The sequence below is a fragment of the Neolamprologus multifasciatus genome, chromosome 16 (genome assembly GCF_963576455.1).
Source record: "Neolamprologus multifasciatus chromosome 16, fNeoMul1.2, whole genome shotgun sequence".
Taxonomy (NCBI): Eukaryota; Metazoa; Chordata; class Actinopteri; order Cichliformes; family Cichlidae; genus Neolamprologus; species Neolamprologus multifasciatus.
The window spans coordinates 18,556,243-18,700,421 of record NC_140454.1 but is presented as its reverse complement, the minus strand read 5'-3'; the positions used below and the strand labels follow the sequence as shown (position 1 = coordinate 18,700,421).

The 144,179-nt window shown below is 39.9% G+C and overlaps 5 protein-coding genes and 1 long non-coding RNA gene across 11 annotated transcripts; 3 read left to right on the top strand and 3 right to left on the bottom strand.

Annotated features, from left to right (window-relative positions):
* Positions 1-35,919: 35,919 nt before the first annotated feature.
* On the top strand, positions 35,920-48,434 carry hnrnpa3 (heterogeneous nuclear ribonucleoprotein A3). 3 transcript variants are annotated; one of them, XM_085135342.1, is made up of 11 exons: positions 35,920-36,050; positions 37,330-37,452; positions 37,566-37,712; positions 37,811-38,021; positions 38,115-38,204; positions 38,312-38,383; positions 38,960-39,007; positions 39,247-39,384; positions 39,502-39,618; positions 39,698-39,765; positions 41,223-48,434. In XM_085135342.1, the coding sequence occupies exons 1-10, from the start codon at positions 36,045-36,047 to the stop codon at positions 39,748-39,750; spliced, it is 1,005 nt and encodes a 334-aa protein (XP_084991468.1). In that variant the 5' UTR covers positions 35,920-36,044; the 3' UTR covers positions 39,751-39,765; positions 41,223-48,434. The 3 variants fall into 3 exon arrangements, with proteins under 3 accessions (XP_084991468.1, XP_084991469.1, XP_084991467.1); XM_085135343.1 differs by lacking the exon at positions 41,223-48,434 and adding an exon at positions 39,868-40,563 and having other exon boundaries at positions 39,247-39,372; XM_085135341.1 differs by lacking the exon at positions 41,223-48,434 and adding an exon at positions 39,868-40,563.
* On the bottom strand, positions 39,867-50,193 carry nfe2l2a (nfe2 like bZIP transcription factor 2a). Of its 2 annotated transcripts, none has more exons than XM_085135339.1 (5): positions 49,988-50,193; positions 46,530-46,787; positions 46,172-46,261; positions 45,884-46,075; positions 39,867-44,901 (listed from the first exon to the last, which is right to left on the bottom strand). In XM_085135339.1, the coding sequence occupies exons 1-5, from the start codon at positions 50,021-50,023 to the stop codon at positions 43,681-43,683; spliced, it is 1,797 nt and encodes a 598-aa protein (XP_084991465.1). In that variant the 5' UTR covers positions 50,024-50,193; the 3' UTR covers positions 39,867-43,680. The 2 variants fall into 2 exon arrangements, with proteins under 2 accessions (XP_084991465.1, XP_084991466.1); XM_085135340.1 differs by having other exon boundaries at positions 46,542-46,787.
* A 4,690-nt stretch (positions 50,194-54,883) lies between these two features.
* agps (alkylglycerone phosphate synthase) lies at positions 54,884-83,699 on the top strand. Its single transcript, XM_085135338.1, has 20 exons — positions 54,884-55,142; positions 60,239-60,328; positions 61,449-61,539; positions 61,627-61,747; positions 61,860-61,934; positions 62,981-63,052; positions 63,615-63,694; positions 64,894-64,974; positions 66,105-66,230; positions 66,356-66,464; positions 70,333-70,460; positions 70,815-70,866; positions 72,366-72,442; positions 72,528-72,640; positions 74,376-74,445; positions 75,403-75,464; positions 76,238-76,327; positions 77,758-77,857; positions 78,012-78,069; positions 81,763-83,699. The coding sequence occupies exons 1-20, from the start codon at positions 54,955-54,957 to the stop codon at positions 81,882-81,884; spliced, it is 1,905 nt and encodes a 634-aa protein (XP_084991464.1). The 5' UTR covers positions 54,884-54,954; the 3' UTR covers positions 81,885-83,699.
* pde11a (phosphodiesterase 11a) lies at positions 81,916-134,051 on the bottom strand. Of its 2 annotated transcripts, XM_085135336.1 has the most exons (20): positions 131,417-134,050; positions 130,746-130,904; positions 118,424-118,513; positions 117,662-117,802; positions 117,441-117,505; positions 115,671-115,803; positions 114,514-114,589; positions 110,521-110,588; positions 110,337-110,429; positions 109,451-109,501; positions 106,436-106,582; positions 106,195-106,302; positions 102,326-102,435; positions 100,723-100,813; positions 95,500-95,600; positions 95,225-95,302; positions 95,065-95,128; positions 94,696-94,770; positions 93,738-93,821; positions 81,916-89,331 (listed from the first exon to the last, which is right to left on the bottom strand). In XM_085135336.1, exons 1-20 carry the CDS (start codon positions 132,203-132,205, stop codon positions 89,098-89,100), a joined length of 2,757 nt encoding a protein of 918 aa, XP_084991462.1. In that variant the 5' UTR covers positions 132,206-134,050; the 3' UTR covers positions 81,916-89,097. The 2 variants fall into 2 exon arrangements, with proteins under 2 accessions (XP_084991462.1, XP_084991461.1); XM_085135335.1 differs by lacking the exon at positions 81,916-89,331 and having other exon boundaries at positions 91,664-93,821; positions 131,417-134,051.
* On the top strand, positions 97,378-102,566 carry LOC146500663 (uncharacterized). Its single transcript, XR_014869791.1, has 2 exons — positions 97,378-97,978; positions 98,241-102,566. It is a non-coding gene; the product is annotated as an uncharacterized LOC146500663 (long non-coding RNA).
* Positions 134,052-134,994: 943 nt separating the features above from the next.
* LOC146500661 (cytochrome c-b) lies at positions 134,995-136,209 on the bottom strand. 2 transcript variants are annotated; one of them, XM_085135344.1, is made up of 3 exons: positions 136,050-136,209; positions 135,324-135,497; positions 134,995-135,223 (listed from the first exon to the last, which is right to left on the bottom strand). In XM_085135344.1, exons 2-3 carry the CDS (start codon positions 135,493-135,495, stop codon positions 135,078-135,080), a joined length of 318 nt encoding a protein of 105 aa, XP_084991470.1. In that variant the 5' UTR covers positions 135,496-135,497; positions 136,050-136,209; the 3' UTR covers positions 134,995-135,077. The 2 variants fall into 2 exon arrangements, with proteins under 2 accessions (XP_084991470.1, XP_084991471.1); XM_085135345.1 differs by having other exon boundaries at positions 136,036-136,192.
* Between the last annotated feature and the right edge of the window lie 7,970 nt (positions 136,210-144,179).

Genomic DNA, 144,179 nt, shown 5'->3' with positions numbered 1-144,179 from the left:
AGATGAATGTAATTGGCCCTCGCAGCTCTATCTGTGCATGTTAATGAGATAGGATGGTATTTAAATCAGTCGCACCCCAGACACTGTGGATGCAGTCTGGAAAACCACAAACAAAGACGCAGTGAGAGAGCACGGATGCAGTGAGATAGATACAGAAAATGTCACTTATTATTCAATGCGGGGACCTACTACTAGCATTTCCTTGTATTATGATTGCTTTTTGTTTATTTAAGCAGAACAGTATATGCAGCTCAGGCTTCAGCTCACCCTTTTGATTGAATACTGAAAACTGATTGTGAGACAAATTTGCTTTTCCAGAGCATGCATAGTTTGAAGCTCAAAGCCAGAAGATGCAAGTTGAGAGAACCTGTGGACAAAATGCATACATAAAGCTGTGGTAAAGCTGTGCACCTGCACAGCACCTGTCCCACTGGAGCGCCGGGGCTGAGCCCCTGCCTGTCGCCAGTGATATGGAACAAAGCTGTGGTCCCTAAAACAAACTGTGACCACCTCAGGAGAAAGAGGCTGTGGTAACTGCAAACAACAGCTTGAGTCTGCTCTCAGGGGACGAGACACAGGAAATGTAGGCGGTAGCAATAATATAACCTTAATCTTAAAGGCAAAGAAGGCCAGCAGTGAAGTGTGTGGGTGCTTCTGTGGGTAAAGCCTTTAAGACTTGCGCAAAACTGAATGAATTAAAATAAAAGTCAGCAGATGGGGCTCTGTGTCGCTTTACTTTCATTATCCTGACAATTCTTGCCTTTTACAGCACTGTGGTCATCCTCACTGGCACCTCATAAAACCACACTCGGGTCCTCGGCTGCAGACATGTGATGCCGGCTGGACGAAGGTGTGATGTATCAAAGCCCCAGACAAAAATCTTGGCATGCTGTCTTTGTGTGTGTGTGTGTGTGTGTGTGTGTGTGTGTGTGTGTGTGTGTGTGTGTGTGTGTGTGTGTGTGTGTGTGTGTGTGTATTTTGCGTATTTTTGTGTAGACCGGGAGAGACCTGACGCCAAAGGGTGGGGGAAGTGCAGGCAGGAGGACAGATGGTCTCCCTCATGGTGGCTGAAATAAAAGAGGGAATTAGAAGACTCCAAGGTGTACACTCTGACGGCAATTACAGCAAATAGATTGGAAGTGGACCTCCAGGCACCCAGGGAGACAGCTCTGTGGGGGAGAGCTCCACCTCACTGCATCTGGTCTGTACAGGCGAAACAGTCGAGAGAAACAAACAAAACAAAACAACACACACCTTTTCTTTCCTATCACTGACCAGACCATACTGGCTATTAGCATGCAACTGTATATCAGAAGAAGTGTCAGAATATCAAATAAATAAATAAACTTCATGTGTGCTGAGTCTGAAATGGATTTCTAAATTACCATTTTTCTTGGTTTGGATATGTGGTTGAAGGATTTGCAAAACCAATTTCAGACATCCCTGGGAGCTGTTTTGGTTAGTTATTCTGCTGCCTGCAGGAGTTTGAAAACAGTCAATTATTTTTGTCTTGCTTGCTTCCGCCCATTGATTTTCAAACGATTTTCACTGCACCTCGAAGTAAGGATATGCAGCAATTGAATTAAATAAGCCCTCCCAATCAATATAAAAAGCGTAAAACATTCACAGTTCACTTTCATAGCCTGTGGAAAGTGAGAATTCATTGCAGATGAAAATGCAAACAAAATGAAAGATACTTTTATAGATCTATGAAAGCTGTTATGAAGTTTATTGATAGCCATCAAATATTTTGAATATAAAATATTTAATGCATTACTTCTGGCGATATTTGTGCGCAGAATCTCAAGCAGGATTTGGGCCGCCGTCTTACTTTTCTGAAGCCATTTGGAGCGGTAGGGATCAACAGATTCCATTAGCCTTGCCCTGTGGCTGAAATAGTGAAATACCATTTAGAGAATAAGTGTCTCTAACCCCAAAACCTTGTGTTCCCATCAGTGCATAAATGATAAAGACGCAGTCTAATGAAACAAAAGGCTCCCTGCCAAAGTCGGCCATAAAAATAACATTTGGGTAAGAGAGACCTTAAGCTTATCCATTAACCTCCGAAAAGTGCCTGTACTGTTACTCCCACATGGTACGCTCTGCAGTGACAACACCACTGAAATATACACAAGACAACAGTAATAAAAACTTGAGCGATTCAGCTGCATTGCTTTATACTTCAATAAGATCCAGTTTCATACACTGGACTGGCAATCTCAACATTTCAAACTATTTAAAGGAACATTTTTATGAGGACACTTGATTTTTGCTGTAAAAATGTGTTGTTTAATTACAAATGTCTTAAAGAATGTAGCTTGCAAGCTACGCATACTATAGACCTTACTTTCTGGTTAGTGCACAGTAAAGTTCTGCACTATTATCGGCTACATGTATTCCCATGAAGATTTACTCAGCGGGTTTAAAACAAAATGAGGAATCAGGTTTGTGTTGTATACAATGTAAATAAGGCCAACTTTTGGCCTATGAGTTATGGCCTCCAGAACTGGCTGCTTTCCCTTCTTGCATATATTCATGAACAGTAAATCACTGGCTTCTGAAAACAAAATAGGGGCAAAGAAACAAGTGCATAAAAGATAATTAGTCAGGGAGCATATGTAACCAATCAAAATATTTGTTTGAGTTTAGTTATTTTTAGATAAAAATGCAGAGAGAGAGAGAAACTTAGAATAACACCAAGAAAAAAAATCATAACTTACAAACTCCTTCTTTGAAAAAGTCAATATTTGTATTGATGCCTGACTGCATAGAAGCACGTAATTATCAGTGAACAAATACAGTTAGTTTTGTGCTAAATTATTAGGAACCATAATATGGAAGAGGGGTTAGAAGAACAACAAGATCATATTTGCCGTGTCATCAGTGGAGGATATTACAATCCATCATGTTTATGGTGCTCTTGTTTTTAGTGATTTGGTTTCTTAAAGTATCTTGTGTCTCACACACTCTAAAATTGATGCCAAGTGGTTAGAGACTTTTATTTTGCCATCTTATTTGATTTAAAGTTCAGCAATTTGCTAGCCTTGAGCATTATAAGTTAAATTTGTGTCAGGAAGACTGGATTAGTACAACACGACGCTGCATGGGAGTCATAAATTTGGCACTGGAAGACTCAGGCTTAAGTTGCTGAACGGTGACAATGACCCTTTTTTTCTTGAACACATCCCAGTTTTGCTCATGAAACTTTATTACTGGTTTATTCATGAAAGGTCCTCCTCCTTTCACCCTCAGTGCAATTCGAGGGAGAGCACAAACAATATTCAGATCTGCATGTACACATGTTGTTTTGTGACATGTTTTCTGATGCAGCACCAGTATAAATCTAATAAATCTATGCTTTCACAAGCACAAATCAGTCTGTTTCACTTTAGGTTATTCAATTACTCTTTGTCTATAAGATAGGAGTTTATAGTGTGCCTATTTTAAGCAACTGTGGGAGTATTTGCAGCAGCTTTTTAACATGCAGAGAAAGAAAACATCTGACCTTCACTCTACATGACTCTTGTGTTTGTGTTGGAATTGAAGAGAGCCTGAGAATTAAATAAAAAAAGTCTGTTGAACTCAACTTTTGATGTGGTCATAAATCATCGGCAATATTTCTTGGAACAAGCAAAATCCAAGATGAAATGTTAAAGGCCAAATAATTAAACCTAAAAACTGTAAAATCACAAAACCTCTGCCTTATTTCTGTTCTGAAGCTCTGCAGGGTAAGGTCTGTATTTTTTCCTTGGCAGCAGGGAGTCAAAGGTACTGAAAAGAAAACGTAGTCGTATTTAGGTAAGAAAAAGAAACTCAGCAATAGCTCTGTTGTTCCAGTGACATAACTACCGGTGCCACAGTGACATACTGAATATAACACTGAATTGAGGTTTGCAGCAAAAGAAGGGGAAAAGACAGTACGGTAAACAGCTGCGATGATCCAGCACAGATGGATGAATACCACTGGGTAGGTTGCTAAGTGCTCATCTCCCTGCACAGACAGTGTGTTTTGTCTGTACAGTTAGGCTTTTCTTCTCCCAGAGGTTGCCTGTTTGCCAGTCTGCAGATCTTTTTGGATTCCTCTGAGAAGCAGCTGCAAGAACCTTGAACATCTTCTAGTAATTCAGATGAAATGACCCAAACAATCTAATCCGAGGTACAACTAAAAGTATTCATAGCTAAGGCCAACTTTCAACATGCGAACATACTGTTTGCTTCAAAACCTCCAACTGTGGGATGATGATAGTATTTCATTTAGCCTAAAGAATGGTGTAAACATCTGCACAAATACAAGAATTCTTTTGTTTCCCAACAAATCGAAACATCGCATGCTAGCAACTAAACGCTGCTGCAGATTTTGTCTTGAACGTGCTCATCGTAAAAATGTTTAATCAAATGAACATAAGTCTTATCAGATATTCGAAGTCTTTAAAGAACTATTCAATATCCTCCATGAATGATTTTAATAGAGTGAGTCATATTTCAGGTGGCCTGCTTTTCAGATTGTATCATTGCTCAACATTTGTCACCTGTCAAATTATTTTCCCCCTGCATGTCATGTTCATTTGTCAAAACAGCGCTGTTCAAAGTTGCCTACTGCTTCGCGTCCAACTAAATCAGATTTTTTTTGGGGGGGTGGATTTTTATTTGGATGTCATATTTATGGTAATGATACAATAATGGAATTGCACACAATTTTAAATGCAATTTATCTAAGTCTTAACGTATTTAAGCAAATATTGGGACTAATGGTGGGAACATAAAGTGAGAATAAACAGATGAATTTTTCAGAGGGAACGCATTTAATAAGCCATCATGCAGTAATCCTGCAGAACCAGCTGCTGCACACAGCAGCCTTTGCTGAGTATGAGTCCCCTGCCAAAATAAAGAAACAGTTGTAGTCTTGTTCAGGTTGAAGGCAAAATAAAAATAATTGCATTCAAAAGCCAAGTTACCTTAATTTTAGAAGAACATTTAACCTTTTCACGTTAATGAGAGCTGGACTTGCCCAGAGTCCAGACCACCAGAGGCAGTTCCCATGCTAGAGACTTACCCCTGCCTCTTATCAGGGTTTTAACGCATTAATATTTCTACGGGGTCTGATCAATGCCAGTGAAAGCCATTTTTTATCATTCTTCCAGCTACGTAGACAACATCTGAGTTACGGTTGGTGCATCCGATGCACATTTATTCTTCCTTCCTGACAGTTTTATGGAACTCATTATCCGCTTTGTGGCCATGGCTGTGAATGGAGGACCTGTGTGGGTTTTATGTGTAGCCAGTAGCTCCTCCACTGACCACATTTAATGTCCTCTCTGAAACAAAGAAAAGGAGGGAGGGTAGGCAGGGTCAAGGGGGTGCATCCAAGCTCCTCTGATAACAGCAGCAAGTTCTACTACACACAGAGTGCCAATGTAGATGTGAGGGTGAGGACTGAGAGCCAGACCAAAGTTTTATTTACCTCAGGTGCTATGGCTCATTATAATGGTGTTAATGAGGAGCAGATGCAGCTGAGTGAAGAAGAAGGAGGGGAGGGGCTAAAGGAGCAAGGTGCTGCTTGTCCAGGGTAAACCTACATGGAGGTCTGTCCAGAGATCCCCAAATCCTCCACTCAGTGCAACAAAAACAGCCTCTCTTCATGTGTTAATATCTACTCAGCAAGTGCTATTAGCAAACACTGAGAACTGCCTACCGCAGTGATTTAGCACATCCATCTAAACCTTGGCTATGCTGAAAGGTTGTTACTGTAGTCGTAAATGATTCAGACCTTTGAAAACCCCTCTTGTTTCATCTATGTAATGCTATTAGGGCTTTTGAGTTCAAATCCAGCTTTATTTTATGCCCTGGATTTTACTTGTAATTAACCATAATTAAAAATAGCCATAATTAGATTGATATCAGAAACCTTTGCATCCTATAGGCCCGTGTTATTATGAAAATACAACAGCTCGAATGATGCATATCGCAGCGCAGAAGAAAGGATTATAACGTGCACAGTTTTTGGTCACTAAGTACTTACTGAATAACGACTATGAGTCAGTCGATAGCCAGTCTGGGAAGCTATCAGCTATGCTAACTTAGCGTCTGGGATCAATGACCATTTTTGAGGCCCAGTATTTAGATCTCTGTCTACCTGTCACTATTTAAGAATACAGATAAATGCAAAAATGCAAATAAAATGTTGTCTAAACGTTGTTGTGGAAACAAATGTCAGCCCTCCATGGATCGCCACACTGGCTATTTCCTTGCAGGCAGTTAAAGCCTCCTCAAATGCTATTGGCCAAATGGAAATGGAAATTGACTGCAAATGGAAACAAGAAGAGACTGAGCGGAAAAGATTTCCAGCCTAATGCATTGTTTGCTCCTGGTACAGTAAGTTAAAAAGCTAAAAACTACTGTGCTCAGCTGTTTCAAGAATGTTTTGTAAAAAATGAAAATGCATCCATTCATCAATTCTTAATCATGGAGGAAAGAGCAACAAACTATCTTTTGTTTCACAGTTTTAAACAGGAAATAGTCATTAATATTCTCAAGCCACAAAGGTGTCACACTACTTTTGTTTGAATTTTTTCAAACTTAAAATATGTATCAGTATAAGTGGTATAAAAACATAGCTTTCAGTAAGTTGGACACCAGAATTACAAATAAGGAAAACAAACCATGCTACTGTGCTAAGTAATATGATCCATTATAAAAATAAACATAGGTGGTGTAGTTAATTGTTCGTCTTAAGTACATTCATTCCGGTGTTGCAAAAAGGCTCAGTGGAGCTCCAAATATGTAGTTATTAGCTTAAAACAGTCCAAAATAAATACACAATTTACTCTTGACTGAGTAACCTATTAGTAAAAGTACAGCCTCAGCTGTTTCAGGTAGAAACTGGGCATTTAAAAAAAAAGGGTATGTTTGGGAATTTGTGATCCTACAGAAACAACTAGACTTGATGCTTTTAATTGATTATATTTATCATGACAAGCAACTAAACAATATAGGGCAAAGAAGAGTCAATATTACCACACTATTGAAACAGCAAAGTAAATATCTAACAAAATTCTGAAACTATCAATAAGCTTTTCCTATCTAAAAATACATTTCCATAAATCAGTGATATGACCGTTTATCCCAACATTAACGCCTCCCTGGACTGTTTCAGTAAAGAGAAATGCAGCCCTCTGTTGGTGCCAAGCCTCTATACTCTGCTGACAATGGAATGGCTTCAGCTTTGAGTTTGCCATTGTGTCTTCTTCACTGAATGAGAGCTGGCAGTAATGATCTCCATGAGCCCCCTGTGCGTGCCAGTGGTGGACCATAACAGTCTTTATTCACCATGAAACCTCCACTGGGAGCATCTCATGGTCCCCAGGACAACAATGCTGGCAGCCAAGCCCACAGTCCGCTTTACGTTTTTATGGGCTTGGCCTTCCCTCTGCTATTGAGGCAAACGCAGGCTATCAAACAAAACAATTTATGGCCCAGCCTGGTTTTGACCTTGGGCCTCCTGAAATGCCATTGCTCAAAAAATGTAGAAACCTCATGAATGGAAGCATGTTTATATTTATGAAGACATGAACGGATTTCTTTATTTTGGATAACATTGGAATATTTTGCCCAGAAAATATGGCTGTTTTGCTCCAAGCTGCTGCACAGGATGGATCCTGTTCAACATGCATGGATTTTTTTTAAGTATTTATTTTGTTGTCTGACCTCAGATATTTCTCTGGCATGAGTTGTTTCTTCTTTTTTTGAGTTTCTGATGCAGCTCTGATCTGGCTGATAGCGTCTGGTTTGTTTGGGTAGTTTGACTGAATTCTTTCTTTACTGGAGGGGCGTGCCTTGTTTTCATCAGCCAGTTCATGTCAGATTTCTTTTTTCCCCTGCTTTTGCTGAAAAGTTTTGTTTTTTGTAGCTCTAGTTGTTAATGGTTCATACTTCCTAGAAAGCAGAATTTGAAATTTGGCTTCTCTTTGCCAGCGTCCCAGCGGTCATCATGTAAAAAACAAATCCCACAAGAAACACCCATGTTTAAAAAGATATTTTAAAAGAAGAAAAAGCAGATTCAATCTGATATATATTGGAAATGCACAGACACACAGCGTATACTGTGACAGAAAACAAAACTCTGCATATGCATAAAATCAAAGGTCAAAAAACTTTAGATAGACTTTCTGGCTTGATCTGTTTTGCTTGGACTTGAAACTTTGTGTTGGCCTCTGTTACATCACAGATTGTTACATGCAGATTTTATTAAAAAGACTAGCTCACTTTTCACTGCAAGAGAACATATTTCTTCCGAATATCTACACGTGTCAGCTGGATTCTTCAATGTGATGTAGAGAGTGACCAAGAAGCATGAATGATACAAGATGAAAGAACAGCTTTCCGTCTCTGTGTGTTATATGGATTCTTCTCACGCAATTCCCTCAGAGACAAGGGGGTTCAGTAATCTGTATCCTTTAGTGAGAGAACCCCATGGAGATGCATTAAAGAGATAAATTGGTATCATCCCCAGTGTGACACACTCCTCATCTGTCTCTGCTTGCCTCCATTGATCACAATTTATTTTATTTGTGTTGTTTCATTATTAGGCGGAAGAAAAGCATTGCATTAATAAAGCCCTGATTATAAAGTTAAACAGAAATGCTATACTGTTAGACAGGAAGTTGTGGTTTAAGCACAAAGCTCCGGCACGCCTGCCCTTGTATCTTCTTACACAATAAACTGAGATCACAGGCGGCACTGATCATTCACTGCGGATTTAATTTATTTCTTAACGATTATCCGGCTCTGGAGTGGACACACTTCTCTGAATAGATCACTGAAACCCTACATTTCCCAGTAGCCCTGTCATATTTGTGAGACAAAGCACTGAGCTGGACTGATTCAAATTATTTAATTGATATACCTTAATACAAAAAACAAAAAAAGACTTGGTCAGGTTTGCTGTTTGAATATGCAAAATGAACACCTGAAAGATTTCACAGAGTCATAAAACTGCAGTGAAACAACAGAGAGGTCATTTGGTTCAGATCACTGTGAACAAATCTGTACATGTCTAGCCTGTTTTCTGCATTGGGAAAGGAATTTTTGAAATCAGTATCTCAACAATCATTCAACTACTATTTAAATGAGGAGTTTTAGAATCCCTCACATAAAAAGCCTATGATACTCTGCAAAAGTAGGGGTCTTATATAAGTTATTTGAATTTGCTGGAAATCTAAAATCAAATATTTTACAGGTTTCAATCATACCTTGTGAGCATAAATGGGCTAATGAAGTTTTCTCATAAATGTCAAATCGGTTACAGAGTCGTGTAAAACTGTGGTAAGTAAAAGACTTGCAAGAAAACAAAATAAAAAGAAATGACATATTTCTCACCAGGTTTAGTAGATGTGACGTTGGAGAATTTGAGCAAAGTCAAGTCATGCCAAGATTCCCACATTTAACCTGCTGGCTGTATCCCAGGGTAACTGTTGTGATAAATAGCCTGATAATAATTTCTAACAATAACAACGAACGGTACCATTTTGCATGGGTGCAATTAAAATAATTGCAATATTTAGAAAGATTGGACGTCTTCTGTGAATGCTGGTTGTGTTTTTTTGAGGAGGCCGCCAGTAACAACAATGTGGTAAAGAGCTGGCCCTTGTGCTGTGTGCCCTCACTGTATGTCAAGAGGTGATGTGGTAATGTGCTGACAGCATGAAATTTCAACACCATTTTAGAGTGGCTTGACCTAATATTCTTCCTTATGAGCCAATCCATTTGACAATAAACATGCTCAAACTCACTGCAACCTGGGCTTGGACTGATTTCTTTATTTCTGCTCAGTTTTAGTGGTCGCTTGGGCTCAGAGACCAGTTTCCAGTCTTCACAGAGGAACAACAAATAGTCAAGTCAAACAGCCTGGCACATCAGGGGTCTATGGGGGGGAAACAGGTGTAGTGTGGAAAAATGTAAATCATTTTGGTGTCTCAAGGGTGTTTTTCAAATGGAGTTATAAAACAGGGGTCTCAACTGAGGAAGACCAGACAGTCACGAGTAAGGGGTAGGAATGCATCCACTGGGCTCAGTTATGGAAAATGTTCAGTCCCAGTTCAGTTTGGACTTTGACTGTGAACCTGAAAAAATAAGAACCAAATACCTAACAAGTTATATAAGATCATATACAATCTTTAGTCTTGACTGGATGTAAGAGGAAGTTGTCAGAGGTAAGAATACAGAAGTATGACAAGTCAAATTAAAGTCACAGTGAAAAAATAACACATACCTGGTTGAATAAGACTGCATGATAATCTACAAATACATACGGACATAAAGACTTTTACATTTAGGTTTACAGATGATGTAGGGTTGTGTAATGGGTTATATTTAGGCCACATAGAGTGTAAACATGCTAGCAAAATGTATAGATTAGCCCAAGGGCAATGCAAAAACACATTTTCTGTCTTAAGCTTTACCCATCCATCCATCCATTTTCCTCCACTTATCCAACTGACTTTTGCAGAGGATCTGGAGCGTCTGAGAGCAGGAGGTGAGGTACATCTAGGACATGTCAAACGTTGTTTATTTCAGAATATGTATAAAGATAAAGCTAATCTATTGTAAATTGTGGGCTTCATATGTGTCTGAAACATTAGACTACCATGTTACGCTGACTGATATTCTCATTCTTGAACATGTAATACTGCAAATGTTAATTTCTGAAAAAAAGTATTGCATGTTTAGTTGAAAATAATCACTAAGATATCCACTAATTGTGTTTTTTATGCAATTAACAGGTCTCATCACTTCTTTGGCAACATAAACTAAGCAAAGTCCATTTGCTTTCGAGGCTCACATGCTTTTTTTTAAAAATAATGTGAACTTTCTCACATGGCAGCGGGAAATCACATTCATTCCACACAGCACAGGTCACCCATGAATTTGCAGTATTTATATTGCTATAAACTGCACATCACAACACTCACTGGAAGCTGTTTTCACATTCTCCAATCTCAGCTAACAAGCCAACAGGTATAATTTGAACCAAATAAAACGTGTGATATAATGGTAACATGCCCTGTGAGATTTGGTTGTGAATGTGTGGCAGCCTGAGTGTGACAGAACTGGAATGGGGCGCCGTGGATGCCGAGATGTCATGTGCTACACACCCTCTTACAGCAGGAGCTCCTGTTAAGGTTATTTTTACCCCAGCACCTGGAGGTGTTACAGACCTGCTCCGACCTGCACATTCTTTTCCCTCAGCACAATCAGGTGTGAGAGCAAGTGATCTTCATTCACTGCAATTAAGATTCTGCCTTCATCTTCTCCTGGTACACAATTACTGCTCTACTGCTGTTTGCTCTAATTGCTCTTTCTGCAGGGATTGGTGGGAAGCCAGTGATTGTGATGGGAAGGGGATTATCTGTTTCCTTTACTCTGGCCCCTTAAAAAAAATCATCTGTAAACTCCCCGGTGTAATTACCGAGCCTCATGATTAATTGTCTATTGAAATTAGCGCTGGTCTAGCTTTCATTTTTACTGCTACGAATATTAATTTATGTTAACTCTCCCCTTTTCTTTTTTTCACCCTTTATAAGGCACATCCTTTGAATATTCATCAAGGTCTTGAAAAATGGGCACAAGCCAATATTTTGACTTGGAGAACTGACACTTGGCTATCACAAAAAAAGCATATCTGGAATTAAAAGATGTTCTTTTGGACCATTAATAATATTTACAGGAGGTCGACAGGTGAGGAAAGCGAGGTCTTATTTAAATCACGTCTCATCTGTTAGTCGAGAGATGTCAGAGAATATGCAAAGCAGCAGCCCGGCTTTTGTTTTCCTTTGGAGAGGGAAGAATTGTTACATTTAATTCAGTTTGTATTTTTTAACCCTTGTGAGAAATGACAAGTTGAATAACTGCCATATAATCACATTCTGCATATTTTCATGCCATAATGTATAGATCTCAATGTCACCTTGAATAAAACATGCACCAGAGGAATACATTTGGGTAATATGGAAATTTACACTAAGGTCTGAATCAGATTAACTTTTGAATATCTCCATACTCTATCAAGCAGCGAGGACTCTTATTGGCCAGGATGGAGCATAGTTATGCACACATGTAGGTGCAAAACTGCTACAAGTCAGCATCGACTGAAAACACTTCAATTCTAGTTAAAACATGCTTTAATTGCATTTAATTATGTGCGTCATCCCCTTCGTTTGGGGCTTATGTTCTTCGGATAAAGAACTTTTTGCGTATTAACTGAATTTTTAATCATTTTGACATGTGTGTCACCTGTGAGATGGTTAACCAAAAAGTGCATTCTAATGTTATTCAGCTTGTTGGTGTATGAATGCATGCTTTTTAAACATTTGGACATGAAGAAGATCCACTGGGAGATCTCTGCATTTAAGTCTTCTTGTAGGAGTCAAGTACAACAAATCAAAGTCCTGCATATTTAGCCAAACTCTGGCTTCATCCTTATTAAAGCTCCACTGTTTTCCAAATATATGTGAAAACATATATAAGAGCCACATTTACTCTGTTCACTCTGTCCTTTTAATGAAAGGACAGAGTGACACATAGTTTTGGTCTTTTTGATGCAATTTGTTGACAATGACAAACATATATAACAACATCAAACCAATTTTTTTCTGCCTGATGATGTGGTGATGTACGGCGTTTTGTCTTCGTCTCAGTTCATTCACTCTCTCTCTCTAGCCACAGTCGCTCTATCATCTTTGTCCACCTGTACACTAAAAATCCAGTCGACCTTCATCCTGCCTCGTTCAATCCACATTCAGATAACGGGATCACACCGGGCAGATCAAACTAATGTCTTCCCCCCTCAGCATCTCTGAACGGCCGCTGAATAAAATTGCTGCTGCTGTGAAACGGCTGTGACATAACTTGATCCACGCAACGACGGCACACACCGCAGCTTGCTCTCTGCAATATATCAGTGCCAGGAAACAGTGGACGTGGAGACACGCTGATTGAATCAGTGGCCCTGGGGAGAGTTCATCTATACCAAACCAGAAGCAAACACACAAGAACCCCTTTAACTGTATCTGCTGTAACAATGTTTAAGGACTTAGAGGTCACTCATTCAACTTCCTCCTGACTAAGCACAGAAAAGAGTAAATGCAATGTAGAGCGTTTTTACTGTCTTCAAGTGGAATTCAAACCACACTAAAGCAGCCGAGAATTCACAGTAAAGCCACAGAACTAACTGTGTTACACTGTATTCTCCTTTTACTAAGTACCCTAACCCACAATGCACCATTAAATGTGTGCATAATTTAAATGAAGCACTTAAAAGTTATTTTGATAAGCACAGACTCACCCTGAAGATTCAAATATTACTGTTCGTCGTAGTGGTTTTAAAGCGATTTGATTTACAAAAATTGCGCTTAGGATTTATTTTCTGTGGGTATAAACAATTCAGTATTTACGACTGTCACCCTATGCTCCAGTCTTTATGTCTTTATGAGTCACCAAGTATTATGCGTTTCACTGTACTGAGACATATTATCATTCTCCAAGGATAAATGACCAATAACTTTGACAAATGACAGTAAAACCGCCTTAAGAGAGAGCTAATAGGAATCAGAGCTCCATGTTTGACAGGTTATGTTATGGAGTTCAGCATTTTTAACAACAATGTTACAATAATATCTAATAAAAGAGTGCGATTGTAAGACTGACAAAGATATTTGGTTTTAGATTTAGCTGCTCAGGGAGTAATAAAATTGTTTGAAATCTTGGCTGCCGCTAACTGTGAAGGGTACGCGCAGTGGATGTACAATGATCTTGTGGGGGATTTTTTCCCAATAGAAGGAAAAATGAGTACCAATGAATGATTCATGTCATGTATTTTTACTTTTATGGTGAGAGTTAATACGGCTGCAGAGATATGAATGCAAGCTGATGTTTCAGTTCAACATTTCAAATCACGTTTGCCCCTTTTTGACCCATACAATATGATAAATAGCAGTAAAAACAAACAAACAAAGGAAATGTTGTGTACTACTATACTGCAATCGGGTAACAAACTATCGTAACAGCAGGCTACGAAGTTATTCATAAAATAAGTAAGTGTTTGTATAGATTACAGCAGGTATACAAAAAACATTTATGTTTACTTATTGGTCGTATTTTATACATTTGATTCTACAAAGCTATTTACAGTGTGTTTTTCATTTAAATGTTCTCACACAATCATACAGTTTGGTGCTTGCCAAAGTCCCCTCAGTGGGTAGAGGGGTGGGCCTTTGATGCTGCAGTTAATATTTTCAGATGAGGTTGTATGAGTTTATCCTATTTATATGTGATCATGAATGTCTTTTAAGGTTTTTTTAAGGTCATTGTTTTACCCTTTTATTTTAATGATGTTCTGAACATTAGTTCTAATTAGCTGATGAACTCCTATATTATATTCTAATAATATATTTTGTAGGATCACAGTGGCCTTTGACTTTTGACCACCAGGTCTCAATAAGTTCATCCTTGAGTCGAGCTAAATGTGAAAAAACTCCCTCGAGGCATTCACGAGAATGAGATAAACAACCTAGCTGTCACCAGCAAGACTGAATTGTAATTTATGGAGAAGTTCTCTGAGAAATGAGATGTTGATGTAATAAATAATATGACACAGAAATGTTCTTTGTTTTATATTATGTAGTCTCCAAATCCACTTAAATTACTTTTGAAAATCTGATTTATTTTATTGGCCATGTGGACACTACCTGCACTGTGCCATAGTGCATCTCTCTGAGAATATGAGGTTATTAAACTGTTCCCTCATATGCTAATTTGTTAATTAAAGTGTCTTTGTCTCAGAAGAAATAAGCGATTTAAAAGAAGTACTCTCATTTGTGATATTACAGTTAATAGTGACTGTACATCAGTGATGTTTCTGTACCTGTGTCTTCTGGCTGCGAACAAGGGCGAGTGACTAATTTTCCTTACGGGTGTTCGAGTTCACCACTCCTAAAGAGAAAGCAGGCCCATCCCATCTTCTGCACCACTGTGACCCTGATCCTCTCTAGAGTTCCTATGCTCCACAGTAACCTGTGTTGCTATAGTTACCTTTTCCCGGCTACTCTGTAAGGTCACCAGCTCTGGTGAGCTCTCCCCTCAGAGAACAGGCATAACTAATGTCCTGCAGGTTCAGGCTTGATGTAAATAGTCTCAGTTGACAGCCTACTGTACAAATACTCAATTACATCTGCTTAAAGGAAATGATTTGTTGTAAGAGAGAGCACTCAACTTCTGTGACATCAGTGTTGCCAGGGCAACAGCAGCTGATTGCACAGGCTGGAATTAGGTATTGATCAGAAGGGGGGCCCGGCGCCAGTGAGGGACTGGAAGCGATCCGCCGCTACGATTTACAGAGGATGGGGGTGGGGGTGAACCTGCACACTTCGCCCCAGCTCAGAGAGCTGAAAACCCCTCAGGAACCAATTTACACACCGCTACAGTGCAATATCTGCAGCAGTCAATAATGGAAATCTGATGCCCCCTCTGCCATCAATGTGACCGCTCCTCTCCCTCTCATTAGAGCACCTTGAAAGTTCTAGGCCAATCCATAGGCACGGTAGATCTTTCCAGTGGAGCAGGAATATTTTGACTTTGGTATTCTGTCTAATTACACCTCTAAATAAGGCTGCAGCCGTAAACACGCTCTCTCCTTTGTTGTCCTCTTCATCTTAATCCTTATTTAATTTAATCACTATTATATCAAATTCATCCTCCTTTTTATCATATCTCTATTTACTCTTTCCACTCATCTAATAATCAGCAGCTAGTGTTTATTGTGTGGCTCCTGCTGATATACACGTGATTCAGAAATGCATCTTCACCTAATCAATTCAAAGTATCTTACTATGGGTTTCACATGGTTTTTATTTTGTGCAGTCAAGAGCATTTTGAAAGAATAATCTTGTGAATGATTAGCTTTGTAAAACCATTCCTAAAATGTGCTTTTGATTTGTTTGTATCACAGCTATTTCATATTTTCTGAAACAGTGGAAGAAATCATCAGAGGGAGAAAGAAAAAAAAGACACTGCATATCTAAATCTGTTTTAGTGCTGAAAATGTGATGACACTGTGGTTAGAGATTAATTAAAAACAATCTGTTTTACCATATTTGTGGAGTCTGTTCTTCTCGTGTTCATGTGGATTATCTGTTCAGTTTGTCTTTACAATAAATATGGAGTTAACTATCAGCATAAAAGGAACTGGCCTTAAAACAAAGCACTGCATGGACCTAGTTTTCTTTCAACAAATGATGCATCAAACTTGAACTTGTATCTACCAGACAAACTGTAAACTTCCTTAACATGAGCGGCAGATGTTTGTAAGTAGAGAAATCGAGACAGGCTACATCGCACACACCACACTGTGGTTTGACAAAATGCGTTTTGCATGAAGCACCTAGGAGCAGCTGTGGAAACCTGACTGCTAAGGCCTGATTTTCCTGCAGATAATTTCTGTCAAAAAGTAGCTCAGTCCATCCACACCACTGGGTAGACATGGAATAACTGAATGGTAGTGCACCACTATGTCTATAGAAACAATTGCTTTCTTGGAAAGTAAAACTCCCTCTCCTGGCAGTGCTCTGCAGTGCATGCCACGGTGTGAAGTAACACCCTGTGACATCTGAGGATGCTTAACCCTACAGGGCACATTGTGGCCAAATTTCCTCTATCCTCCACTGGAGACTACTGTGGTGTAAGAGAGAGAGCTGTCTCTTTTACATTACACAGACCTAGGACATGTCAACAACTTGTCTAATCACAGGAACTGATTATAGAATATATTTGCTATAATGTGATATATGCATATTAAAGTAAACTCTCAAAAGCAACAAAGATGGGCTCTTTAATAGAATCCAGCTATCATCAAGAGTAAATTCCAAGACCTCGATGTAATGGAAAAAATTCCTGTCTGATCTTCCCAAAGCTTTTGTCAGGAATCTGAGAAGCTGCTGGCTGCAGTTGTTGGAGTGTGAGCCTGGTCTGCAGTCACAGGAGTGTTATGGGTAGTCAACCATCCAGGGGAAGAGGGCGCGCTTACATTCCCTCCCTGATGGCAACAAAATTATGGTGCCATCACCAGAAAAGTCAGACACAAGAAATTGAACCATTGCAAGACAAAAACTACAATGCTGGGATGATATCTGAAATTTTATATGAGATGAATGGTGCTTGATTGGAATTCTCACATTGGCATGCAGAGAACTGAGACTCTAATCTAGAAAACAGCCTGAAAAAACAAACATTTATAATGCAATAAGAACACTTTAGTTTGTGCATATTTGTTTGACAACATGTGTGTCGGAATGCCAAAGCAGCTATTAATTTTCTTCCCTTTGCATAGTATTATTATACATTGGCTGGCCCTGCCAATTTAATATGTTGTACATCTTTTTTGTCTCATTCCTTATAGTGGATTCAATGTCATCTCTTTGTTGTCTCAAAATGCAATCAATGAAGGTCTTCCTACCCCATCTACTGAAAGTCAAACCCAACCTATCCTGAGCCGCTCTGTGCTGTTCTGTCAAATCTTAGAATCAAGCCCATATTTCTTGAAGTCATGTTGTGCTAGTCCTCACTCTAGTTTGTGTGTGCTCTCGCACCTAATATACAAAAGATCTATTGAAATATGCATGAGACCCATGATGCCTGCACTAAAAATACACTCAAATAGGGAATACATTGACAGCTCTGTTATTGAGCTCTCCTTGAGTTTCCTCTGTCACGGCAGCCACAGATCGCTCTCAGGGCTCATGTATTATCAAAACCATGCAACACCTTTCTCTCAGTTTCCCTCTGACACACTCACTATTTATTTCCCCCTCTCCCTGCTCACTGTCTTTCTATCTATGCCTGGCAAGTAGATGCAAATGTCCCATCAAACGCTAATTAAACAAATCTTCTTCTTTTTTTCAAATTCCCCAAATAATAGAAGTTAGGAAATTGTTGCACAGATTGCAATTCGATATATCTCAGATATAAGTGTAAGTGTAAACATTTATATATTGGATCAAGTTAATATACAGCTGTTAAATATTGCTTCATTCTAACTGCCATGTGTCTCACTGACAAAGCTAATGTAATATTAAAATATATGACCAGCTTAGACTTTAAAATATCGAGTTTGTCATATGTTTTTATCCTGACAAGTGTTCAAAAATATGTTAAATAATGATGGAAAATGACTGTAAAAGTACTTTAAAAGCCTAACATACCACAAATCAGTGTACCTCTAACAACAAGCTAAACAATTACCACAATCTGATTTTTTTTTTTTTTTTTTTTTTTTATAAAATTTCATAAAGCCTTGCACTTACAGCATAGGAAAAATGCAAAAATGTAAATAATTAAAATTAAATTAAAAATGTTCAAACTAAGTAGCAGCCCACTGGTGCTAATCAAATGCACTGGAGTAATTGATCATTAGAAAGTATGACTACCTCTATAATAGAAATTCTGTTTGCAGGTCAGCTTTTTGACAATTATCTCAAGCACAGAAGCAAATCTACAAAAGGAAAAGAAAAGAATCAATGTGCTGCAATGGACCAATCATAGTTCAGAATTCAACCTGACTGAAACGTTGTGGTGAGATCTTAAGAGAGCTGTGCATAAATGAAAGAGAGGTAAAACAGAGGTTAGTATTAGTATTAGTCAAAATAGTTAAAGTTCTTGCTGCAAAAATTCAGTGTCCTGCACTCAGCTTTTCACTATAATAACTAGCAAAGCTCCAAGTCTCTCTTCCAATGATCATTAACAGATAAGATTTCCTAAATGGTAAACTGTCGAAAAACACGCATTGTCTAGTTTGAACATCATCACAAAGATCCTGTGAAAATGAATAAATAAATAAATAAATTACCTGAAGAAGTTGCTTTTTCATTCTGTCCTCTTTTTTAAACCACATTTGATTTTATAAAGCTGCCTGCATTAGTACAGTATTTCTCCATATACCATAAGTTAAATAGCCTAAAAATACATTATCTGTCATGACCCTGAAGCTTTGTAAACCTCTCATTTAAACAAACACGTTTAAACCTTTACAGTGTAACACTGTTTATTAGTCACTTAAATGAACTGAACCATAAACAATACTTGGTAATTGCCATCTCTTAAAAAAAAAAACCCAAGGCATCAAGTGAATGAATGTGAGAGCAGTTTAACCAACACCTTCAGTGTTCTTCCAACAATTATTCCTGTAATACAGTCAAGGCCTCTTTTTACTGCTTTAGATGATCTAGAGGGCAGACTTTTATGCCACATTAGCTGCTGCTCTACCATAAAGAATAGTGGGGGTTATAGAAATTGGCCACCAACATACAAAAGAGGACACTTTTTATTTGACATAAAATTACATTAAAAAAAAGCAGGACTCAACAACCTTGCATTATTGGTTCTGTTAGGATATTTCTTTTAAGATAATCACTGTAAACTCCACTGTTATCATGTCAGCTTTGACAAAGGCGATGGTGTTTTATGTTTTAGAGTAAGGGGCCAAAATGGTAGGCATCCGTAGCAGCTACACCTCTGTAATTGGGCAGAATTTAGAAAGCCGCTATGAAATACACCCCTGCAACTTTAATAAGTTCCAGAGTCCTAGGCTCCAGGTTGCTGCTCCCAAGGTGCTGGTCTGAGTTAGCTAACATTTATCACATAAACATCCAACAGCACTCCTGCTAAAGCAGACAAATGCCTTCCTGCTCTGCAATCCCTTCCATAGCCATCAGAATCAGGGCAACAAATCCAGCTTTAATAGTTATCTATGGAGTCTCTCGCATGCAATGAACACCCACATTTATTTCTCTGCTTTCTCCCGATGAGGGTAAGTGGATCAATTAGTGAAGACTACAAGTTCAGCATCTTTACACATAGTATCAATTGTTAAGTTGGGCAACAGCAGGTCCCCAGATTATCTCAGATCTGTGCCTCGCCTCGCTCCCATCCCTCCTTCTCTCCCTTCTCCAGATCCAAAGCTATCCTCATTACAAATGATCCTCTGATACACACAACCTTGGGACACACCTTCGCGCTAATGGCCCGCAGATTGATTTTTAATTAGTAACACTTTTGGATTTTGGCCAACTCAAATGGACTTTTATGAAAAACTAATCACCTTTTAGCTTTAAGCGTTGAAAGCTGTAAGTGAATGGTTTAAAGCTTTACCGGTGTTCACATATTCACTATAAATGAAGGCTACTAATTATTCACAACCTTGCATTTGTATGAATTATAGCGGGAGCAGCCTTTCTCAAAGATAAATCTCTACACAGAGTACAGAGATGACCTCAGAGTTCTTAAAGTTGTGTGTTGAGAGGGCAGACGTGGAGTAGATGAAAAGTAGGTCAGGTCAGATATCTTCTTAGGGTTCCTGAAAACTTTCAAGCCAACAAAATGTCAGTCCACATTAAACAAGCAGGTCAGATGAGCCCGAAACTCTGTGCCCTGTGAGTTCATCTGGCATGAGCTCATTATTAAAGCTCACCAAGCTTTTATAAACTGGGCCAATATTTATGATGGCAAAAAGAGACACAGACTACATCTGTAACATTTTAGTCCCAGATGTGCACACTGCAGTTGCAGGGTCAAGCCCATGAAGTCTGCTACAGAGGAATACTCATCCTTCAAAATCCTGTAGGAGCTGCATTATCTCTTATTTAATTGCTTGGCATTATTATTATATTTTCCACTCGTCATACAGGATCCATTCCTGTGTTTCTAGGTGGATTTTTTATTTTTTGTTTGGAGGATTGTTATTTGTTGTAGTTTAACTTGACCCAGAAAAGTGTCTTTCGCAGTTCGTTATCATCTGCTAGGTATTCCAGGAGTATTGGTATGCAATATTTTTTTCTGCTGAATGTTTTGAGACTCGGATGCTTTATTAGCATGGCTAAGGTTTCAGGAACTTTTCTGTTTTCTAAACTTTTTGGAAGTTATAAAAGATTATGGTTAAAAATTAGCAGAGGTGCGCAAACAAGGATGAAATTTTGAAGAGTGCCCTTTGCATAAAAGGTGAAAACTGCAGTACTGCAGTATGCAATTTGTTTTTTGTTTTTTTTTAAAACATATTGCATGCTACATATAGGAAATTTAGGATTAAGGACTTGTGCAACAGCTGTTTAAAAACACTGCATGTTCCTCAATATTTAAAGACACACAGCTTGTACTTGCTATTGTTTGCTTTTTTTGCCTGGGTGTGTTTACCTTGCTGGAGGGGTATTCATAGTTTCCTGGGTGCTCAGGGCTATCAAACATTTGCAGCAGCTCACACACACACTTCCACATCTGACCTAACAATCCACTCAACAGTAATTTATTGGTGTGATCCATCATTATCATGTTTTATTATGGCCACCATTGGAGATATAATTCACAAATAGGCACACTCTGTAGAGATGACAGTGAGGGAGAGGGATGTCCTTTACCTTCGTCCTCTGCCACGAGCCTTCAGGAGTCTCTTAGGGCCTATATGCAAGAGACCCAACCTTAGAATAAGCAGGAAGGCTCGTGATCTGGGGACAGGAGCCTGCCCTGCTTGCCTATTGCATTGTGGGCCAGCAGGACTTTCCATTAAGTGCGAGAGAGAGAGTGAGAGAGAAAGACAGAGAGAACACACCACGGCAGCAGCAGAGCAGTGTCCGTGCCATGTCACATGACCACCTTTGTATTCAGTAGCCATAACTCACTGCTTGTGTACAGGGATTGATCCCAGGCTGGACACTCCCAGGAGAAGCCCTGGCACTCAGCGGACTTTGATCCCTCAGATTAATGCAATAGGGATTCCAGGCCTTTGTCTCCAGCCAAACACTTAACATCCCCCGAATTTGTATCCAGCAAAGGTTGAGTCCCATGTTTATTTGGGTAATGAATTGCTGTAATTAATGCACGTATTGATTCCCCCTCAGTGTCTCTTGCAAAGGCCAGTCCGATTTCTAATTTAAAGGGAGTGGGAGTGTTAGCAGGAGGGTGAGAATAGGGGAGGAGAGCCCAGTATAGGCAAAACAATTGCACTATGTGCTTGCTGAATGAGAGTGTAATTGTTCAATGAATCACATTTGAATACATTCAATTAAATCCTTCAAGTCGTGTGTTTGGTGTGTGCGTTCATGGTGTTTTATTATTTTGGTTTTCCTCTCATGTTGTAATAAAAATGTAAATCCTTGGAGGGCATCCGAGCGCCGATGAGGACATCTGCCAAGTAGCTTCTCTGAGCTCTGGCGTCACATTAATAAGCACGATGCAATTTTCCCACACAAACAGGTAATACTACATTAGCATATAATCCTCTGGAATTATGACTATACTCATCTCCATCACAGCGCCCTCACAGAGGAATTCTGCATGCACTTTCAGAAAAACTATGCGTGTGAGGGAATTATCTCCGCGCTTCAAGGACAGGAAGTTTTCCAGTTTGCAAAAGCTATCCAGTGATTGCGCAAAAACATGTTATTGTTTTCAGTCTGGGTAGTGCGGCACAATACATTGTGTGTCTTCTCTTTGATCTGAGACCTTTGCATGGCTCCTTTAAATGCTCTTCATGTCCTTCCCCTTGCTGTGATGCTGTGTGGCTGTGCCCTGTGAAAACACCTGGTCACCACCACTGTGAAATGTCTGACCACAGAACAATGAACAGCCAGCTGGTCCATCTATTATTGTTTGTGTAGGTTCACCTCAAGAATTGCATCCCCCCCCCCCCCCCCCCCCCCCCCATGAGTAATTACAAGAAAATGAGCCTTTGACTTTTGATGCACATTGGGGGGAAAAAACTTTAAGGGTAATACATACTGTATTACCCTTAAAGTTATTGTTTGCTTCTTTTTTTTTTAAAGTTCCCCCCAATGTCAATGTGTTTGTATTGATCACAGCTGTAATTACAACTGCAATAATTTTCAAAAGTCTTGAGCCACCTCCCATTTTTTAAGTTTTGTTTCCAAGGAGGCAGAATTTCTTGTAATTTTTAAAGTAGTAGTCTTAAGCAGTAGTTTCAGGTCTTTCACAGCTTTGGACATTGGCTGCTTTTTCACTCATTTTCTGTACAGTCATCTTACCTTACCATTTTCAAAGGAATGTTTTTTTTGTTTGTAAAGCCACTTACCACTGACCTATGAATCATTAAAGCATAAAAAGTCACCTAACACAAGGTACTAATCTGTGTTGTGTCTACATATAACAGACAACTTAGCAAAGAACCGATTTTAAATGGTATCTTTAGGCACTTTGTTACTAGCAGCCTGTTGCAAACATACATCATTTATTTCCATTTTTTACTTGAACAAAAAATGCCGACACAGATAACACAGGCTCTGACAGGCAAAAATAGTATTTCTGCAGCAACAAGATTATTCACAAATATTTATTACAAGTGGAGGACAAAAAAAAAGGGGACAGGCCTAAAAAGTTACAGAGGAACAGTCTTTTGAAAGTCATGCCCTTGAGAATTAGGAAAACGTCCAATGAAAATCTGGACCTGAGATGCATCTGCCCCTTCAGTTTGAGAAGCCACTCTTAAGGAAGGGAAACTGAGAAAATTCCTAGGTATGGCAAATTGCACAAGAACTGTACTGAAAGACAGTGGAAACAGGTCTAATGGAGTGACGAATCCAATGTCTACAGCTAACTATCATCTGGAAAGCATCTGACTGGAAACAGCTTCCTTTTTCAGTATGACAGAGTGCAAATGTATCAAAAGCATACCTGGATGAAAAAGCACACAGAGGATCTCTCTCAGTCATGGATTGCCCCCCCAAAAGCAGTGTGCGATCATCTTAACAGAGAATTGAACAAAATATAGCCAACATCCAAAGAAGGCTTTTGAATGTCCCTCAGGAAGCCTGGTGAGCTATTCCTGAAAACTACATCAAGAAATTACTAGAAGCTTTTCTAAGAGGCTTCACACTGTATTGAAGAATAAAGGTGGCCAAAGTAAATATTGACTTTTAAGTCTTTTAGAATTATTAGAGCTCTGTTGTTGACTTTTATTCTCTATTCCCATGTATGTTTGCACGTTTCAATAAATGACTGCACCTGTGTCCAATTTACATAGCAAATAATAAAGAAATGAGGGGTGATTCAAGACTTTGCCACAGTACTGCAAACATATTTACCATACCAGTTTTACCATTTAAAAGATGTTGAATGAAGTGTAATACAAAAGTGTGTAATATTTTGTGTAATATCAGTGTAATATTCTAATCTAATGTAGTCCAATAGACTTCTTCCAGCTTACCATTACGTGTGATATTTAAATTGGTTTGATATTTCAGGAGAGCAGTGATTGTGTGAGGACCAACAATGTAACAGATCTGCTTATTCAACTCATTAATAATACACTTTAACTAAATTATAGCCAGCAGTTCAGTCTATTACTCGGTTTTCGCGATTCTAACAACAGTGATGATGAATAATGATTCATTCTAGCATCCTAGATTTTCTGAGAACCTATGGCATGCCTTATTAAAGACAAAATAGGTAGAAGACTAATTAAGCTGACCAAAAAGGAATGACGGCATGCCCAACTGCCAGAGCCAAGTAAGGGCTTGAAAAATGGCTTCGCTGCAATTTCAATTAATCAGTTGTATTTTGCTTAATTTTGTTTGACGTTGGCAGAGGAAACGTCCTCTGGGAGTATCTGTCCTTTGACCACTAATGCTTTAGTAATTCTTCCATCAGTAGAGCCCATGATTGAAACAATCAAGTGTGTGTGTGTGTGTGTGTGTGTGTGTGTGTGTGTGTGTGTGTGTGTGTGTGTGTGTGTGTGTGTGTGTGTTCAAAATAAATTTCACTCCTATCAATTTATCATGAGTTAATCAAAGAATATGTTAGTTTTGGAGAATTTGTAAGTTACTAAACTTCATATATTCATATTTATACAAGCGGGGTGTGTTTGTGTGTGTGTGTGTGTGTGTGTGTGTGTGTGTGTGTGTGTGTGTGTGTGTGTGTGTGTGTGTGTGTGTGTGTGTGTGTGTGTGTGTGTGCATGCACTTTCACTGAGGGCAGTATTTTTAGAGCATGTCCCTCCATGTATGCCTGTTCTTTAGCTTACATACAGTGTTGAGTAAGGAGGCTGATTGCAAAGCCCACACAACTGAGTGTGGAACCTGATTAACCTTACAGTGACTCCAGAAGCATGTGACCGCCACTGTTTCCCCTCCTTTCCAACCCACAGCCCAGGAAAGAGATGTTGAACTTAACCTCTGCAGCAGTGATGAATTAACAATAGAACAATTCAATGCCCCAGTAATTACAAAACACTTCGGACACGCAACATTTTTCAGCTCTGCCACACAGGTTTGTCGGTATTGGTGGCTTTCACCTGGAATGCTGGGGCTCTTTGCTCTTCCTAACTTTGTTTTCTCTCACGCAGATTAGATCTGCCACCCCATTACAGATTCATTTTCCTAATTTTTCATGTCTGCGCCGCGCCCCATCTGCACAGGGCTGATAATTGTGGGGACCAGCCCTGGTGATTAACATCAGCAGAATTAATTACGCCCGCCATTAAGGCTCCAGGTTGCACACAATGATCAAGAGAAATTAACTTTCTCCCAGGCCCCTAAATCATCTCACCTTCAAGTGGAGTGATGGCAAAGAGACAGACCCAGAGTCCTGGACCCCGCTCAGCACCTTCTTAACCAAACATGAGGTGTGCATCCTGCCTCCCACCAAGGAGATTATAGCTGCGGCTGATGGGTATCAATTACGCCACCTTATGTGGTGGGATAAGCGAGAGGTGTCCAGGGTCTGGTGACTAATGGACCTGGGTTAGAGCCACCCTGCAGCTGGAGACCAGGAAGCTGACTGTTTCTCTAGCCAGGGAGCAGCCGCCAGATGCTGAGAGCCTCAGTTCACCAGCCTGACACATACGTATATATCTGCACATCACATTTGCACTCTGGAGACCAGTGGCGAGGTAATCGTAAGTGAGACGGAAACTGATGTGCAAGACTTTGTCACCTTAGTTGGTCACAGAGTTTAACTGTCAAAAATATAATGTATTTGTATTAGAGTCATAATTAGAAAACACACAGGGTACAAGAAGATATTTCTATGCCTTTTCAGATATCATATACAGTATGGCTATAGGTAAATGAGCACTGGGTGCCTCAGGGAGAGAGAGTGATGTGTTTGTAAGCTATGCTAATGGAGCAGACCCTATGCCCCTGCAGCAGGGAGAACAGTGGTAATGTCAGGAGGAGATAAGCAAATTGCGTCTGTATCATATTGACTTGTCAAGGTTAAGCAGTGTGAGCAGGGGGAGGAGTGAGAGGCGAAAACTCTCCCTCCTTCGCACTTGCTCTTTCCTTGACTACTGAAAAAGATGCATGAGAGGTGGGAGAAGAGGGCGAAGAAGTGAACAAGAAAAGACAGAGAGGTGGTTTTGCTTTGAAGGAACCCTGCCTCATCCTCCAAACAAAGTCCTGTTGAGATAGCAATCACACAGAGTATACAACAGACACACGCTTGGATAGGGAGGGTTTGTCTCTCTGCTCTCGTTTAGACTGATTTGATTTAGCTCCACAGGATCTAATTAAGCTCAGACCGAAACCTCTTTGGAGTTTTAGCAGTCATATTGTGAATGTCAGGCTTTGAGAAATGGCCACGAGCAATCAAACCTGTGTATGTGTGTTTTTATGAACACACATATGCAGTGATATAATAATAGCTGTCGATGGATATATAGCAATAAAAGCTGACAATTGTTATGCATGAGGGATCGTATAAATTTTAATGACAACAAATGCAATGCAGTGTAGTAAAAATAACAACCGAAACAGTAACAATAATGACTCCAGCAAGTTAACTTGCACAAAAAAATTGAAAAGTGGTGTAAAAAAAAAAAATCACAGCCCGAGGTTCATCCCATGGTGATTGTCACAGTGCCTCCCTTTCCCTCTAATTAGCTGTATGCTTTGCTTGAATTCAGTGTATAATCCCCTGGATGAAGTGCAGTCAGCATCTTTCCTTTTCCTAAAAGCACGAGAGGTGCAGTATCATCAACTCCATCTTCGCTCCAACACTGCCTCTGGATGATTTAATAAGGTTAAAAGACTAGTCAGCAATTACCCCCTGCTCAGTGGAGGAAAACTCTGAAACACAATTGCATTACAGCTGTAGATAAATGCCAGACACCACATCCACAAAGAAAGTGGCTATCTCCACCTTTTTACAATCCAGGCACAAATAAGCTTTTTTAGTTAGAAAAGTACTGACGAGTTATTTTGCTTTTGATTCTCTGTGTTTGTGTCTCTACAATACAGAATCACAGTGGTCAGGGTGAGACAGTCCAGAGAGTGTCATAGAGTGGCATTTATTGCTTCTGCTGTGGGGAAACAGGTAAGCAGAGCACACCATCTACAAAGTAGTCCCCTTTGACACCAGCACTCCACAAATCAGGGCTGAAGGGCAGGCCAGAGTAGGGGCACTGACACAGAGGTCCTTTAGAGTTCCAGCATGCCCCAGGAATGTGGTAGAGCAAAGGCAGCTGCCAGCAGGACAACCAGACATCTGGGATTTGTCTGGCACCATGTCTGATTTTATTGTCCTAACCATAAGACAACTCAAAGGAAGAAACACGTCTGGCCAGTGCCTGTCCCGGTACACAAACTTGCTTCCCAGTGATGAAGGTTTCTAACTGGGTTAGCCGCTCTACAGCGAGAAACTTGAAAACTGCTCGTGGGGGGTATGAGCTCCAGTGAAATTAGTCCTCCTTGTTGCACTTATTAGATAATACTTCCTGTATTAGTGGGGCAGCCATGATAGCAGGCAGATTTACAGCTCTCTGTGGCAGGCAGCTCACTTTAACATGAGCTGTGTTAACTCTGGTCATTAAACAGAGGATGTCATCACTCCACGCCACCGCTGCATGTTAGATGTCACACACATCCTCCACAGGGCAGCCTCTGTCCACTTCCATCCACAACATCCTCTAAATCTGTCATTGCCACCTGGGCATTTGACCACACCACCCTGCCGCAGCTTTGTACATACATGTGGAGAGAGATACGCAGGTGTTTGTGTGCATGATTAAGCCTTACACGCACCCACCCATTGCACGTGTGGACAGATGTGTGGGACAGTGGCCGGTCCATCCACACGGGGTGAGGTAGAGGCGTGACACTCATTACAGACCCAACTCTGTACACAGGCCAGATAAGCAGAACAGGACAAGATAAGGACGCGTAGCTGGCTACAGCAAAGTGCAGCCAGATATTCTGATGGCACCGGCAGATGAAACATCCACTCTTACACTAAACATTTACTCTGTTGTTCACCAGGGAAAGTATTATTTTAATAGTGCTGCTGCATTTTAATCCTTTCGGGGTAAGCAACTAGAAAGTTGCTGAATCAGCAGGCTTTGCTCTGAATATTTTACTGTAATAAAAGCATGAAGAAAAACAGGAAATTTTCATGTAAGTGTACAAAATTAAGTATTTTGCATATGACGTCGACATTACAAAGGAACATTGCAAAGTTTATGGAGGGTCTTTAGATCAGATGAGTATCAACTTCATGCTTAAGGCTCCCTCCAAAGTTGTGTCTAAGCATTGCATGCAATGTTTTTATAATCACTTTAAATTTTATCTTCAAGCACGATTTACTTCAAGAATTGTGCAATTTAATTTTGCATTTAATAACACTTGCATTTTAAAAATGTACTTAAAATAGGTCAAATATAAAGACAATTTTTGCTAATAGAATTATTCCCATGATATTTCATCAAATAAGTACAAAATGTATCACATTTTACCAAACAAACAAGGATATGAAAATCGTATTGTTTATCATTTCAATATTTTTTTGTAACATATTTTAATAAAATGCACTCTTAGTTGAGTTTGTATATTATGGTCCACCTCATGTTACTGTGGATATTATATGATCAAAATGGATTTCTTTAAAGCCTAAAAATGTGTTGAAACACATTGATAGTAATCATTTCTCTAACTGGATAAAAGACCGTGGAGGATTTGCTTGGGTCGACTTGCAAAATGACCCGTGCCAGCACTCGCTATTATACTACATTAGTCATTGACTCCTGGGACCATGGAGACCTTATGGTTATTCTTCTTTAAGTGGAGTATCATCTAATTCAAAACATTACATAAATGTGTGTATCTGGCCGGCAGTGCACATACCTTATGTTTGCATATCTGTGTACCGCTTGTGACGTTTATATGTATATAAGTGTATATGTGAAAGTGTGCGCTGATTTGGGTTTCTATATTGTGGGGGCGGATCCATGTGTGCCACACTGTACTCTAAACCAATATTCAATCACTATGTGTGAAGGTCATAATTCAGCTGCTTCATAGCGTTGCAAATACTGTTTACTGTATCCAAGTGGTGCCGTTAGACATCATGTCTGTTGAAATTTAGCTGCCCCCTCTCATCCAGCACGCTGCAACTCTCATCATCAACAGTACAATCATTCTCAGTGATAGCAAAGCACAGGGGAGAGAAGAGGAGCTGGCCCTCCAAGATGGATGTGTGTTATTGTTTGTGGGATGACAGTGTGTTTCAATCAGGTCCTCTGAGCTCTAATCCCAGGTAGAGCTCTTAAAGTTGCTGAGTCAGTTACTGCTTCATCGATCCATCACAGTGGGTTAGTAGTGGGCAGGTGTACTCCCCAGCTCCCAGGAGACTGAGGAAACACCTGCCCTGCACTGCTCGGGACTTCATCATCCCGCCATTCCTTTGTCTCGTTCTGCAGGGAGCTCAACGTCGGGCCACAGAAAACTGTGAAAGCAGCACTTTTGTGGTCGTTTGTTGCCCGTACACAAGAATTAGGGGAAGGGAGATGTGCTTTTCCCTCGCCTCCCACACCTGTCCCCTCCTTTATTTCTCACCCAGGGAGAAGGGGCATGCACTAAATGGACCGCACACAACTGCCTTGGAGCTGCACAGATCACAGCGAGCTTATACCATTTAAACTGCGAGAAGTCACGCAGGGTAGTGCCGAACGACACACTGCCCACATCTTCATTTTATTATACAGTCCCTGAGTTATCAAAATGAATACTCTTTTTCAGTAGCTATAGAGGACAATGAATTTGGAAGTGCATTGAGAGAAAGCATAGTGGTTATTATTACATCTGAGAGAAGTGCGCCAGCGAGGGGTGAGAGTCTATGTTTCTCCTGCTGCAGGCAGTCAATTAGTGCCAGAGGGAAACACAGCACTCCTCTGTTGCTCTCTGCTAAGGAGCTGTAAATAAAGGTTTTTATTGCACCGCACTATCTGCGCCTCTTCTCTGGACATCAATAGGCCAATGCAATGGACTGTTTCCTAGTATAATCACTTTGTGACTTGTTTTTTCACTAAAAGGAATAGGGCTGAACAACTCAAAAACTCTCACATTCTTGGATCAATCTATATTTTCTGTCCTGACCTTCACAGAAATACCTTGAATCCTATCAGTCCATTCTTCATTTAAACAGGATTGGCAAAGGCAGCAGTCTTGCACAATTTATTGCTCCCACAGAGCATTTGGAGAAAACCCACAATTTAAAAAGCCTTTGTTAGGCCTGTCTGACAGTATCAATGCAGACTGTAATGGTCCCAAGGTATCAAACTACAGAAGTCAGTAAATATGAAATAGCAAAGTTAGTGTACTGCTCATGCTCATAGCAACATGAAAATGTATTTTAACCCTTAAATGGTTCAAGCAAAACTTAACTAGGGTGAGATTCAGCCTTCATACTTGCAGAAAATGCTTTTTAGTGATAGTTGTAAAAACCCTAAACCCTTTAAACTAAAGATGATGTGTGTAACACAAAACAGTAGAGAAATCACATGACTTCATAACTTATAATATTTTTTATACCAAGACATCACTGCGTATGTTTTCATTCCTGTTTTTGCATGTACATATCTCACAGAGTATAGAAGCCAAAGAATTAATGTGTACGACTCTAAATAACAAACCTATCAATTTTAACCATTTATCACTTTCACTCTTGACAAGTGTTGCAGAATTCATATCTAGCAAAATACTCCACTGGTTACTCATGTTTTTCCATAAACAGTATTCTCTAATTCTGATGTCAATTCCTGTAATAAATGATCTATTAACAGATTTTGTTGTTATGAACTGCAGAGAAGAACTGAAGAGTTAAAAACGGATCAATAAATACTCTCTGAATATTAAATCGTATCTTAATGCTCATAGAATATTGGTTGAGGGTCTATCTGGATATTATTTGTTCAGAAGGCAGATTTATGCATTGTGTTGGATCGAAGTGAGCAAAGTGTCTTCTTTCATCTTCGACAGCAGGGGCAGATACATATCAGTGACAGAAAGAACTAAAATCCAAGGCCACTAGTCACCAACTTTACCTCCTGTAAATTGAATGCTGATTCTATTTATATTTGGTTTGATTTACACCCAGTTTCCTCCATGCAAGTGAGCAGGAAACAGATGCTAGGAATTGTTCTGTCCCTGAATTCCTTAGAGAGAGATTCTAGTCAACACCAACGTGTGAGATTTGCTTTGTACTTGCATGCGAAAAGGTAGTAGACGGTGACTAAATTGACTCCCTGGTTTCCCTGCTCTGAATGTCCATTTCCTCACAGTTTCCACTTGCGTATGTCCGTCTGCCCAAACCCAGGTTATGGCAGGCGGGCTTCCCTAATGGAGTCATGGAGCCAAGTCTACGATTTCTCAGGACAAGGTCAACTGTAACGCCTCAGGCACCAACAGCAGTGGGAGGTAGCATTTGTGGAGAACATTAGAGTTCATAACAAAATTTCAGTGATAAATGATAAGGCGAGGCAAACCCATATGACTTCCGTGGCTAAGAAAAAATGAAGCAAATCCAATTGCAATATATTATCCCCTGTAAATCTGCTAAAAGATAGTGAGCGGTGCTCTAAATGAATCATTTTGCCACAGTCTCCCTAAAGTATGCTTTTGCTATGCAACAGCTAATAGGTGAATAATAAAAATGTGTTCTCCATAATTACATTAATTATGCAAACAAATAGAAACACACAGCAATAATTAAGGCGTTAAGATTATTGCAGATGATCAAGCACCCAGACATGTGACACAAGGGGAAAATAGTAATTTAGTATCGAGAAATATTGTTTGACATTTACAAGGTGATATGATTTGAAAATAAAAGGCTCTTCTTTTCATGGACCATGGCGCCATCTAGAGGACACTGAAAAAAACTAACCAGACACAACACGGCCATCATTTTAGAGGTTATATTCTAGTTGGTGGGACTATTTGCGCTGAGAAAATTCAGTTGAGCAAATGTGGTGTCATTATAACCTAGTAAAAAGTAACTCATTTTTCTCAGGCTTTGGGTGTTTGTGTGCATGTGCGCGTGTGTGATGCATTGTGTGAAGCATTATGGATATGGTGCCACCTACTGTTAGATCCTTTGCCATATGATTGAAATAAAAGCACAATCCGGGCATATATCCTGTTGATAAGATCAAATTAAAGTGAGACAAAGGTCAGCTGTACAGTGTAATATTACACGTCGCAAGAGAGGTTTTGTGTACGATGTGTGCTCCCATATTCTGTGCCACCAGATGAGAACAAAGGGCAAAAGGTTACAGTCATGTCATCCTGTCACCTCACATATGATTTGCAACCGCTGGCCCCTCCCTCACTCAAGATTTATTGTACATTAAATTTCTGCTGACGTTGTTCTGCTCGGCCGCTCCTTAGATATATGGCAAACCATAATTTGGAGGTGTAAAAATGGGTATAAAACCTGTATTAATTATTTCATTGTGGTTCTACAGTAAGTGCTGTCTTTTAGCCCAGACGAGGATGTCATCCCCCTCTATTTCAGCAGATCATTATATCACTCATTTGTCAGAGGCTAAATTACAATCAAGGCCAGTGCTGTACTGTTGTATGGTAAATCAGGGAAAACCAAGACTTTTTTATTGGTGTCATTAACTAATACTTTTATTCATTTTTTACTTTATTTGATGTAAATTAGCTGATAATTGCATTTAAATCTCTTTTTTCTAGCAGTGGACTGACGGCCTGGCCTATAGCTGCATTAAAGACCCCAAACTACAGTGATAAAACAAAAGCTGGAGGTTTTCACTGGCTTGTTTCTTGAAATGGCATGAAAGCAAAAAGCAGCCACAGTAAGCACAGAGACTGGAAGTGCCCATGACGGATAGCAGTGTGTGGGACTTGTGATATATCTTTGTGTCGCGGGGCAGTTAGGTACAAAGACTGAGGGGTGTGATCAACAACCAAACAAACACACTGTCCTGAAGCGAGGGCGAGGAAGTGTACACAGAGCATCCATCACACCACATCTGTGAGCGGCCGATACTGTTCTGTTTAGTCTCACTAACCCACTACACTCAGATCATGCCCCGCTGCCCTTGCAGGTCTCACATGTAGTTATAAAATTATGGCATAATTTATCAGCCTTGCAGCAATAGTTGCTTGTACAGCATCTCCAGCAAAGACATAATTAAGATGAACAAGTAACACAAAAAGCAACAGTTTCTCTAAGTACCAAGTTACATTCAAAACACTTTAAGTGATGAAAGCCACATATCAACTGCGTGCATGCTATTAAGATGTTCTGCATAACACAAGAACTACTGAACTTTTCATTTACAACCATGCATTTCTTCCCCAGTCAGTAACTCTTAAAAATGACACGTAAACATGTCATGATTCTTCTCATTCTGTAAATCCTTGCTCCTGCTGAGACTTTAAATGCTCTTGTGATCAGAGAAGTATAAGGATCAGTAGCTTGCAATTAAGAAGCAATGGCACACTTGACATGGATTATTCAAAAGCCGTTTTTTATTTGAAAGGGGTAAACACTGTATACCTAAATAGAGTTGAACCTTTCACTGATATCAGTTAGTAACACTAGCTTGCCTATTATTTCAAAACAGCTGTTGTAAAATGGATCTCTTATCACTGAGACTGAAACATTTATGTCTCAGTGATAAGAGAATGTCGCCATTTTATTGTTGCATAGGTCAAGCGAATTTTATCTGCTGAATAAGCTCATCATATTCTGTATTATTAAGCACTGATTACAGTAGAAGTGTAATATGGTAGTAGGTTAAAGTACAAATATGTCAAAAATGTACTCTTGCATAGAAACTCAGTATGTATTACTTTTCACAGTCAGTATATTTAAGGGACTAACATGAGTTTACCAAATTCTCAGCTATTTATACAATCCCTAACCATACTGTGGAAATATACTATACAGTGATAGATTTAATAAAATAGAAATTTGATTTAAGGACTATCAGTCTATGAATGCAACAAGTACAGATAAGTAAAGACAGATTCCAGTATGCTGCTGTTGTTTTTCCTGCAGTGCAGAATGATGTCTTCTAATGTGTGTTGCATCGTGCTTCTTGTTTGTTCCAATACAAACAGGAAAAATGTATTTAAAAAATAAAAGCATGGCATTTGGACAGTGTTAAAGACCATCTGCTCTACTTCAACGGTGGTGGACGGGGCAGGATTCACACTCAGCTTGCTAAACAGGCATCTGCTGCAACCAGAAACTGTATTGACCTTTATTGTGAGCAGCACCATTACCACGCTGAAATAGTCCAACGGGGCCCAGTTACCAAAGCAGAAGATGATTTTTATATGTTCACACACAGCAAGACCTTTGCAATAGAGGTTCCAGCATAGACAAGCTTTATTTATGTAGTTCCAAAAAAAGCAGGACCACTAATGTCTGAATTTTTTTTCCCCATAATTTATTGTAGACTGATTTTCCACCATAGAAAAAAAAATCTGTGTTGTAATGCACAAAAAAACTGATCAAGTGTCTGAAAGCATACATAGACAGAAGAAGCCAAACATGGACTGGCTCTTGAATTTGAACTATGGACCGCTCATAAAAACTCATCATTAACAGTGTCAGTAAAACATTACCCTTTTTTATTGGGGCTGTATTTTCCTCACATACTACAGTAAAGTTAATGACAGACATTGTCTAAACCATAAAACCGTCATATATTTGGAGATGCTGGTCAGCTTCACCAAGGCTTAGTAGCATCTGGCTCATAGATCATACCTGTCCAATCAAGTGTTCTCGTAACACAGAGGAAACTTGAACTGAAAAGATGGATTTATGTCTCATTTCCACACTTTCAACTGAACATAATTGTTATTAATTATTTTCATGCAGACATTTCTCAAACTTCTTTAAAGGTGTACTTTAAAAAGACAGAAAATAGAAAGTTGTAAACATTCTGCCGTTAAAATACTAAAATATCTGATAAAAACAACTTTGTAGGTTTTTAAGTTTGTTGTGTTTACTGGTCGGGGTGGGGGGAGGAGGGGCTGAGTGCTAAGCTATAGTAAAAAGCGCTAAGAAGTAGCCCAATCACAGTTTGGTCCTCTTACTGAAATTACTTTGCTTGTTTTACTGTATGTGATAAATATCTGAATTCTAATCCTTTATTATTTTTATGTATTTATTTATTTTGCTGCAAATGCAACACAAAATTTGGAAGATGCCTGTTTTTAGGGTTTGGCTTGCATTTGGAGTTATTTCTGTCTTTACTGACATTGAAGAAACGATTTACAGCATAAATGGCATCAGCAGTTATTTCACTGAAATAAATCAAAGGCAGGTTTGTGTGAATAGAAATGTACCTGGGAGTCCAGTAGACACTGGTCAGAGATATGCCCGTTATAAATGCTGCTTGTGCTGCTCATTAGCAGCACAAACATGAAGCATTGACTATGGAGGGCTTGATGGATGGAAGGGTTGGTGGTTGGTATTCCAAGTCAACCAGCAGATGGCGCAAAGTAACATTGATTTGTTGCAGGAAACGAGGCGAGCGAGTGTAGTAAGATAACTTTAATCAGAATTAATAATATACAAGAAGCTTTATATGGCAGTCTGTGTTCATGAGTCATGGAGGCTATAGAGTGCTGTGTTTTAAATTCTGACCACTGTAGTTCACGATCGTCTTACGACCAGCATCAGCAGCCACGCCGATTGGGTCACGTGATCCGCTCAGCTCTGCGTCCGTGGACATCTGCAAAATGGAGGTGAGGTTCTGGCAAATGTTGCAAATTAATTACGGTTGTGTGAGACATGCATGGAGACAGTGGCTATTCTGTAACACATACGCAACAGTGCTCAGAGGGCGTATTGTGTTGCATCATAACATGTGGCTACTCTGTTGCTTTAAAGCTGGTCGCTTTAGCTAAGACTGTAGCTAAGCTAATGGTGGTCCAACAAGACTAAACGTACAGCTCTCCGGCTATGGAGCTGGAGAGCAGTATATTGTGTTGGGGTTGGCGCTTTCCCAAATAAATAAATAAATAAACAATCTTGCTGGAGTTTATAAACCAAAGGTAGTTATTAGAGCAAGTGCGTTTTGCTTGTTGATGTGTATATTGTTAGTGTTGCTAGAGTACCTGCGTCTATCTTGAAGCGAGCTAATGCTAGCTGCTAAAGCTAATGCAGCTCAGGCTAACCCAGACTGTACTATGGACACGTTAGGTGGTATTTGCAGCATGTCACGTAATATAATTCCGTGTGTTTTTGTTTTTTGAGTGTTGTGGGGTTTTTTTTGTTTTTTTTAACTGAGTGTGTCGCCTACGAGTTAATGTCACAGTCTGGTATTAAGGGCTGACACTACAGCTGAACAGCCTAATTTCATAACTGATAAATATTCAAATAGTTTTATCTTTGTTTTTGTCTTTTCTATAAATTATATGTTTAGTCTCACTGTCGAGGTAAATTTGTATATATTTGTATATATTTTCCACCACAACAGATGTGTTAGTCTGTAGGTGTTGGTTTAAAACACGAATTACATTTTATTAACAAGAACAGTAATTGATCTCTGAAGAAACCTTCAGTAAAACACTTTAATTAATGCTGAAGTTGAAATTTCAGGCTCAGAGTATGAAAAAAAACACCTGTTGTGAAAAGCTGCCATATAAAAATATTGCTTGCAGAATCCCATACATTTCATCTGGCCATTTATGCTTAAGAAAAAAAAATAACCATAGGAAATTTCCTTAATCCGTAACATACATCAATATATTTTTTTTATGTATCTCTGTTTTACTGAATTGTTATATTTGATGTCTTTTTTAATAGATTTGTATGTTTTTTCCAAGACATAAAGACAGACATTTTGCTGATTTTAAAAAAGAAAGAAAAAGAAAGTGTCTGAAATACAATTCTTGTGTGTAATGTCTTACTTTAGGGTTATTAGTACAACGTAGTAACAACTTCTTACGTGTAGTGTCATTTCACAGTTAGTTTTCTGATGCATCTTTAATCTTCTTTTTTATCTTCTTTTTTTTTTTATAGGACCGTGGCGCTAAAGAGCCTGAGCAGCTCAGAAAGCTGTTCATTGGAGGTCTGAGCTTTGAAACTACGGAGGAGAGTTTACGGGCCCATTTTGAACAATGGGGTACCCTTACAGATTGTGTGGTTTGTATTTTTCTTATGGCCTAGTTTTAAAATGGTTTCAAATACAGGTGACAACGTGTAAATGTTATAGCACACCACATGAACTGTACCTGTTAAACCTGTTTTGTCCCTAGGTAATGAGAGATCCTAACAGCAAACGATCAAGAGGGTTTGGCTTTGTAACATACTCTTCTGTAAGGGAAGTCGATGATGCCATGAAAGCAAGACCTCATAAAGTAGATGGCCGAGTTGTAGAGCCCAAGAGGGCTGTGTCCAGAGAGGTAAAATAAAGGAAGAAATTAATAAATCCCAGACCAGAGCACAGTTACTACAGATATGTTATTGTTTGGTGTGTACTTACTAATGCACTCCACTTTAGGACTCCAATAAACCAGGCGCCCATCTGACAGTGAAGAAGATCTTTGTTGGTGGCATCAAGGAAGATACTGAGGAGTACCACATTCGCGAGTATTTTGAGAAATATGGAAAGATTGAATGCATTGACATCATGGAGGAACGCTCCACAGGAAAGAAGAGAGGATTCTGCTTTGTCACTTTTGATGACCATGATACTGTAGACAAAATTGTTGGTATGGGCTCATTCAGATTTCAGAGTTAGCCAAACTGTTAGTAAACAGAAAGCAGTGAATAAACATGTAATGTTTTTCCTATTTTCCTTGAAGCCCAGAAATTCCACACAATCAACTTCCACAATTGTGAAGTCAGGAAAGCTCTGTCAAAACAGGAAATGAGTGCTATATCCAATAACAGGGGTAAGCATGCAATCAAAGGAAGATTAAAATTAGACTTACTGATTTGGCATGTACAGTATGCAGCTGATGTCATAAAAATCTTTCAAATTATACCTTTCTTTAAATAGGCAGGAGCGGGGGATCAGGAAATTTCATGGGCAGAGGTGGTAATTTTGGAGGCGGCGGCAACTTTGGCAGAGGTGGGTAGTTTGCATGTCAAGTCAAAGCACTTCTGGCCTTAAGCACATTAATTTGAAGTTTAAATTTGGGATGGAAGCACAGAAATAACATCAAAACTTCACAGTACTTGCAAACATTGCATATACGTGTGTTCTATGTGTCAGTACGAGTGTCTTTGTGTGGATGTCTATATCAAAGTGTACTGTGTATTTATGAATTGATCAATATAAAAGACCATTTGCTCTCAAATTCTGGTGCCTATTCTAATATAAACCTACCATCAGTAGTCTTCAGTAGATTACTGCATGTAAAAAGACTGTTTCAAATTAAGGTTTGTTATGTGAGCAGAAGTAATACAATTTCTTTTAATTAAGGCATTCGGTTTTAGATAATAGGAGTTCAACTGTTTGGGAGGGAGATGGCAAGGGGAAAAAAACAGTTCCTGTGTCGGGTGGTCCTGGTCTGCAGGCTTCTATACATTCTGCCAGAAGGCAGCAGGTCAGGGTCTGTGTCCAGGGTGTGAGGGGTCTGTGATGTTGATTGGGATCATTTTAATATGTGATTCTTCTTGGTAATCTCTTTATCTTGTTTTTTAGGTGGCTATGGTGGAGGACGGGGTGGATATGGGGATGATTTTGACAATGGTGAGCCGTTTTTCAGAGGTTTTGCCTTTTAATGAGTTTAAACTATAGCAGGTGCACTGATTTAGGGGTCAAAAGTCACTAATGTGGTTATTTTAATGGGTTTAAAAGTCATGCTTACACAACTGGTGTGTTTGTAGAATACTCTTTGCAGTAGTGCCATGTTATAACTGTTTGTCTGTGTTATAGAAAAAAAAATCATATATTTTTTATTTTTGTTTTGTTTCTTAATTAAATAATAGGTCCAGGAGGAAATTATGGTGGCGGACCAGGTTATGGAGGTGGCCGAGGGGGCTACGGAGGTGGAGGTCCTGGGTATGGCAACCAGGGTGGAGGATTTGGTGGCAACTGTGACGGAGGCTATGGAGGTAATGGTGCAGGTAAAAGTTTTATTTCTTACAGAATTTTGATTGAATTGCCCGCGGGATGTGAATAGCGAAGGTGTGTGCGAGATAGTTGAAACCAAGGCTTTCCTTAAAATTGACCTGCATCTTCAGGATATGGAGGTGGTGGAAATTACAATGACTTTGGAAACTATGGTGGTCAGCAGTCAAACTATGGGCCCATGAAGGGAAACAGCTTTGGAGGCAGAAACTCAGGTGGACCCTATGGCGGTAAGTTTCACCCTGCAGTTTCTCGTAATACATTCAGACTTCAAGTCTGAGTAACAGCATCGTAATTTTGCGACTGCAGGTGGATACGGCTCCGGTGGTGGCAGCGGCAACTACGGCTCTCGGCGATATTAATTATTTAATGTTTTGGTAAGTTGCATTCAGCTTCACACCACCCTCGTAGCACAGTACAGAGTGAGCCCATAAAAAGTGCAGAATAACTATTTGTTCTATCCTGTATCCATTCAACAGGCTTCAGTTCTTAGCAGCAGAGGCGAGGAGGTGAGCAAAGGAATTGTCAGGAAAGCTGCAGGTTACTTTGAGGCAGTCATCTGAAAGCATTAGAGGAACACACAAGTCAGAAATTACTGCAGCTAAATCGGAGAAGTTTATGGAAGAAGGACTGTATACAAGACATGAGTGCAGATGATACTCTACCCTAATTGTGATAGATGTTTCCCTACTGAGCAATTTTTCCTTCTGTGCGTCTGAAGTGTGTGTGTATTGTGCCTGTGGTATCAGGGATAAAGAGTAAAGTGTTTTGGGGTTGCTATGTTTTTTTTGTTTTTTTAATCTGAAGTCAGTTCTAAATATCTTTATTTTTCTTTTTTATATGGGTAAGTTTTCTGCTGGCCAATTAACCTTTGTCTTTTAACCTGGTTTTTGTCACATAGAATAATAATTTTAGGTCCTTAGATAAGATAGCTTTATACATTCATTCTAAAGTTATTATGATTTCACAATTGCAAGTGTCAAGTGTATTTTTTGATTTTGTATGTAAAGCTCAGTGTGTAAATCCGTCGTAGTACCAGTGTCAACAATTACAAGCAGTCTGGAGTAGAATTAAGGGAATCCCTCACTCTTCTTGTTCCCAGCAAACCGAATTATAGATTGTTCAAATATTTTGATTAGTTGAAAAAGACCGAATAAAATTGTGTAGTAAAGTAACATGAGGTTCAGTGCATCTTTGGTTCAGAAAAAGATGAAATGAGTTATTAATATATCTGTTGCTTGCTTATTGTGACTAAAGTGTAGCAAATCAGCTGGTCCACAACTTTCCCATCTGGTGGAGTATTATTTAGGAGCTCTGTGACGTGAAAATAGTGTATGCGTGTTGCATTCATGTACTTGTACCAGGGTCAATATAAAGGGAGATTTGGGTAGTCCTAGTGAAGGGCCCAGACACCACTTACGCAAGTAGGATAACAGCTACAAGCACCAGCATTTTGGGCTTCAGCGTCACTAGTGTGGAAGATTTGCAGATGACTGTCAGACAGGACGTCTTCAGCCCCAGCACAGTGGACCAGTCAGCAGTTTGAGAGAGAAGGGAGAAGGCAGCATCGAGCACAACGCCCATGGAGGAAGCTTGCAGTGTCGTGCCTGATAGTGAGCATCTATCTTTCTTTCAAGACTAGCTAAACTCTCCAGCAGCCGGTGCTAGTGAAGAAAGACTAGGACACACTGGAGGTCCTGTTGAGTCAGAGATACCGCAGTTTTACCCGCAAATACTAGAACTCAGACATTAAGAAGAAAAGGGAATGAGTATTTCACAAAGCTGACTTGAGAAGATGGAACAGGTAAGAGTAACCATTTTGCTTGATTTACAGATGTGGAAAGAGGAATTCTCTTCTTGCTGAAAATCTGTAAAGACCTGATAACATGGAAGGTTCTGGATGGGTAAGACTTTTTTTTTTTTTTTTAAATATTGTCCAAGCCTGCTCATATTTCAATCTAATGCTGATTACACAAGGTGCAAAACACAGGGTGTTTTAAGATAAACAAAGCAGGTTGACCTTCAGTATTTGTCTACTTTGAGCAGAATCAGCATATGCCCTTCACCCCACTGCTCGGTACGCTTTGAAGCCAAATACTCTTTATGCTTATCATCAATATAGTTCAAAGCTCAAATAAAGGTGGTGGTGATTGAACACTTGAAACAGAAAGATTATCATGCATTCCAAGAAAGGAAATCAAGAAAGTCCCTATATCTAACATTTTTTTAAGTTTTATAAGTAACTACTTTTGGTTGCTCCCCCACTTCAGAGGGTAGGTCTGCATATTTGATTTGACCAAATCCTACACCCGATGCCCTTCTTGACACAACCCTCCAAGGGATTTGTATCTCCTTCCAGGATCAAACTGAGTAAATATGTAAACCACTACACAAGGAGCTCCCATTTTTAGTTTTATCACGTATCAAACAATCCTAATCCCAAAAGGTGCAAAGTCAGAAAAATCAACAGTTATAATATTACAGTATCAATTCACACAGTATAAACTGTGACTCATTAAATAAGCACTTTAAACTGGAGGCTGAGGTTTTCTAGAACGCTAACATATTTAAAAAGAAATGTAACCATTTTTTAAAAGAATTGATTAAAAAAAACTATCAGCAGGGGTCACAGGCACGTATAGCATTAAATGTGAGTATACTCAAATATTGGTGTAATAGATGAAAGCATAGTATTTTCCATACAGGCCATTTACAAAGTGCTTCCATTTGTTTCAGTTCTCAGAGTAGCCAAGTAAGCCAGCAAATTGAGGGACTTTTTGTAAAGTTTCCATAATCATGACAAGTTTCCATAATCATCCTACGGCACATATACCTTGTAGTTTTTAGAACTGATGAATGATTTGTCATCAAATGCATGAAAATAAACTTGACATTTAATTATTTTTTAACTTATTTCTGATTTATATGTATTCATGTTTGTGATACTTTGGTTGTGTTGTGACTAGGTGGACAAAGTTTAGGTGTCAAATGTTTTGATTCCACATACTTTATGTCTAGACTGCTCCGTATAAAAAAACAAAAACGGTGCCCACTGTTATCCTGTCTCTCCCAGGATATTATCTTTGCAAAGGCATGTAAAATAACCAGCCTCATGTCAGGAGAGACAAAGAGCGAGTCAACGAAGGAAAGAAAAGGAAAAAAAAAACTTATTTGTTAAGGGAACACCAGGGAACCATTTTGTCTGCTAAGCAGAATATGTAACGTTTGACTTATGTGTTTGAATAAAGGGATTTTTCATGATATGAGTGTTTTATTTCTTAAACTGTTTCTTTATTCCTCAGAGTAAATGTTATCGGAGCATTTTATTATTTGATTAACGTGTGTCCTTGGAAATTTTTTTTTTTAAACTCTACCCTCCAGTTTTGTTTGCCACGTGCAGAAAACAGGCTTGACAACCAAAGGGGAGAGTCTGTGTGTGAAAGTGCATGGCGTAGGGGCACATTGATTGCAGCAGGCTTTGCCTTTGAATGCACTTTCCCGTTGGAGTATTGTGGACTTGTCATTCATGTTTAGCGCTGAGCATACTCGACTGTACCTTGACAATTGTGCCCTTTGTAGCGCGTCATAAAGAATGCTGTGGGTGTGAGTTCTTTTACCAGGAGTTTTACTAGAATAAAAAGATTTGGGTTACTGTACAAACAAGCTCACTCCTATACAAATTGAGCAGATTGTGAAAGCATTTCAATCCAGTGACGTCTTTGTGTCTTTACAAAATTCTATTCATTTGCTGCGCTGTAAGCACTTTAGCAAAGCATTCATGTCAGGAACTGTCTTGAACATGTGGTAGGTTATGCAATAGTATCTTAAAACTACATATCCATCTGGCACCAATCTGTTGTGGGCTGTGGCTGCAGCATAGCACGCAATATTGTTTTCAGTCAGCGGGAGGCTAAGTAGCTATATGAATAGTTTATTTCAAAGCACAGAAATCAGAATAAAAAAGGGGAGCAAATCATAAGGATAAAGTTATAAAATAAGTAACTGATTGAAATAGTCATTAGCATACAGAAATATAATATATATACAATATATATGTACAAACACAGTAACTTTTTTTAAATCAATCTCAGTGCTTATATTTACAAACTATTGGTTAAAGAATCTGTGAAGGTGTCGGAGTACAAAAGAAGTAAAATATAAAAAAATAGTAGAACAATCGAGAAGCAAAAACTATACAATAGTTCTGCTGAGCTATTAACGCTTAAAGCTGAGCAACTACAAAGTTATTGCATAGTATAGTATAATAATGAAGTACCATATTACAAAGGAGATCAGTGTCTGTCGTCACTTTTAAAAGTCTTTTTAATGCGAGGAACGAGAAAGACGCTGCCATCCGTTGACTGCTGAAGGGAGTACTCTGATGGGGAGTAGGAATTTCCCTTCTCATCTCTCAACATGCCAAAGACCTCCAGGTACAAGTTGTTGAGCTGCCACTTCATTTCCTTCAGGTCTGTCATGTTCTTGCTCTTCTCACTCAGCAGGCGCTCTTTTTCTTCCTTCAGCGAGTCCAGCTCACTCTCCAAACCCACTATGTTCTCCATCTTGCGTTTACGGCAGTTCTGGGCTGCCACCTTGTTCTTTCCGCGGCGGCGTATGTCGCGGACCAGGGCCAGCTGGGCCTCGTTCAGTTGGTGTTTTGACATCATCTCATTAAAATCATCAACGGGGAGGTTGATAATCATGTCAACGGTAAAGGGGATTTTGAGCGCCTTGGCTCTCTGTTCGTCTCTGGAGAGACGCACATTAGAGCGTTTCTTCGCTTTATCTTTGGTGAAGGGGGCGTTCTTGTGGCTGCTCTCTTCTCCTGGGTCCACCTTATGTTTGGGATTCTTCTCGTGCTCATTTGGTTGCTGAGATGGTATACATACAGAAATTGCTGCGTGTGCATCATCTGGTTGGAAATTTAATGAAAACATCTCAGAGTAGTCAGATTCTGCGCTGCCAGGGTTCTGGTCCATCTCCTCCATGTCCGAGTCGCTGCATCTAAAGGACTCGCTTCCATATGCAGATTTTGCAGGACTTGCATTTGTAGAGATCCCCGAATCGGAGTCTGGCTGTTCTGTTATTAGATTTTGCTTGCTTCTGTCAAAGGCATCTCCGGGTGAGAAGCTGTACAAATCCATGGGAGTGAAGGGGGCCTCGTTCGTGACATCGGACACAGCAGCACTTTCATTTCCTTCGAGCTCATGCTGACCACTGCTCTCTTCCAATATAGTGTTCTGATAAAATATGTTACAGAAACTTTCTGCGCCTAAACTGGCATTTAATTCAGTGGTTTTCACTTTTATCGGGCTGAGGCCATCAGCTGGAGCCATGCTGGGAATGGAGCTGTCAAATGTGTTCATAAACTCTGTGGGATCGACATTTAAACTGTTTGCTTTCTCATCTGTCATGGGGTAAAAAGAGTAGTTTGGATTCTGTATTTCAGGGCTGTCTTGAAGGGGATAGGTTGTGGTCTCCAGTGTGTCCTCCATTTGCATGTTGAGGCATTCCTACAAAAAAAAATTACAATTTTAAAATAAATGCACTCATTTTAAGTACGGCTTAAAAAATTCTCAACATTTATGTGTGGTAGGATATTAAAAAGCCTACAAAAAAGACTTATCACACATTCAAAACTGAATGACTGTTATTAAGTGGTTTCATTGTTGAAATATTGAAACCTAAGATTAGTATGTTTTATAAGTATAATTTTACTCTATTAAATTTCTCCTTCTTAATCTGTTATCACTAAACAGGGTTTCAGCTAACAAAGTCTGAACCATTGAGCTGTTCAGTTGTTGCAGCTCCCTGTGCTCCACTGAATGCCGGTAGAGCTGGTTTTAGCACAAGATTGCCTACTGTGATTAACAAAACTATCCAGTTGTTGAAATGTCGGAACTTCCTACTGCTGTAAACAGAATATCTTATCTTCATGAAGCAGCTTCTCCACGTTTGAGCACAATTCTACTCAGCTTTTATTCCTACACTTTTAGTATCATCACCAACTAACTAGATTAATCCTGCCAATTCTATTTTATGGTTACAACCGCAGCCCAGTCCACTCAGTCAAAGGTCGAGGCAACTAATGGTGCAATGCTCCACCCACCAGCTAATGCAAATATGAGGTGCCTTGAAACCAAGCTGATAAAGCAGCTAATGAAAATGACTTCACCTTTCTGCTACTAAGCAAAGATTTGAAGACACACCTCATCTGAGCAAGCTATCTTTTGGCTCTGCGCAAAAATGTTAGTGGCTATCAATCATATGAATTATATAACCCCTGAGCAACCATGCTTCTAATGCTGTAAAATGTCTAGATGATGAAAGTTAGTCGGAGTGGAATTAGCAGTGTGCACTGGATTCCTAAAGCAAACAACAATTGTTTGTCCTCTAATGTCAAGCTCCTGCCTTTTATCCATTTTTTTTCTTTTTGTATTTGTTCCACCACACGAAATGCCATGTCACTGAGTTCGTAGAATCTCTGTGTCATACCTGCAGCTCGGGGAGGGACAGAATCTCCATCCAGGCCTCCTCCAAATCTGGGGACATTCCCTGTGGTGCTGGTGGTGGCAGCTGTCCTGGGGAGAGGGTGGCAGGTGATGGAGCTGGTTGTTCGGGGGACATCATCATGTTGCTGCTGATGGCTGCTGAGACAGCAGGTGTGTCCAGACAAACTGAAGTGTTCTAGGAGACAAAACAGATGACAGTTTTTATACAGCTAAAAACGATGCCCAACAATCACGCGGTTCATTTCTGTTAATTTCTGCTCAATGTTCTCACCTCAGTTTCTTCTACAGGAAACGTCTCTGCCAGTAGCTGCAAACATTCATCGAATGACATGGCGTCACTTGTTTCTGTGAAACTGGCATTCTGCAACAGAAGTTAAAATACCTTGTGTTACTTTTTACCATCTAGCATCTACCAGCTTTTTGGCACACCATGTTTTAACAGCAGCACATGATTGTGTATTTATAGCGCTCGGGTCCCTGCAGAGCACTGATGCAAAACTGAAGTCCAAACTGCGCTGCTGCATTTACAAAGGATGAGGTGGTAACCTAGCTACGACACAGCCAGAGCCTATAAAATGAGGTGGGAGTGGTGTACCTTTGACATGAGTAATGATGGAGTGTGTATGTACCTGTGTACCAACCTCTAGAAGTGTGACGGCAGGCTGCAGCGGGGCTCGAGGTATGTACTCTCCCGTCTCCTCATCTAGCTGAAGCTGTGCCAGCAGGGCCTTCTCCTGCTCCCGGAGCAAATGCAGCTTCTTCTCCTGCTCCAGCTCCCGCTGCCTCTGGAGCTCATGCTCTTTCTGACGGTGGTTGTAGTCAAACACTTCACGCCTGGCACCAAGATCAATGTCTTGCTTCCACAGTATGTCAATCAGGTCCATGTCCTAGAAAGACAGCCGCAGATCGGTTAACAGAGTTTGCAAGCAGCCATGCTGTCCTGCATAGGAGTGTTCCGAGCATCGGAGCAAAACAGAACGTCCCTGCTGCGAAGCGTGACTGTTGCACCTGCCACACCCTGTCCCTCAGTATCTGATCACCGACAACAACACAGGCACTAATGTCAAGGGACAGAAACTGCATGAATAATGAACGCATTTCTCTCCTTCCTCTGTTGTCACCACACACCAGCAAAAGACACATATCCTCATTTGATACTTTTTCCAGTGAAGGGAAGTAGTCACTGCTTATCCAGTTACGCAGAAGTGTGAATTTGTTTGTCGTATTCAGACTCCCACACAGCCAGGGATCGTTTTTTAGCGAGTACTTGAAGTTCAGATTTAAAGGATGGTTCAAAACTAGTTTAGAAGTTAAATTATATTACACCATTTAGAAAATGTGGCCATAGTATACAGTATTATGGTTGGTGAAGAACATGTGAGCAAAGAACATATAAACAAAGCAAGTAAAATTGGCACTGTAATTCGTCAATTATGATTATGTGGTAAATCTATAATGGTGTTGCATTTACATATGTGTATTTAGCAAAAGCTACACTGATGCCAACCTATAGCTACATTTCTTTGAAGGTGCTCAGGTTACGGCAAAGGCTACAGCGTAAGGTTTCAGAAAGGTTTGTGGTTACAATGTACCTTTGTACCTAATCACACTATGAGGTCATAGATGTCATACTGAGTGAAATTAAAATGCTTATTTCCTCAATTTCACCCTCACTAGGTATTTAAATCAAATATTACAAGTACTACTAAATTATCTTAGCACAACAATAGTCTTGTCCTACATATATTTACACATTAGGCAGAGCATGCGATGACATTTTAGTACCATTTCCTGTAGATTTCCCCTAACTTGCCAATTGTTATTTGCCTTTTTAAACAAGGATGTCTGAAGATAAATTATGCTGGCCCCTTCTCTGGGCTTTTAGCAGAATTTATTTACAGAAGGAAAGTGTTTCACAAGGCCCAAGGATGTTACATAAACCCGCGATACTGGTTTACACAAAAAAAATTAGCATGTGACTTGTTTGTTCTTCAGATTTGGGTGTAAACATTACTTATGAGCTTGGGTTTATAATATAAAAAAGAGAGAGCCTAGAGGACACCAAAAAGGAACACAGGGAGAATAAAGAACAAAGCAGAACAATGTACAATAAGGAGGATGTGGGACTGTTTAGAAAAACCCTGTCAGATAATGTTTTCTTCAATTTTTTTTTTTTAAATAAAAACAGGATGACTCACAAGCCTCCGCAAACTAATAATAATGGCATATGAGCACCTATAAATACTTTAATCCATTGTTGACACCATTTTCCTGACTACAGTTGTGGTGCTAAAGAAAAAAAAAAGAACCCACTAACCCTCTTTGCCTCTGTGTTGCATCAGAGCTATGACCACTGAAGGATTACATATTACTAAGGCTGCTCGCTGGTTGGAAGGTGAGCACACAAGTAGACATTATGGTTTGTACAGGAATGAGGAAGTCCCTTAAAATGTCTGTGTGGGATGTCTAAACTCACTTCTTGAGGTTGCTGATGTTTTCTAACAAACAACAATAAAAAGAAAAGAAAGAAAAAACACTCTTGTCTGTTGGTCACACCTAATAAGCTCATCAGAAAATGGTCAGACAATCATATGGTTAGTAAATGTATAGAATATAGTGCAATAATTTTTAATGCATTTTATGCTATTTAATACTTATTCACTAGATAGATAGATAGATAGATAGATACTATTTAATCAATAGTAGTAATAATATTCTAAAGCATAAGGATATTGGATCACTCTAGGCCATATAGCTGTGTTTTATAGCTGCTTTTTATTTAGGTCTAATGATTTCTTTCACCACATGTGCTGTAGATTATTAACATTAATAATTAACTGAAAGTCACGCCAGTCCTTTAGAAAAAACAACCACCGCAAGGCCAAAAAAACAGACTGTTGTCAGTGAGTGATTTCAGTGTGGTTGTTAAATTAGCCTGTTGTTATAATGCAGCTTTATAAACAGCACATTCTGTATTAATGACAACTGGGCTCTGTGAATGTGGGTGTGCTTAAGTAATGGTGTCATAATCAACTGCCACAAGACATGGACTGGCACCAGAACAAGGGGGGGGGGAAAGGCTGAGAAAACTACTTCCTGCACCTTGATGCCACACAAAAACCAGTCAAAAAAGCTTTTACACACAGAGCCTTCAAAATGACAGTTACCAGAGATACATATTAAACTTAACAAGCCTTTAGTGTTGATTGTTCATTTACTTATCTACAGTTAAACACAAGGCCCCGAAAGAGGGACCCGAACCTGCTGTTGTAACATGCCTTTTTTCAACACCATTCAGTGGACATCCAATCTCAACTGTGGATGATGAAACACAGCTGCACAGCCCTTTGGGCCCTCATCAGTCAACTGTACTTCCACTGACCCTCACCTATGACAAGCTTAGCGAAACACTAAAGATGCGAGGCCATGTCACAAGAAAAAATAAACTTCAACCAAGTTCAATGTTTTCATTCAGTGTATAAGAACAAAGCTAGAAAACAGGTCTAGTCTAATATTTGGTCCTTTTTTTATTAACTCTGTAAAACACACAGCAAAGACATAAGCAGCAGTAAAAGAAATCATTCATGGTGGTTATAAAAGCTATCAGATATGGGATCACATGCTTTGAGCAGGAGGAGGGCAGGGTGGGCAGGGGGAGATGATGACACAGTTACGACAAAAGCTTCAACACAGTCCAGGTTCTGTTTGTCTAACTTGCCAGGATAAAAGAACCTGTTATTTTATTCGGGCAATCGATCACAACACTAATATCTGAACCTGTTCTGTTAATGGGGATTTTTTTCCTGTCCAGGAAAAGCGTCACAAGTGGATGACTTGCAGAACTGAAAGACAGTTAACATGTCTAACTCTAAGACAGCCTGTCGGCGTAGTCTACCTCACACTTTTAAAGCTATAACGTCTGTAACACCGGCGTAAATACACTAGTACTGTAATTTAGCTGTAATTTAACTGATAAACAAAAGTTTACATAAAGTCTATCTCTCTAATAGCCCGCATTAAAAAGGAAGTTGACAGTCAATGTCAGATAGTTTGTCTACTCTTTTCTAGCTAGAAATACTCTATTTACCTGTTGACCGGAATGCATCACCTCCATTTCCATCATTATGGAGCTCTGTCGTGAGGTTTTGAAAAAAAAACTCCGTATGACTGAAAAATGTGTGAGTTATTCCTTATATTGGATATAAAAATGGCGAGCGGTCTGGAGGCGATATAGTCCGTCACGGGAGCTGAGTGGCGAGAAGTGCTGCTTCCTCCAAACCTAATGAGCATTACGGAAATGATGGCCCTCCCCACCGGGATCGTCCCCCTCGCAGCGGCCTATGAGGGCTGGAGATAAGGACTGTGTGCGTGCGCATGGAGTACATTTAACACAATAGTTGCCACGGAAAAAAATTACACAACATATTTATGTGAAAGTTAAACATTTTATAATACTTTAACCATTACGTAATTTGCAACATGTTATACCGTTCGTTTACAGTCAGCTTTATGTAAGCCAGCTCATAAAAGACATATATATATATGTATAATGTGTACCTTCTATTTTAACTTCGTCACGGACGTGACCAGACTTTGTTTGGTGCATACCTCCCCCTGCTGGTGACCGTGACCAGCGTGGAGCTGGAGACCCTGGGGCCCTGATGTTCCTTGTGCAGCTGGGTAGACCATCACAAAATCATAAAGAGAGAAACAGAACACCCAGTTTAAAGTTACAGTCCTGCGTTTAATGTTTTACTCTGAAGCTCAGACCTGTTAGCGGAACAATACCTATATGTGGTAAAAGTCCCCGTGCAGAATGATTCCTGTTAGTTTCTATGTTTTTGTTTGTTTATTGGTTTGTTTGTTTTTGGAGGGGAAGTAGGTGCATAAGAGATACTAGTTCAAATGGGTGGAACTGTTACTAACATCTTTTGGGAGGAGGTTGGGGTGTGGGAGTCAGACTCTGCCATAATTCACTGGGTGCTCTAATTGGAAAATCTTCATCTGTCAAGTAATGAATCATTACAGTGGGTTAACTAAATGTGCTACAAGCTAAATTATTCCCTGTTACACTATTTCTCATAAAATTAAACAAAACTGAAGTAATGATCTAAAACGTGTAAGTGAGGAATCTCAAAGATTTGCAGATCTGTAATGCCTCTCCCTTATCAATATATATGTTTGTATTATGTAGTGTAGAAAAAATATATTAAAATTTTAACCATTATAATGCACAAAAGGCTATTCTTCCAAACTGGTACATATATGAAGGTACTGTAGTGTGTAGGGTGTAAAAAAATTGTTTAGGTTATATTAATAGTTTTATTGTTTAGCCAGAATTTGCTAAGCTTACCAAAATACTGCACATTTTGTAAGTAAATATGCAGGTTTTTACTCCATTTATGGGGCACTTATCATATGGTTAGTAAATGTATAGAATATAGTGCAATAATTTTAATGCATTTTATGCTATTTAATACTTATTCGATAGATAGATAGATAGATAGATAGATAGATAGATAGATAGATAGATAGATAGATAGATAGATAGATAGATAGATAGATAGATAGATAGATAGAAACTAGTTAATCAATAGTAGTAATAATATAATATTCTAAAGCATAAGGATATTGGATCACTCTAGGCCATATAGCTGTGTTTTATAGCTGCTTTTTATTTAGGTCTAATGATTTCTTTCACCACATGTGCTGTAGATTATTAACATTAATAATTAACATTAATAACAACATCAAATATTCATCCACCTTGACAAACTATAACATTAAAATCCTATTTTAACAAAGATAGCATATCCATTAACAAGTCAAGAGTATGAAAGAGGACATTCTCCATAAGCACTACTTTTCATTCAGCTAAATGTTATTGGTAATTCCTCGGACCTTTCCAAAAATTGGAATGTGGGTTATGATTTATTATTACTTTTCCACTCCCTAAGTAGGCTAAAGGATATAAATCTTCTCTCCACACTGGTGGAGAGCACAGGTATGCAATAAACGTTGTAGCACTCGATCTAAGATTCGCCTATTTAAGAACAATAAGAGGAAGATAACCCAAAGAAGAAACCTCATTCTTAATCACATTTGAATCATTCTGAAACCTCGGCGTTAGTAAGAATTCGAAACCGAGGTGCCATTAAGTGGCTTTTCAGATATGCCCGCGTAATAAGACAGACTTGTTCCTGGTTGTAGCACCCATCTGTGAAGAGTCTCGCACTAAAGTGCAGCTCGCTGTGCCACTACGTGAAATTACACTAAAAAAGCCTATTTTTGCCTCTCGTGCGCGCTCCTGAATACGCGTTCACGTTTGGCAGCTCCACGTCGACATTCTTCCAGCTGCATATAGTGAACTGCACAGCACTGGGGGAAGAAAAGGTAAAAGCGGCGGCGGCCACCTTACGATTAGAGCGCTGCAAGTTTGCCGATGGACATCAACTGCAGTGAAAACAGGCGTTTGCAATGTGAATCTATCCGTGGCGTGCAAAGTCCTCAGCCCGCTTTCATCTTTTGCATTTTATGATCTAGACTGTTTTCCCCTCGTGTTGGATTGCAGCTGGTCCCTTGTGTCTACCTATATCAGGTACAGTATGACTTCCAAAGCTCACTTTGCCTTTAAAATTGTACTTCTTAAAGAAATAATCGTTAAGATTCCGGTTGGCACGTTGCAGTGTTGATTTTGAACGTTATTTCTGCACTTCTGAAGTTGCTGTCATTTGGTTGCTGATGAAGTGCCAAGTTTCCAACTACATTCAAACTGATAGAACTCAAAACTCCTGGAGCTCAGCTGGCCTTCTGAACTTTCCTCATTGCTATCATATCACTCTTTAGTAAATGGGTTATTCTCAAGAGACTGTTTAATTCAGAAAGTTGTTAAAGCTCAACAGGTAGACTCATTTATACCCTGTGGTACTTGAAGTGAAGTAATCCTTTCAAAAAGGTATCAGCAACAGTGTAAAACTTAAAATATGCCAGCCAGCGTATATGCAAAATGTAACCTTTGCAAGCAACCAGATGGGCAAGACTAAAGAGGTAAGTAAATACACTCAAGAACCATTTCTGAGGAGGTTGTACTGCAGGATCAACTTTTGCACACACCCAAATATTATTTAGGTCTTTAATCATTTCTGTATTGCTAACAGCGTGTAAAAAGACACCACCTGGCCTGCTATATACCTGTGTGACTCTAGGGAGGAACCACCAAACAGCTCGCCTTTCTTTAGGCCCGTCCTTAACGCATTTAGATCTTAGCTCTGCTATTTTGAGCTGTTTTCTGTTATATATTTTTCAGTGGAGTCAGTATAGTGAAAATAAAAAAGATAATACAACATGGCTGTCCTGTTTTCCCTTGCTTTTGTGCCTTGCTGCAGGTTGAAGGAGCACCCAGTCATGAGGAGGATAAGGTTCCACACAAGGACAAACCTATGAGGTGGCACTGTGGCTTTCCAAATAAAGTTCTGTGATACACTTAGACTCTAACTGCCCGCAGTCAGTGCATTACAGAACTTTGTTTTGGAAGCTAATACTTTAACCTTTTGGAAATAAAACCTCACACATCTGGACATTTTAGTTTATAGAACGTCTTATTGTTTCTGTTGGCAAATGTTGTGTAAAATAAAGTTTCTATTTTAAGATTTTTTTTACAGTCTCTTTCCTTCAGTACTTTAATCCTAATTGATATGTACTTCACAATAATGTTGCTTGTGGTGTATTCGTTTTATGTCAAATCATTCGTTTAAAAGCAGCCATGTGGACCATATGGAAGCGCTAGTCACGCTGGTCAAGTGACTGGGTGGAGGTGAAGCAGAAAGGTAAACAGCGTTGACTGTTTCAAGTTACTCTGTTTTTACAACCACATCAAAAAAAAGTGCACACATGAGGCAGGTGGCGATGCAGCCAGAGTAAAGGTAAATCGTTACAGATGTACAGATGTTCTAGGATTAGTTTAAATCTTTAGATTTGGATTCGTCTGACATATACCTGGCTAAAACTAAGACAATTAAAAAAATCTGATACTTAACTTACAGGTTTGCTGAATTGCATGTTTCCACTGTTCACTTTGTGGCATTTGTTTCAAAATGGTGTTTAATGTAGGGTATAAGTGCTTCTTCATAAACCCAATAAACTCTTTAATATTCCAAACAGAAGGGTTACAGTTGTTTTATATAATTAACTAATTGCATTACTATCTCAGCCACAAATTGTATACCGGGCTCAGCCATATAAAAGATGCCTCAGCAGTAAGTGTAACATATGGAACCAGCCCTTTACAGTCTATGCTAATGTTGCAATGCATGCTGGGAAACGAGTTAAATGGTGCATTCAAACACTTCTCGATTACTCGATTATTATTACAGAATGAGGTGGGAGCTTTGCATTGATGTCAACGGTTCGTTGATGGATAAAATAAATAAATAAAATGTTTTATTCATTTATTTATAGTATGAACCTTATGGAGATTGTAGGCACAAGTGCAATGCTTATCGCCTAGAATCGTGAACAGTTTTCTTTTCTTGGGTCCTAAGATGTGGAAAATCCGCAATCCACCTTCCAAAAGTTAAACGTGTTATTAAAATCTATAAAAACGCAAAATGCTTACACTTGGGAAGCTAGAACCAGTCCATGTTTAAATAACTTCAAAATAACCTTAAAGAATGCGCTGACCTATGCTTTTCTTAATCGACTTACCTTTTTCATGTATAAACTAGCCCTGTGTCTAATAACAAATTAATTTACCCAAAATAACAACATTTATTTTGTATTGTATGCTTTAAAATCCTAATTTTTACATTTAACACTCGCGTGTGGGGTTTGTTATTTCCTACAGGCATTGAATGTGCCACACTTTCCCTGCTCTGACCTCTGAGATAACAACATTTATTTTGTATTGTATGCTTTAAAATCCTAATTTTTACATTTAACACTCGCGTGTAGGGTTTGTTATTTCCTACAGGCATTGAATGTGCCACACTTTCCCTGCTCTGACCTCTGACAGGAGCTCGCGGATCTGCTCCCTCCCTGTACAAACACGGAAGCAGCATGGCGTCCAACAGCAGCGGCAGCGATACCTCTGACAGGCAACGCATTGCACAGCAAAGACTGAGTGTAATTGCCGGGCATTTACAGAGACCGGTGGAGGGTAACTCGGGCATCCTAGCCGCGGAGTGCAAAGCCCAGGGAGACAAGCTAGATGTCTCCAGCGAGCGGAGGACTGTGCCGAGGAGGAGGTACGAGGCTGTGATGGAGCGGTGGACGAGGGGGGCTTATCCGCTGTGGTTTTGGCTACTTCTTAAGTCAAACTTAAGTGCATTACCAGCTAAACATGAGACATTTGGGTGGCGTGCAGCGGTAGGCTGGTTGCTGTCTCCCCACTAGACATAAATGTCTGTTAGAAACGTAGCTGAAGCGGAGTTTGGTTAGCTTCATAGCTAACGTTTCTAGGCTACAGAGCAGCCATTCATTTGCTATGGGGTGGGTGCGGCTAAGTGTAGGAGGAAGAAGTCGACTTTCTTAAAGTTTGCCAGCTGTAACTTTCATCCACTCTCGAAGTACATTCTTTTATTTGTTATGTAACTATGTTTCCTTTCAGTGAGGTCCTTAGTGTTTTTATTTATTAATCCGATATTCATTAACTGTTACTGAGCTGTCCGATTTAGTGGGGTTGATAAGCGGTTCTCCTTTTTTGGAGTTGACCCGTTAGCAGGTTCACCAAAATTTTGTCTCTTGTGAGAAGACATCTTAGGTAAAATAGTAAAGCAGCCTGTAGCTAAAGTGTAACAACAGTCAGAGGAGACAGAGAAACTTCTGTCTCTTCCGTTGCTCTGATTGGTCAGCACAAGTGGTGGTCTGACTTTCAACCTATTAGCAGCCTAGTGCCTTTTGAGGAACCCCCACCAGAGCACTGACATCTAGTGTCTGTGGCAGATAACAACAGCTAACACAATCGGCAAAAGTATGTGCATCTGGCCTTGTAATGCGTGCCCCTTTCAGGCCAGTATGACACTGTGATAATGCGGCTAAATATTATGTCTTATACCCCTGTCTGCTATACTTGTGATAGTTTGATAGTTGAGGAAATGCAAAGCAAAAACAGTTACACAGCCACTAGCTATCTGCCAAACTTATAAGTCAAAGAATCAATTGACAATGTGAGACTAAACTACTTATATGGTGTAAGAGAATTTCTGTTTCAGTGGTATAACTACACTTCTTTCATTCAGTCCTGTTAGTGTCTCATTTAGAGTGAGGCAACTTATCTTGTAATTTAAAGACCCTACAGCATTACAAATGGAAGGCCCAGGGACTCTCTTATCACCAATTACTTGGTAAGACTAGGGAAAGAATTTCCTTGTGGTGAGAGGAAACCAAAGCGAGATGCCAAACACGTAATACAAGAAACACTTGGAAGGTTGGTTAGTCCCCATAGACTGGAAACATACAGTTCCAGAGCCACAGGTGCTTAAAGATGATAAGTACAAACTGTGGCAGATATGGTATTTGAAAATGTTTTGCTTCACCCTTTTTTGCTATATTTTGCTAGGCAAATATGAAATTGGTAAAGGAATTTATCGAGACATGTACAAACATACATGCAAATACAGTATATAAGTCAAAAACAGTTTGTACATTTCTAACAAGCTTGAAAGTCAATATTTGGTATGACCACATTTATTCTTCAACAGACCTTAACCTCTCTTGTTTAGCATTTCTTGTAATTTCTTTTAGTAGTCTTTGGGAATAGTTCTTCAGGCTTCTTGAAAGAAATTTAGAGCTTTTTTTTTTTTTTGATGAGGATGGCTACCTTTTGTTCAGCCATCATCTATTTTCTATCAAGATGGCCCCACAACGCTTCAGTAATGTTGTGCTCTGGGGGGCCCAATCCATGCCCGATAGTTTTGCATTGTGTATTTGTTCTATCCAGATATATAAGGTGTGCTTTTACTGCTTTGGCAGTGTGTTTAGAATGATTGTCATGCTGAAAAATAAAGTTGTTGTCAATCAGATGCTTTCCAGATGGTATTTCTTGGTAGATCACAATCTGACAGTACTTTTCAGCATCTATAAATGTATCAATTTTGACAACACCACCCTTTCAAATGAGGCTTCAGTGAACAATAGGTGGATGAACTGAAGGGCCACGTACACCTCTCAGGTCCTTTGCTAGGTCCTTTCTGGATAATCTGCTAAAGATGTCCTTTTTTTGTCCTCGACTTTTTCCTCCAGTTTACTTTTTAAAGTTAGGTGCCAAGTTTTTGTGTAATAGCTGGTTGGGAATCACTGTGTTGCTGCAAAAAATACAATTTTAATTTTTAAATATTTATGTGTTTCTGTGACAGGCTGCTACTAAGTTTTTTGGTAAGTTTTTAAATTTTTTAAGGACCTATATAAATACAAGTTATTATTAGTATGCTTATTTTTGTTATTATTAAAAGTTTTTAATAGTAGAATTTCAAAATTGATTGTTAGCTTAGTTGATTAGGCAGCCTTTTCTCCTTAAATGATTCATAGGTCAGTTTTATCGTGTAAGATAACGTTATCTCACTTTCTTTTGTTACAAAATAAGATTGTCAAGCATACCAACAGTAAAACCTGCTCTAAATGTTGCCATAAGATTGAATCAGTCTTTGAATCGGGTTAAGCAATTACCTGCAGTATCATTTCTTTCCTCTCTCCCCCAATGTTAAGTGGATTAACAAACAGAAAAGAATTCTTCTGAATATGCTCAGGTACAAGAACTGGGCTGAAAATGAGTGAAAAACAGCCAATACCCAAAAAAAACTTTAAAAGACTTTTAGAAGTCTGAAAAACTATTGCTTAAAATCACTTAAAAATACAAAGGTCTTGCTCTTTGGATGCTAAATATAAAGAAATAATTGGCAACTCAAGACTTTTTGCACAGTAATGTTGATGGCATCTAATAGTAGCCTATAAATGAATGGAAAATGATAGCAAAAGAGGAGAGAAGGGAAAGGTACTTAATGTCTCACAGCAGGAATCCAGCAGCCTGAGCACATACCAGCATAACTGATGGGGTTGTTAGGGTCACCTGATCCAATCATAATTGTAAGTTTTATTAAAAACGAAATGTAAGATTCATTGAAAGATGTGATTGTATCCTGTTCATTCAGGGCTTTGTGTGTGATGAGAAGCATTTTAGCTTCTGTTTTAAAAAGCATGTTTAAGCAAGAATCTTGATGTACAGGTTGTGTGTTCTCCCCAGTCCTAAAGCGGCAGTTGACAAGATGTTGCGTCATCACACATGTAGTAATCTTTCCGTGAGAGTGAAGTAGATTTCTGTCACGCCTTTGGGCTTTGTTTGCTAGGTACTAGAAAGTAGTACGAAGAGCAAAAGTCATGCAGGAAATGGGCTGAGCAAACAGCTTTTACTTGTGAAAGGCATTTTTCAGTCAAAGCATGCCTCATTCACTACGACCATCACATTTACTAGATTGCATCATTTTAAGGCAACTTTACTTTTTATGGATCAGAAATGTTTGCACAGATTTGCTTCTCTATCTGTACAATATATGGCGTCATATATCTTTAGAGCAGGTTTTGATTAGAAAGAAACAGTTGGAAAAAATCTTTAAGGGAGGATAAAAGAAGAAACTTTTAGAATTACAGCTTCCAGGATGGACAGGAATGTAACAGATGTTGTGCGGAGACAGAGTTGGGGTGCACACAGACAGGAGTGCAGCTTATCGAAACCTTATGCGCCTTCTCTTTAAACCAGTGGTTCTCAAACTTTTGAAATCAAAGGAAGCTCATACAGCCACTCAATTTTTATCAATTGTTAAAAAAAAGAATGTACGCTGTAAAAGCATAATAGCACTTATTTTCTCATTACTTAACTGTATATTCTCTTATTTTCATTTGCCTTACTTCCACATGTCCACCCAAGCAACCCTGCCCCACAATTTAAGAATCCTTAATAGCTGGAAAGAGAGTTTCTGTTTTTTGGTACCTGTACTTTAATAATAATGATAATAATAATGGATTGCATTTATATAGCGTTTTTCTAGGCACCCAAAGCGCTTTACAATTCCACTATTCATTCACTCTCACATTCTTACACTTTGTAGCCACAGCTGCCCTGGGGCAGACTGACAGAAGCGAGGCTGCCATATCGCGCCATTGGCCCCTCTGGTCAACACCAGTAGGCGGTAGGGTAGAGTGTCTTGCCCAAGGACACAACGACCAGGACAGAGAAAGCAGGGGGATCGAACCGACAATCTTCCAGTTACAGATGAGCTTCCCAATCCCATGAGCCAAGGTCGCCCCTATGAAAGTTAGTAGTCTGTACTTACTGGCTTACTGCCAGACACAATGCCCAGCTATGGAGACAGTTTTATTTCGCATGTACAGCAGCTATTACACTCTGTCAGTGGTGGTGAGGATTCATTAAAGTATGACTTAGTGTGTCACTCCTGCTCGTAATTTAGAGAAAACCCCATTTTGGCATGTGTTAATCTTAATAATGGCTTTTATGCCAACAGTAGCATGCCATCCCAAGTGACCCGTGATTATTGATCTGTACATGGTTGTACAGCTGTCTTTCTTTAAGAAGTACAGCACACCAGCATTGTACAGTACAGTCATAAGGTGGTAAAGCCAGCATTTGTATTTTGATATCTCAGAACAGTAACAGAATAGTGACAGTTGTTGAAATTTACATCTTTGCAAAGCAAGCACAGCCACGTAGTATCTGTTGGCTAGTTCCCAACTTGGTTTCTGTTTGTACAGTGAAAAACACAAAGCGTAGTTGGTGTCTACGTGCCATTTTTGTTAAATGTAGCCTGGATGTTCAGCACACACATTTAAGTCTAATCCTAAAAACCTGAGGAGTGTTAAAAGTAGCCGTTGAAAAATGTCTGATTGGTGCCATAAATGTAAAATATCTAATGTATTAAATGGAGCTCAAGGACTGTATGCTCACTTCTTCTGTGGATGGACAAGTTGTTTGAATGTGTTGCCTTTGCAATACTAAAAGAGCCATGTGTTTGCTAACCTGTGGGCAAAGCATTTGGGTGTGCCTGTCTGCAGCGTCCCATTTTGTAAATTTGCCACTTCATAGCCACCTCAGGTTAATGGAAAAGCTGGGAATGGCTTAATAAGATTAAGGGATATTCTATATGTCTGGCTTTTCAGATAACATCATGAGATTGTCAGGAAGGATGCTGAGCCAGTATCCAGCCCAAGGGACTGAGATGGCAAATTAACCAGGGCACCACACCCAGGAATAATCCCCACATGTTCTATTGTAACTTTGAGTGATAATCTGCCCAAGTCCTAAACTGTACCTACATTCATTTTTTTTTCACAGACAGGAGATTATGAAATGGAATGGCTGGGGATACAGCGATTCAAAATTCCTGTACAACAAGAAAGGCCAAGCAGAATTTACTGGAAAAAGGTAAAGTATGAGAAAGCACCCAGCACTCTTAGGTAAAGCTTATTCTTATCTGTTGGTGAAAAATCAGTCATTACTTGGTCTCATCCACTCCCTCTAATCTAGTGTTAGCCGCTGTGTTGAGCTTTAGCATTCATTCTGTTTGTGTAACTTGAGGCTGCAGCTTTGCATTGATCTTTTTTTTTTTTTTTTTACAGCCCACTACTTGAACCCAGCCTTTGAACATCAGTTGCGTCTCTGTGCTTGCTGTGTGCTCAGAACAATGTGGTGCTACTGCCACCTGGTGGTTGGCATTTAAACTGTTTATTGTCATCTGAGAAGGTCACTGGTTGTGATTTTTAGCACTCAGGTGCCCATTAGCAAAAACAACTCACCAATTTCTTAAAAAGATAAGATGAATATTATGCTGGCAGTTATGTGTCTGATGGTAAATGCAAATGTAGGTGTAAGAAAAAATGTACTTTTAATTGCTGCAGATTCCCAGAAACAACTGTTACTCAGTTCCTTTACATATCCTTCATCCATGCCTGCCATGACAAGAGCAAAGGTGATTACGGTCTTGTTTCCGTAATCATCACAAACAGCTCTGGGAGAGGTAGCTGTGCCTGTCAGACAATGAAAACAGAGAACTGTCACAGTTTCCTCCTGTGTAAGCACTTACCACAAAGCCCTCAGGGCTTTCCGTGCCCTACCGACAAAAAAAGCTATCTGGGTGTTGTATATCAGCTGAAGCAAGGGTGACGTCCTCCTTGGCTCGCTTGCTGCATGAGGTTTTTTTTTTTTCCTCACTTAAATACTGCATATATTTTACAAAGGTACACCATAGTCCCTGGATGGGCCCAATCTGTGACACCGGCACAATTATGAAAGTGATGGTAAAGGAAAAGCAATAACAGCACTGTCACTGCTGCTCTGCTTGTCTAATAACCTCACTGGACTCAGATCTCATACTGTATTCTTATTAGCCACAGGTCTGGTTCTCCAAATGAATTTGCCCAGTCAAGCATGCAGATATTTTCAGTTTCAGAGTTTCACTTCTGCTGCAGTAAAGCTAATGCATGAGACTCGGTTGATTATTTTTAATTGGTAATTCAAACTTTCTTCCCTCTTTTACACAATCCAGGTATAGGCTGAGCGGTATGATCATCCCCGGCCTCAGAGAGTGGATGGAAAGCACGTTCGGTGCCAATCTGCAGCACAAAACTCCAGCAGCAGTGAGTAACAGCTCCTGTTTATTTGTTGCGTCTTCGATGAATGGCATCGTGCAGAAGCCATAACCACTGTGGTTTGTTTTGTTTAAGCCAATTCTGAATAGCAGTGCTGTCCAGCCTCCCACTCTAAACGAGGCCTTCTTGAAGGAGCTAAAGTCCACAGGCATTCCCTTCTCTCATGAAGCTGAAGACCGGGTTTTTCGCTCGCATGGTAAGTCTTTTAATGTCTGTGAATTGTAATTTAATTTGCAACATTTTTTTTCATTTGTTATGAAAATATTTTAAAAATGGTGACGTAATTTCATTTTTTAATTTTTTTCCAGGCCATTGCTTACACGAGATCTTTGCTTTGAGAGAGGGGAAAATTGGCCGTGTTCCAGATTTGGTTGTATGGCCAAGTGAGTTCAGAAGCTATGCTGTCACTGTTAAACATGTGTATATATAATTTCTTTCCACTGTGTGTCTGCTTTTCTCCTCCTACATAGCATAACTGATCCCTCTTACTGGCTTAGGTGATTTAAAGGGCTAATCTCTGCAGCGGCAGGGATATTAATATGTATGAGTAGAAGCTTAATAAGAAGCGTCAGGGGGAGGACGGTTGACACCCAGTACTCCACAGTCTGGCCCTGCATAGTACACCCATGAATTATGATTCTGAGATTGGTTTTGTCTTGTTATGGCTAGCACTATTTTATCATGCAAATAAATGTTGACTGATGGTTGAAACTTGATTAGCTGCCTCCCAAATGGGAAGCGAATCACCAGGCAACTGTAGGCACATTCTCATCCACAGTGGCTAATCCCAAGTTTTAACTTTTCCAACCGTACAAATGCACTCTCATCTACTAAATGTGCAGTAGATGTTTTGAGCTATAATTGCCATTCCTCGGTAGCCTCTCCAAGTGAATTTTAAGTGGATGTTTAGTTTGTGGAGCTGTAATCCTTTGGCCTACGCTATGTATTTAATTGGATGCCCAAATGCAGTAGAATGTAAGCATTTCTCACTGCCTCTTAAAAGCTCTCGAGGCCAGTCAAGCACATCCATGTACTTTGGTATTGCTGTTCATCCCACTCACTCACTGCCCCAGTGTGAATGTATATGGGCTCTGATTGGTTAAAATACATCTGTATTGATCTAGCATGTCCCACCCAAGAGAGTGTAGCTTCATGCAGTTTGACTCAGCCTGAGGAAAGCCCCAGGCAAATCAAAGGATGCCCTGTCTCCCCGCTGGCCCCCCCTGCTCTAATGGTTCACGAAATATACATTTTTACGTTGTCAGTGGTATGCAGATAGTGTTATGTGCCATCATTTTTTTCCCTTTCCAGTGTGTGCATGTTTTTTTAAAAAATATTATTTTATGAATATTTAATATATAAACATTGTAGCAGATGGTAAAAGAATTATGTTTCAAAAAGACAAAACGATCTTCTATGTTTTTTGCAGACTGTCACAATGATGTAGTGAAAATTGTGGAGCTCGCATGCAAACACAACGTTTGTTTGATGCCATATGGAGGTGAGCTATGAAATCAAAGGCGTTAATCTACATAATTAGCTTTTATGTAAAATTAATACAGGGCTCTAGTTTATTTGCATTTCGCAACTTGTAACATATAGTGTAATTTCAGCCATCAGTTATCTGTTTTTTATGTGGGTGGGTGAGGGCTTAGTGAAAACGTTATTATCTGTATTATAGATGCTGCTGTTAAAATTAGTGCAGTGGACACTGCACTAATTGTGGTGGTTACAACCATAGGAAATGATTGTAACTTTTTTTGTTTGTTTTCTTCTGTCAGTCTCTACTAAAAAATGTCATGCTAATAATATGGGAGAAATAAATCTTACGTATTGTTAGTTTTACTGCAGTTTGCGAACAGGTCCGTGACAATCATATCAATAAAAGTCAGTCATTCATTACTGCAGTGAAATCCTGAAGTGTGCAGACGTGCCATAAGAAAAAATTATATATTGCACCTCAAGGATGAGCTATTCAGATGGTGCTTTTCCTCCTGTAACGTGTCAAAATGACTGCTGTGAAAAGGAGTTTTATTGTAACAGTGGTTTTTATTATCTCTTAGGAGGGACTAGTGTCTCTAGTGCCCTCGAGTGCCCCCCAGAGGAAACTCGTTCCATTGTGTCGTTGGATACCTCACAGATGGTACGTAAACACCTGCGCAATCAGCGTTAAGGACAACTAAACTAAAATCAATCTATCTGATCTTTAATGTTAGAACAATAATCTGAAAAGAGACTGAGAGAGAGTCGGGCTGGATCAGTATAATTATTCATAGACACCAGGCCGTAAGCTGAAATGGATATTCAGATTAATATTCAACTTGTTGTGATCTTTTCTATATAGCTTTCTGTGTCTATTGTTGATATCTCTTCAGGTTTGGATTACTAAAAAAAATGTGTCAAGTAAAATTGTGTTTTTTGGAAAAAAAAATAATTGTAGTAATAGTACATGTACATTATTTGGGCTCAGGAATTCCTTCTTTTTATCAGCTGATAACAGCTAAGTAATAGTGGAAACTGTTAGTGTGTGCTACAAGCTATTGCATTATGAGCCTGAGTGTTTCCAGTGTTCCTTTTTCCCATATACATCTTTTTTTTTTCAGTAACATGAGTGCAGCCAGAGTTAGAATTGGTAAATTAGTTGTGTGGATAGGGACAAAACCCAAGTGATGCACCAGCCATTAATCTTAATACAATCCCAAACAAGTCCCCATAAACATGATAATCTTTTATCGGATACAATATAAAGTGGTGAAAATTGTCACTGTACAGTAAAGCCCTTTGATCCATGCTCACCCAGAGGTGATATACAAGCTGTCTACAAGCTCCTAGCTCACTACTCATTGAGTTTGCTGCCACTGACATCAGTGACCAGCGTTCTGTGTCAGGGATCAGAGGTCAGATGTCTCCAGCTGAACCACATGAAAGGAGCAATGTAGTAGGAACGTAACGTTTATTAGTTCTGGTGACTAATTTATGACCTCCTATAGGTAGGGCTAAGCCTTTGGGAAACTGACAGTTGTCTCCCATCCTTGTCTGCACACATTCGTCCTCAGACGTTTTGATGAAAAACATACCGTGTTGTAAGCAAACTGTGAAGAGACTGTCTCCACAGCCTGCTCTTGAGTGCAATGTTTATGTCTGAGTCTGAGCTATTTTAAGTCAACATACCAGATGTAGGCAAAGCTCAGATGACAGACATGGTGATATACAATATCTGTTTGAAAGCAGCCGTTTTACACAAAGGAAACGGCTTAAAAAAAAACATTTCTCCCAAAAAACTCTGTGAAATATAAAATTTATGTTTATGACGTCCTCAAACATGTTGTTTGTTTGTCACAGAACCGCATTCTGTGGATTGACGAGAAAAATTTAACTGCCCATGTGGAAGCTGGCATTGTCGGTCAGGATCTAGAGAGATTGGTAAGTACTGCTCGCCCATCCATTTTAATTCACCGAAAGAGCTTACGTTAATATAAAACGTTGTGCCAACAATCAAGCTGTGCGCCTGTTCCCTAGGAGGCTGTCTGTGCTCATTCACCTTGGTACTCTTTGCTCAGTAGATCTAACAGGGTGCAGGAAGGAGTTTGCGGTAGGAGCAGAGCGCTGAAGGGGAGAGATTAGAGTCTGAGACGGTGGTCATGAGCAGATGGCACCATCAAGCTAATTCAGAAAAATGGAGAAGGAGCAGGCGTTTGATATAGAGGAATGCGTGAGCTGCATTTAAAGCAGACTCCACCTCTGCATTTAGACTGGACCGATTTCATAGAGCAGATGGGTCTGCATTATAAACTGCCTTCCAGAGGAATGCTATGATAAAACAAGGCTTGACTTTACCCTTGTGCTTCTGGGGAGCATTGTTGTTGTACTTTAAGATCTTAATTATTATTACTGTTGAATGTTCCGCCTAAAGATGCAATCTTTCAGTGCTACGTCTGCCTTAAGGAGAATGTGTGGGCTCCCAATGACCTACACATTCTCCTCAAAGCCTTGGGGATAGTGAATCTGATGAATAGTTTTCTCAGAAGTACATTGTTATTACTGCATGGCAAGGAACAAAGCCATACAGTGTGTTTTTTCTGTTCTTTTTTTCTTTGTGGAAGAGGAAGGTGTAAGCAGTCTTGCCTGCATAACTCATACACTTAAATAAATATGTAAAACTTACTATTATTTTAGTTTTACTAACAAAGGCTTGTGTGTGCTGGACGTATCAAGTTTACAGGCATTATTTTGCACATGACAGCAGAGCTGCTGTCAGACTAAAGAGAGAGAGATCAGTGCATTATTTATTCAGTCTTTCCACTTGGTTTATTTTGGGCCATTATAAAACCGCCAATGCCATAAAACCGCAGTTTTTACATTGCGGTATAACTAGAGCAGTGACATGCAGCAGCAGAGGTGCAATTATATTTTCCCTTTGCTTGCGCATTCTCTTCGCTTGTTATTAAAACATTCTCATGGGTTTACGACATCATTGTTTACCACACGTTTCTGGCTCCTTTTTAAGTTAAAAACAAACATGTTTTTTTTTATATTTTTCCATTTTATTGCAGCTTAATGAGAGCGGCTACTGTACAGGACACGAGCCTGACTCCATGGAGTTCAGCTCCCTGGGAGGCTGGGTAGCAACCAGAGCATCAGGTATGAAGAAGAACATCTATGGCAACATTGAGGACCTGGTGAGTGCGCAGAAACCCGTAGAAAGAAAATTATTACATTAGGTTTTGTGGGCTTCACGTCTTTAAGTTTGGGCAGGTAATGTTTGGTTCTAAAGCTGCTTTATCGCTGTGTTCTCACTGAATAGGTTGTCCACATAAAGATGGTTACCCCACAAGGTGTGATTGAAAAGAGCTGTCAGGGACCTCGCATGTCCACGGGGCCGGATGTTCACCACTTCATCATGGGCTCGGAAGGTTAGATGACTTTCTCACGTTATTCCAGTTCAGGAGTGCATGTGGGCGTGTGTGCAGTTGTGTAAACATGCATGTCAATGTGGGTTTGTGTGCGTGTCTTTGAAACCTCTGTGATAAAACGGTAACATCAGGATGATTCTCATGCTCTCCGCTTCTTACACATTTACTAGCATTGGTGGAAATGTGATCTGGAGAGGTATTAGTTAGAAACCAGCAAGTGTCCTCTGCTCCCCATCTGCACTGTCCTGTCCTTGTGACTACCCACAGAGAATACTGCCATATGTCAGGTTTTCCCTGCATAATGAGGAGGTTCAGAGACTCTTGGCATCGTTATGTTAAACAGCTGTGGATACAAACTTTTTATTTGCCCTACAAAGCTCAGCAATCTGCTCCTTGACTGGGCTGGGACTGCTGCAGAAGTCTCTATTTGCATTCAGCGAAACGGATCTCAGCAACAGTATCATACCAAGAAACAGGGTTTGAAGTTTTGAAGTTTTGTCCTGACCGTGCAGATTAACTGTGAGAGTTTATGTTTTGACTGACAGTTGCCATATATGGGTAGTTTCAAATTAAGCTAGCCACATGTATTTTTACTCTTTATGACTCAGCCACCACAGAATTAAAGATCTTCTCCAAAGAATTTTGCTCTGCCTTAAATATGTTTGGCACTTTACACTTTACGGTGTCCTTCAGCTTCATGGCTTGAACATGATTCTGCACTAGTAGACTGTAGGGTGCTCGGGACAGCCCTGCAGAAAACATTTTGTTGTGAGATGAAGGCAGTGTCCAAAGTATCTGGTACAAAAGATCTGTGGGCTCTCAGTTAGGTTGTTGATGGTCCTTCAGCCAGATGCAGAGTAGTTATAACATACAAAGAGCTGAAGTGAAACCGAGCAGATCTTGGATGTTTGGTTATGCTTCTCCCATTCCTGGTGAACTCCTGTGAGAAGCCTGTGGCTCCCTTCCCTGTTCCAGCCCACTTTTCAGCCAATCAGCATTCGACCTACGCATAGCTGAGCTCTGCACTGTTGGGTTGTTGGATGCATGGGAGCATTTTTGCATAGGCTGAAAACCAGTCTCCCCATAAGCTCTCCGTGGGCAAATACCTACAGAAGTACACAATGACCAAATCCAAGAATTCCTTTTCCAAAGGATGAATTTCTAAAAGATATGGTATATGGGTTCACTATTATTTATGCACTATGAACCCTTAGAGCCAGACTGTTTTATCCGCAAATACTATTGGCTTACAATAGCTATTTGTTGATCTGTCCATATCTGCATTTACATCATCATCCAATAAATTAAAATTTAAAGAGTAAAGAAGAGTTGGTAGGAACACAGTTCAACCATGTAATGAGTGTTACATCTTTTGTCCACTAAAGGGCATTCTGCAACTTCCCTGCAACGTGTTGGAACATCACAAACACAACGAGCTGATCCAACTAAGTGAACAACTACACATAAGCAGAATTCCATAACATCAGTTATATTTCATGTATCTGAAAGAAAACATCAGCTGATTTGTAAAATATTGGAAATTTAAATCACCAAATATCAGTATCAATATCAGTCTTAAAAATCCTGTATCAGATTAAATATCATGTTACATGTTCAATATCAGAATAGTGTTAGTCTTGCTTACTGGCCAGTTATACAGCCAGCAATACATGGTGCATTGTCCTATGTAGTGTCTAGTCTATGTGTGTGTGTAAAGCAACTCTAGCATCTTGATGGCATCCAAAAAATGTTACGTTTGTGAAACAGTGGACTTGAGAACAAAAAGTCTAGTTTGCTGCTTTTTCAGCATATGAGTCTATAAAAGATAATCAATTACTGAAAGTGAAAATAATAGCAGTCTACTTGTAATACATAGCTTGATATTGCTTACTCATGTACTCACATGGTAGAAATGTTTTGAATACTTTAGTCTAATATCACAGTAGCCACTTGTAGCACATTTTTTCTAACATGCTTCATATCTTCAAAACCCAAGCTTAGAGAAGGAGCTTTTTTGCAATTAATGTGAGTGAAATTGAAGATGCTCTTGCTTCTGGGATCGCTACACTGAGCAGAGATAGGACAGGACCACACCTCAGTGGTAGAGCATGTTGTTCTGGGAGGCCTAACTCTTTTTCTAAGAGGTCACTCCAGCACACAGTCTCATTAAAATTATCTACCTCCTCACCGAAAGAATCCCATCCTGGTGTCTGACAGTAGGCCACAACAACAGCAAAGCGCCACGCTAAAACCCTCAACTATGCTCTGCATGTTAAGTGGAACGCATCCATTTCATTAGAAATTACTGTGAAACCTCAGGCTTCTTATTCTCTGCAAAACAACGGGTCTCTGTATCTCTCTGACCTTGAAGTAACCTGAATGCAAAGTAGTTCTTCCCCCTTGCTACAGCCAGTGTAAACAATGATTGGAATGATCAATGCTAATCCTTTTCTCTTTTAAACTCCCCTCAACCATGCAGAAAATACAATATGAAACCAACTAACGCTAACCTAATGTTGAGAGTTAAATGATTGATTTAAAGCAGTGGTTGCACAATGGTCAGTGGCTTTTTTGGTCAAAATATTTGCTGCTAAAAACGCTCTTCATTGTGAATTTTCCCTTTCCACAAATACGTAGCCTTTAAGATGAGGTTAGTTTAATAGCAAGAGTTCCAGTAAAGTTAGCTTAAGCTGCACTCAGTATTTCATTGCATTGCATCTGTCCCGAGAGAGTTTTTCCAGCATTGCTGTTCTTATTGCCTCCATTTAGCCCTCACTCTGGCTCCTCCTACAGTCTTTCTTTCTCTCCTTCTCTAGATCCCCACCCCTCTCTCATTAAGTGCCTTCTGCATGCTATCAGGAGGGGGGGAGAAAAAACCCTTCTTGGGGTGAGGCCCAATGCAGTCACGTTTTCCAATGTGCCACTAGGGAGCAGCATGTGGCATACAGTGTCACATTAGAGGCCTCATTAACAACCATAACAGGCTGATGAAGCCTCCTGATGGACTGTGTTCATGGGGGATACATTTATAAATGAACGTGATCTATAATGATACAGAGTGCACAGGGTGCAAGAAAGCAATTTGGATCATAGCAATAAAATTCACAAACTAGCTCTAATAGCTGTTGTTCATTGTTGAGTGTGTGGAGAAAGTGTAAAAATGACAATTATGTGTTGTGCAAACCCATCAGATATTCTCTTTTGTTGAAATAGTCCAAAACCCTTAAAATGTTTGTACAGTTCACTTTGAGAATAGATGTTTTTAAACTGTGCTTGTGTTCTTGTAGAAAAAGCATCGTTTTCACTGATTGTAGTTTTCATTTTTCATCTGATAACAAAAGAAAGCATTTTGATTAGCCACATCTTTTTCAGAAAAGTCATCTGAAAGCAAGTGCTCAAAGATTGAGCTTAATTCAATTTTTTTATGAGAAGAGATGGCAAACATCCTTTGCTACCCATAGTTTACTTTCAAATAAACATTGGGTATATTTGAACCGAGTGGTGTGAAGATTTCAGCAGCAGCAGCAGCTAATTGTTGAAAGCTTCCAGGGTCATAAGGTCAGCCAAAGGTTTCCTTCTATCTTGTGTACGTGTTGCTGTTGTTGGTCTTGGTGCCTTTGATATACCCCTGCTTTACTTCCTGGTGTTCTTAAGCTGATAAATCTCAGTTATCCCCCAGTGTGTGGTAGAAAACCAGATCTGCTAAGTGAAATGTGAGACAAAGGTCACCAGAACAACCCCTGGGACATGTACCAGAGCCCTGTAAAACAGTCTTGAGTTCCACTTAAAGCGGGTTTGGTCATATAAATTCTGAGAACTGATGTACTTCTTTTTGTTCTGCTCAAAATCTCACTGTGATTTTCCACAGGAACCCTGGGCGTGGTTACTGAGGTTACAATGAAGATTCGTCCCATGCCGGAGTACCAAAAATACGGCTCTGTAGTGTTCCCTAATTTCGAGATGGGAGTTGCCTGTCTTCGAGAGGTTGCCAGACAGGTAACAGGTTAATCTCCCCTTCAGCATGTTGTGCTCTGTTGCTTCATAAAGCCATGTCTCAACATGAGATGGAGGCTAGAAAGTTACTGTGTGTTTGAAGTATGCACAAAATAAGCACTTTCAGGTCTTCGTTTTACCTCCTTTAAAGCTAACCTGGCAGAAGAAATCAGTGAAAAATTGATTTATAGACCAACTTGCAAAGGCATCTGACGTCGTCAGACCTCATTTGGCCTGAAGTGCTGTCTCAGAGAGTCTGTATACTGTACATTTAGGACAAATAACCAAAAGCTATAAAGTCAAAGCTCTTTATTGTTGTTCATTCGACTAATTCGGGCCAACTTCTTTTCCCTGCAGAGGTGTGCCCCAGCTTCTATACGACTCATGGATAATGAACAATTTAAATTTGGTAAGTTTTATTTGGAGTTCACATTTAAGCCCATCGCAGTTATCACCTCTTTATGTGTCTATATGACTTTCATTTAATCTACAAATTCTCAACATTAGCTTTTCCCGTTACAAGTAGGACTTAATTTGGCTTGATTTTTATTTTTTGTTTTTCCAGGCCCCAATAAAACCTTTGGCTTTGATCAGAGAGCTTTGCAATATGAGCCACATGATGTGGTTTAATCATTTGTTTAGTTTCTCCCATTTTATTTTGTTTGGTGTTCCACCTAACCATGAACGGCACTTGTGCAGCAGTCAGTGATGTCACAACGGTCCATGCCACTGAATCGTTAAATTGATTATTATTTTTGCAACCGAATATCTGCGAATATCACACACACACACACACACACACACACACACACACACACACACACACAGTTTGAAGCACGATGAAAAATAAACCCGACCAGAATTAAGTCATTATTGCACTGAAGTTTTATGATGTTGTTTCTTCGGGTCCAGTGGAATGCATCTGGCATTCCCAGAGATCGCTGCAGAGTTCCCCAGTCTCGTGGGATCTCATTATCTTCCCTGTATTTCCACTTTTCACAGAGTAGGCACTTCCTAGCATTACACAGGGAAGACAAAGTGACCAGGATTTTTTTTCTTTTTCTTTTTTTTTGGGGGGGGGGATAAAAACTAAAACTCATGGCACTATGATGCATTCATGGATTTAGTAACTTGTCCTTACTTTTTAATGATTACTGTGGAGAAAGTTTGTGTACTGTATAAAAGGGTTGGATTTTATTTTTTATTTTTTTTTTAGTTTGAGACTACACAAACAATTTAGCTCTACCTGTATTAATATATAAAAAATAAGGATTTTGTATAAAGGAAAGATAATATAAACATATGAACATATCATTTTTGTTCATTGTATTAGCAATTTTTTTTCTCTCTGGATTTTGAGTATTTAATTAACGAGTATGATGGCTGTGAGGGACCTTAAGACCTACAATCACAGTTTGGAATGGAAACAATTAGGACACTAAGTGATGAAGAGACTTGAGCATAGGGGGAAATAAATGAACTGTTAAGTCTCGGCGACATCACCCATGACTTCCCTGCTGTGATTGATAACCATCCCATTGGCCCCAGCCCCTCATTTTCCCTTGTCCACAGGCGCTTTTGTGCGTCCGATCAGGAATAAATCAAAAAGGGTGGCTGAGGAAGACGGATATCACTGTGTCAACCCCACTTCCCTTCGGAAACTCTCTGATTTATAGTCGCTGTCGCTCGCAGCCACTGGCCAGTTGTGAAGTTATTCAAATGTTACCATTTATTTCTTCTTCTTTTGTTTGCAATTCCAAATATATCAGAGTTGCTTTGCTCTCTCAGAACACTGGAGGATGCAAGCAGAAGCAGAGTTTGCCTAATTTGTGGGAAATTTTGTTTTATTTACCTTAGGGCTTCTTTTAGGTGAATTAACTGAACTGATTTTAATCTGATATTTAACAGGTCATGCCCTGAAGCCTCAAGTATCTTCAATTTTCACTTCCTTTTTGGACGGGTTGAAGAAATTTTACATCACCAAGGTAAAAAATAACCAGGGGTGAACACTGTAAGGTTCTTGCTGCAGGTGTTTTACATGAAAAATGAGCCTACCTCTTTAATTCTCAGTTCAAAGGGTTTGACCCCAACCGCTTGTGTGTGGCCACCCTGCTGTTTGAGGGAGACCGCGAGAAGGTCCTGCAGCATGAAAAGCAGGTTTATGACATCGCTGCAAAATTTGGGTGAGTAGTGGCTGCCGAGTTTTGTATTTTTACATCTCTGTCTTCTATATCTCTATATTGTTGGATCATTTAAAGATCAGAAAGGTTAGAAATGTGCCATAAGGTGAGGCTTTATACACAGTGGTTGCGCTGCTTTCAAGCAGCCTTGGAGTAGCAGTGATAAGAATTGAAAAGCACAGTTACACACTTAAGATTTGTTCTTCGACTCAGTAGTTTGTCTCGATGTGGATTGATGGATCACCTCTGGATGTCCTCCTGTCAGGCTAGCTTTAATGTTAAAGTAGGTGTGAGGTGGGCAGAGATAGTAGGGCACAGCTCCCCTTAGGACAGCACAGGGCCACAAGACACAGCTGGGGAGTGTTTGGCTCTTGTGATTGATCATGAAACACATCAATAAGGACTTTCTTGGAAATCTGTTACCAGCCAGCTAGAGAGGAAACCTCCTTCATCCAGAACCATTTATAAGCCCTCAAAAAAGAATATTCAGTTCATTTGCCATCTGTGTAATTGTTATGAAAATAATTACTTTTATTTATTGGTGAATTGTAATTGGTAAACAGCAAAGGTTTTTGGAAACCTAATATGAATGTATCTGTGTAGAAATCTGATATAAACATTTCTCATCTATAACTAACTCCAAATAATCCTGATGCACAGTTTCCTCAGAGATTCTTGTCTGTTCCCATTATTTTGCACAGCCACATACGACCTGGAAACACAAAACCTCGGTCCTAATTTACTGAGATCCAAAATCTTCCACACACAACAAAAGAAAGAAAGAAACCTTTAAAGTTCAAAGATGGATTTTTATTTAAACTGGACATTTAAAAAACTGCAGAAACATATGAAGGGATAAAGATATCAACCTTTCATCTCAGGTAGACCACAAATGTGATATGTTTGGTCTGAAAACTGGCTGCAAGGATTTGTACAAGATTTGCATTGCACCATCATGGGTCATGACATAGCCAATGCATAAATTTGCTAGTCATTCATTAAAGTGGTTGTGGCAGTAACTCTTACGTTTGCAGATATTTCACATTTATGTGAAGCGTTTGTAAATCTATAGATCTCAAGTGTTCATACAGTTGCTACCAAAACTGACTCTGGATTTTTAATATTTTCTTTAGTAGAAACAATAAAAAAGTCCAGTGTTTCATTGTAATTAATATCTTGTGCAAGGCATTCCCTGTTTTGCTAAATGTTTGATCAGTATTTGATTGTACATTATATTCATTAAGTCTTATTTGACACCATTGTAGCATTTCATGTTTGCTTCTATTTTAGGATCTTGCTGAGGTTCAAACAATGGTTTTGTGATAGAAAGGGGTTAAGCCATACCAGCCAAAACCTGTCAGATGCAACATAGTCTTAATAATTGCATTATTTTCATTAAATGGCCATCACCCATCAGCTCAAGTGCCGGTGATGGATTGCTTAGGTGTGGTGAGGAACGTTTCCTGCAGTGATGGGAAACAGGAAGAAGGGTGAAAATCAATATAGTGATTTTCTAATGAGCTTGGCCTGATTAGTTTGGATGGTAGATGAAAATCTGATTACCCACCGCAGGTGATAGATGTGTGGCTGACCTATGGCGATGCAAGGAGCATAGCGCCATTGATCTGTACATTGTTGCACTGACAGCCTCCAAGACAGCGGTTGTGAGAGGGAGCAGCCGGAGCAACAAAGCTGAAGAAAAGATCTGTTAAATATTAACCCTGATGTCTCCTCGCAGGGGCCTGGCAGCTGGAGAGGACAATGGGCAGAGGGGCTACATGTTGACCTTTGTCATCGCTTACCTCCGGGTGGGTCACTTCTCTGGCTTTTTCCCTGCCTGAGCTGATGGGCAGGTGGGGCAGGCAGGGAGATTGCAATTTGACAGCGGAGAGGATAGCGAGCAGCAATGAAAGCAGCGGAATATGACCTCGGGAGGGCTTTGATTTGATCTGGTCGCAGTTGTTGTCAAGGCATTGAACAGCAGTAGAAGAGCACAGTAAATGCAGACAGAATGACAATAGAAAGTTGACTCAGGTCGTCCCTGTTAGAAACCTTTCTGACAATCATCAACAAGCAGGGTGTTTAAATATACTTAAGCAGGTCATCAACAGCCTTCTGCTTTTTATTTATGTATTTTTTTTTTTTATCTCAGTTGTCAAAAGTCCTTCCTCAGTGGCTCCATATTGTAGATGTTTACACATTCGCCCAACAAGCAATAATCCCAATTTCAATCCCAGGAGGAGCCACAAACCCTTTTGGGGTTGCATCGGAAAGGGCATCCAGAATTTAAAGCCCTTTTCAATAAAGCAACAGCTTCTATTCAAAAATGCTTTTTTGCAATACAGGTCTGAAAATGTCTCGTTGAGATCTACTAGTACTACTAGTTATTTATGTAGTCATTCTTTATATTCTAGTTTTATGATAGTGGTTTGTTCTGTTGAATGTAAGCCAGTGGTAAAACATCACAAAAAAGCCCAAGATAATGTCTTTGTTTTATCGGTACAGAGAAGAGAAGCTGCTTTCATTTCTCCTTTTTTCCTTTTAAAAAAGAAAGTTGTGCTTTGCCTTTAAAAAAATAAAAAAAAATTGTTGATCAAATGTCATCCAGCTCATAAAAATAAGAAGCTGTGGTTTCAAAATAAGATCACAAGCTTGGAGGATTTCTGCATATGCTTGATTTACAGGGTTACCACAGTTCTCATAAAATGTGCTGACTCACATTAACATATCAGCCTGCTTATATATGTGCATTCCATTCCAACCAGGACTTGGGAATGGACTACTATGTGATTGGCGAGTCCTTTGAAACCTCTGTGCCTTGGGACAGGTAAATACATTGATTCACTCGCCTCCTGCAGAGTCTGCCCTGAGCGTCCTAATCCTGTTTTTCCCTTCCTTTAGTTTATTTCTCCTTGCCTCTGTCTTTCACATTCACCTTCATGCCTGCCTTCTCCCCTCATTAAATGACCCTGCGTTGGTGGAGCTTTTCCTCCTCAGCATATAAATGTACCACTACTGACATACTCACACACCCACGCACACACATAGGAGGGGAGAGGTGTGTGAGTGTGCTCTTTATGTGTACCATGTACTATGAGACACAGGCTCATCTCACACCCATGTACTGTGATCTGCATTTTCTACATGTTTTCATTGTCCTGCTTTCTCACACAACAAACAGGAGCACATGCAGGCTCCTTGTTGTGTAACATGCCTGATGGGGAGAGACCAAGAGATCAGGCAGTGAGGCGAGCATATGTGCCTGGCTCATTACCCAGCCTCCTCCCCATCCTCCACACTCCACGCATGACTGCAGATGCTTAGGACTGGCGGCCATTTCCACACCAGTGGGAATCTCTCCCACAATGGTCTTCATGTTAGTCAGTCTGGTCTCTACCTCCTGCCTGGTCTCTTGCCTTTCTTTAATGTTTTTTTTCTGTATTTCTTTTATTATTTATATTTTTGCAGTGCTTGGTTTTAAATACACATTGTCATGTTTTAAACACACAAATATCAGCTTGGACAAAAAAACAATGTAACAATCTGTTTTTTTAAACTCCTATTAATTTTCTTTCTTGTCTTTTCTCTCTTTTTTTTTAGGGTTTTGGACATTTGCAGAAATGTAAAAGCGCGCATTGTGCGAGAGTGTAAAGACAAAGGAGTTCAGTTTCCACCATTATCCACATGCAGGTAATATTTAAAAACAGTTTCCAAAAGACTGAGCCTGTACAAACGCTCTGCCAGTCTCCTCACCATATTTTAATGTTTAACACCAGTGCAGAAACGACACCTACAGTATAGATTTCGTATTGTTCTTCCCATGAAAAGACCACAACAGTGCACTATGTGTTCTAATTTGTCCAAAGCCTATTAAAAATATGACACTCTCAATCAGGTCACACATATGTAACGAGCTCAAGTAACTTATTAAACAAGCAGGGCAGTGTAGTTTTTAGCAAATGATACTAAAGGATTAAATGGTTTTCTTGTTGGATGCTTTTTTAAACCGAGGAATAAGGTGTAGTTGTTTGTCACAGTTTGTAACAGTTTTTGATTTTTTTTTTTTAATTTTACAAATATAAATGCTTCAGAAAAAAAATAAACATCATGCTGTGATAAAATATCATCACATCAATCCTTTAAATGACATTTATGCACAAATAATCAAGAGCATTCCCCAAATTAAATATTTTGAAGAAGTTGGTCCAAATTAGAAACAAATGAAAAGCAAAGAAAAAAATAGAATGACTATCAGTTGCTAACTTTTATTGTTTGACAGCAAATGGCATTCAATCCTAAAGATACATTTCAGTTATAACCTTGGAAGTACTGAGGTGCATACCAAGTGTGACCCCTGTTGAGTTTGCAAGAGCCACGGAGACAATGCGGTCGGACGTTGTGACAGACAGACGGCGAGCTGGTTGAGGAGCACCAGGCTGCTGCTCACAGATTGCGGACAGATTAGGCCTCAGCCTGATTATGCTACAGCCATTCATTTCCCGGCTGCAGTCTGTCACATGATTGATTTGTCCATTTAACCTCCAGAACAGTGAGTGTGCCAGGTGATGGGCCATGTCAAATGAACAAGGGCCCAGCACCCTGCTCCTCCAGAGGGAGCAAGGCCAGAGAGAGAACATGTTAACGGGAAAAGCAGCATTATATTCTCAACACAAAGGTGGTTACACAATATGTTTGAAAACCTGAGCGTAAGCTGCATTTAGTGGTATGGGGAAAACACAAATATTATGATGTCAGTTGAATCACCCTGCCGGCATCATACCTGAGGAGTAAATGTGGCTCAGATTCAGTAAAAGGATTTGATCGCCATTTATTATGTGATAATGTTGTGTTATTAAAGGCGACAGTGCTTCCACGCTGCCTCCGCTTTCTGCTAACCATGAATGGAATTGAGGTCAGAGGTTCGCTGGGGAAAACCAAACCTCCCAGTGCACTTTGTCTTCCGATTCCAATAGAAAAGAATCATTTATTGTATGTAAAATGGAGCAACTTGTCAAAAAACTCCTCCTTCACATGCATGTAAATTGGATTTTCTGAGAGACGGTGGAAAGAGAAAGATTAAGTTTTTTCCGCTCGTTTGAACGCGTTTCTTTTTCGTGCAGGGTGACTCAGACATATGATGCCGGTGCCTGTGTCTACTTTTACTTTGCCTTCAACTACAGAGGACTCAGTGATCCAGTGCATGTGTATGAACAAGTGGAGGTAGATCCAGTTTTATTTTTCTGCACATTATGCCACAAACTGTTAAAATGTGATAACATGTTGAAACGCCAACACCCATCAGAACAGATATCAGAATATAACATTATATAATGTATAAACTGAGTGTTGTTTTGTTTTTTCCCCCTCTTCACAGCATGCAGCTAGAGAGGAGATCCTTGCCAATGGAGGGAGCTTGTCACATCACCATGGAGGTACCCAGAGCTGAGAATTTTGTGCTGAAAATGTAGAGCCTGTTTTCACAAACTGCAGAAAGCAAGTGCACATAAATCACCAAAAAAGCACAGCGATGTTATATTTGGACATTCTCTTATGTTTCAGTTGGCCAGGAAAAAAAAAAAAGTTTTGTACTGAATCGCGATGACAGCATGGCGAGCCTACACGGCGTGCTCTTCCACGCTGGCAAGCTGGCAGCCAGTCGTGCTGTAAATGTGCATTTGGTCGTGGATCTTTCATCGCTTCCTTCACATTTCCAAAATCTGTTCCCGCAGCTCAGATGAATGACTTTGACTCGGCTATTTGTTCATTTCAGCAGTGACCAAATGAAACGTGAGCAGGGGAGGGCGGCGAAACAACTCTCCTGGCCCCATCAGGGCTAACCGAAACGGCTGCCTTATCTATATTGCCATCCGCCTCGCTGTTTTCATACATCACTTGAGGCTATTCATCACACCTGTCAAAAACAGTATGTAGTGAATCAGCTGCGATATTAAATCACAATTTTTCCTGAAGGCGGGGACGGGTTCAAAATTAAAAGATTGCTAATAAAAAGGAGGCAGCGGGCCGGGGTAAATGATGCCGCCGTTATCGCCGGCTGTACACTGACCTCCAAACGGTGGCCCGGCCACCCCGAGTGGCACGGGGAGGTGACGCTGGGGAGAGGGGGGTGGGATATTGATGCAGCTACCGTGTGCGAGGCCCATTCTGTAATTGTGATTAATAACAGCGGGGCTCGCTATCTGGGTGCAGACAGGACGGTTTGTCTGCCCACAATCAGCGCTTGACAAATGGAGCTAGTTTCCCTGGGTTTTGTGTATCAAACAAAACAGATGTAGTCAAGGATGGTGAGGTGGGAGGCCAGTGGAGAAAATATACATTTTTGTGGCCCTGTATTTACAGCAGGTCAGCACGGTGCTGCGTGGGCGTACGAAAGGGAATCTCTGCATGCAGAGCGCTTTGACCCCTTTCACTACAGGACGTAATACTCACCTAACAGCACTGTGTGTCAGCTGCTGTCCAGGGGAAAAACATTTTTCATGAAAAAGGAGTCAGTTTTAACAAACTGGCTTTAAAAAACCCCAAAACAAACATGTTAAATGTTTAAATATTGGCCAGTGCTTAAAGACAGAACACCAGGAGAAATGTCCTCTTTAACTAGGTCACCAGTGTCGCAGCAGTGAAGAGTTGTCGGAACATCCATCACCAGGAGAATCATCCATCTATCAACCCTGCACCGCAACTCCTCAACCAATACTGCAGCTTGGTCATATCACAGGAATGCATGGCCACTGCCTTACCCTGTCTGTCATGTCCTGACCCCCATTTGTTAGAGAAACCCCAGGAGAGTGAGAGCGGGGTGTGGAAGCGGATGAGCCTCAACCCAGCTTCTCTCTTCTTCTCCAAATGAAGGCCATTCGAGGGTGCCCAGCATCTTCACCTCACCTTGCAGCTTTATTTTTCTTTTCTTTTTTTTTGCGGAGATTCTCTCTCACCTGCTCTCCACACTGCACTTCCACTCACGTCACTGCTCTCAGGAGATAAAAAGAATGACCTGATTTGGTGAAGTTCTCCGTTTGCCATTCGCCCTGAACTTCCCCGGGCTTTTCCACATGGGAGAAATGTCAGTTGTTTGATTTTTGAGAAGGAGGAGGGGCTTTTCTAAAATAGCTACCTGCACTTCTTTGCATGTCTCAGCTGCACACACCAAGCCTGGTGAGATTGATTGCAATAGCAAGCAAAAAAGAGAGAATATGACAAGATAGATGTGTAAATTATCACAGTGATGGAGGCAATGATGCAGTCCCAGCACCTTCTGTTTTCTCTCCTATTCCTGAGAGGAGGGTGGGATGGAGGTGGAACGAGGGGAAAGAAGTGGGGAGGAGGTGGTGGTGGTGGAGAGCATGGTACTTTCTTAGTTATTGGGTAGCAGCTGATTGGTCCCCTTGTCACCATCTGGAGGTTTGTGTGGTATCAGAGTCCCCAGTGACCCCGCTGTCTGCCCTGTTTTGTCAGGAGACGGGCCTCACTAGCCTCATGGCTTATCCCCATCTGGGTTTCCTGGCCAAACTCTGATAACATAGCGTTGTAACATGTCAGGGTGGCCCCTTTTTCTCATCTTGCCCTGGGAGCACGGGGGGGGGGGGGGGGGGGGGGTAGAGGCTGCTTTGCTACTAGTGCAGAGAGAATCATGTGGATTGGGAAAGGAAGGCATGTGAAGACACGTTTTTGGTTTTTTGGGGTTTTTCCTTTCGTTTTTTTTCCTTTTGGCCTTTGTAATCTTATCTAAACTGATTACACTGCTGGTTTCACATGTTTACACAGAGAGCAGCACCTGTTCTGAGCTGCTCTGTTCTCAAGTCTATCTTTTTTTTTGCGTGGGTGGGTTGTAGATATCGAGTATTTCTTTTAAAGTGACACGACGTCAAAAGTTAAAATTTACTTACTTCCTCTTTGCTGGACTGCTATTAAAAGACGACTTTTTCCAAGAATGAAGCAGCTTTCCTTTCCCCGATTTTTAGTTATTAGTATCACACTCTGATAATGACTACTTGCTCTTTTTGAAATGATTTTGCAGGGATTAAGGATTAAGGATTTCAGTGTTTTACACTGAAAAATGTGAAAGTTGCCTGTCAGCTTCACAAATCCCACATTATCCCCCCAAAAAGTTGCACTGATAGAAAACAGAGAGAAGGTGAAAACTTCTCATGTATCATTTATTATTTAAGTACTTGGTTAGGCCATAAAAGGCAAAGTTTAACTTGAAATTAGATAAATTTTTGTGACTGTGCCGAAAAACATTTGACATGAACCTAAATCTACATATTTGAGGTTTCTTGGGTCTACTGACCAGTTGAGTAAGTCAGTGTTGTTAGTCCCCAGTAGCACCACTCTTTTCCTCCTCTTATTGCCAAATACAAAAATATAAATTACTGCTTTAATTTGGTTACATTTGCTGTTAAATTCTTCTTTTTGAAAAGTTGCCGGCTCCACTCTGTGGGACCCTGTCAAGTCCAAATGCTTTGGAGAATGTCGAACTGGACAGCTGGTAAAGTAATGGGCACCCTCACTGGGCTTCATGCCGAAGGCAGTCTCACTCCTCAGGTTGGGGGGTTTGGACGACGACGATAAGAGGCCGCGAGGAGCGGCTGAAAGCCAAACTCCCGCTGACAGAGTGCCATTGTGTTGGTGCTCCACGGCTGGCTGTGGCACCCTAATGATGATCGGGCCAGTGTTGGGGCATAGAGTGACGTTCGGGACAACGGAGCACAACACCCTCGCGGGTCAGCTGGAGGAGTGCGGCCGTTGGCACAATGAGACAGAAAACGCTCCTGTGACTCTGGAGGAGGAGGGGGATTGGAGGGGAGTGGTGGCTCAAAAAGTGAGGGAGCCGGGGACGGCCCGCTCCAGCCGCCAGCCGGCCCCTCCTCTGGGAACACACAGAGCCTAATGAGTTTGATAGTCTGCTGAGCTCCATAAATCATGCCATGCAAAACATTTCTCCTCTCTGAATAAAAGCATTTATCACCCTCTGTTTATTCACTCACTCTCACAAGATTGATTGGCTCCCAGCAGCCTGCTGAGCAATCAGCCGTGCCGATTCCTCTATTTCTCCCCCTCAGTCGTCTTCCTTGGTTTTTTTTTATTTATTTCTCTCCTCTGTCATTCAGTGGGGAAACTTCGGAAGGAGTGGATGAGAGAGACCATCTCCAGCGTCGGCATGGGGATGCTCAAGTCTGTCAAGGACTACGTGGACCCAAATAACATCTTCGGCAACAGAAACCTCCTCTAATTAAACACTTCTGTCCATCTTTAGCTAACCTTTTTGTTTTGTTTTGTTTTCTGAAAGCATCTTGTGCATTTTTGATTAATAGATACTAAATGTGATTTCAAAACGGACACAGATCTTTGTCTTTTCCATCAAAAGTGTCATTCGGTGCCATTTAACGATTCACCCAGGCTTTTTCTTGCTTTGACTTTGTATTGCACTTAATCTGCTGTAACAATCATTGTCGTCCATGTTGAAGCTCATTTTTACTCGTGTCACGGTCTCATCCTCCTAAGCCACAACTGTGATGCAACAAAAACTTTCATTTTTCATCACATTTTCTTTTGTTAAACTGCTTAAAATCCTTGCCAACATTAGCAGAAACAATTTGTCTACATGATCCTGTCTTGTGTGTGAGTGTGAGAGTGTGTGTGTATGAGTGTATGCAATTGAGTGATTGGCATTTCTTTAGTGGTAACTTTCAGCTCAATGCGCTTTCTGAAGCTCTGTGCCTTTCTAAAGCTTTTGTCTGCCTACCCTTCTACTACACGTGTGTACATTGAAGTCCCTTTGTGAAGGTCATCAGTGTCTCCTGTTCATCTTTTCATGCCCTCCTGCCTTCTGTTGTACTGACCAATTGCCAAGAGACTTGTTTCTTGTGTATGCGTGTGTGTGTGTGTACCACTGGTGATGAACTTTTTCGAGTTAAATGGGACCTATTATGTTCATATCTAGCCCCACCTTTCTATTCTTGGACTCTGCTCGAGTAGCTTGGCACGATTCACAGGTCACAATAATCGTTATTTATCTTCTGCTGGACCTTTGCGTAGCGCCTTCAGTTCATCTCAGCTAGCTCTCTTCCAATTGGCTGCCAGTCACAAACAGTAGTGTTCAGCAGCAGGTGGGTGGGGTTGATGTTATGGCAACATTAACTACAATAATAAAACCATAATAGAAAATGATGAAAAAACATAATGGGTCCCCTCGAGTCTTTGTTCTGCACAACCAAAATTTCCCCACCCTTAGATGAACAGTATGAGGATAAAGACAGATGATTCCCAGTGTGTTTAGCGTTTGCACTGAAGGCATTAACCTTGCATGGTTTGTTGAGAGAGTGGGGGGAGGGGGAAAAAGCCATTTCCATTATGACCACGTTTGCAGTGTAGGGCCTCTGGATTCTGGTGCTCACATTGTACCAAAGACTCAACTCATCAGATCATGCGAGCATACTGTACATGTGTTTAATGTTATGGCAACTTACTGCAAAGTTAAACTGTATTTTTTAATTAGCATATGCAAAGATAACCATCTGAAGAGCTCTAAAATGTAAATATGTGTGACTGTTACACCTGCTAAAACTTTGTATTAAAACACAAGTCCATGTTTCAAACACTTTTTTTTTCTTCCTGCCATGTAGTTGTATCATTTGTGTTCACCCCAAAATTCTTCAGCTCGTCAAACAGTTGAATAGTGTATTGTATGAAAGGTTTTTTGGATCGGATCCTGTAATGTACTACATTTTGATACTGGACATTTTGCTCTCATGTTGAATGAAGTAAGGTCTACCTTTCCATTGTTAACTATGTGTCATGTTTTCCAGGATTCCTGTGTGCTTTAAGGTCAAAAGAAATCCCCCAAAAGTAAAAAGATTTGTTCAGGACCCCACCCCCAAACTCTTATCTGACCTTCTACCCTCTTGTGTCAAAAATATGCGAGAGCTTGTTTTTGAATGTTATGGCTGTACCCTTTTTGGTCAATTTTTCCACTTCTCTTAACAACATAGTAACTTCTAAGTATGTTTTGTCAATGCTGTTTGTGCAATAAATTAAAGTAAAACTTCCCAGTTGTGAATTCTTTATTATTATCTTTGGCTTTTTATATGCACTCCACATTGTTGCGAGAGCAGAAAACTTTTTCCTCATACATCATCTTAAATTTAGCCCTTCAGTTGTAGTCTTTATTTATGCTGTCAGGCTGTTAGGAAGGTCAATGAGAGCCTGAGAGCAGCTTTTTTTTGTTTGCTCAGCCTGTACCTGCACCATGCGGAGCTCAAGGTAAAACAGCAGAGCTTAACAGAGCCTGTCTTTTGCTTCCTGACAGGCTTTTATTTTTTATTATTTTTTTCTACGCACAGGCTCATTTGGGAGTCATCTTCACCCACACAGCCACCCACACACACTGCTGGCTGACGTCAGCATCACCAAGATCAACAGCAATCGAGCTCAGACTTGAAATGCACTGCAGCTTTCACAGTCTAACAGTCTAATGCTCAGAATTATGTGTGAATAGATATATCAGATAAAAGACACAAGGAATCCATAATTAAATTTAGGACTGACTGTCATATTTCCCTATATGATTAGATTGATATATTTTGCAGGTAATTACTATCTTTTCACTAATATCTTTACATCTTTGTAACCTGACCAGTCTAATGTTTGTTGTGCAATTTCCACTCTTTACAAATTTAAAGATTTCTCAATGAAACGCCCCATCTACTGAATTTCATTGAGAGATACAGTTTGTGTGCAAGGATGCATTTGTCCACATGAGGTCAGTACTGCACTGAAGAAATCAGATGTAAAACGGGAGATGGTGTCCATGGTGAGGAAAATTTTAATAAGCATCTCTGATGTACTATTTGGTACTGAACTGAAAAATGACGCTACTGCCAATCAGAAGCCCCAGAAAGTTGATTCTGTTTATCTGGACATTGTGTTTTCAGTGGGAGAAACTTTTGATCAACCATCCAAGTCTCTGCGTTCTCATCTGAAAATGCAGCATCCAGATAAACAGTATCAACAGTGTCTGTACGAGTGGGCATCTATCAATACAGGCCAGTCAGATGCTTTTCTGATGTTATTGCATAATGGATCAAAATCTTTTATTTGTGTGTGTTCATAATTTCATCAAATTTGTTAAGACACCAAGGTCACTGGCTGAAATAAAGCCACAAACCATGACAGAGACTCCCACCTTTCCATTTACACCATTTCTGTTGATGCTTTAATCAACATTAAAGCTCAACTAAGGGGCCAGATACAGACACCACTCTCTCAGATCATGTTTCAGGTCATGATTTCTTTGTATTTCTTAAGGATATGACTTTCAGACACTGTTCATTTTCTGTAGCTATTTTTTAAGGCCTGTCATTTCCTCTTTTGTCCTCCACTTGTTTTTTTTAAGGGCACACTCCACACCATGCTGAGATATGCAAACGTTTCAGCTAATAGCTCTTTGAGAATCACCTTGTTGAGGCAAAAATACAGTGTTATGTCTGTCAGACTGTTATCGTTGACATTTTTTTGAGATTTACTAAAGAAGTGGGAACAAATTATGTGTTTTTGCGACGGGCTTCCAGTAACAAAGTGCCCAAAGAGCAATTTAAAATTAGTTCTTTGCTAAGTTGTCTGTTGTCTATAGACACAACACTTGTTCATCCCTCGAGTTAGGTGCTTCTTTTAGACTTAGATGATTCATAGGTCAGATTTAAGTGGTTTTTGGTTTTGCAAACAAAAAAACATACAGTCAGGTATAAAAACTGGACTGAAAATGTGTGGAAAAAGCAGCCAGTCTCCAAAGAAAAGCTTTGAAAGACCTTCAAAAAAAATACTTCAAAAACTACTGCTCATGACTACTTTAAGAAGTTACAGGAAATTCTGATTCCTTGGAAGCAAGATATAAAGAAATGAGACATGGCTTTGGCACAGAACTGTAAAAATGCACCATTAAAATTAAAGGTCAGTTAAAATCTCGTTGAATTATTGATTATTAAAAAGGCTCTCTAACAAAGAAATATAGTTTGTGAGCCTTGTATGTAGTAACAGGTAATACATTTACATAGAAGCAGCGTTTTACTGTGTTTTTTAAAATAAATATCTAAAATGCATACTTGACAGCAGTGCAGCTTCTGCAATCAGAGTCAGAGCAAACCAGAGCACGTGTAGCAGCAGTTTTATTTAAACTCTCAACAGAAACATCGCTCATTTGCCTTTCCATGCCTTAGTTTTCTTTCAGTTTAGCCTGCCGTGAATAAATCCAGAGTCCAAACTGGGAGAAAGTAGAAACACAAAAAGCACGTTACACTGCGGGGAAAAAATGAGTAGAAGTTGGCCCTGCCCGGAGACCTAATTGGAAAATAGAACAGTGATATTCATACGTAAATCACATAACATGATGCAATAGAATTTAAGTCATGCATTTCCAATGAGATAAAATGTTTACTGATGAAAGTACGAGGTATTTCTTGGCTCACTTATTTGCTACATCCTTAGCAAGTGGTTGAATTTAATACTGCATAAAGACATGCGATTTCTTTAAAAAGAACAAAACAAACAAACAAAGAAAAAACAAACAATCTGGCTGACTTCAGTTTAGCTCTTCAACTAAAATACAGAGCACACAGATCCATGCCACACAATGTGCACAGTCACGTTGTAAAACTCCAATTAACAAAAGCTACAACACAATTCATAAGGCAAACCCCCACCCCAAAATGATACTTATTATAATTGTTTGATAATTTAAATAATGTCCAATTTAAAGCCTAATTTAGAAATGGTGTCATCACATAGTTTGTCCATAGGGTGGCTCCAACTCCAAAGCTCTCAGGACTGTGCAGGAGCACAAGAATATACATCTCAGGGTCTGCAGCCTTAAAGGCCACATTTTAAGGCCGATTACGTCACAGCGACGCGACAAAGGCTGTCCCAATTCGAAGGCTGCTCAAAATGCGGCCCTCAAATGCGTCCTTCATTTCCCTGAATTTTAAGGACGTGGCGGTGTAGACTTCGTGGCCCAACATATCCCAGAATGCATAGCGCGGCGCTGGGTGTGGATAATTTTGCCGAAAAAAAATGGCGGATGAGGGGCACCCGAAGAGTAACTTAGTAAACTAAGTACTGAATATTATGTCACTTATTTATGTGCAAATGTTTAATAACGAAGAACATTAAAACATTACTGTTGGCCACATGTCGGCAAAGTTATGTGACATTAGTGACGTTTGTACTAACTTGGTTTTAAAGCCTTTACTTTAAAATATACACCGCTCAATAGCTGACCTTAATCAGAGAATGATCAAAGCTCATGTAGAAACAAACAAACAAATGAACAAAAGATGTTCTCCTTCATTTCTGTCAAACAAAGCTGTATGAAACGTTTCCAGCTGTTAGTATCATGGTTGCTAGGCAACCTGGGCAGCGCAACGGAGGCTAGACCGTCCCATTTCACAAGCCTCGCACTTCCGGCCTTAGCGGTCTTTAAGTACGCAGCCCTTGAGGATCGTTGAGGCTGCGTACTTTAAGGCTGCAGACCCCGAATTGGGATACAGCCTGTATATAAAAGATAGATGGAGAAGCCAATGTAGAAGTTCTCTAAATAACCAGCAGGGGGCAGCACTGGCTGTCAAAAGAGCTGCAGTTGTATATATGTCTACAGGAAAAATGCTCCCTTGCTCTTTAAGCTCAGCATACACTTCCCTGATTATTTTAATAGCTTGTTTTAAGGCATACTAAATAAGCCACACAGCCAAGTATTTGAATTAAAATTATCATTAGAATTTGAAAGTAAGTGAGTCACATGTTGTTAGCCGATGACTGTGTTGTGTCTCTCAGTTTCAAAGTCAGATCTTCTTCTTCTTCATTTCACTAAAACAATACGTTTAAGACTTAAGTCGCACATTAGTTTACTAAGTGAAGGGTGGCTTAACGAGGGGTCTGTCCATCCTTTATATACAGTCTAACCGTGGAGTCAAGTGGGGTCATGATAGTACGTTTTTTTCTATTTTATGAAATATTTAGTGATGTTAAAAATGAATATATAACTGACATTTAACTAACATATTATGTTTCAATATCTTCAAAGAATAACACCCAATATATAAGTACTGAAAATTTTTACTTTCTCATTTAAGTCCCAACAATATATTAATGACTGGGCTCTAATTGAAATAAAAGTTTGTGACTACAAGTGATATGTCATTGTCTCAGGATTTTTTTTAAAATAAATTGCAGTATACAGCTGGTAACATTTGTGAACTTCAGAAAAGGCCAGAAATTAGACTGAAATGTTTTACATTTTAGGAAATACCCTTAACTGCTACAGACAATAAACAATGAGAAACAGCAATGCTATCTGCTTCCACGTGTTTGCAGTCTATGCTATCTAAGCTCTGATCACCTGCCTGTTCAACAGATAACCACAAGAGTGGTAAGGATCTTCCTTTCAAACTGATTGGCTATAAGCAAAAAAGGGCAGCTCTTAAAATGTCCAACAATGGCTTTTGATATTAAAGAATATTTTATTTTTAGGTAACAGCTGTGAGTGTTAAATTAGTGTTAAATTAGTAGATGTTAAGATTTTTCCTGCAGAAGTTAATATAATATCAGAACAGCTTCATCAAGGCACGTTTGTGTGTGTGCGTGTGTGTAAGTTTGTATGTGATAAGTCAGGCCCTGCATTTATAAAACTAGGGAAATATATATTTAAGTTTATGGGGGTCAAGATGTTAATTGCAGTCACTGGTTTTTACAAATTATGGCAAAAAAATACAGCGTGGTTTGACACACTATCTAAGAACCTCAGCACAGAGGCCATGCATGTTTCATTAGGATTCTAAAACAAGGCACAGGAAAAGAGGGAGTGGGAATTCAATTTGCATTGCAAGCACTGTCATGGGTCCTTGTTGTTCCTGCACCCCGTTGGCCTTTGGAAAGTCTACAGCCACATTGCAATCCTTACTTTTTTCAATAACTCGATAGCCTATTTACAGATTTACAAATAATAATAATAATAATAATCTGTTACCCTGGACAAAAAGAGTGATCAACAAGAGGGTGCCAAAAGCAAAACAAACCACAGCAGAGACAAATATTCCTCCCCTACATTCTCCACGCCTGTGCTGAAAATCTGTACACTGCTGTGGAATTGTTGGTGTTAGCTCACTGGCTGACATGTTGACACAGTGGTTTGAGTTTCCTTTCTGACGTGGTGTCATCGGCTGATTTGTAGCTGCTCTGACAAGCTTGCCAAACACAGTTCTGTCACCCTTCAGCAGAAGGCAGCAGAAAAACCTCTATGATAGCGCCACACTCAAGTCTGAAGCTCATCCCTAGTAGCAAAAAGCGAACAGGAGCAGAGCCCATGAATCTCTGCATGCACTGCACTTCCTCCTTTCCAGACTGCATTTTGGAGGAAATAAGCCTAGGAAATCAGCTCAGAAGCTCGGCAGCAGAAGCTAACTAGCTGCTTTAGATGGTGATCCGTCAGCACTGCCACTGCAGCAGGGTGTGCTGCCAGTTTTGGCCACAGTGCAGCCACTGGCTTCTGTGCTGTCCCCACTGCAGGGGCTCGCGGGTGCAGAAACACTCTGGCCACGTTGTCTCTTCTTGTTCAGTTCCTCCCATTTGGCCCTGTTAGCTTTGATCATGTCAACCATCGGCTGAAGTTTGGGATTCAACTTGACCAGAGTCTAGAGAGAGAAAGAGGGGGGAAAGGAATTAACACTTACAGTTGGCTACATGTGCTTACAACGGCAAGATACTGCTTAAAAACAAATGTTTTAAAATGCTACTTTTGCAGGGTTAAAGGGTTGACTGAAATAAATAAAGGATAAAACACCACAAGCAAAAGAAGAACCCCCCCCCCCCAAAAAACCCAAAGGTTTTCGTAGTATACAGCCGGGACAGAGGAAAAACTTCTGCTTGTCTGGATTCAGGTCACAGGGGTAGCAGTCTAAGCAGAGAAACCCAAACATCTCTCTCCCCAGCCTCCTCCAGGCTATCCAGAGGGATGCATTCCCAAGGCATTCCCAAGCCAGCTGAGAGATATAATCTGTCCAGCATGTCTTCCTCATGGTCAGCAGCCTTCTGCCAACATGACACAAGTCCCTCCCAAATGACTGACCTCCTCACCTTATTGCTAAGTCACTCCCAGTCACTCTTAGGAGAAAACTCATGGGGGGTATTTTTATTTGTTTGTCTGTCTGTTTTTTGAAGAGGAATGGATCTTATGGACGAAACAAGAAACACTGCATGCTGAAGTGATGATGCATTATCATGCCTTAAAGCATGGCTCTGCTTTTTTGTTTATTTTCCTCTTAATGGGACTGTAATTTCTGTAATATAGACTGGCAACTTGTCTAGCGTGTACCCTGCCTCATGTCCCATGACAGCTGGGACAGTCTCCACCCTCTAGCCATCCGCTATTCATTTCCCCCTGGAGCATAATTTATTAAATCAACTATTCCCAAAGTCACGAGTACCACAGGCCACTTAAAAACCAGAAAATCCCACGGGGCCCCCCAAATTTAAAATCTTCACTCTAAGCAAAATGCAAAAGTGATGTATTTCCTTAAAGAGTTTTCCTTAAAACACATAAACAACACAAGCTATTGGCTACAATATGCTAATGTTACACAGTCACTGGGACGCAAACTTCAATACAAGAGCAATAATAATGAGTAATATCACAAAATAACCGCTCCTATTCTCAGTTTCAATTAAGTTTTTATATAAATAAATACGTTTATATAAATATTTAACTGTACATACGTGTAAGGAATGTCAAACTGAATTACTCCAGTACACATGCAGTACCTTCACAGCTCACCAGGGGCCCCTCAGCCCAATGTACTGAATGAATTGTCACCCTTTGCATTACAAAAAAACAAGTTCACATTAGGTCAAACCTTTACGTCAAACTACCATAACTCTTGACCCATCAATCAAAAAAGTTCTAATGGTTCCTAAAAGCAGCAGCTCTATGCTTTACAGTGATATTAGGGTCATTACAGTATAATCCCAGGCAGAGCGCCACATTCAAAACTCAATAAGACAATTTAAAAAAAACAGTGAAAACAACCCAAATGTCCAATAAAGTGTCTGTTTTCTGTCGAGCTCCGTCACTTACTCACTCACTCTCTCTTCCCAAGCAATTACTGTACTAACCGTAACAACTCGCAGAGTCGCTGCTTTGAGGAAGCGTTAAAATGAGCGAATGGTTTTGGAGTTACAGATGTTTAAAAAATGCTGCAAAACACCCGTCTGACGTCAGCAACAGGTCAGGCTTCAGAGGGTTAAGACCTGAGGCTTGACCATTTTTTAAATACAGTCTGTGTTTTAGCAAAAACTTTTTTTGGTACTTTTTTCCTTTTTTAATAATCCAAACAAATATGAATTTACAAAACAGAAGGCAAAAAAGCAAAATTGCATACATTGATGTATTGTTGCCAATATTTTTTGATACAGAATAACATTTTTTTATTTTGCTTGTGCCTTACAAGAGTAATGCTTTAGAGCAGTTGCAGTACTTTGTTTTGCACAACAGTGGGAACATTTTTTTTCATCCAGATAGTTGAAATAATATATACTTATTTATTTTTTAGGCTCAGACTGGGGCTAGAGAAGCTGCACATTATTCATCCACTGCATTACATGGGCAAACAAACAAAACAATACAGGGGGAGCAGCCGACTACAATAACAGCGACACACAGCCGGTTCATAGCTGCAGTCGATTAAATGGCTGGTTTCTAAAGATTAGAAGCACATGTATGACTGAGATTAGTTGCCTTTGTCATTTTTCTGCACTGAGCTGCTTGTGGCAATGTGGTCAAAGCTGTCACCCACTGTTTAATAAATTACCTGCAAGACAGAACTCTATTTTTCTAACATTGTCTACTGGATATCCAGGGCAGTCAGCCAGTGTAATTAGTTATTATTTCAATAATCTCTTTTTGATGCTGAACTTTAACAATTGAATATATGTCCAACTCACAAAGCAAGTTTGTTTGTTTTTTTAACATTCATATGGGAGTCATACAGGACAAAAAAATGTCAAATAGTATTTAGAATTAGTACTGTATGCTGACAGAGGGATTGTTTATTTTAAAGATATTAAGTAACTGAGCTTTAAATGCAGACGCCCAATTTGAGATGCACTTACATACAGAGTCTGTATTCTGTAGATCAACATTCAACACATCAGTGTAGCTGGTTGAGTAGAAAACTGCTTGGAGCGGCCAGGTTCGGACACTGTGACTGTGTACTTTATTAGAAAACAGCAGTGTTCCCTATGTCTGTTTCCTATTGTCAGGACAGGAGCGGCATCCACTGTAGGTAGGTAGATATTAACATTTCACGTGTACAAACATATATGAATGTAACTGATGTAACTGGTAAATCGACTGGTTCTTTTAGTGCTTTTCTACTCTGAGCACTCAAAGCACTTATACACCATGCCTCATTCATTCATTGACACAGCACCTTTTTCTATGCTTAAGTCCTTCCCACCTATCATTCAGATAATGAATCTGAATGAATGTGAATGTGTATCACTCACAAACATTCACATGAAACGGAATTATCATATAAATGAGTTTTAATCCTTTCTCTCAAAGCAGTTGCATGCACCATATGCCTACATAACAGAGTTATTTTCACATTTTCTATAAAAACCTGATGAGATTTGTCTCATCTGCAGGTTGAGAGAGGGGGCTTTTCTGGGGAAAAACATGTTCCCTCTTTCTACGCAGCAGAAAACCCTCTGTGGCATATCCTCACTGGTCTGCGCAGCTTCATTATTCCACTAAGGAAGACTCAGAAGAGAAGAGACTGTCATATGGTGGGGTATGAAGAAGGGAAGGTTATATAATGGGGGGATTAATATTCCAGAAAATAGCGAGTCACCACCAGGAGAAGGAGATCAGCGAGATCAAGAACGAGATCTCTTCCACCCACGGATAAAAACCCTGCTGCCTCTGAACTTCCTCTGTACTCCCCGTCGCAAGTTTAATTGGCAGCAGCGTGATCGTGAGCTCCATATCTGGATTCTCCAAACATCAGCTTTTTACACGAGCCAGTGTGAAGACAAACCCCCCCACGCAGACGGCGCACAGCTTTGATGCTTTTTATCTACACTACCCTGGCAGTAACAATGGCGTAACCAGAGCCAGGCAAAGATTAGTCTGCTCAAACTTTTGACACTGATCCTGGGTTAATTTAGTAGATGCGAGGATGATCTATGGTTTGTTTTCTTCCCGTGACAACTAAGAGTAATATGTGCAATATGACAGTAAAAAGGAAGAGAGGTTGTGCTGCGTAGTCTAACAGTAGAAAAAGGCCCCGGTTCTGTAAAATTGAATGATTTGTTTTATCCTCGACTCCTTTCACAACTCCTCTTTTGTCTGACTTTCATGAATTTAACTCCAGCACATCTCATCTCTTAACAGACCTGATCTCACCAGTAAGTCAGCCTTTTTTCTTCCTCCCACACAGCCGCCGCTGCTGGCAGTGGGAGGGGCGGTGAGGCTCTGTTGATGTCATTCAGAAACACATGCACACGCGCATCACTGTACTAGCAAGGACACAGTATTAGCTCGATCCTAATATTTGCTCATGAGGGATCTAGAAATGAAATGAGATTTTCTTTCTTGCTTTTATTGAAAGTTTTTGGTATTTAAAGAACCGAACGCATCAGTCCTTGCTAATTTCATTTGTGTGCGGCGAACAACGAAGAACACTGTCTTATTGAGACGTTTCAACCCGACTTACATCACAGCTTCATTCACGCACTCGACTACCTCTGAGCTTTCTCACACCCAGGAAGTGCACACTCACACTGCTATTCTCAAAAGAGCAGGATGCAACCTTGAAGTTGTTCCACAGCTTTCAATAAAAGAGAAAAAAAAAAAGCGTTTCCTTTTCAGTGAGAAATCTGTTGCTGCATAGAAAGTTGAATAGCTGTTGGTGACAGATTCATTGCTGGCGTCAGTGGAGGACAATAACGGGCGAAGGACGGTGACTACTGATGTCAGAGGCGGATGTGTGACAAGCGGCACACAATGAAAGCCAGAAAGCGGCGAATCTTCAAGCGTTACCTCGTACAGCGGAGAGCAGATTCCATCAATCCATTCTAGCTGAAGCCCTGGCAACTCATCCTTCCTGTTTCGGTCAAAAATGGCCTGAAACACAAAAGACAGAATTTATTTACATCTATATCAGTGCTCACACTGGACAAACAACGGTTACAAGTTAGTATCATGGTCCCTAAAGTGCTGCCGTTCTTGCTTTTGTAAAAGAAAATTCTCATTCAGCTCCCAAGACAGCTTTATTTTCAGCTTTATAACTTTATTTTCCATTCCCCCTCATTCTCGTGCAGCTGGAATTTAAGAGCCTCCACCGAGGCTGTGCTTCAGAGATAGTTACTGGGATATGACTTAGAAGTTAATATTTAATTTCCAACACCCACACACAGAGCGGTAAAGGTTTGACACAAGCAGCAGACCTGAGGCTACTGAATTAGTTATTTCAGAGAGGAGGCAATGTGGCCTGGCTCGATTACTCAACAGCCATTAATTGTACGTGGAAAGCTGTCTGTTTTCCCCTTTTAAGGACTTCCAACATAATTCAAGCTCAAAAACCCCTCAGTCAAACAGACAGTGCTCTTTTGCTAATTAAAAAAAAGGAAACATATTTTCTTGTAAAGTCCCGATACACCAAAATAGCCTGCGTTAATGAATAAAAAGGCCACATTTTGCTCTAAATGCAACTGGGGGCAGTTCTTTTCTTTTTCTTCTCTCTTTTTTCTGTTTTTAAGAATTACTGCAAGTCTGTCCACAGTTTTCTTTTTGGCACAGCAGCAAGGCAGTGGAGCAGTCAAGCTGACCATATGCTTTTCTCACACTATGGGACTCAAGCTCTAGTGTTTCCTAAACAGCCACTATGTGCAGCGACTGCAGCGAAAATCTATCTTCAGCATCATCAGCTCTTAGAGGTCAGCAGAGGGGAGAGAAAGTGCAAAAAAGCACAAAACCAGAGCTGGCTCGGTTTACTCACAGAGGGCGTGAGTTTCAGCTCCAGTCTTTCTCTGTCGCCCTGCTCAAAGAACTCGCTCGTCACCAGCTCAGCCACCTGAAGAGAGACAATTCAATAAGGTGCTAATTCAGTCAACTAAGTGATTAATCGCCAATTACGCCTCAAGTTATTATGTCTGTCAAAGAAAAGCAGCAGATTCCCACAATTTATATGCAGCGGCTAGTTAAACCTTTTTGCTTCAAAATGATTTAAATGATGATTTGATTATGAATGCAGCGTATCTTTCTGCTGCTCAGCCATTTCAGCTCCACGTGAATGGATTTGAAATACATCCACACTAATGTCGCCTGTGTTAAATATGAGCATGAGAGTTCACACTGTTTTTGTCACCTTTCGTGATATTTCCCAGGGCTTAGTGACAGCACCGAGATCACATGCTGTCATCATCATGGATCTGCGAAGACATATTTATTTTAAGAAGCATTAATAATCCCAAAAAATGTAACATAAAACCAAATTCAATTGGGAAGACAAAGACATACACGATTACCTGCACATGTCTCTATGTGCCTTCACATTCCAATTGTACTCTCCATTGCTGACCAGCTCAAAGAACATGTTTCTATTCCTGAATGAAAACAAGAAATCCTCATATGTACATGTAAATTACATAAATTCCACAAGGGGGCGATGTTACCTAAAAGAAACCCATAGTAAGCCGTGAGCAGCTAGAGGCTCTGTAGCTCTCAGTGTGCTTCACTGTCAGGGCTCTGTGGACATCTCACTAACAGTTTAATAAGCAGTGGTTTTTTTAGCGGTACATACTCAAAGTAAAGTGTGAGGTCTGTGGCCAAAATTGACTGTTTCAGCAGCTGCATGAGGTCGCTGTACTCTGTGGACGAGAGGTTGGAGAAGATATTGTGACCCTGTGGAGAGACACACAGAGACACCATAAAGAAAACATAAGCCACGTTTCTAAAAGCATACAAGTAGCCTGAAATGAATGACTACTGTCCCTGGACATTTTGGATAAGTACCATTCCTATGACCTGCTGTATAATTTTTAAGAGAAGCACAAACCTGTCGTAAGATATACAAACTAAAGCAGCTGACGTGATAGCAGTGTGGGATATCTTTACAAATGTATTACCCAATCCTAGCATTTTCCGTCCACTTAAATGTTTTTACCGCAATAACTATTAACATTTGATATTTAGTCTCATCTAGGCTTGCTCACATTTGGCCTTTAATAAAAGTTTGGGCTAAATTTAGTTACAATCTACGTGTTAAAATAAGCATTTGTCAACTAGAAAGGTGGCACAGAGATCAAGGAAAGCACTGTCAGTGTTGAATTGGAAGCGTTTTTGTTTTGTTTTGTTTTTTATAGTCAAAGTTCTAGTTGGTTCCCAGCCTTTTTTTGTAATTTTAAGATTCTTTAAAAAATAATTCCAGTAATAATGTATACTAATACTACTACTAATAATAATACTTTTACTGATAGGTACTAATTCATATGTGGGGAAGCATATACAGAGCATTTTGTGACCAGAGAGAGCTAAACTGAAACAAAGACCTTCAGTTCAGTTTAATTTTACTTATACAGCTCCAGATATTATAGAGAGATACCAAGTGTCACCTATGTCAGCACCACAAAGGGCTGATGGGAGAATTTTAAAAATCAGGGGGTATTTGAAGGGAGTGTGCTTACTACACCTGGTATTCACCCCTGTTACAACCATTAACACGCCTAAATATCTGACCAAATTATCAGTTCATATGGAAATTAAAGCCATATAAAACTACACCACCATAAAAAGTTTCTGTGTTATAGAGAGAAGAGAATGAGGGAATGTGCAGTCCTATGAAGTCTTCACACATTTGATGTGTGAAAGAGTCATAAAAAGATCTTATTTGGACAATTAAGCCATAACAGTAGAACGCATAGTTAGAATAAAAGCGATCACATTATATCCACTCTCCTCTAACGGATGGTTTGCAATTAGCAGAGGTTTTTAAATGCTGATCGTCACCGTTTTCCCTTTTGCAACCTGAGCACTGAACTCTAAAAACTGTGCCAACATGCTTGTAATACCTTTCATCAGCTCATGGGTTCCTATGAAATATTGAACTGCATAACATCAGTAACACAAAGGACATCTCTCATTCTGTCACAACTGGAGCAGATGAAGGAAGGAGGCGACTGAAATAGAATGACTAGCGGGAACTGAGAGATACAAAGGAAGCGAGTGACGTTTAAAAGTTTACAATTTTATTAATGGTTTGCGCGGGCTGGCGGATTGAATTTGAGCTCCAGCTTCGACTTGAATTAGCCCCGCTGTTCATTTATATGCTAATGAACTAAGGATAACAGTAGTTCAATCCCAGTATCAACACACACCATTATGATATTCCAAGCAAACATTTGTCAGCTTACTGTGTTGTCAGCACCACGATAATGAAGCCTGTGGAAACTACCGCTAAGCTTCGCCTCAGCTGCTCCCTGAAAACGCCTTCAATTACAACTTGACGGAATCCAGTCACCTGGTAAAATGTCTCTCTCAACCAATTACCACCGAATAAATCATATCTGTAATTACATTGATTTGAGGGCAGCGTGAGCTATTTGTTTATTCCTTCACATGTAGCAGACAATCCACATCACTTGTCTGCCTCCAGCACTGTGAGTACAAACTACCCCCTCCCCCCAAACACACACACACACACACACACCTACACACACACACACACACTGTTTTCTTTTATGAAAAATTTAGCATTTATTCATTTGGGATGCCAGAGAGTTGAAGAGCCACATTAGGTGCACAGGAGTTTGACAGCAGTGAAACACATGACTTTTGCACAGTCATGGTAAAACGTAGATACTAGTCGCGTTACTTTAAGAGCATCCATCCTGAAGTCTCTGCTGGCTTACAGAGCCAACAATTTTAGGCGAGCTTTCTTCTCGTTTTTATCCGGTCGTTAAGTCTTGACGTCACTAGCCGTGTCTGGGCCTAAACTCCGCTGCAGGTCCATATATCAAACGATCACTATGGCATTACTGAGAGTTGAAAAACTGTCTATGTAACAGGGTCATAAATCACATTGTTATAATTACACAAAATGTGTCCTAAACCCCCAAACTGTTCCTTTTATACCTGACTTTTAGGACCTCCAAGCCTGTAGTTATGTTCATTATCAGTTAGAGCCCCTCCTCATTCTTTTCTTCTTCTTCTTTGGTGCAACCCTATAAATACAGTGTACCCCTTTTGCCTCTCCCCTTTTCTACAATTCCCCTGTGGGAGAGGTGGGTATAATTTCTTTCCCAACACTGTAAAACGCTCATATAATGCATATTTAGCCACCTGGATGTTTCTGATTGTGATTTTAGTTCAATTATTGTCATTATTAAGCCTGTTTTTGTTAGATGTTACAAGTGTGTAGTACGTATGTATCATAAATGGGTTTTAGGCGCCATAAATGCTAGCATGAATATATACTTCTTGCTAGCTTGGAAGTTGTGGTGGGTTGAGCTAACCCTCTTCCCCACTGTTTGTATTTGGTCGTAGGAGCTGGAGTGGGCAAATTATTTACTTGGAGGCCTTTCTTTCTTTTACCTTTGTTATCAGACACAACACAGAATCACACCGGTTACATCTACAGTCTTTCATCTTTAATAAAATGATCAGCGTTCTGCTCTACCAGGTGTAACAATAGAGTTTAACATCCAGGCATCCATGAAAACGGAATTTCTGACATTTAACGGAGTTAGAAGTTAGCAGGAAGTTAGCTCGCTAGCTTCTATCTAAATACAATATAGCATGTCCTGACAAATTAAAACGTACAGCTCTGTTATCACTTCCAACATAAATGAAGACAGAAAACTAAACAGCAGTGACGTTTGTAGGGTTACTGAAGTTTGGCTAGCTGGTATATAATGATGTGCTACATGACCGCTAGCGACACAGCTATGTTAGCATAATATAAACAAGCTAACTTTTTTTCCACTCGATAAAAGTTAACGTGAGTGTTCCCGGTGGTCAGGAACAAATGTAATCGCATGGCAGGATGCTGTAAAAGGACCAAACTTCAGCCAGGAGAACAACTGAGATAATCCATCCACAATACGAGGTTAGTCATACATATACTGCTGCATGGGCTGGGCTGTAGTTACATCCTAAGGTTTTAAAAACTGAGCTTAAATAAATGATTAGCGGTAATAAAAGCCGAGGGAGGTCAACAGTGATCACTGACTGTTTTAGGAGCTTTTTGAGATTAAATAGAAGAAAATACAAAACATTAAACATGTTAACAACACAAAAGCCATATTAAACGCAGACTACTTTAGGCCCAGAAGTAGGATTTGTCACGTCATCACTTAACAACGACATCATCACTTAAGTAGTCTTCAGAAATAGTTCTCCAGGCCTTCTTTAGATGTTGGCTGCCTTTTGCTTTGTTCTCTATCAATATGATCCCACACAGCTTCAATATTGTTGAGGTCCGGGCTCTGGGGAGGCCAATCCATGACTGTAGTGTGTTTTTTACTACACTGGCAGTGTGGTTGGGATCATTGTCACTGCTGAAAATTGAGACCTTCACCAATCAGATGCTTTCTAGGTGTTGTAAAAAGGTGTATCAAAATGTGATGGTACTTTTCTGCATTTCCCAGCACCACTGTCTTTTACAGATAGCTATAGATGCTCACTGTTGGACCTCTGCACTGACTTCCTCCGTATGTGCAGAAAATCTGGATTTGGATTCATCACTCCATAAAATCTATTACCACTGATTTTTCAGTCTAGTTCTTGTGTAATTTGTTATACATCCGTCTTTTCTCCTTCTTTCCCATTTAAGAAGAATCACTTCTTGACAAAAACCCTTCCACTGAGACCATTTCTGATGAGGCTCCAGTGAACAGTAGATGGATCATCTGACGGGCCAGTTTCCTCAACTATATTAGGGACACACCATACTGAGATACCACACCATACTGAGATTGGACAACATCTAAGCTGATAGCACTTCTAAAATACTATTTATTAATACCATTTTATCTGTGGCAGTTTTTCATAGATTTAATTGAGTAAACAAAGGATTTATTTTTACGTCAGATACTAGTAACAAAGTGCTTAAACAATTTAAAATTGATTCTTTGGTAATCTGTCCATTATCGGTCAACACAACACTGGTTCATCCCTTGTGTGAGATTACTTTTTAATGCTTAATCATTCATAGATCAGTGTTAAGTGGCTTAAAAAAAAAACAATAAACATTCCTCTAAAAATATTCAGATACAAGAACTGGACTGAAAATGAGTGAAAAAGCAGCCAATGTCCAAAGAAAAACATGTCTGGAGAGCTACTGCTCAAGACCACTTTAAAAAAATAAATGCCTCTACTTGGAAGTAAAATATAAAGAAATGTGGGGTGGCACAAGAATTTTACAAAGTAGTGTATTTACCAAAAAAAAAAGGTCATATCAGTCCTTTAAGGTCATAACTTTAACCTTCTATCACTCACTGTTCAACCTTCAGGATTAATAGGCATTGACATCTACTTCAGCAGGGAAACGATGAGTGTTACTAAAATTATTGCATTTAATTTTAGGACCTGGTGGTTCTAGGTTCCTGGTACTATGTGTGCTGCTGGCAGCTGGCATCGGTAATGAAATTAGTTTGACCATGTAAAATATCAGTGCAGTGAAAAAGGTCTGCAGTGCAGATATGAACAGACTTTCAATATAATGAAAAGTAGCACAAATGTGAACATGCAATGCACTGAAATACAAGAGTGCTGCAAAAAAATGTCTTTGTGAAGAGATTCTGAATGTCGGGTCTTTCTGAATGCTTTCTGTTTTGTCTGATTTTTTTTGTTTTTAAGTAAAACACATAAACTTTCAAAATATGGAGTCTCCAAGAGGTAAGGGTATTGATGGCACAATAACTTAGTTGTAAAAGGTGTTTGAAATCAGAACTACAACATGCAGAGGTAGGCATTAGCAAACCGTTTATGGTAACTGCATTGCAGCAGATATAAGAACATAGCCCACCTCGCTCTGCAGGATCATGACAGCATGGTTGAAGTGGTGGTGCTCCAGTGTAGCAGAGGTCCCATAAAGCAGAGCGAGAGCTGAGCCCGTCCTGCCAAACACACCCACACACACGCGCGCGCATATTGGGATCAAAAACGAGGGATAACATAATCAGGATTCAACACATGCAGAGAAACTGATTGAGTCTGATATGATTTCCCCACCAACCTGTCACTACATGTCGCAGTACAGAAAACAGCTTGAGAGTCATATCCTAAACTACAGCAAAAGTGGAGAGGCTTCACACTGAATAAGATCGTCGTTTAATTTAGCTTCTAAAAAGAATACTCAAGAGAAGTGACATTTCCACAAACGACGCATGCGAGCTGGATTTAAAATGCAAAATATCCCACATTTTAGCGCCGTCTTTAAATGTTATTTATTACCCATGGTAAAAATCAGCATTTCTTATAATGAGGGTTTTACAAATGTGAGTTAGTCTGGATTAATAGGTTGAGATGTACATGCAATTGCAGCAGATCTGTTGGCTGCTCATCCATGATGTGTGTCCTGTTCCACCACATCCCAAAAGTGTTGTTGGATTGAGATCTGGTGACTGTAAGGGCCATTTAAGCACAATGAACTCACTGCTCTGTTCAAGAAACCAGTTTGAGATGATGTGACGAGAAGATGGGTACAGTGTGGTCATAAAGGGATGAGCATGGTTAACAACAATGCTCAAGTAGGCTGCAGACTTTAAACAATGCCAAAGTCAGCCCAAAAAATCTAATTAAGGAAGCAGTACACCACCAGGAGTTTGAACTGCTCCAAGGCAGGTTGAATCCACATTGTCATGTTTTCTGGCCAGCCTCCTCATCAACAAGACATTTTAACCCTACTGCTCACTTAAGAGTTTCTCTTTTTCAGATCATTATATCACTTTTCTTTCCCATTCTGATGCTCACTTTGACCTTGAGCAGATTGCCTTGTCTACATTGTCTAAATGTACTGGGTTGCTGCCAAGTGATGACATTTGCATTATCAAGCAGCTGAACAGGTGTTGGGCTGCTAAACCAACACTGCTGTGCCCAGCTTGAAAACACTGGGTGCATTCTGAAAGTTAAAATACATTAAAGGAACCCTTAAACTGTTGAGCAGCTGAAATCCTACATGAAACAAGAATAGCGAAAGAAATCTAACCTTTGAAGCTACAATCTCCGCAGCTGCTGTACATTTACCATGTTATTGAAATAAAAACTGCAACAACGCTGTGATAAATGCCCATTCTTTATATAAACATGTTGCCAGAACAACATTTCTCATATCATTTTCTGATATATTTTCGACCATGTTCCAACATTTTTGAAAATCAGCTTGCACTATAACAATCTTGATGGAAGCAGAAAATATTTATATTCAGTGATTTATTAGCTTTTTTTAATGCACCCAGAGTCAGCAATGTTTACAGTTTCTTCGTTAAGGAGACTCTTATATAAGCCTTAAAAAACTTTCGACTTGACTCTTGCTGATCTGAGCTACACTACTGCAGACTGCTGCAGATGGGAACACACAGCAGTGTGTAGATTGCAGTATGTTCGTATGTGTGTGTGTGTTTCCTTACTTTGCTTGAAAAGCGTTGTTGGTGCCCCTGTGGTCCAAGTCATGGCACACACATCCGACAATAAGGGCTAAGATCTCCACGTCTGTCAGAGTCTCCTGGAAACCTGCTGTCTGATTGGCACAGAGAACAGGAGGCAAATAAGAAATCACACACAGATACACACATACATTCCATGTGCTCCAGAGCTGCATCTATTACTCTATAATTTTATGACGCTGTAAGCAGTACATTGAATAAAATGGGGGGAAAAAACCCACTAAAACAGCATCATCATCCAAAACTATATCCCTCTAAAAATGAGGGGACTGCAGTAACACAGCCAAACAGTGAGATTTATGGCTTGGATGAATAGATTCTGGAGGCCATGTGCTGAGTGAGTCACTATAGGTCATTGTGGGGATAGCGGCAAAGATAGCAAGGCCCTCTGCCTACTCATTAAAGCACATGGGAGAAGAGCTGAGGGGTCCACAGGAGCTTACACACTGCTATTTCTTTCCCCTCTGCCAATAATCAATTCAGATGGGATGCCACACATTAATGCTGCACTTGATTAAGTGAACTACACTGTGGTGTTTTATACGAGTTTGTGTGCATGTCTGTATGCATGTGTAATTGTGTGAGAGTCTGCGTTACCCCAAGGACCTGATAAATTAAAAGGCCTGCTGGAAAAGCAGAAGTAATTCTCTTGGGGTCTCAATTCAAGCAAACACAGAACTGGCTGTTTGTACAGTTAATAATATAGTGAGTCATCATTTCTCTGTGAGTTCAACGTAGATCAAACTGAAATGTAGTATTACATAAAATAATAAGATCTTAACAATCTTAACATTGATCATAGGGCCATTCATCAGTTGCCTAGTTGCAAGCTGGCTAGTTATTTCCATTCATATTCATGCCAGTGTGCAGCAAAGCTATTGCAACCTTATCTTTTAATGTCTCTCATTTATATGCTACGTTAACTTGATTTTCTGTACATCCAGCAACATCCAGGTCCGTCATTTAAATATACTTACTATCCTATCATATGTCAATCACCGGTATCCCGCGCTCCTATTGGTAGTCACTTGGATCGTTTTCCTCAAAGTTTAAAAAGGTTTAACTCAGAATCCACCCCTTTCACATCGCCAGTGATTATTCATCCATGGTTGGCTAAAGGCACTGAATGGCACTGACTTTCTATGGCCTCTGGTCGCCATGATGATGGTGGTGATAAAAAACTGTCCAACTTTGCTGCAGACATGTTCTCAGCTTGGTCTGAAAAATATTTAATTTCTTCACTAATGTAAACTGCAGAGAGGGGTTTTTTTTCACCAATTTTAATTGCATTAAAGTTTAAAGTTGTGAATTACTGGGTTTCTTTGCCAACACCGGCACCTGTAGCCAGAAGCTTTCTTGGAAACTGCTTTGAGGCTTTTTAGTGGGCTTCTAGACCTAGAATTTATGGTGTTGGTACCTTTTGCAGCATTTCCAAGAATATAATGTGGTAAAATAAAGTAGCTTGCTATATGGTTAACTCTATTCACTGACTATGCAAGACATTTGTGCACCAGATTTGGGAAGTGAAGTTCATTGAAAATGACAGCAACTTCACGTGACATCAGATGAAATAACCACTGGTTCAATTCAATCATTTTATTGTGCCTACTGGGAAGCTCGGTTTACAGACAAACTGTCAAAAATTGTTCACCAAAAAGAAGGATAAAAAAATGATACAAAAAAACAACAAAAAAACGCAATTTGGTCCAATGAAGTGGACGCAGTCAGACTTAAACTTTAAGCTGCGGGACTGAATCAAGTGACAACAAAGAAAGGGTACAAAAGGGTGGTAGCAGGTTACCTAGGCAACCAGAGCAACTCAAATGTCCACTAGCAGTCAACCATCAGCGCCAAAGTGACAAGTGGAAAAATCGCTTTCCCCTTTAGCACTAATCAGCTGCTGGCAAACCAAACCAAACTGGCATTAGCTGATAAGTTAGCACTCACGGTCTTGTCTTGAGATAAGTCAATTTTGACACCAAGAAAACAGGATAGTACAATTTTTTCAGCTTCCCACGTAGGGTCTATGCTATACTATGCTAACACCACAGAAACCAAAGAATTCTCACACTCCTCCAACATGATTTTGCTTGGTACTAGCTAGCTACACACTGTGGCACTACCTGGGCAGTGACTGTCCTCTCTTTTTTGCATATTGATGGTTGATGGTCAAAATCATTAAGGTACAATAACACTACCTGCCACTTTGGAGTGTCAGCCATTATATCTGCACTGTTTTTTGCTAGTGTTAATAATAATAAATGTAGCAAAAAAGCAGCGTGGTTTTTGCTGCAGCGCTTTTTGAAATTCTTCATTCTGTATTTTTTCGTGGCCCAAATAAAATTCCATCACGGATACAAACTTTGGTACGTTGCGTACAGGTGATGTATGTTGAACATCGTAGGTGAAAAAAACACAAATGTAGAATGTAACATCATATTTGCAGGTGGATTGTCAAATAAAGACTATTTATAGAAAAAAAATGACATCTGTAAAAATGGGGGTTTTTTGTCTTCTAAATTTATTGTCATGGTCAGCTGTGCTACTGACAGTGAAGGATTAGAGGAGGACCCAAATGCAGATGTGCAGAGGCAGACCGCATTAACAGAAAGTGAGCTGTTTAATGACTGTTTATATTCAAACAAAAAACTGAAACATAAGGTCCAGAAGAGGAAATTGAAAACTATAATACTACAGGAACATAAAAGCTTGAATAAGCAGTAAGACAAGAGGAACAAACCCTCAAACTGAGGACAAAAAGGAGACAGCGATTATATGTACACAGAAGTGCAATCGGGGAAGTGGAGACAGCTGGAGAGAGTGAGAAAGCTGAAGTCAATCACAGAGAAGAAGACGAGGAAAGTAAAACTAAAAGCAAAGTGGAACGAACAACTAACTCTAAGATAGCGAAATGGGAAAACAGATATATGAACTCATTATGGGATACTTGACACAAGAGGAAAGACTAATGAAGGAAGAATGAAACTCTAAAGCAGTGGTCCCCAACCCCCGGGCCTCGGACCGGTACTGGTCCGTGAGTCGTTTGGTACCGGGCCGCGAGAGTAGAGGCTCAGGTGTGAAATGTATGGTTTTCAGGGTTTTTATCGGTTTTCAGCGTTATTTTGTTATAGTTTTTATCGTTAACTCAGTTTTCCTGGGTCTTTTCACGTGTGTTATGATTAAATCTTCTTTTTTTCGGTACCGGTACTAGTTTTATTTTGTTGTATTTATCCGCGACACCTTAAAGGCCGGTCCATGAAAATATTGTCGGGCATAAACCGGTCCGTGGCGCAAAAAAGGTTGGGGACCGCTGCTTTAAAGCAACTAAAAACAAGACTAAATACACTAAGATTACATGAAGTAAATTAAAACAAAAACATGAATCAAATAGATTATTTAAATAAACAAAAAAGAAAACCTCAAGAATACCCGGTTAAACAACACAGGACCATGACACATACACACACATATATATATATATATATATAGATATAGATAGATAGATAGATAGATAGATATAGATATACATATAATAATCATTGTATGTCTGATGATGCCTGTTCAGATTGACCCATTAAGAAGGACATAGGATGCATACAAACATATATGTAGATATACACTACGATCATTATAGCAAACAAATTATTTAATTACGTTTTCCAGTTATCAATAGCAGTTTATATGGCAACAGCCCTCATATCGTCACTGCTGGTCAGATCAACTTTCTCAAAGCTTTTCTATTCTTATCTCTAACTGTATGTTGAAATGCAATGCCTTGATCTAACTGTTGCTGTCTAGAACAGAAAGTGCTCAAAAATGAGCATGACCATTACCGTCAGCATGGCAAACATGCACTGGCAGACGTTGAATGCGTGTCTCCAGTTGTGATAGAGAACCATTCTGTAGTTTTTTCTGACAGTCAGCAGCCATCTGCACAGCGTCTGCAGGGTAAGACAGGTGGCGAGATGAGCACATGGGTCAGCGGTCCTCGTGCGGTTACAAAACAGTGTTCGGGGCAACCTCAATCAAGTATTAAAGCAAAGGAATTAAGACAGGGAAACTCAGTGTCCTCACCTCATAGTCAATCTTAAATTTCTGCACCATTCCCAGTTCCATAAACATTCTCAAAGCTGCCGTTATCATGGCATCAACATCCAGAGAGAAATCATCAAAGGAGAGCTTGTCGATGCCCAGCTCACAGACCAGTGGGATGTTAGCAGCCTGTTTCGCCATGGCGGGAGGAAACATACAGGAGGAATGAGAACAAGAGCAGAAATGAAGATGAAGAGGTCAGAGGATGTTGTGCGATTTTCAGATGTTATACAGAAATATAAAAACATGCTAATTAAGACCCGAGGCCTCATTTGGAGGGGTTTAAGATTAATGAGGGGGATCTACTGGAGAATTTCATTGTTGTTTACTTTCAGAGCTCACTGACAATTGTGGCAACAATAATCATCAGCAGCTTTTTTTCTGTGGTATTCAAACAAAAATATAGAATTCCAATTAAACATTTTCATATTGAAACACGTCTTCTATCTTTAATAAGTTCTAATGAGCACAATGTCTATCTGATCAGGAGATGCTCTTCCTGACTCGAGTCAGCATTTATAATTGAAGGATTTTGAGCTTTGCAGTCAAATATATCTTAGCAGAGTTAAAGTTTCTGTAAAGCTGTGTTTCTCTTTCCTCTCTGTCTTCTCTAACAACCACCATTGTTTCCTGCGCAAACATTTGCCTTTCTGGCCAGCAGGTATTCTTTAGATCTTAGTTCATAGCCCCGGGGTTATGAAATGTCAGCCAGATTTGTTTGCCACTGCCTTTTTCACACCAGTGGAATCCCAGGCACGCGTGCTCAACAAGGCTACTTATGTAGTGCAGAAAGTGGAGGGAAAGGCAGAAGCAGAGAGCAGTGCTGCATGAGGGGGCTGAAAGATCACACAGGCACACTAGAGAGCAGGGATCCTACTATGCAATAATGGCCACAGGGGAAAATCCTAAACATGAAAGTGCAGGAAAATAGGTCATATCTATTTTTCAGAAATGTCCTGCCAATTAAAAATGTAGTCATTTTCCATATTTTCATCTTTATCAATAATGCATCGTGAATGAATGCTTATTGATTGAAGTAATCCATTCCAAATGCCACAATTAGTTTAAATTCACAGGGGACTTCTCAGCTCCTATTTATGCTTTTGCGCTGCTGCAGTTCTTTTGAAGCTGAAGTCTGCCAATAATTTCTCTCTTTTGCCATAGATTTTTTCCCCTTCTCATTAAAGTTAATAAGAAATTGTTATTTAATTAGAAAAATATATATCTTAGTTAAAGCACCTACGAGGAAACCAAATACATTGTATTTTAACTTTCTGTGAAAAAACTTTCATTTTATGTATCAATAAAAGTTTATCTTAGATCAAACTTTTGTGAAATCGGGATGCAGCAGAATCCTAATACACCTTTAATGTTGCTGTTTTATTTCATATATCTTAATTAATTATTGATTCTTATTATTATTGTCTTATTATTATTAATTAAGGACAGCATTTAGAAGAACAAAACATTAGATCATGGTAATTATCTGCACCAATACAGACATCAAGAAGCCTCCCTTAAGACCTTTTCTCTTGTCTTACTTCATGTCTGTGCTTTTGTTATTGTTTGCTTCGGCCTCAATAGTTCCCTCCAATGTCCACTAAACAGTGACTCCAAAAGTTAACCAATCTCTACAAACTCCAAATTTAAAATGACCCACTTTGGTCTTTTTTGGATAATCGGATGCCAATATGATCGCTTGTGGATGCTAGCCGTCAGGTTCGTGATGTACAAAGTTTATATAACTATATACACTCACCTGCACATAATTACATTAAAAAGAAATAAGCAGCAACATAACAATAACAACAACCATAGGACAAGAGGGGAGAAACCGTAAATAGGAGATTAGTGGGCAGGAAAGGTCAGAGTAAAGGTGGTTTGTGAGCTTAGATTTAAAAGCAGAGATACAGGACTTTTTTATGTGAATCAGTAACTAATTCTAGAACTGTGAAGCAGTGACTACAAAGGCTCTGTCACCCTCTTTTGTTTGAGACATGACCTTGGGTCATATGACAGATCTTTGGCAATAGACCTGAGAGACCTGGGAGCTGATAGAAAATGAATGAGATTTGTGATATAAACTGGGATCTACCCATTAAAAGCCTTAAAAACAACCAGCAAAATCTTAAACTGGATTCTAAAATCGACAGAAAGCTTATGCAGCAAGGCCAGGACTGGAGGGATGTGCTCATATTTCTTAGTACCAGTCAGCAGTCTTGCTGCTGATTTCTGCACCATCTGCAGACGTACGTATGGGAAGATTAATCCAGACGTCATATTTTACAGGAAGATATAGCTGTAAATCAACAGTATAGAAATGAAAGCCAATGTTATATCTCTTAATATTATTATTAAATGAAAAAAAAGTGCAAAGACCCCCGAGGGACCCCACAAGAAACAGGGGCAGAGAATAAGAAAAACTGACACCTTAAGAGAAGAACTGAACCAGCTGTAGCCTTAATGCCAACCCATTGTTAAATGCAAGCCAAAAGAATGTGAGTAACAGATCAGTGCTCACTGTTGACAAAGCCATTTCAAGTGCTGTGAACAGCTTCGACGTCTAGCCCCCAATAACTAAGTTGCCAGCTACCATCTTTTTAAAAATGAGGCTTCAAAACAGGATTTTAGTAGCTTTTAGGGGGTTTAGTCCATTTTTTATTTAGAGTCTATGGAAGTTACCTCATTAAAAGAATACCCCACAAGGTGGTGCTTTCTTCCAATGCCTTATAGGTTTTTGATCAGGTTTATTTAGCCAAACTAAATGCTCAGTTTGTAGCTGCAAGTAATGAGTAGGATATGGCACAGCATGCTAACTTCTCTTGTGCAGTGGCCAATTTGCACCAGTGCCTCCTTTGTTTTGTTTTTCCAAAAACACAAAAATATATATATAAAAAAAAATTAAAATAAAAATATAAAAACTTGATTGTGCCACATCTGCAAATCCTGAAAGAAAAACAAAAGTTTCTATTGTGAACAACAGTGAACATCTATTACCTTGAATTTGTCAACTTCAGTCTTGGAGCAAGTGGCATGGTACGACAGAACCTGCAAAATGATGGCACAGTGTCACTCAGTGTACTTTTCAAACCCTTACCAGTAAGGCTCTACAAGACGCCCAGCTGTTGCTGCAGCTGAAAATACTGCCCGTTTGTACGTTTTAGTGGATCATCCAGATGATGACGGTAACACTCACATCTGGAACAGCTTACAAGAGCTGCAATGTCACCGCTGATTCCATCGCCATGTTCCGCTCATTCCCCGAGAGAAATACTTTGCACAGGCCTGCAGTTGCTTATTTGATCATGTTTATTCAGTGCTACCAGACGCAGTGCATCAACATTTTAGTTCACCCAGTGTCTCAATTCTGTTCTCTACTTGTCCTATTTGGAAAGAGCAGTGCTAACTACCATAATGCACCTGAAAGCTCCCTATTGTAATCTAAGGACATACTGTAAAGGCTGAATAGTGCTGAATGGCTTCATACCGCGGGGCAGATGAGGGATTGCTTTTCACTGCCTCTCATTAATTTTCAATAAAACCTTTGTGAGAAGGTTATCTACAAAGAGAGATCAGCACTTTTTTTTAATGCGTACATTCTTCTGGAAATATGAGACAAAAAAGAGGAGCCAAGTACAAAAGAGAGAATAAGTAGGAAGGGAGTTTACGTTTTCCATGTAGCAGCTGTTGTTTGCTGTGACTTCTGGCTAAATGTGTTACCCCTGAGCATATGTTGATCGGAACGTAAAGTAAAGATGCCGTTATAGTGAATAAAACAGAAAAATAAATACAGAAGACTCACAAGCACAAATAAACACGTCAAGCAGTTTGCTTAGCAGTGTTTTTACAAATATAAGTGGATACACAAAAAACACGCTCTTACATCCAAAGCCACCGACTGCTTGGCCCAAGACTTTTTCACCTGGTCGTACATGATGGTGTTGTTGATGCCCAGTCCACAAAAGATCACAAATGCCTAAAAGGAAAAAACAGAGAAACTCCCATGGTTTCCAAAATGTTTAGAGAATTGCTAATGCTGAAAAAAAATACACAAGCAATTGTAATACCTCAAAAAGACGCTGGTCTGCATCATCGAAGGGTTTCCCATCGAGCCTGTTCAGCACTTGGGCAACACCTGTTACACAAAATAAGTTTACCCATACCAACAGCATAGCAGACTAGTATCAGGATCAATATTATGAATTATTAAAGAAAATTAAGGGAAGAGGCAACAATAGTGCACATAAATGTGGTTTAGAAACAAAAGTCTGCAGTGCAGCTATCTCCTGTGTTAGACATTTGGAAATCAGTGAAAACAGAAGAAGAAAATGATTGTTTAACAGTGCTGAAGCTGCAAAATAGATAATGTTATCTTTGACTGAAAATCCAGTTATTCTGCACAACCCTGTAGTGGGGTTTAACAAAGCAGTCTTTCCTTATTAGACGGCTTCTCTCATTGTCTAATCAAAACAGAAAGAACTCCGGTAATAAAGGAGAACATCCAATTAATACAGCAACTCTTATTTCCACATCATTACAATTTTTATTTATCTGTAGGAGGTGAAAGCAGCCTGTCAATGGGATTATGTGTTCATTTCAATGAATAGTGTGAAAAGAATTTACAATGCAACTATGATCAATTTTCATTTTGGTGCCATTAATTTTTAATGCATGGCAAACATTCTCTAAAATCTAATTTTGCTTCTTCTGCACTGAGCTTGTAATTTGTGATGAGTTGCAGCATAGACAAGCTAATTGGTTTAACGAGGCTATATTCCTAGTGCCACAAGTGTTTCATTAAAAAAAAACACACACACACACTATCACAATGATCACAGCACTAATACAGGTTTTTACGCAAACGACTTATGGTCTTGTGTGACTGTACCATGCAATTTATTCACTGCTCTGGTGGTGTCAAATTTTGCTTAGAGCTTCACAAAGCATTGGGCCAGACAAGAGCTGCAACCAGCTCAGCACTACATTAATCCAGGAGGAATTACAGTGTATCAAAGAACTAACTTAAACTCAAAGTCATCTTCATCCAGTAACTGGCAATGTTACATTTTGTGAAGCAGCAACCAGAGCACTGTTAACCTATCCCTCTAAGAAAGCACATTTTAAGTCAAAGCTCCACTTGATTGGCTTAGAACAGCAATTATAATGCCAGTTTTTTATATACATTTACCTACAACAAAGAGTTTCTGCTGGTCAAGAAGTTGAATGAAAACATCCCAAAAAATAAATGAATAAATGAATAACTGTTAGGAGAAGGAGGCCATTAGTGCTAAATGCTAAATGGAAACAAATTAATGAACTGCTACAGTTTTAGATGCGGGGATAGCGCCTGTGCCGATTCTTTGTACCATAACAGATGTGTTTAAATCTTCTACCCAATGCAAAACCCCCAGAAAAGGTGGAAACAAGCAACAGTGCAGCAATGAGCACTTGAGTCTATGGCAACTTTCTATAAAGTGGAATCATGTCAAGTCAGATTTATTTTTACAAAACATTTTTAAAAAAAACAGCTGATCCTGTAAGTGCGGCTGAAATAATAAAACAATATAAATCAAAAGCAATCAAAATTCAGTCTGGTTTAAAAGCAAAAGTATGAAAGTGGCTTTAAAAGTTTCTAATGTTGGGGAGATCCCGATGTGATGTGAAGAGGCAGTTTGTTACACAATTTAGGAGCAGCTTTGGCTTCATGTTCTTCATGTTTTATTCTGAACCTCGGGACAGCTAGGAGCATCTGTTCACCAGACCCCACCGGTAAAGTGGGAGTATGCAGGGGCAAACAATCAGTGAGGTACGCAGCACCAACCCAGACAAACACTTAAAAACTAACATCCATCCATCCATTCATCTATGTTCTTCCGCTTATCTGGGGCCAGGGCAGCAGCCTAAGCAGAGAAGCCCAGACCTCCCTCTCCTCAGCCACCTCCTCCAGCTTGTCCGGGGGAACACCAAGGCATTCCCAGGCCAGCCAAGAGATATAATCTCTCCAGCGTGTCCTGGGCCTACCCCAGTGCCCCCTCCCGGTGGGACATGCCCGTAACACCACACCCAGGAGACATCCTTGTCAGATGCCCGAACCACCTCAACTGGCTCCTTTCGATGTGGAGGAGCAGCGGCTCTACTCTGAGCCCCTCCCGGATGGCTCCCTATCTCTAAAGGAGAGTCCAGGCACCCTTCGGAGGAAGCTCATTTCCGCCGCTTGTATCTCTTTCTTTGGGTTACTACCCACAGCTCGTGACTATAGGCGAGGGTATGTACCGGTAAATTGAGAGCATCGCTTTTACGCTCAGCTCTCTCTTCACCACGATGAACCGGTACAACATCTGCATCACTGCGGCCGCAGCACCAATGCGTCTGTCGATCTCCGGCTCCCTTCTCCTGTCACTCGGGAAAAAACTAAGAATAAAATCTTAAAATCAAGATTTAATTTTGAGAATCATCTGCATAAAAAGGAAGTGAGGGGCCACGCTTTCTCATGATTGAACTTGGGCCAAGAACAGACACCTGAGGAACCCCACATAAACTGAAACGCTTCTCCCAGTTAAATACAGGGATACTATAATCTTCAGCATCAAAGGCAGCACTGAGGTCTAAAAACACAAAAATAGCAGAATACCCTGAGTCAGCAATGGTTAAAAGGTAAATACACTTTTAAAAGTATAATTTCAGTGCTGTGATGTGCTTTAAAACCAGATTGAAATACTTCATTAGTACTGTTTCAGTCTAAAAAGATCTGGAGTTTAAGAAACCTTGGAAATAAAGAATTTAGAAATTGGTCCAAAGTTGGGTAGAACTGTTGGGCTGTGGTTTTTGCATTTTAAGATCGGGAAGGTGCTACAAACGTGATTCAGACTTCAGACAAAACTACGCTGTCAAAACACATACTACACAAATAAATAGGTAGTGTACACAGTGTACTACATTAAAGGGACTAGGGAGTATAATAAAAAAAAATGTTTTGTTCTCTCTGTTTATCTGGATAGCAAAATAATTGTTTTGTTTTTTTTTAAAAAAAGATATTCATTAAATTCAGGAAAATAAATCATTAAAAATACCTGGTGAGCCATCTGCTTTTATTAAAGTCAGTTTCAATGATGCATAATATGCTAAGATGGATTTCACTAATCATTGTTATTGTTAAAGTATTTATTTTGCTTATATTTTGAATGAGTCTGCTGGAACCTTGCGGATGACACAAGGGCTTTAATTTTTCTAGCTGAATGTAGCCTTGATATAAGAATTTCATCTTCTGCTGCTTTGTTTGTATAATGGTTTTTCACTCCAGATCCTCAGGTGCCACCCACACACTGTGTTTCTTCCCCACTCTTTCTGTTCTTCTTTCTCTCCCCTCCCTGACAAATGCACTTACACCTACGCAAAGATGCACACAGGTCTTCACCAACCATCTGCACCAGATATGCTGATCACTTTGCACTCAAATAAAACTAATGGCTTCCCGCGTCAGATCTCAGTGGACTGAATAGAGCAGCTATCGTCGCTCCTCCTTGCAATATCCAGCGCCAAAGCCAGACGAGAGATCAATGATTTATCAGAGTGTCAGTGTGGTGTTAGCCTGGGGCTGATTCACAAACACAAAGCACGCTGCCAGAAGAAGGGAACCACCTCTAAGTGTGGTGTGATGGTGCAGCATGGAGTTAATCATGCAGTCTCAGCTGGACAAATTTTCAAGCCCTCCCCCTCTTATATTCTCTGCCTTATGCAGCAAAAAGGTGCATGCCTGTGCAGAATTACTGGTAATAAAATTACTGCAATTGAACACAACATGCAGCCAAAGGTATGTGGAATGTGGTGCTGTTTTATGGCTTGACTTCTTGCTATTGGTTCCAGCTATAGGGACCCTCCTACAAATGACTTTTAAAATGATATTTTATGACATTTTGCATTCCTTTGTGGCAACAGAAGCTATCCAGAACCTTAGTAAGTGCATAAAGACATCCTTTAGTATCTAATGTCATTCAGCCACACCAGAAACTTTTAAACAGAAGAATTTGAGAATCTAGAAGATTTTATGTGTATTAACTTACCAATAATTTGGTGATTGCTGTTCCATATAGGGACACAAAGCACTGAGCGGATATGGAAGTCAGAGAACTGGTCTGCCTGCAAAAAGTGGGAGAATAAAACATTATAATTATTCTACATAAAATGTAAATAATAAATGTTTATTTACTTTATTTAAAATGTTTTCATTCTCTTATGTGATCAGTGTTTTGGGTTTTTTTCCTCATCAATATCATGAAAAAATGGGTGAAAAACCTGTTAAATTTGCTTGTAGTTATAATTATTCTTTATTTATACAGTGCAGTTTAAAATAGTCCAAATATAAAACGTGAAACTGATGTACTGCACAGAAGTTTATAACTATAAGCCATAAGTCTATAGCTATTGCTGAAATAGTTCCGAATCACTTTCTTTAAAATCTCCACTTTGGGGCAAGGACATGGACAGAGGATGTGCACTCAAATGCCTTTAATATTTAAAACAGATTACAACTATTCTGAAGGGCTACTCCATTAAACTGATGCATTTGAGACTGATTTTAAGAATATGATTTTATTGTAAGTGCGGCATTGACAGAATACTTCTGTTTGGAAGATCAAGTGCAGTATGCACACTCAGCTGGACACTAGCCAGACTTTTACCCGCCAGCTACACTCTCCATCACCAAAACCCAACGGAGTATTTCAGTTAGTGTGAAAGTGTCTTAAGTAGAGCCTTTCCTTCAGTGCAATGAGAAAGAACAGCTTCGGAAAATGTACGTTTATGTGTGCAGAGAGCTATAAAGACATTTTCAAGAGGCTTCACCAGCTCAAAAAACTGGCAGCCAGTTTAATCTGTATGAGCTGTATGAGCACTTCACTATTGTGTGAATCCAGGTTAAATGTGAGTTCAAAGTAAAGTTGCTTAATGTGAAAATTTTTAGGAAACCATCATACATATATGCAACATAGCCATGTATTTGTCCCAGCAGATTGTCAATGTGGAGAACTGTCATGTCTTCGAGTGTCTGACGTAGAAAATTTGCTTCAGACCAGCTAACATGTGGCGTGTGCCATCGCATGACTGCTCACAATGCTGTGAAACTTTGAAAACAAAATCACTGTTTGCCACCCGCCCTACTTGGCAGTTTTTTTTAATCCTAGTGATGTGAATTTTAGGAAGTATGTTACTGTGTGGTTACCTCAGCATCAAAGCGAGGATCCTGATAGGCGTCACTAATGTTTACAGGCAGTCCTGTGGAAGCCACCAGCTCCGCAATGCTGTTATTGATGAGCCAGTCTGAGTAAGATGATTTCTCCATGCTGTCTTTGAAACTATGGTCAGAAAAAAAAACAAGATAGATGACAAAAGACTCAACCAGTTCTCAACCAGATTTGTTTAATTAGACTGTGTGAGATGAGGTGAGGATATGTGAAATGAATCCTTGTGACCTAAAGGTTCACAGGTTCAGTCCCAAAAAACTGCTGTTCAGACCTTCAGAAACAAGCTGGCTTAGAGGGAAAGATAATGTAGTTAAAACAACTTGTTTCAAGCCGGGGAACAAGCCAGTGTAGAATACATTTATAAAGGATTAACATGAACTGTGATTCACACATAGCTGCTCCAGCAGAGTCCAAGGATAAAACAGGAAGCTGGAAATGAGCACAGGTCAGACCCCCTTTATACAGATTTAGAAATGTTACAATAAGCAAACAATGTTATTTTTAGCTACTTGATTTTTAAAAAGTAATGAAAGTAATGAAAAGTTAAGCATACAGTATGAGCTATTTTCTGATTAGACAGTGCCCCCACTCTCTGCTAGACACCTGCATCACTATTCAGACTGTTTACATCTTATTGCAGGGTGCCATCACTGAGTTTTTACTTTCAAATATGCCAAAGTAAATGTTCAGTGTGGCTCATTTTGTCTTTTAAGGTTAGAAAAAAGACGGAACGACACAAATGTCAGATCTTTTGGATCCCTTTGATCTAGCGATACAGCTGTGTGTAGATGTGGAACCACAGCACAGCAGTAATAAACCACGTGGGTGTGATGGCAATCTGCCTTACCTCCTGTTTCTTTTTTTTTACTATGTTTCTCTCCTAATTCTCTCTCTGTCTTCCTCAGTTCATCCCTCTCATAAAGGAACATTGTCCTTGTGGGAGTAGCTGGGGATTTTAGGCACATCAGAAATCTTACAGTATCCTCACCTTTTGTCACCGAATGCATTTATTTAATTACACACATAAATTTCACTAGCTCTCTTGTTACTGAGATGTGAACCTTTAGAAAGAGATGCTTCAGGAATTTGTGCAGTTTTATTTACAAACTGGCTTCATATTTAAAATGTGACAGCAGCAACACATATCGGAGCGTGCAGTCAGAAGGAATGCATTTCCCAGTCTAGTGGCTGAAAATTTCTTTCATCATCGCTAATTTTTTAATATTGGTATTTCTTGTGTTATGATATTTTTAAATTACTGTTATAGTTACTGTAACTACTGCCTCAAAGTGACCATATCAGTTACAGCAAGTGCAGGACTTGGGGGGATAATTTGTCTTCCTTTTCAGCCTTTTTTTTTTCATCCATAAACATCCTACGCAATATTAAACCTCTCTTTCTCCACTCAGCCATGCCTAGCTGTAGAGAGAAGCAGCAAAACCCAATTAAGTAGGGCTCCCACAGTATGCCTTCTATTCAGAATAAGCATATTACTCCCACAGCACTACATAATAGTCTAATTTTATACATATTTTTTTGTCCTTGATGGACGCTCTGCAGATTCAAAAAGGCTCTGTGCCAAATGCAAAGGTGCCATGTTGCAGATATGACTATTTAATGAGAAGGGTAATGGTATGATGAGTGAGGAAATGGAAGGGAAAATTATGGGGGGGGGGGGGGGGGGGTTGTCTGAGGGGTTCTTTTTTAATCAGGCCAAATGTTACCGAGGTGCTCTGCATGAAACATACCTGCTTTCAGTGTCTGCGCTACACTTAGGGGAGAGCAGCTCGAACGACTTCGTGAACTTCACAACCTGAAAGATGCAAAAGGGAAGTTAATCACAACAGCTCATGGACATACAAAGTATTTACTGGGGAAAAAAGGGGGAAAACAGAAAACAAAACAACAAGAACGCACATGCGCAAATGCATTGATATATATGACAAGACAGAAGAGAGAAAAACAGTACCGGTGACTCAATGTCCTCCAGCAACTGAACAGAGCAGCGCTCGCACTTAAGCAGTGTCTGGGCACGGTGCATGATCTTCCTGACAATCTTCTCCAGGTCAGTCTGTTCTTCAAACAGGTCATTGACTACTTCCAGGAGTGCCTAAAGACCAGTGACAGAAAACGTTACCACTGGCATTATTCCCAACAATCCAAGGCTGAATAAAAAAATCTGTCAACAGGTAATAGTGATGACCCTTTGAATAAAGATGTTTTGCCTTGCTCAGCTATTGAAACTATCATTATCTCTAAATCATAAACCAACAGCACGATATAATATGATTACTTTGCCCAATAAAAGAAAATTAGGCCCTTTATCTTAGCGAGTGCCAATCGAATTTAATACACAAGCACATAAAAATCATGCGGTGTAAAGGAAGCTCTCCTCATCTTTCTTCTCTACTCACTGAACTGTGCACTCATTATGTTCTCTTCCATCACAGATCAATGCCTGTGACATGAATTAGTGCATCTCTTAACGGTCCCTAAGAGATTTAGATCATGAACCAGGCCCCTTGCTGGATATGTGCCCATCCCCCTCCACAGGTCCACAGCAAATGTCCAGACAGGGCTGCATGCCGCTCTGAGATTCCCACTGCAGTGGCAGCAAGTGGGCTGCTGCTGATCAATACTCAGCCTCAATGTCAGCATGAGGGGGGAGGAAGTACCGCTGATCCTAGGGGTAGGTGGGGATTATTATCTTGGTTGGCCCTGTTGCCCTTACCCGACTCCTGTCATACTCCTTCCTTGAGGCGGCAAATAGCTGGGCGTTGGAGATTGCAATACCACAGAAGGGCAGGTACATCTGCAGCACCTGTGGACATATTCAACAGATTTGCTGACTAAATAAAGCAACAGGTTTGAAGTGCTTGTTGAGATGAGACACATAGCCCCCACATTTAATCTTTGAAACTAAACTGTAAGATTTCATGAAACATCATTTGAAGTAGGAAGTATGCCACAAATAACACAATATTGTTGTATAAAAAAAAAATACAATATAATATTAAATCTCATTTGACTTATACGGACAGTTTGTTAGGTACACCTGTTCCACTGCTCATTAGCACAAATATCTAATCAGCCAATCACAAGGCAGCAAGTCAGTCCATTGGTCCAATATGAAGACATGGGCAAAATGCCCTGCTGAATTTCAAACCGAGCATCAGAATGAGGAAGAAAGAAAGAAGAAAGGTTTAAATCTGGCATTATTGTTGTTGCCAGAAACTGCTGATCTACTGGTATTTTCCTACACAACCACCTCTAGGGTTTACAAAGAATGGTCCATAAAAGAGAAAATATCCAGTGAGCAGCAGTTCTCTGGTCAAAAATACCTTTTTGATATTAGACATGAGTGGAGAATAGCCAGATGGCTCGTAGCTGATAATTAGGCAACTCAGAATAGCATTCATTCCAACCACGTTAAGCAGAATAGCATCTCTGCGCACACAATACACGAATACATACCAGATTTCACTCCTGTGAACTAAGGAAGCTGAGGCTACAGTAAGACAACACAAAAGCATGAATCCATCCTGTGATGGTTCAGTCTGGTTTTGATGGTTTAATGATGTGAGGGATATTTCTGGGCACGTTTTGGCCCCCTTAGTACTAACTGAACATTTAACATTTAACCAAAAGACAAAGGCTTTTGCTTGTTTGTAACTCTTTTCTTTTAGCATTAGGAAATTAAAACACAAGTAATATTTTCCTCCAGGAAAAACTTAGCTGTTAAATTAAATTGGAACAAATAAGAAATGGCCTTTCATTGGTGTTATTACTTGCTAAGACAAATAAATCAATTCAACTGACATTTTACCATTTGACCAAATAGTCTGACTTACTGTGCCTTGGGCTCATAACATGAATTCCTTATTTCCCTCATATTTTCTTCACATAAATAATGTAATCACTTGATGTGGTCTGATTGCTGTAGCTAATATGTATGGTATGTATGAACTGAATTGTATTACTGGTTCAGAGTCAAACTACATTCCTTGCTTCTTTACCACAGTTGATTCATAATGAATATCAATACGCACCTTACCTGTATAGAAAGTGCAAAGAAGCGGCTGCAGTGCTACAAAAATATGTCTGTGATGTGAACGTGCGGCTTGAATTCTATATGACCGCAGTTCTCCAACAATGTGGCCTTATCGGTGTGACACTCAGCCCCATAACATTAAATCAATAGAATTTAGGTTGTGTGCTTCCTTGCGCTGCCTCTTTGTTTAGTTGTCAATCTTTAGCATCTGGCTGCTGTGTAAACAATACAATCAGCACAACAGACCCACCAATATTTACCAGCCTTCAGTGTGACCTAAGGGTAGGGACATTACAACAATACATGAATGGGAAGTTACTCAGCTGTCGCCACTGATACAAGGATATCGCTTTCATCTTTCAGAAATTATAACCTATCAGTTCCTCATCAGCTGCAAATGAACATGTGGAGAACACAATGCTAAAGCCTTCTGTGGAAAACTACGCCTGTACCTGTGGCCTACATGGAAAATATTCTTTTAAGTACACCGTCGGTTCACAGCACTTCTGCTGCCATGTGAGGTGATAATACCACCTGATGTTAGCTACTGAAGTTCAAACCAAGCAACAGTCTTGGGAAGAAAGTTGATTTAAGTGACTTTGAATTTCTTGAACATGGCAGTGTTCTTTGTGCCAGATAGGCTCATCTGAGTTTTTTCAGAAACTGCTGATCTACTGGGATTTTTTTTTTCGTGATGCCAGAGGTCAGAGGAGGATGGCAACATTGCTTTGAGCTGATAGGAAGGCAGCAAGTAACCGCAACCAAGGTGTGCAGAAGAGCATCCCTGAATGCACAATACATTTAACCTTAAAGCCAATGAGCTACAATTGTAGAAGACCACACCAGGTGCCACTGATGGCTATGAAGAGGAGGCTGAGGCTACAATTGATACAGGCTCACCAAAAATGTTGCCTTCAGATGGCAGGCAACATCCTGTCTTGTATTGACCATTCAGACTGGTAGTGGTAGTATAATGGTGTGGGGAATATTTTCTCTGCACAGTTTCTTCCCCTTATTACTAAATGAGCATTGTTTTAACTTTACAGCTTGCCTGAGTATTGCTATTGACTAAGGTGGTCCCTTTGAAGCCACAGTGCACCCATGTTCTGCTGGCTCCCTCTTAAGGTAAGTGGCATATCAGTACCACTAATATAGCAGAAATTGATTGTTTCTGTTAAAAAGAGGGGATAATGTAGTGGTATTAAACCTATGTCCTGCTGGATCTGGAATTGCAAAGAAGGTCATTTTTTCTAGACCAAGGGTACCAAACATAAGGCCCGGGGGCCAGAATGAGCTTGCAAAAGACTGCAATCTGGCCCACTGGGCAGCTTTGGAAAATGTGAAGGGGGACCTCAATTTTAATTTTACAGGTTTTTCTACTGATAAAGACCTGTCCCATGGTCAGTCTTACTACAAAAATGCCAAAAGGTAATAGATAAACAATTAAATGACATACTTCTTGTTTCTTTCACTATCTATTTAGATCGTCAGTTCTTAAAACTGGACCATACCACAGCAGTGGGTTTCCAAAGACATTACCAATGACTTGCTGGTCAAACTACTGTAAGGTGGTCAATCCAAGGAGGTGTGCCTTTAGTTTACAACAGCAAAAACTGAAGCTGTTGTGTTTTCTTCTCAGGCTGTCCATCGTCTTGTATGACTGTAGCGTCTTTAGGTTACCGGCCTGGTATACTCAAGATCAAATTCGGGCTGTATGTGACCCATTACTTTGGCATCAATACTCTAGTGACTGAGGAGTAAATTAATGGGGGATTATTAATTAATATTCACAATGGCTAGAAATACATAGATTTTAAAAAGATAGCCTGAAAGAAGTAAACTATGTCACACATCTGTTGAAACTCTGCAGGGCAGAGTAAATCCTCTGCTCTCCCATGTCCTGTTGGCGTGCATGTTATGATACATTAACTACATGTTAAGTCACTGTAATTAAAGACATATTTAATCATAACGTGACACGAAAACTTACTCAGTCATGCTAATCGGTAAATTAACTTTATGCACTTCATTCAGTCATTATACATAATCCAGTGCCTTGTGCAACTGTTTTCAGATGCAGAAAACAGATGATGCTGAGCAATGAGTTCATACATAATGTATTTCAGCTGTCCTATGGAATTCTTTAATAATGATCTTCCAGAAAGGCAGTGGCACTCAATAGCCCCAGCAGGAGCAGATTCATTAATGAGCAAGACTTGGGAGATGTGGCTATGGATCTGCCTGTGGAACTAACAGGCATACCCAAGAAAAGCACTGCTTGCTCTAATTACATTCTGTCAAGCCGGCCATTATACAAGGTTGCATTACAAACAAGACATTTTTTTGCCTAGAGACCTCTGGACTGACCAGTAAAGAGCGGTTTAATAACAGAGCTAACTGGCCTCCGCCTCAGGGACTGTCAGTTCCTCTAACCTCAGTGACTTCCTTCTCTGTAACTGGAATTTCAAATGAGAGAAATCAAGGGGAATTACACAGACAATACTTTTTGTCTCCATTTCTCTGTGTGGATATCAACTTCTAGTTGCCTTTTAAAGTTGCGCTTTAAAGCTTTGCATGTGTGAAAAGAGGAGACAGTTGTTGTTTTTAATGAGGTTTGTAGTCAGTGACAAAAAAGAAAATTTCTCCTCTTCCCTGATATTACAGGGAAGGATCTTGATTTACAATAAGAAAAGAACTACAGATTCTTCACTTATCTTAAATAGAAATATATATTAAATGTATTCATTCAAGCAACAAGTAACTCACTGAGGCTGAAGTGCAGTTTGGGATAGAAAAATAGACTTTGTGTTCCATCAACCAGAAAGCTGATTTAGTGATTAAATCTACCCATAGAGGCATCAGGTGCACTCCATTAACATCAGTGTGCTGCCACTATATTTGGTTTACACATGCTAATTTCTTAGTTGAGAAAATTAGAGTAATCAGTTATCATTAATAGTTTGGAATTCAGAATGGAAATGAATTTACTAATTAACCCTAGAGCATGATTTTGTATCCATTCAGAAATTTCGAAACATCCTTTTCTGGCCGCTTATACAACCAACATATTCCACCTGCCTGTGGAAATTAGTTTAGATGTTTTATTTGTTTTATTTTTATCTAAACGTTGATGGAATTAATAAGCAGGTTAATAACAAGCTGAAATATGAGGATTTAAAAAGGAAGACATCAACTTAACTTAGTTCTCTCTTCACAGACAATGTAACTGTTATCCTCAGCTTTATTCTGCTTTGTTCACTGGAAGGACCCACAGTCTTCTAGTTTTTACTCAATACTACACTTTCTGCACTTTAAAGGTTTGCACACTTTTTATTTGTCTGACACAAACACTGCTTTAATTTAATCTAGTACAGGTTCCACTGTTACCGACATGTTGACCTCAACAAGTCAGACATCACAGTCACAGGAGGTTTTATTTATTTATTTATTTTTTTATACTCATAGATTAGTTTGCATACAAAAGGTGAATGTGGCCAATGTCACATCACCCAGCATTTTGTAGAGTCGTATTCTGAAGCCTCTGATTATGAGTATTTGCCTATACTGCAGCAACTTGTCAATCACATGTACATGTCTTAAATAGGGATGGACGATCCGATATTAAGTATCGGTATCGGTCCTATACTGACCTAAATTACTGGATCGTATATCAGAGAGAAACAAAAAATGTAATCGATCCATTAAGTATCACAAAAGCATCTCACAAAATTTGCGACATGGCGTAACCCAGCCATGTCGCAAAACTCTTGTTTGTTTTTGGCCCACTTTGCGCCAGAAAGAGGAAACCAGCGGATGTTGCGCTAAACAACAGCAGGGCGTTCAAGCTTGATAAGCTGTTGTTAGAATTTATTTAATATTACTTTCTACACCAGGATCCTTTTCTAAGTAGCTGACAGCTGGTAACTGTGCAGGGGCGGATCAAGCAGAGTTTTGCCAGGGGGGCCGATAGGGCATTAACAGGGAAAAGGGGGCACAAAGAAATACTTTTCTTTCTTATTCTCATGTCTAGCTTTTAATAAATAATTTTCTGAATCTTACAACAAAAGTTTTCATCTGATGTAAAATGTATATTAGTCCATTACTGTATATAGTAACTATTAAGTCTAATATACCCTAGTAAGCTATAGTACTTTTTCCTTTGGGAAGGTACCATCTGTGCAGTCTGCAATTCTGTTGAAGAAAGATGTTGAATCTATTTAATTATTGTAGAAATATAATTGATTTCTGTGCATTTGTTTTACACATGCATCAAATTAAAGTTGATTACGTCGATTAAGCATTATGAGGTGGAGGGTGGGGGGTGGTTCCTTTGGTTTTTTGCTGGGAGTTGGCAACCCTATTAGCTAGGTTGTTTAATATTTCCCCTAAGTACTCTTTAAAATACCAGAATAGGGAGGATGGTGTAGGTTTAAGTTTATTAGATTGATCAGTATTGCTGAACTATGAAATATTTTGGGTGCAGTGTATTTTCTGCATACATGTATAACAGAATAGCTTTAGTGGGGGTTTTTTTTTAAACTTGAGTATGAACTTATACAAAATGCAGCAAGATATTAAAAAAAACTATTTTATTGATTATAAAATACACTATATCGGATTCATATCGGTATCGGCAGATATCCAAATTTATGGTATCGGTATCGGACATAAAAAAGCGGTATTGTGCCATCTCTAGTCTTAAAGTATAGCCTATGTTGATATTCTGGAACCATAATGTACCAAATAAGCATCTTGCTGCATATAAAAAAACTTGAAACTTGAAACTGTAACCATAAACTCATAGATGAGGTATTAAAGCAACTAAGAAGTATCATTTGATCCTAAACTTCTACACAAGTGGACTTTTGCAGGAGTCGCACCCTGCTGGATGTTAGAAATAATGCGAGTTTAAGGCTTTTCAGACCTAGAATCTACATCCATCTTTTATATACAGTTTTTCTTCTCAGACTGACCTGGTGCAGCTTGCTCCCTTGCATATAAAAAAATTAATGTGCATATATTTAACACTGCTGTTGCCATCAAAGGTAGATACCACAGTGAATTGTTAAACCAAAGTCCCTAGAAAGCATAACAGAAGACTAATTTTAACCAAATATGATGACTGTTAGATAAACATGATCCAGTATTATACCTGGAACGTCAGAAGACAGTCGGATAAAGAACAGAATCAGACCTTTTCTTAAACATCTGAAAAAAATATTGAAGATTACAATTTTCTCATCAACTGTTTATTTAGTGGCTGGGGAGGCAGGTCTCCTTTTACTGTGTGTGGGTCACCCCTGTGCAGTATCCACAGAGTTTAATACAGCAACATGCAAAGATTTAAGAAGATTTCTTGTGATAGTTCCTTTCTTTTACTTTGCAATGAGCAACTCTGGTATGATGCACTCCTTACATTTGATTTGATCTGATATCCTCTAGGATTTTTTTTTTTAATTAGGTGCCAAGCTGAAATTGTGTTCTTTGTTCTTTAGCTGCAGATTTACATTGGGAAATTGTGTGAAAGTGGTTATTAACTGAAATGCTTTGAGCCAATTTGACAGGGAATTTGGCAGCCAGAGGGAGCACTGTGGTGAGGAGGGGACTGCTGTTTGACAATCAGCTCACACAGATGTTGAGATATACTGGCAGATGAAACCTACATGGGAGAATTAATAAAAGTTAATTCACAAGAATAACACATTTCACATCGGATGTATTACAAGGCATGGTTGACAAGAATCAAGAAAGTAATGCAAAATATAGAGATAGGAGGACGGGGTCATTTTGCATTCTTAAATTAAGTCGGTAGCCAAATTCCTTTGCAGAAGATAATGAGACACAGCAATTATACATGGGCTGAACCATTTTCAGACTTGCCAAAGGTCTCAAATCTTGAATGACAGAACAGAACAAATTTAAGGCTGTTGAGATTTAAAACCAAGCATGTAATGTGTTGGAAATCCTGTAAATTTTCAGCACAATCATTTAAGGATAAACGTAAGCTTATGTCTCTAAAGGAATCTGCTTCGAAAGGTATGATACATTTTCTTATTACAAGGTCTTCCATAAAAGCAGGGCTGCAGCTGTGCTGTACAGGGAGCTTGCTGTGTTCTCTGACGCTCACATTGCATTTCATTACTAATTCAGCTGTAGCCATCCCAGGCATTAGTGTGATGTTAACGAAATGTGAAACATACTCAAAACAAGGGAAATAAAAAAAAGAATTCTTAATCTGCATCTATTATAAACAACGCATCGAGTCTGGAGATGTAATTTTGACGGCAGAGCAGTAGTGGAGGAAAAACATACGACAGATAATTTTTGCCACGGTGAAACCTGACGCTTAAATAAAAGCACAGCTAGCTTTGTGCTTTCATGTTTCATCTTTCCTCTCCTTTAGGGGCTCGTGCAATAAGAGAACAAGTCGCTGTATCGGCTTTTCACCGCCTTCCTGCTACGTCTATTCAAGCGCGCTGATGGACTCAACACGTGCTCCTCGTGTCTCTCTGACAAACGATCATTCACAAACAGAAGGCTATCTGGATCACTGTGGGGATGTTGCTCCCCTGACAGCCGCTTGAAATTTAAATATTACATTAACTCACTGACAGCGATGGCTTTGTGCTGGGGCTGAAAACTTGACCAGTGTGTTTACTAACCGATGGAGTAATATCCTGGATGGTTCTCATCCGAGAGTCTGCTTTCGTCCACTTGAATCATCTTTAAGTAACTTGGTTGCCCCAACACTGCCACAAATCCCATGGTGCTACCGTTGGCAACCATTCAAAATCACACAAATGGCGCAGTCCAAAGGGGTGACAATAAATTAATTGCTGACACACTGGATATTCTACTCAGCAGTAAAGTGAAGCATTCACCAATGCGAGAGTCTGACCAGCCAATACTGGTGGTATTAACACAGTGCCCCGGCCCTTTACAACACACCGCCTTGGGAAAATTTAATGACAGATGACTCAAACTTGGTTTATGGATTCAGACAGTGGGGTTAATTATTTAAATAATAAATACTGAGTCAGTTTGGACTCAGGAATGAAGACAGAATGAGAAAAAATGATCTGCTGTTTATCAGATTACATATATACACTCACTTTTGTATGTAAAATATGCCTTAATTCTTCATGGTACTGATTCAAAAAGGTGCTGGAAACATATTCACAAGATAGCATCGCATAGTTACTGCAGATTTGTCAGTTGCACATCCATGATATAAGTCTGGTGTTCACGAAGCTAGTTTGAGATCATCTGAACAGATCAGAAAGGGATGGACATGGTCAGCAACAATACTCAGGTAGCCTGTGGTGTTCAAAAAATGCTGTTTGGTACTAAGAATCCCAAAGTGTGACCAGAAAATATCCCAGACACTATCATACAAGGCATGATGGACCCATGTTTTCCTGTTGTTTACGCAAACTTCTGACTCTACCATCCAAATGTCACAGCAGAAATTGTGACTCATTACACCAGGTAATGTTTTTTAGCCTCAGATTCCTGTTCTTAGCTGAAAGGGGTGTGATCTTCATCTGCTTCAAGGTGTGGCAGGCTGTGTGTTGAAAAGTTATTTTGGTTGATGCCCTATTCACAAAGGGTTGCCACGCTGGATGGATCCACATTGTTAATTTGGAACATCCTTTTACACTTACATAATCCTCTAAAGGATTTGTTTCAACTCTCAGGCTCAAGCCAGAAATCTTTTGCATTTTAGGTGAGTGTGCTAACTGGTTATTTGAGCTACCTTTCCTTTCCTATCAGTTCAAAGCTGCTCAAAGCCATCCCCCTCTGACCTCTGGCATCAACAACATATTTTCTCCCAGAGAACTGCCGCTCACTGGATATTTTCTCTTTTTTGGACTATTCTCTGTATACCCTAAAGATAGTTATGTGGAAAAATCCCAGTAGGTCAGCAGTTTCTGAAATACTCATATCAGCCCATTTGGCAGAAACAACTATGCCACATTGAAATGAACATGAAATCATCTTTCTTTCCCATTCGGTTGCTCAGTTTGGACTTCAGCAGGTTAGAGTTGAACTACTGCCATGTGATTGGCTAATTAGATACTTGTTAAATTAGATGTGTTAATGAGCAGTTGAAGAGGTGTATCTAATAAAGTGGACGATGATGTCTTGAGTTAATGTTGTTCGTCAAATACTTTATGACAAGGGATGATAGAAGCAAGAACAGCTGTGACAACATTACATGACCTACATTCAGTATTACAGTATGTAACATGATAATATTTACTGTTGTTCATGTAAAGGTAATATCCATTGTGATGATGGCAGTTAGGCATTCGAAGAACCCTGAATTGAAATGTGACCAAACATGGCGTGTGTATTAAAGATGGAGATGTGTGTATTAAAGATGGAGATAATTAATGTAATTTTTTGCTTTTGTTCTTTCTTGGCTTGCTGTATTTATAACATGAATTAACATGGTATTTGTTCAAGTGCTCTGGTGGGATGAGGCAATAGGTGTTTTATCATGTCAGTACTCTGGACTGAGTCGTTAATAAAGCCATAATGTAATGCAACTTTGCACATGTGCAGTAAAAGTATGAATTGCATTGAAAAAACTTTTCAATGTGCAAAAAGCATTTCTTAAAGCAGATTTTGCTAGTGACTCAGTTGTAATATGGCCCAGTCACCCTTTAAATGACAGTTTTATACATTTTGACAGAGATTTAAAATGCCAAAATAACTGAGAGGAAGTGTTTTCAGAATAGGTTCCAATCACTTCTACTGGTGTGGCCTACATTAAATATTATGATATTTTTAAGATGTAGTTACTAATTTCAGGGTTTTAAGCAGTGTGTTAAAACATTAACAATGATTTTAAACTGAAGCCAAGCAAGATCTTGAGAAACTAATCAGTTGTAATAACATTTAAAATTCCAAGATGTACATCTATTGTGTTACCTGATAATTAAAAGTAATTTAATTAAGCAGATTTATTTATCAATTTAAATATTAAAAACAGAATGGAGGCTAACTCTAAGTTTAATGTCACAGAAACTGAAGAATCACCCAACAAACTGGAGGGAATGGAAAAAAAAATGTTCCCTGTTTGTAGGTCACAATGCAAAACAAAACACGAAAGGAGGCACAATATGAAGAAAAAAAGATCCTTTTCTTAAAATCTTTGCAACTGTAAACTCATGAGTGTTGCAGCGCTGACGGTAATGAAAAATGACAGCTGGCATCGCTACAGCCCTGCTGCTTGTGTGCCGCTAACGCCACAAAACAGTGTCTATGTACAAAAAAAAAAATTGAGTAACATCCCTGAAATGCCACACATGAATCATAAAGCATGAGCATTACTTCAGGGCTATTCTTTCATCTGTACTTTACTTCAATGTGCTGCAATAATAACAAAAAAAAGTGAGAGTTGGAGGCCTTGCTAGCAGCTCTGTAAAGCCATGGTTAAGAAGCGCTATCATTATCACCTTGCAATGGAAATTATAACATGCTGATGGTTTGCAGGTTTACTATTTTCACAGTCTACCTGCAATGTGTTCACACTGTAATCTTTTCTCTGGTGTTAATACTGTTAGTTTTGCAGGTTCAGGAAATCCAAATAATGGCACACTTGAAATTTGATCTGATCATCGTGCAAGAAAAGTGTGAATGAATTTTAATTGATGGCAACCATGGTTTTTGTGATTTCATCACATGAAATCCTCTCTTTTACTATCTCCGACTAAATATGGGATTTAACAGATTTTTTTCAGATCTTGTATTCAGTTTTTTATTTAAGTCTTATGAAGCATACCAACTTTTATAAAACAGGCTTGCATGTATGTATTGTTGAATTAAACTATGGAACAATAAACTGGCTTCTTCTTAACTATAATAGCTGTGTTCTTGTTTTGTTTTGTTTTTATCAATAAAAGTAAAACCCTTTTGTTGGACAAAATCCCTGTCCCCACGAGTTTGAAGGCATTTTTGAGACTCAAAATTGTGTTTTAGTGTCAGGGTTACAATTAGGTTAAGGTTATGTTTAAGCTAAGGCTTAGGGTTAGGCATTCATTTTTGATGGTTAGGAGTAGGGTAAGCAGCTAGGGATAGCATTATGTCACTAAGAAATGAAAATAGGACTGTGTGTGTGCATGTGTGCAGGTTATAGCCAAATATTCTAAAAATGTTTGTGCCAAATCTCATCGCTGTTCATACAACAGCTTTCATAAAACATCAAGCAAGTGACCAGGTTACTAAAGTGATCAGGTGACATCTTCAAACATGAAGGAACCATATTTCATGCCAATCCCTAACCTAGATGTGGACGTGTCATAAAGGATAATCAGAAACAAAGACAAACATGTCAGCCTAGTGCTTGAGAAAAGGTCACAGGCAGTTCAACTCTGCAGTTCAACCTGCCATGTGGACCAAAGAGGTGCACAGGCCAGTTGATGTAGCTCTTGCACAATGTTACAAGTGTAGCTAAAATTCCTGCCCAAACTACCATTTTACCCAGGGACCACATGGCTTTATTTGTTTCACTGTGATTAAATGCAGTCTGTCACATTTCCTTCTCTTGCTTTGTCAGTCTATGAAATGTAACATTAGGATTTAAGCACATAAATGTGTTATTTCATCTTTGCAATAATTTAACAAAACAGAATAAAAATGAAATAAACAGTATGCATTTATTGAGATAAATTACCGATTCACTGTGACTTCCCATCCTTTTACCCACAAGCATTGTTTCTATTTATGTAAGAATGAGAAATGGTGTGATCGAAAACTGCCCCAGATGTTATTTTTATTTGTGTAGTGCTTTATAAAGTCATTTGATTCACGTGCACAAAGTTCCTGTGGGAAGGTTTAGTGGTGTAAGATATAAGAAAACAGGGAGGGATCAAACAAAGAACAAACACATAAGCTTATTCTGCACACACCAGGGAGGATGCACTGTATTAGAGAAGCATGTGTGTGTATGTGTGTCTTCTTTACTCAATACTTATAAGTGTAATGATTAAATTACCTTCTCATCATCTTCAGTGAAGAGCTCTCCACTTGAATTCTTGTTAATGGCCTGAGCAACTCCAATGATCTCTCCATCACTGTTGCGAATGGGCATGCACAGCAGTGACTTGGTTTTGTACCCTGTCAGCTTGTCAATTTCATCGCTGAACCGACGATCCTGCAAGCCGTAGGCACAGAAGAAAAGACACAGTGTAAGCACTTGTTGGAAAAGAGCACTTGCTCCCTCTATTTTTCAGATGACGGGGCACTAAACATAAAGATCATGACTGCGGGTCTACAGGAATGTCAGTTTGATGGACATCTGCCGAGTTTGGAGCTTGTTCTACAAAAAGTAGTAAAGTAGAGCAATGTGGTGAGGCATTAGTGTAAATGTTTGGCCAGCCATTAAGACTTTTACATCTAAAAAGGCTGTTGCCATTATTAAGCACCTTTATATAGTTGTTGTATTAAATCACAGTGGACTTGAGGGGGGGGGGGGAGAACAAAAAACACTTTTTTATTACTCTTATGTGATTTGTGTGAATGTGTGGTTTTGGCCCAAGCTATCAGCAGTGCTTTTGTTCGTCAAAGTGTTAGAGATCAAATGAAAAGCTGCACGAAAACGATCTGACTCCCTGCCTGTGACAGATGGAAATGCACAAAAACACATGCACACAGAGCAGAAGGCACCTGATAAGCGTCAGGGATGTTCACTGTCTCCCCGTGCTCGGCTACATAACCAATGATCCCTTTCCCCCACGGCACTTGAACTTCGTCTGAATTCATTGAGGGTAAAACTGTGGTGCCTGCGTGCACGTCAAAGAATTTGGACACTAGCGTTTGCTTGTTGCCCGTTCCCTCCACTAAAAACAAGGAGCACCGGTCTGCATCCACCATAATGCAAACAAACACGAGGATCTTGTAGCTGAGACTCGTTAGATCCAAGTCGTTTGATATGTCTTTTACAAGCTCCAGGAAAAACTCTCGCTCGTTGTGTTCTTTGAGGTAATATTTAAAATCCACGGCCGTGGAAGGGTACTGGGGGATGTTGACTCTGGACTCCAGCAGTGCGCTCAGTATGTGCGCAGTGGTCGGGGGCAGAGAACTCGCTTTCCTCAGCAGTGCTCTCCTCCTCATGCTTGTCAGCGGCTCCTGCGCCCTGGTATTAACATGTTCGTCGTATGTCCTGTTGATGTTGATTGCCTTGGATCTGGCGAAAGTTTTACGCAGCTCCTTCTGAGACGCTCTCCGCTGCAAACCATCACATTTGCTCGCCCAGCTGTCCTTGCACGGGTTGCTCTTCTCCTCTCTTGTCTCGGCCGGAGCTGAAGCCGTTGGACTTTTGCTCGCCTGGTGATTCTTGAGCCATTTCTCCACCATGCTATAATTCCCCTTTCTGTTCAGGTAATCCTCGAATAACTCGGGATGCGAGTCCAGAAAAGTTTCCACGTCAGAGAACAGCATCTTTGACACTGCCATGTCTGTTCTTCAGATGGTCCTCAGAGAACCAAATCCATGAAGTCGCGCAGAGAAATATCATCTATGAGGCTTTGCTGGGGGGTTGAAGACAAGAATCGTTTGACAACTTCCAAGGTGCAGTACGCTTGGAGCATCCCTGGAGTTTCGGCTACATATCCAGCTCCACTCTGTGGAGATGGAGACTCCCTTTGCGCACCAGCATATTCCTCCACAGCATGTCCACGCCGTTTTCACTTAATGTAAGATCATTTAAGCAGATCTAGGTTAAGCAGCGTGGACGCAAACTGATGCTCGCTGGGACTGCCACGGGCTTTGAAAAGACAACAAACAGCAACTACCGAGCGTTACTGTCGTGTGCGTCTTCTGGTGTGCAAATGACGCTGGCTGTGGTTGGCTCGGTCCCACTGATGCTCGTTTCGTCACACGAGCAGGAGCTCAGGGTTGCTTCAGTACGCAGTCCTCTGGACATCTGAACCGTTTGGCCCCTATTACAGGCTCCAAGTATGAAAATGACGAGGATAATACTAACTTCTGTCCGTCCAGCACATATTATACAGAATGCGTATGGTTACATATGCAATAAGCTACACAAAAATATAAAACAGTAGACTATAATGGTAGATTTGTTGCACATTGTTCATAACTTTCAATATTTCGGATCCGCTCCAGTTTTGTAAGGCTTATCTGAAGCAAAGGAACCCCATGTGGGTGAATTAACTCTTTAACATGATTCAAATACAATAGATCTCTGTGCATTCCACAAAAAAGGCTTTTCTGTGATAATCAATGTGTGTCAGTCGACTAAAAAAGAAGGAATTCATAGCATATATTAAACATCGTCTGCAGCGGTCTGTGTCATTTAGTTATGTAACCGCGACTTTTATCGCTAGTGAGCGTGCCAGATACTCAAATTCCTTTATACTAGTTCGTCTGTGAGTAGGTGTGTAATTTGAACACTAGGGGAGTTGTAGTCCACAACTTGGACAGTGATACAGCTACCAGCACAAATCCGACTCCTATCATGAGCACCTTATTGTTCAGCAATCTGAATTCAAGAGTGAAACCTCTAGATTTCATAAGTAAGGTTAACTTCGACATGCCTTTATCTGCTTTACATGACCCCTACAAATGCACAGTGTTGGGGAGTAACGGAATACATGTACCGCCGTTACGTATTTAAAATACAAAATATGAGTAACTGTATTCCGTTACAGTTACCGTTTAAAAAGGTGGTATTTAGAATACAGTTACTTTGTTGAAATAAATGGATTACACGGCGGTACTTCCCTGTTTCATATTGTGGCGGGTCAGGACTGTTTGGGTTTTGTTTGACAGCTACGTTCTGTTGTTCCAGGCGGCAGCGTTACGGTTGCCATGGTTACAGGATGACGCTCTCTCTGTGCGTGTTTCCTGGGTGAGAGAGGCCTTTTTGTTGTTGTTGTGCTAAGCTAATAGGCAGAATGCTACAGGTATAGCTCTAAAGAATGTAGCATCATGGGCAGTGTAGTCTGTGCTGCAGGGAGAATGGACTGCCATACCCGTTATGTGTCTGTGAGCGAGGAGGGAGAAAAAGGAAAAGTACGAGCTGTTATCGAGCAGAAACGGGAGCTGGAAGCATGTATATATAATAATAACCACTGCAGCCAAGAAGAGAGCCTGACGAGCCCAGTTGTAAGTAAGCTATTAAGACTTGACTGTACACCGTGTTCGTGTTTTCCTCTGAAACAATAAGTTCTGTTGGAGCAGCCTTTCAACGCCTCTCTCTGTCTCTCGCAAGCAAAGTTGACCCAGACAACAAAGTAAAGCTAGTTTTCGGCTACGAGCCCAACATGAACCCGACGTATTAGCCAGAGGTCCCTACGGTTCAGAGCCGCGGACCTTCAGTAACAGTAATAAATCACAGCATGTAGTTGTAAACAGCATGATAATATATTAAGTAATCCAACGTATTCAGAATACGTTACTCTCATTGAGTAACGTAACGGAATACGTTACAGAATACATTTTGGGGCATGTATTCTGTATTCTGTAATGGAATCCATTTTAAAAGTAACCTTCCCAACACTGCAAATGCATTCTGTCTTTTTGACCAGTATTTTCATTCTCCAAATGTGGTCAAACAACTCAGAACAGGTTTCAAAGTGCAGCAGGTTTTTTTTTCTTAAATAGCTTCATATCAGTCAAAGCCTCTTAAAGATCACTTCAGAGTTCCTCACTTCTCTCTCCCCACTAACAACTCAAATCCTGCAAGTAGTGTCCCAGTGTGTCATGTTTATTCAGTTTTGTGATAGAAATCCTGCACATCCTCTGGCATATAAGACAATGAAGTACACCACTCTTTATTTGATTGACAAATCAAGTGTATCAAAACTTGGCGTGCTGCCTCCTCAGCATTTTATGATCTCGGGCAAAACAAAAGTGAAGAAATTCTCATTATGTTTAGTGTTGTTTTATTTAAATTCAGAAATGACAAAAAGACAGCTGAGGTAGGAATCAAACCAGAGAAGGCACATTCATCCTTAGAACAGACACCTCTTCAAATAACTTGATAACAAAACAACAACCTACTCATCCCCAAAAATAATGGACAGTTAAACATTTTTGTGGTCCCTACATTATAGATGCACAGTATATTATTTAATAATTTATGTCTGAAACCTGGAAATATTTAGTACACATCAAGTAAACCTGAGACAATGGCGACAACTTATCATCCCAGTGCCACCACAACTGATTGCTCTTTTGTCTTATTTTTTTTTTTTTTTTTTTTTTTTTTTTGGGGGGGGGGGGGGGGGGGGGGAGACAGGTCCTGGTATTTTGAACTGTTTGTTAAGGCACAAAGATTGCTAAAAAGGTGCTTTAACGGAGATCTTTATGAAGTTGCCGATTTGAGATACGCTATAAGGTCAGCTCGCTCAGTCTTCTTTTTAATGCCAGCGAAGATCATCTTTGTTCCTGGAATGTATTTCTTGGGGTTCTCCAAATACACCGTCAGGGTTTCCTCATTCCAGATAACCCCTGTTTTAAAGTAGGCAACAACAGGGGAAAGTAAGGCTTAAAATCAAATTTGTGTGATTTACAAGGCTGGTTAAAGAGTGCATGCACACAGAGTATTCACCTTTGCTCTTGTTGGCATCTGTATAAGTGTACCCCTCTGCCTGGCCGGTTTTGCGTCCGAAGAGGCCCCAAAGGTTGGGTCCAACCTTATGCTTCCCACCATTCTCCACGGTATGACACTGGGCACACTTCTGGACAAATGTCTTCTTGCCCTTTTCAACGTCTCCAGTCATTTCTAACAAGGAGAAAATACAGGCTTAGAACAATCACAGTATAACGTATACACCAATTCAGCCACAGGGGGGAGCTCACGTGCTAGTTGCGCAACTATGCCCCTGGGGGCGTCACCAAACTGGCTCTCACAGTGTTGCTAAATTACACCGCTCCTATCATGAAATCACAGAATGGTGTTTAAAAGCGCGTTTGCTATCCTCTTAAAGCAAATTATTCCAGTAAAAATATCAACACCACCTCACACTTGACATCTTATTCCAAGCTAAACCTGTAGCTATAACGTCATATATCAACCTTACATAAAACATACCAAAGTCCATCTTTTAAATATCACTGACTGTAATGTAATGTAATGTAATGTATCTAACGTGTGTTAAACTCAGACAGCTCCTCAGATAAGGAAAATAAAAAAAGCTACAATATCCTCTTTAAAGACATCAACCGGCGCTGGAGCACGTTTCATGTTAGAGGACCGACGCAGACGGATTTGAATCCTTAAAAGGTTGTGAGAACGAAGAACAGAGAACAGCAAACCTCACATTTCAGTAATTACCGTTTACGTTTCCGCTCCGCGCACAATGAAGAGACTCGCAGCTTCTTGAATTTAATCCCCCTGCCGGGTTCCGTCACACCCGTTTCACGAAAGTTTCACGGACGTGCCTCCTCTCACAAAACTTTTAGTATCGCTGAGACGTCATCAGTCACCTGACCTGCGTCGTCGTGCACGTCATGACGAGATTTTGAAAGCGCAAGTAAGATTAAATCTTCGCATTTAACCGATTAATAAGTTCAACAACAAAAAAACCACCACAATAATAAATTAATAGATAAATGTCCGACTTACTTGTTTTCTTTGTGTGTTTTACTATTTTTTATTTGCGCATTTTCTAGCCCAGATCTCTTATTGAAAAGCACAATTTTTGTATGCCGCTGCAACCAAGTGGAGAATATTGTCACCTTATGGAGTCACAATTACTGGACTCTCTTTTCCATCCCACATGCCCTCACTTCCCACACACTATTCACGCAGGAGGCCTTCAAATGAAACACTTTTTAATACTGACATGGTATTTTGACCATGGTATGCCTGCCATGAAGCTTTATACTGGATACAAGTTTGTATATATATATATATGTATGTATATATATATATTGCTCTTACATGTTCTTGTTGGCTTTTAACCAGGATCTTAAAGTACAAACTTTCCTGTTACCTCATGTCAGTACATGTGTTGGAATGACAATAAATGTGGGGGTATGTCGGGGGCGGTTCGAGCTTATTACACAATTGCACTGATTTGCTGCTGGGGACTACATCTCAACAGTCCACCTCTAGATGTTTACCAGAAATTTGCACTTGGCGTTGAGGCGTGACATGTTTAAACCAGCCTGGTGAGACCGTCATTGATCTGATTGTAGAGGGACGACGCTGCTTTTTCTTGTGTTGCTTGTATCTTTGTTTGTGTGTGGCGTTCGTGTTGTGTTGTCTGTTACCTAGCTTCCTGGACGTCGTGTGCTAGTTATTCATGTAATACTTGTTTTCACGTTGTGTTTGCTATGATTCTATGTAATTAGTGGGTGTGCTGAAATGTTTCTGGATGTGTGCTTTGTTTCTTTTTACTACTCAGCAGGGTTTTCCCTTTTTTAGGCTGCCACTGGAAATGATATTTCATAATAAGATTTTTTTTTCTTAATGACTTGCCTGCTTAAATAATGCTTAAGTCTCACATACAATTTGGGTCAAATTTGACATTCAACAGTAAAAATCCTCTAATGTGAAACTGTACAGTCCTTGTGTGTTTTTAATGGGAAGGTGGGGTACCTGATAACCCTGATGAAAGCCACAAACGCGTTGGTCAGTCAATAAAGTTGTTCCTCTTCCCCTAAGTGTTGTTGGAGTTCCTGCATTGTGGAAAGTGGGGGACCTTGACAGTGTCACGATACGTGTTCCCACTACATTTGCTCGTCCTGCAGTTTTATGTTCTCCTTAGGCTTGTGAAGTCTTCCTCCATGTAGTCCAACTTCCCGTTGGTCCAAAGACATGTTAGGTTAACTGGTTAGAATAAAGTGCTGTATGAATGTACGGTTAAAGTGTGGCTTGTGTCAAATTATAATATTATTTTATGCCATGTTAGACCCCTAATTAAAGATTGTGAATTATTATGTAGTTTTAGTTTGCATTATTCTCCTGAATTAGAAGAAGGTGATAACTATTACATTGGTTAAACTGATCTGCATTACATTAGACTGCTGATTTATTGTGAATGAATGATATTGTTTTATGATGCATTATACGGCTGAGTTATAAGAAATACTGTTTGCAGAAAGTCATCACCTTATTTGTCTGGTTAGAAGAGAACAGAGCATTCTGCCCCATCTCAGCAGGAGCAAATACACAGGGAGCCAAGGTCGTAGCTTAGGCGCTGTGTGAGAGAAAGAATGTGAATGTTTAGGCTTTTATGATTAGGTGGGGGCCACTAGAGGCTATAAGAGTTTGATCAAGGCTCCACTATTTTGAGATCTGATGCTGTCTGGTGTATGGTGTCCATCTCCCATGCGTGTGTTCATTAAATCATAGTTTGACTTGACCCGGCTGGACCAGTGTTGTTATTTTGGTTTTCCTCTTGTATCCATCCCCAATATTTGAATCTGTAACAACACCTATTGGCTTGTGTTGAAACTTATTCTGACAACATGAAATATAAACTGTATCAAGGGTTAAATTAAGAAGGCGTTTACACCTCTGTCGCAAGTATTCACATTATGTCATTGTTTTGTTCCACCATCTTCTTCTTTTTGTTTGCTCCCTCATCACCCTCAGTAATTAGTTCATTAACTAATTCCGCAAATTTCTTAATAGTCGTGGTCTACAAGGCTGCACAGGTTAAGAGGGTGTAGAGCACGCGGATTAGCACAAGCATCCCTCAGGTTCACATGGTTCTTATTCTGCATGTGTGATTGCTAATCTTAGGTGACAATAATGCATGCAAAGTCAAAGACACAGGAATAGAGGGTGTTTGGTGGTCCATTTGCTAGTAGGTTAGCAGCGGGGACACACACAGTGCATATTAGTTTATGGTTTCATTTCCCCTTAGAAAACCTCTCAACTTAGCTCTGCACAGAAAACGTGTGAAAAAAATCCCATGAGTGTACAAGCGTCTATGTGACTGACACTGGCAACAAACGCTAATGAGCAATAAAACAAAACACACAAAGTTGCTTCTTTTTTTTTTTCATTTGAAGCAGCAGGCTTATTCTGGATTAGTTTCACCAGCAAGATGAGTGGCAAAGTCTTGCACCGTGACATGTACAAATGATGCAGGCTAATTAGAACCGACATCCACTGGCTGTTGGAATCAAATAACCACAGAAGTTGAATCACTGAGATTTCTTTCACTGGTCTTTTAAAAAAAAATACATGTGACCAGAAAAAATATTATCTACAGCCTAAGATTAATATATTGTCTAAAATTTGAGTTCCTCATGAGATGAAGCAGATTTGTTAGCACGCTAAAGCTACCAACAGGCTTTCAAGGCACTCAACACTGACAGATATATCATAGTTATTTCCAGTTTTATCTGCAACTAACTGGAACATCCATAGGACAGAGCTACGTGGACTCTGCTAAAGTAATCATTCTGTTTACCTAATGAATGAAAGTCCATACACCTTTGACCCTGCTATCAAGAAAACCATCTGGGAGATTGCAGCATATGCTTGTCTTGGCCTTTTGCTTTACTAGCCTCTCTCAGGGATTTTTTTTTATTTTTTTGGCTAGAAAAGGGAATCTTTTTCTCTCTAAAAAATTAAATTTGTATGTCTTATTTCATAAATTCTCAATCTTGGGACTGTGCACGTGCTTTTAGTTTCACCCTCAATGTACTGTGCATTATTCAGTCAAGTGTTGCCAAACATGAATAAACGTAAAGGTGCAAACGTGACAATTTTAAAATGAAAAGCCAGCTGGTAATTTATTTGGGCCATGATAGATCAGATGATGTTACTGTATGTGTGGTAATAACAGGTTATTTAAAAACCCTTTGTCCACCAGGGAGCACTGTATTGTTTGAGTACAATACCTTCCAATAAATTGGAAACATTTTCCAAAATATGTCTTTGTGTTGTGCTTTTAAAAATATTAATTTAGGTCAGATGTTTTCAGAATTTTAATTATTAATTAGTATTTTTTATTTTAAACACTAGTTGTCATGAATAGCTTCCAAATAGACATGTAAGTGTATCCACATTTTAAGTGTTTATTAATACTTTTAATAAGTATTAATAAATAATCTTTTTTGATTTTTCGCAAATTTTTTTTTTTTTAATGTGTGAAGCACTTTGAACCGCATAAACTGCATCAACTTACATAGTTTGATTGGTTGATGGATAGTCAGTGTATTTTTGTGTATATAAAAAGCAAAGTACATCATAGATGACGAACTCTGTGCACATTATAGCCATGAGTCTTATCTTCTATCTTCTTTACAACTGTTATTTCACATAACCTGTTTAGTTACTGCACATAAGTCTAGCCTGTGATTGTAGCATTTTGCCTGCCATTTATTTGCGTTATTGTTTTTGATGTTTGTCTGAATATCTATGAGTGAAAATGAAAATTTTAATATTTCCACAGATCTAATGTACCACGACATGGACAGAAAATACTCTGATGCCTTAAACCAGGGGTGCTAGATACAGGACAGACTTGAATGAGGAAAAGAAAAGGGAGAAAGGAAGAGGGGTGAAAAAACAGCAGAGAAGAGGGATGGGGATAAAGGGCAAAAAAACCAAAAACCAACTAAATAAGCAGACAAAAAAAAACAAAACAAAACAAAAAAAAAAAAAAACCATATCACCTGGATCACCTGTTGAGAAAGAAAAAAAAAAAAAAAAAAAGAACACAAGCAGAAGAAAACGAGAGCAATACAATTATACAACATCATGATGATATATGGGAATATAACAGTAAATACTAAAATAAAACATTATTGTGCAGCACGTAATATCGACAGCGCACAGTGTGCTTTGAGGTAGGAGCACCCGTGTGTACACCTGTGAGTATGGACGCGCTTGTTTTTAAAAGGTTCCTTCATGTAATGATCTGCTAGAGGGTGTGGGGAGCCACAGCCCCGTCCTCCAGGGCATGAAGCAGGTATGGAGGAGATCAAGATCCAGACATCCAGAGGCCCCCAGAACACAAGAGACCAAGGAAGACCAATAGCGGGGCAGCTGAGCCACTATCCCAGAAAGAGCTGAGGAGAGTCCCAGATGAGGGGTCACTCAGCAGCCGCGGAGCAGAAGCCAGGGGGGTTGCAGTGACCTGCCCGTGAGCTCTGCCGGCAGCCAGCTGTGCCTGAGTGACCGAGCCCCAGGCCGAGAGGCTGAGGGCATCCCACCCACCCCCGAAGTGGCCCGAGTGAGCCCCAGGCTCCAGGCCCCGATAAGCAACCACCAAGGAGTGAGCCGGTGTGTACCTGGGCGCCCATCCCCGGACACAAAGAACCACCAACGCACCGATGTCTGAGGGCGTCTGCCACCGGCAGGGGAAGTGGTGGGGGGGAGATAGGCCTGAGATGTCCCCAGAGAGGTGGCGTCTGATACCCAACCTGACATATACATATAGACACAGACATACAGGCACACACAGATACAAACATCCATTCCCACCCTCATGCTCTCATATGTAATTACTCAACACTCAACCAACGTGGAGACAGACATAGAGAGACACTGTACACACAATCACACTCCCCAAGCGTTCTCTAAGAACCGGGTCTAGGTACCCTTACCCCTGGAGGGGGAAACTGCACCCAGACCCAGGTGGTGTTACCCTTTTTCCCTGCAGTGGGGAGAAGCAGACCGCCCCGACTCCGCAGCAGCAGGGAGGCCCCACACTGCAGACCCCAGTCGGACGGCCAACTCCTCCTCCCGGCCCCCCGCTCCAGCAGGTTGCAGAGAACGGGGGTGTGAGAAGACTCCAAAACCTCCCTCCGCCCACTCATATGAAGTGTTGATGCATGTGTGTTCTAAGGTGCATTTAAAACCCAGGAGGGCATGGAGCTACCTGCCAGAGAGCAGCAGGTAAGCGCATAGCCCCTCCTGATAGCCCTCAGTGTCTACGTGTATTTAAAATTGAGAGGTGGGCAACGACGCCAGGGGTGAGGTTATACACCCTGATGGTCTTTTTGGAGTCCGTGTAGCGTGCCCACCCCCAAGATCCTATATGTATGTGTTATGAGAGTGTGAGTAATGTGAATGTCTAAGTTGTGAGATAAAATTGAGGCACAAGAAGCCAGAAGGGGTGTCATGGGGCCGAGTGGCCTGTACTGAACAGGACTCAGGTGCAGAAACCCAGAGCAGACACGGCAGATGATGTGACAATTAGGTGTAGTGCAAAAAACGTAGCAAAGACAAAAAACAATAAGACGTGGAGTTTGACGAGGCGTGGCCTGGGAAACGTGGCTAGGGCGAGGGAATGAGGCCTGAGAAGCAGAGTGGAGCTGAGCAGGGAACAGTCACACTGAAGAGAGAAGATAGTGGAGTTAGGAAGGTAGGGGAGGCAGCTCTGAAGTGGCAAGTTGTAAGGGTAGCAATTCTTACTTGCAGTAGGGGACATGGAGTGTTGAGAGGGGGGTGAGAGAATCCAGGGGGGGCTGAGTGGCGTGGAAAGGCTGACCTGAGATCCGGGGCTTCAGATGGAGTGTGATGGCAGGAGGGCAGGCAGGTGAGGCACAGAGGGATTTTCAAAATGATTGCTTGGTATCCCCAGTCTGGAGGTGGAGCGTGAGCCAAGGTGAATACAGCAACTGCAGCACAAGAGAGTCTGGTTAACAAGATAAATCACAGCAAGAACTTGAAGTAAGGCCTGTTATCAACATGTGTTGATGACGAACTGGCAGTGAATGAACATCAACGTGTGGCTTAAATCCCTCTGGCTTGATTGCCTGCAATAGGCTCCAGGTGTGCAGGAGCTGGAGGAGTTGGCCCTGCCCAGCGGCGGATCCCAGGTAGGTTCAGGAGCCTTATGGAAATTCCCACCACCCACTGCAGACCATGACAAGGGGACAGAGGGGGGGATGCCTCCCCTGCACCCTGGTGACACACCTTTACCCCAAGGCCCTGCATGTGTGGGTGGTTGTGGTGGAGCGGGAAGAGGGAGGCAGCTGGAGATGGGGAGGGAAGGAAGGGAGGGGCAAGTGACCCCTCCCTGGGGCCAGCTCCCCCGCTGACCCCAGTAGGCACCCCCATACTCCGCAACCCGCCAGGGAAAGGGGGCCCAGGCCCATCTGGACCGGGGACCAGAACAGCAGCGCTGCCCGGCCCCACAGAGCCCGGGACAGCCCACGTTTTGATTCTTACAAGAAATATGGCTGAAAAACATCAGTGTAAAAAGCCAAAGATGATCAGCAGACAGAAAAGCAGCTGAACTAACATTCATTAAAACAGAAAACAGAAGTACACAGGTGGACAAAGACAATCACATAAGAACATAAAGATGTGTTTTTTAAATGTTTATTTATAAGATTTTAAGTTCAAAGTTACATAACGAACGTCACACCAGACAAAGGACATAAGACTCAAAAACAATAACATTTAAGCACAGAAAAAAAAAGACAAAACAGAAACCAAACACAACAAAAAAAGACCCCAAACAGGAAAACAGGAAAGAAAAGGAAAAAAATAAAAACAAAATAAATAAATAAATAAATAAAAATACACCAGTTAGCCAATACAAATCAAAAGTTCAAAAGAGACACCAATGTCCAAAAAAGATGATCTTCTGTGTGAGTTTAGACAGGGCAACAGAGAGTTCACCAAGACCAGAAGAAGACCAGACCAGGGAAACATGTCCAGGAAGGAATCAGGGTCCGGCAGAGGTGCAGTTTCACACAAACACAAAGTGCAGTCAAATAGGTTAAAGTTTATGTTAAATTTCCATTAATATGATTGAGAAAAGGGCCCCAGATTTCGACAAACTTAAAATGGGTGTCAGACAAACGATAACGAACCTCTTCAATATACAAACAAGCAATCATCTCACGTAGCCAAACCCTGAACAATGGAGGAGATGGTGATTTCCAGGCTCTAAGAATAAGTCTTTTAGCTACAATCATGCCAAACATTAAGGCTTTCTGAAGAGGACGTCTGAGTGCCAATGAGGTTAGGGAGCAGCCTAGCACTGCAAGTACACCATCCGGCTCTAATTTTAAGTCATAAATCTGGTTATACATATTAAATATCTCAGCCCAGAAACTCCTGAGTGTGGGGCAAAACATAAAGATGTGTTTAAACTTTCATTAATGCTTAGAAGAAGTTTGGAAAAGTGCATTTCAATACAATGCAGATCATTTGCCCTTTTTATGTCATCGATGCCAAACCTCTATCGTTTACGTGTATCTATTAAGTCAGAGCCAAATTAATTCAAGTTTATTTATATGGCGCAAATTCACAGCAACAGTGACTTCAAGGTGCTTTATACTGTAAAAACCGCAACAATCCAGAGACCCACCTGTGAACAAGCGTTTTGCAAAAGTGGGGATGAAAAATGACTCACGGTGTTACTGGCAGTTAAGATAATGCCATGTATAGCAAGTATCCAGTTAGTTACCATGTTTTAAGTAAATTTGAGACTACTTCTCAGACTACCTTAATCTACTTGGACAAACAAAGACTCAAAATGAA

What these genes read in the sequence shown, in the direction of transcription:
- agps (XM_085135338.1), top strand. Translation starts at nt 54,955, where the DNA reads ATGGCGTCCAACAGCAGCGGCAGCGATACCTCTGACAGGCAACGCATT. An exon ending in AGATTTGGTTGTATGGCCAA is followed by an intron (nt 61,935 to 62,980) that starts GTGAGTTCAGAA and finishes TGTTTTTTGCAG; the next exon opens with ACTGTCACAATGATGTAGTG. An exon ending in ACCTCTGTGCCTTGGGACAG is followed by an intron (nt 75,465 to 76,237) that starts GTAAATACATTG and finishes CTTTTTTTTTAG; the next exon opens with GGTTTTGGACATTTGCAGAA.
- hnrnpa3 (XM_085135342.1), top strand. An exon ending in CGGCGGCAACTTTGGCAGAG is followed by an intron (nt 38,384 to 38,959) that starts GTGGGTAGTTTG and finishes CTTGTTTTTTAG; the next exon opens with GTGGCTATGGTGGAGGACGG. An exon ending in CTCAGGTGGACCCTATGGCG is followed by an intron (nt 39,619 to 39,697) that starts GTAAGTTTCACC and finishes TTGCGACTGCAG; the next exon opens with GTGGATACGGCTCCGGTGGT.
- nfe2l2a (XM_085135339.1), bottom strand. Translation starts at nt 50,023, where the DNA reads ATGATGGAAATGGAGGTGATGCATTCCGGTCAACAG. An exon ending in TGATGCATTCCGGTCAACAG is followed by an intron (nt 46,788 to 49,987) that starts GTAAATAGAGTA and finishes CTGTCTTTCTAG; the next exon opens with GACATGGACCTGATTGACAT. An exon ending in TTCCTGTAGAAGAAACTGAG is followed by an intron (nt 46,076 to 46,171) that starts GTGAGAACATTG and finishes TTTGTCTCCTAG; the next exon opens with AACACTTCAGTTTGTCTGGA.
- pde11a (XM_085135335.1), bottom strand. Translation starts at nt 132,205, where the DNA reads ATGGCAGTGTCAAAGATGCTGTTCTCTGACGTGGAAACTTTTCTGGAC. An exon ending in TGGAGGACATTGAGTCACCG is followed by an intron (nt 117,506 to 117,661) that starts GTACTGTTTTTC and finishes TGCATCTTTCAG; the next exon opens with GTTGTGAAGTTCACGAAGTC. An exon ending in GACCTCACACTTTACTTTGA is followed by an intron (nt 95,303 to 95,499) that starts GTATGTACCGCT and finishes GTTTTCATTCAG; the next exon opens with GAATAGAAACATGTTCTTTG.
- LOC146500661 (XM_085135344.1), bottom strand. Translation starts at nt 135,495, where the DNA reads ATGACTGGAGACGTTGAAAAGGGCAAGAAGACATTTGTCCAGAAGTGT. An exon ending in AGATGCCAACAAGAGCAAAG is followed by an intron (nt 135,224 to 135,323) that starts GTGAATACTCTG and finishes ACTTTAAAACAG; the next exon opens with GGGTTATCTGGAATGAGGAA.